General features: G+C 42.4%; 1 protein-coding gene across 1 annotated transcript; it reads right to left on the bottom strand.

The window, feature by feature from the left end:
• Positions 1 to 31,485: 31,485 nt before the first annotated feature.
• Positions 31,486 to 103,323, bottom strand: mpped2a (metallophosphoesterase domain containing 2a). Its single transcript, XM_083993971.1, has 7 exons — positions 103,037 to 103,323; positions 100,164 to 100,426; positions 81,304 to 81,485; positions 72,661 to 72,886; positions 35,372 to 35,487; positions 33,906 to 34,019; positions 31,486 to 33,389 (listed from the first exon to the last, which is right to left on the bottom strand). Exons 2-7 carry the CDS (start codon positions 100,274 to 100,276, stop codon positions 33,271 to 33,273), a joined length of 870 nt encoding a protein of 289 aa, XP_083850097.1. The 5' UTR covers positions 100,277 to 100,426; positions 103,037 to 103,323; the 3' UTR covers positions 31,486 to 33,270.
• Between the last annotated feature and the right edge of the window lie 17,893 nt (positions 103,324 to 121,216).

Genomic DNA, 121,216 nt, shown 5'->3' with positions numbered 1-121,216 from the left:
CTTTAAGAAGACAAACCACACTGTTGTTTCCCCCTGTGAGAGAAAAACTGAAGGGACTGGTACGTTTTTCAAGAAAGATCACGATTACTTGGAAACACATGTGAACCTGACACCGGGCTGTTTTATTGTAATGAGAATGAATAAGTCAGTAATATGCTGCGCAACCTGCTGTGCTCACAGCCAGATTTGCTCAGACTCTCCAGAGATACTGGCAGATATGAAAGTGAGAAGACCCCAGCTGATAGAAGTTAATTATGGTAATAAATTATGCGGTGGCCGGTGGGACTGAACGTTGCAGATCTGTCTGTTGTGACTGTTGCTTCGTTGAACAAAGGAGGAATGCACGCCTTAATGCGAGCCAGTTATTTTGTTGTTTAATTATAGGAGAATATGAGATGGCGGGAGAGCACACGTCAGAAAAGTCTTTCTAACTACTGAACCAGAAATATGCACTTCTGTTTCCCTGGGACGAGTGAGTCGCTGAGGTTTAGCCTGTCTTATCTCATCTGAAATGGAAAATCCACTTCACAATGGCTGCTAAAACTTTTGGCTGTAAATGAAGTGGGAAATCTGAAGTGGCCACAGTGGAGCTGTGTACCAGAAACTACACCCCCCCCACCCACCCTCATGCTTCTCTGCAGTGCACTGTGTAACACCCAGCACGTCTCTATGCCACCATAGATCAACTAATTAATTTTCAATGCCAAATTATCCAAAATTATACTGACAGATTCCTGTCGCCTAATAAGCATGGTTATGTAATCACTGAACTTGAATTCAAACAAATTGAATAAGATCAAAGAGAAGAGGAGAGCACTCCTGAGGTCATAAACATTGTGGTTTTTAAAAAAAATGACATTTCACATACATACAACATCCCTCGTCCTTACAATTCTGACTTGTTTAAGAAAAAAAAAAGGAAACAAATACATAAATAAACTTTACAGGAAAAGGTGGAAGTTTAGTTAGAAGAATATGGTCTTGGAGGATCAAACAACATCTTCCTGGTGCCACCAACAGACAGGACCTGAACTACTCTCTACACAAACATACAAGGTGCAAAACCAAGCACATCATTCACACGACAGGGAACCAAACACAGAGAGCGGCACAAAGAGGAGACCAGGACTGAAATAAAAATGGACAACCTTAAAGCAGAAGTAAGTGATATATTTGTGTTAATATAAGTCTTAAATAGTTATATCTTCCGACAGCAATCACTTACATAGAGTGTTTGGACCGAAACACGGGTCTGTCAGTCACTCTGCTCTGCTCTGAGCCGAAGAGAAAACATTTATCGTATCCTACAGTTTTTATCCAATGAGGAGAGAGAACGGCATGCAGGGCTGTGTGTGCAGCCAAGGAACGCCGTGAATGTGGTGACGTAGCGACGAGGACTGTTATGGTGCGTTCAAGGAAACTCGTATTTTTCCGACCGTGAAGTGGTACCAGTTCGATCTGGTACGAGTTCACCGGTCGGAAGTTACGAGTGGCCGTTATAGTGACTTTCAACGGTAAAACAGGTCGGAAAAACACGAGTGGGTTGCCTGGAACGCTACAAAGTCATAAGTTGTGACTTGAAGCTGTAATTTACGATTTCAAAAGCCTGCCTGGAACGCAGCATTAGCGAAAACGGCCGGACCACTCACTTCTGCTTTAAAGATAGATTTTTAAAAAAGGCACACAAGAAGTGCACGTTTAGTTGCCCATGTTAGCTGTTGCAGGAGACTTCAGCCTGTGTTGGTGAGTCCATGAAATAAAACTATATAGATTTTGCAAAGACAAAGGAAACATAAGCATTAAACTACATTCTTGGTCTAGTACCTCATACATAAATTCTGACTGTGAAATGCCTTTAGACAGCAGCAGAGTCTTGTGTGTGTCATAAATCTGCATCACTTTGGTCTCCCAGGTATCCTGTCATATACACACTCTAAATATTTAACACATCCTCTAATTAAACACAGAATTGGGACACAATTACAATCATTAGTTGACTCCCTTCAGACTTATATACGTGACATAACCAGTCTTCCCCAGAAGCAGAAGGTACATGTACTGTAGTCTGCCCCCCTCCCCTCTCGCTGCCACTCCCTGCTTTGGGAGTTCAACGGCAGGGTCACGGTCTGCATTTGAACCAGTGGACCAGGGAATATTCAGGGTTAAAGGTCAGCCCCGAACACCGCCGCCTATAACAGCAAGGGTCACATACTAAAACCCTGCTTGACCTCTTTAGCACTCTGCAGGGTAATACTGGTGGAGGGCTGGCGGGGGTGAGGGTGTGTAATGTTTGAAATTAGTATATTTTAAAATACGGTTGCGGACACACGCAGAGGTAAATCAGTGTGAATATGGACAGTTATGTCTGCATGGAATGGAAGATTTACAAGGCAAGAGTGGATAAATGAAGCTTGAAAATCAAGACACTTAAGCCTGACACCAGGTGTCGGTCAGAGTTCAGGGTAGACATGAGCTTTGTTTTCCTGTTGTGCTCCCTGAGTTCAGGGACAGAGTCAAGCCGCTTTATTAAATGATGGGTACAGTGGGACAGGATGGGTCAGGGAGTGACATGCAATAGAGAGCTCCAGGAAACACTCAAGGAAAGCGTGTTGCAGTTAAATCAAAACCATGCCTGTAGATTTGCAAAGGAGGTGATTACAAGCAAAGAATATTGTTGTAACAGGCTGAAAATTTGGTATGTGCTAAAGTGAGCCATCATCAATAAAATAACCACCAATTCAATCCGAGAATTTTCATACAGTTGCTTTTCACTGGTGGAGTTTCAACCCAGCTTTGATACACAGTATTACTTTTAATAATTAGATAACTTGGTTCTAAATTATATAATATAGAGCTTTTAACTTTAGTTTACTAAACTGTCATCAGCACTGAATGTTTAAGAATCCAAACAGCGATCTGACTGCTTAGTTAAGTAAGCAGACCACAATCATTCTGATTATGTAGATGCTTGAAAAAATACTTCTTTAATATTTTAGTAATGTTTTTTTTTTTTTTTTTTTCTTGGTTACCAATATGGTTTCTTTTTGTTATTTCTGTAAACTGTTCATTATTAATCATGTTAACACTAACTATGCTGCTAATTGCTCCTCGCTTTTCTGCTGTTTTGCTAACCCTCCTCTCAGCCATGGCCCATGTGCATTTGTTTTCAATGAAGCCAGCGACAAAGAGATCCATGGAGTGATGGATAACGTTATTTATCATATACGCGTTACGTTGTGCATATTTGTGTAGTCTTATCTGTCATAAACAAGAGATTATGGGTTAGGGGGCGCGTTTGTGTCACGGTGCGGCTGAGACGAGAGCTGGGACAGCGGGGTGGTGGCACTGATCTTGCGAGGTTGGTTTTCAGCCAAGAGATACTATGTGGAAGGCAGAGAGCCTCCATTCTCCCTAACTGTTACATGTCATTTATTTAACCATCACAATTACTCCGAAGCTGTTTAATTAAGGCAAAAATGTAGCATAGTTAAGGTAAAAATCTTGCATAGTTCCTCTTTAAAGCACCTTAAGGTTTAGTTTGAGGACTTGAGGACAGTGACATTGTTTTTGCAATCAATAAATGTAAAATTTTAGGGTTTAGTGTTTTGTTGTATCACTGTAATACTACTAATAGTTATTTTTCTGCCCTTTTACTGGTTTGTCTCTGAATCAGCAGGATATCTTAACCACATTTCCTAAAAAAAATAAGATTCAGGAAATTTGATGGGCACATCACCCCCCTGCTGATGCTCAATTGATCCGATGTCATGTCTGCCATGATTATGAAAGTAACATGACAGAAATTTGATTGCACATCAGGATGTCTGCCGATTTCAGCAACTAATTAAACAAAAAAAAAATGTTTTTTTTAAACGATAGGAGAAATGTGTTCTGATATATTTAGAATTTTAGAAATATTGTTGTTTTTGACTTTGTGAAACAAGAACGATAGCTTTTTAAACAGGAAATTGTCCATATAGTGAAACATACAGACTCCGTATCTCACCAAAACTGCAGCCTGAAATACATTTGAATATTTCACCTCTGTGATTACATCTTTGATTTAATGAGGGAGATCATTTAACAATAATGGCTTTAATCTAGGTTCACCTCATCATGTCGTTCATTAAAAAGAGAAATTACCCCCATTATTTAGTACAGTCGATGTGTCTTTGTCTGTTTGGTTTAATTTGCGTGAGAGTGCGTTTGAATGTGGCTGTGAAAGTGGGCTACTGAGGGGAGGTTTTCTGGTCTCAGCTGGGCCACTGCCTCTGTAGCAGTGCCAGAGCAGGACAGGCGGGTGAGGAGCTGAGGGAGGAAGGGGCTGCCAGAGGAGGGGGGGGGGGGGGGGGGGGGGGGGGGGTGGGGGGGTTGGTGAGTGACGGACATCAGAACAACAAAGGGCAGCGGGGGTGATAATCCCACCTAATGCCCCCTGTCTGCCCCATGTCTGTGGTGGCTCTCTAGTGAGTGGCAGATTGAGTGCACTCATGCAAAAGGTTACTTTTGCATGAGTGCTCGCAAGGGTGATCAAGTGCTCTTCTCAGGGGTGGGGCAGGGGGGCAGTGCAGGGCTGCCTATCTTCGGCGGCCGCTGTGGGCCCTCGTTCTCTCAGTGCAGCAGTGGCGGCATTTTCTGCAGCTGATTCAGCAGGGCTCGGCCGGGCCTGCCGTGTCGTCAGTGGTCATGCATTATGCAACAGGCCCTGTGCTGTCTGGACAGTCAACACTGGCACACTGGGACACGCTCCGACACGACACAGTCGGTCAGTCGGGGATGCCGCTGTGGTGGGAGTGTAGTCCAGTCTGCAGAATTATTGATCTCTCAGCATGAAGCCTCCTCTGTCTGTGTGCTCCCCTCCTCTCATCTCCTGCCATCATACAGTCAATAAATAGCACAAGAAAATCTTCAAATACAAATACTTTGACCCCAATGTTCTGTCGCTTAAAAGTTTTTAGCTCCAAACCCATCTTGATACTTTGGCGAGGATATGGAAGCTCTAAGCAGCCATATATTCATCTGCCTTATTTACTTTTATATTTTGTTTTCCAGAGACAGCAGCATGATTTTCTCGAGATAGCCAGAAAAGAAACTTTGACATAATTAACAACATAATTAATTAGCGATTTGCCTGAGACACCCGTTACGCACTAAGTGCCTGTATGCTGATTGGCATCTCTCAGTCATCAACTGGTATCCATGGAGACACCAAGGGCCTGAAGCTGGTCAGTTATGTAGTTAATGACGACATCAGACTCACTAAGATAAAGCTGAAGCCTCCCTATCCTCTTCCCAGATGAAACACTAATGTGTAATTGTGTATATTTTCTATATTCCAGTCTGTGTCAGGCCATGATTGAAGAGATGTTTGGTGCACTGATCAATAATTTCCTGATATGATATTGAGATCTCAAGAAATGTTTTGTTATCACAGGAAAATGGAGGAAATAAAATGACTGCATGGGTTAGAAACAAACAAAAGCCCATACAGCATGAAACAGTAGTTACTGCTGCTCTTATTTGTTACCTCATCTGTCATCTGTCCAACTTGTGGCAAAAGAGAGGGGGCCTCTTAATCAGGTTAGAGGAAAAAAGTCAATTTCTTTCAAGGTAAAATTCCTGATGATGTTGCACTCATTACTATTATTATGAATGTTACATACAGCAGGGGATGTCAGGGTCAGGGCTGGGGTTTGGGAGCAGCAGATGCACAAGGCTTCGACTCCCAGCAGTTATAATGGATTCCTGTGGCAACCCAGAACAGAGCTAAACAACAACAAAGAAACACAATCAACTCAAACCACTCTCAACCACCCAGTTCCAATCGACCAATACACACATGTGAGTTTCAAACTAGGCAGATACTCAAACCCTCACTGGATTCACACCGTCCTCTTTTCACACATAATTCATGAAAATATACTATTTAAAATTATAAAATACGAAAAATCAAATAAATATTAAATATGATATACTGATGGTTGGGATATAATGATGGTTAAAAATACATTTGAAAAAATAGGAACAATAAACATAATACAGCATATACTATTCTAAATTTGCATAAGAGTCAAAGACATACAGGGAAATGTAGGACATGCAGGGTGAAGTAAACTTGGTATGAAATGAAACAACCTGGCTCTTGAAACATGCACCGGTCCCAACAACCATTCCTTTCACCTTTTGCAACAGTCTGACAATTGTCACATTAATGTGTTGATAAACCGCTCACACTGAGCCTTGAGGACATGAACTCCCTGTGCAAAGTGTTGATTTCCATTAGCACATGAAGCAGCCAGAGAGGAACTTCAGAGGAAACCTTTTTTTTTTCTTTTCTTTTCTTTTTAAACCATTCAAACACATGAAATTGTTGTCATATTGCCGGCTCATTGTCATGACCGCTTTAATAATAATAAAAATAATAATGATAATAAAAGTCTTTTGGTGGATATGTAAATTCTGTACAGCCGACTCTGTGAGCCAGCGTGTGAGGTGAGCTTAACTCAAGGGTTTTAAACGCCTACTGTGAGATAAAGGAATTTTTAGCTGAGGGATCTGAGCGAAGGGTTGGCAACTGTCTTCACTGGACGGCATTCAAGTTTGTGTTTAATCTGCTCGTGTGAACTCTGTTGCTGTGGCCATCTGCTCACAGTCACAAAAGCAGTGCACCAATGCAGTTTGGTGAATTTATCAGATTTCTCTCATGAAAACCAGTTATATCACAAGTGGATGTTTTCTGTCTGGATGGGATTCAAGCGCTGCGCACCACACAAACATGGACACTCTGCTCAGAATTCTGCAAACATTTTTGAGGCTACCACACATGTTGAACTGTGGCTGTATGTCACACGAGATGCGGTTTCATTGCATACTTAGAAAGAATGCCATGAGCCAAATGAACTTAGTTGGTGCTACTTTTTTTTTATGCTAGCAGGAAATGCTAAAATCGCACATGCTGGTTGTATTCACTTGGTAATATCTAAATCTAAATGATGATGCTTATTGTTCAACAAAAACTATTGTGTTGAACTTTAAGCAGTCAGCATGCTCAGAATGACTCTGTTCAAGAAAACCCAGAGTTCTGCCTACAACCATTCATCCATCCATCCATTTTCTGCCTCTAGTCCAAAATCAGGTTGCCGTGGCAGCAGGGGAAAGTTCAGACTGCCCTCTTTTTCTAGCTCCTCCTGGGAGGTCCTGAGATGCTCCAGGTTACATCTATGATCTCTCCAGCGAGTTCTGGGTTTACCCTGAGGCTGTAGCTGTTGGACGTGCCTGGAAGACCTCCAGCTCAAGGCCCCCAGGAGACCTCCTCAACAGATCCCAAAACCACCTCAACCTGCTCATTTCAAAGCAAGGATGTCAGAGCTCCTTACCCCATCGCTAAGGCTACTATACATTTCCATTTTAGAAAGCACCTCTTTTGCTACCTCCTTTCACCTCCCTGTCCACGTGACTTTGTTTGAGTTTTCAGGCACCAAGCACTGCGAGCATCAAGCACCACAGAAATGCTGCTTGCTCCATTTTAGTTGGAAACTCTGTGATTTTATTATCATCTGGACGCGTAAAAACTGAGACCTTTGGAAATAATGACGTAGATGTTTGTGGTTCCTCCCCAATTGGGTCTTTTCTGCCTATAAGTGGTGAAAACAACATAGATAACGAGTTGTGGAATTAAACTCTGCAGCAGTGTTTTCAGTCACTCATGTTTGATATTTTTTGCAACTAATCAAATGTGGAGTAGACAATCTGCTTCCTGTTTACACCTGCTCATGCATGTGTATGTTTTCAGGTGTGATCATCTGAGGATGAAGCGATGGTTTCTGATACGGAGCTAAAACACTCATCTGAACAGAGACTGTTTTCATTTGAAAGCAACAGGTGGCTGTGGCCTAACGCTGAGTCCAGACACCGAGCAGAAGAAGCAGCTTGTATTTGCAGTCAGTGGTTATTTATGTTGCTTGTTTTTCTGTTTGTTTTCTGTTTTTTGAGCTCGGCAGCGCAGTTCTTGCCTATTCTGAATCTCGTCTCGTGTCGTCTTTCAGAGAGCTGCATACAGACATGGCAACCTCCATGACATATAGCATCCCCAGCCTCTGCTTCTCACCGGAAAGATAAAAAGGGGGGAGCATGACGTGTTGGAGGTTCGTGCCATTCCCCCATTGGGCTCTGCAGCCAACCAGTAGGAGTCACCGGTGCAGCAGCAAGGACACAAACCCTCCATAGCTGCTAAACCAGAGTTGTGTTTGTTGCAGTCATGGATGTTTTTTTTTTGTTTTTTTTTACTATCCTAAAATGCACAGTGGAGTGTGGCACAGAGATAGAACCTGGCATGTTCTGTATCTGCTGCCATATTCATGCATGAGCCTTTGTACCATGAGTAAAGACATGATGTGACACTTCGGTGGCTGCTCCACACAGCAGCACAGCACATCATCTCTCATATGCAGGCAGTTTTTCTTGAGAAGAGGAGCGAGTGACCTTGTGTGATGGGGTGAGGCTCCGTGGAGACATGGGAGCTGTACATTCTCAGCCCGGGCACGAACTCTGTGATTTTGGGTCGTAACTCCAGGAAAGAGAGCGGCTGAGAACATTGCGGCCGTGTCCTTGATCGGTGGCAAGCCACACGGGTCGACATGCTGTGGCACTTTATGGCGGATCGAAGCTGCTCAAGTTTAATGTGTTGGCGGCTGTCGAGGCTCTGATAAAGGGTGCAATACATAACACAGGAGTAATAGAGGAGGACAAGCCAATCAATAGCCAGAGAGGCCGTTTGACCCACGCTTTAAAATGACAAATTTCCAGTCTTGCATCACTGAGAGTGTGTCTGTCTGCTTTCAGCTGCAGCCAACAGCGGCCCGGGGGGACGGACGGTGTGCAAAAATAACCTGAGTGGACACGATGTGTGTCAGGTGGAAGAGTCTCACTTTCACTGGCATGCCTTACAGCTGGCTTCTCTCTGTGTGTGTGTGTAATCTCTGTTTCAGGTTCAATCTCAAAAAGGCCAAACTGGCAGTAAGAGTCTTGTAAGTAAAGACTGAGGCTTCACCTGTGAAAAGAGGCTTTTGTAGACGCGGTCTCCTGTTTCCTGGCAGATAAAGCACATCTGCTTTAGCGGGGCGATAACACCGTGCATACACTCGCACAGCCCCTCTCACTCACACTCGTACGTTTCACCTTTTCTTTACCTTCCCTCATGCCTCCCCACCTCTCCTCCTCATTCATATCTATTTCTGTAATTCCCTCTTGCTAAAGCTCTTCCCTCCATCCCCGCCTGCACATTTCTCTGCAGCGTTTGCTCACGTTTTTCTTTTCTTTTCTTTTCTTCCTGCTTCCCTCCGTTTCTACTCCTCAGACTCGTCTCCAGTCTTTTTTCAGCCTGCCTGAGCACCAGCTGCACTACGTGAATGCAGTCCACTTCGTGATAATGTGTGTGTTGTCCTGAAGTGGCCTGCCCCGGAGATTACCCTGCCCTCCCTCAGGGTGCAGCCTCTGGGATTAGATAGGTAACCCCATGGTTCATGTGAGTGTGTATGTGTGTGTGTGTGTGCATTTTGCTTGAGGGCATCTGGATAAATGCCTCAGAGGGAGCTACCTGCTGTTGTTCGCCTCGCTGAATGAACCCTGATTATTTCTAGTCAGCTAATCATGAATCCGTGCGCTCTTTATTCTCTGGAGTTAAACTGCACGTCCTGTTTCTTTTTGCCATCAACAACTAAGAAAGAAGAATTTGCATTCAACAAACTCTGCAAAATTGAAGCACATTGAAAAATAGAAATCACTATAGCAGAAAGGTTCTGCAGCTCTGAGGGATTGCTGCATAGTTGAGATAATTTGATTCGTCTCATCACTGCATCCTCCACTTTTTACTTAAAAAAAACATAAAAACATACTGCAATGTCTCAAAACACCAAAAGGACATGGCAGCCATAAGAAATCACAGTGAGCTGCAGAAACTTGGGAGAACTCTCATTAACCACAAGTGTCATGGACTTCGAGCTGTTTCTGGCTTTGTCTTTTTTTTTTTTTGATTTGGCGTTTGGGAATGTCCGGTTGCAAAGATCTCAGGATATTATTTGAATCTCCGTGATCTGTTTTTTTGTGAACTAGTGTTTCTATGTAACATTTTATTTACTGCTTATGGAAAATCAACTTGCTCCATTTCCATATTTAGTTATAAAACATTTTCTACTTTTCTTATCTGAAAGTAAAGCTCAATCTACTGAAACATTACAGGGAATTTATCCATACACTTACTTTATTTTAGCACAGGAACATTTATGCTTCATGCTTTTCAGTATTGCCAGAATAATTTCACATTCTGACATTTTTCTGCCTATTTTTCTAAAATGGCTGTTTTTTAATGTCAGTGTGCTCAGAAAATATGACAGTATTGAGATTCAGAAACATTTTCTCTTTGCTTTGTCTGAGGAGAAAAGTACAGCAGGAGACACAGAGGGAGACAGGGGACATTTCAGATAAAATAAAGGCAACATCAGAGCATAACATTGATTTGACAAACAAGACAGAGCCAGAGCTATTGATTAGAAAATCCACTATTAATGACTTTGCCCAGCACAGCACACAGTGTTATTGCTGTAGAATCAGAAGAGGAATCAAATCAGACAAAAGCAAACACTGTTTGGTTTGAGTGACATTCAATAGCTGTGATTTCATTTAAATATCTACAAAAAAATGTAAAACATCAAACCGACAGTTTGGTCACGGCATCAGTGACATGTTTGGAAAAGAAATGGAAGTGTCGCTGCAAAGGTGCGACACTTCCCACTGAGCACTGTATGTAAATATGTTGTGGTGTAAATGCGGATGCTGCCGCTCGTCTGGTGTATGATGGGGGATGGTGAGGGGGCGATGTGAGGGGTAGGAGGAGGTGTGAAGGTGGTATTGGGGTGGGGGTTGGGGAGGGGAGGCTGGTTGCAGAAGCTCATTCATCAAGTCATTACGGGAGGTGGCTCCTGTGGTATTTCAGCCTGTCCATCAGTTGAGGAGGAGGAGGATGGGGAGAGATTCCCAGAGGAGGACCGGGGGCTTGGCCGTCCTCCCTCCATCTTTCTTCCTCTCTCAACCCCCCCCACCACATCTCTTCGCTCCTTCCTCCCCCCTGGATGTCCCTGCCCTGCTTCTCCTCTGACAGCTCACCTTCTGACTGCTATTACTCCCCCTTCTTCCTCTCCTCCATCACACTGACTTCCACTTTGTCTGCCCCCTCTATTACAGCTCCCATCTCTCGCCAATTCACCGTCTCTCTCTCTCTCCCTCTATCGCTCCCTCTCTCTCTCATGCACACATCATCCTCCCTCCACATTCTCAGTACTTCCCTCACTCTCTTCCTTTTTACATTTCTCCCGGGAGGCAGCCCTTGACTCTCAGATGTCCCTTGCATGCCAAAAATTACTATTGACATTTCAATTTAGTGGGTTTTTTTCTCTCACTGCTCTCTGCTGATGCCTTATAGCAGGAGGACATTTACATGTCAATGGGCCAGACAAAAGAGAGGCAGAGTGTGCCCACTCCCGTGTCCTTAAGACAGTGGCTGTAACACTGAATTTGTGGAAATCTGTGGTGACAAAGAGGCTTTGTGTGCTGGATCTCTGGTTAAATAAATGGAATCTTAGGCCCCATCCACACGAAAACGCGGCTTCACTGAATCCGAACTTTTTCTTAATCGTTTTGAAAAAAATCTCCGTAAACACGGCATCGTTTTCAAAAATATCTGCGTCCACACTGATCCAGTGAAAACGACCCAAAACGCTGTAGTACCTACATACTGCAGGTGTGTGTGGAGTGTGTGTGTCGCTGCAGCTCTGCCTGCCACACATAAACACTTAAGACAGCTGAAGAAGACGGGGTCCCCGCTGTAATTCAATAGAAGAAGAAGTTCCCCGCTGTATTCAAACTCAAACATGGATTAAATGTTGACAGGGAGTCGTGTCAGAGTAAATATGATGATCAGTGATGATTAAACAGACGCGATTCAGCCGCAGCGTCTGAGCGACGCGACGTTAGTCGGCCGTTGTTGTTGTTACGTGCATAGACTGTCAGTGTGCAGCTGCTGCTGCAGCGGTGTGTGTGTGTGTGTGTGTGTGTGTGTGTGTGTCAGGTTACAGGTAGAGCGGCGGGGGGCATGACATCATCGTTTCTGAAAAAGTCCGTATTGGCCGTCCAGACGGAAACGCTGGGGCGGCGTTTTCAAATTTTCCCACTCTGGGACCCGTTTTCAAAAAATACCGTTTTCACCCCCTGAAAACGCCGGATCCGTGTGGACGCGAGGCCAATCCGATAAAGTATTTATCCGGATTCGAAAAAAACGAATTCGTCTGGACGGGGCCTTAATGTATGAAGAGCTGAACTACAGTGCCCCTTGCACCTCACCAGGCAGACGATATGTTTCAGAAATTTCTAATGTATAGCATTGCAAAATGCTCTGAGTTATAACGACATTTAGAAAGAAAGAACATTTCCAAATTGCAAGATTGAAAGCTAAAGCTGGGCACAGCAGTAAAATGAAAATGACAAGTAGACCAACATCATACTTAATTTTCTTGACAATTTGCAAAGCAAGAAAAGTGCATTTTTGAACCAATGGAATAACATTTGAAAGTTTGTATATGCTTTTTCTAGTGTACTCCAGACAAAAGAACATAGTGTTTTGAGGTGAGATTGTGTGAGATCACTTTTAAGTGATTCTTCTCTGAAAAAGTTTAAAACCAAAATACTGTACAATAGAGAACAGTATCATTTTACCTCTTGATCTGCACTATGCTGCATTACTGCCATTTTTATTTTGTACTTTTCCATTCTTATAACTTCTAGTCTAATCTAATCTTGGTATTGTTTTAATTGGATATTTTGCTTATTTCTGTCGATCTTGTGCTGTTATCACCAGGTCACTTTTCTCTGTACTGTGAACATTTGGTGAATAAAGAGATTCAGATTCTTCTCTGAAAATATACAACACCAAATGGTGTTGAGCTCCTGGCTCTATTCTTCTATTCTCATTAGGACTCTTGTCTCTTTTTGTTGCCTTCCTTTCTCCTCTTCTACTAAATTATTTTTAAACCAGACAACAATGATAAACCAGACCAACAATGCTGGAGCATCGCTGCTTCCAACTGGACTGAAGTGTGGATCAGGAAATGCCAAACTGACACGGACCCAAGTTGTGGTATGAATGGAAGCTTGTGTGCGTCGGTATGACTGAGGAAAAAATACTGCAGCTGTCAGCACGGACATGGACACAGACATGGACATGGAAAGTATGTCTGTGCCTTCATATGGACGGATTAAGCTGCTGGTAAACTGTCCAAACTGCTTGTAGATTGATTGAAGCTGTATAAACTCGGCCATACTTCACATTTAAACATCATTACGAGGAGGTTGCGCCCAACCATGTAACTCTCTGAAGCCAACGTCCACTTCACCCTTTAATGAGGCTTATCTGAACAGCCACAAACAGACATAACCCTACTCCCAGGATCAGGGATGTTAGTGTTGACTCTCACACATGTCCCTGTGAAGCTCAATGCTAGGAGGTGAAAGGAAGCAGCTGGTGTCACAGAGGTAGCACATGTCAGTCAGTGCTGCCCCAGAGGAGAACAGTCGAGTTAGCAGTGACACACACAGACAGAAGTAGCAGCAGGCGTCTAACCCTGGGAACATTGTCAACTGTGGCAAATCTCTCCAAAAAAAGCAAATCCAGACCGATGTGATAATTCAGCTTTCAAAGAATAAGTTAAGCCACACAAAAAACTCTCTCTACCCTGCAATTACCTGTTCAAACCAAACACATGTAAGCCACAGCTCCTGGTGAATCTATACCAAATGATTCTGAGAAACCTGACCCAGTCTCTGTTTAGCTTGTTAAATGAGCACCTAAGACTTACACAACACAGCTTAGTCTATACAGAGGATTAATGTTGATCTCATAGAGTACTTCTGACACAGTGGAGGACGTTGTGCTCCGTACAAAGAGCAGGAACCTGCTGGTAATTACACATTACATAGAGGGCAATATAATTGACCTTGTTTCACAGGTATCTCAGTAATAACAGTCTTCTACAGGGAAATGCTTTTATTGTAGTATTGCAGTTGAACACAGAGGAAGAATAACGCTGAAGACTCATCCTTTTTTCTTTTTATACATCCATGCTTGGGCTTTAATTCCCCCACAACACAACATCATCCATAAGAGCAAAATTGGCAGTGTGGGAAGCCAGTGAGGGATCATGTCCTCAATATAACACTGGTGATTCCATTGTGGGAATCTCATACCCTGCTGGTAAAGGTGAAAAGGCATCTGGAGACAACTTAGGGCAATGTTTATCTGCAGAACTCAATAAATCAGTCTCACAGCGAGGAGTTTGAACCTCAGGCCTGCAGCATCTCTGTGCCCAGTTTGCATGTTCTCCCTGTGCCTGTGTGAGCTCTCTCTCTCTCTGTGGGTTCTTTAGCTTTCCTCCACAGACCATAGACATGCAATAGGTTGATTTTGACTCTAAAGTGATTGTAGGTGTGAATGTGTGTGTTTGAGGTTGTTTGTGGCAGGCTGTTCAGGGCCTTGGACAAAGGTCAGCTGGGAGTAGCTCCAGATGTCCTTGCAACCCTGCACAGATGAGAATATAGAAAAATATGGAGTAGTAGGAGAAGTATAAAACAATGGATGGATGGATCAACACTGCTTCAAAGTGTAGAGCAAATATCGCAAATGAGGTATTAGGTATTAGGGGTGTATCAGAGAAATAAAGTAAAGTCTGCCTCACCTGGGGCACCTTGTCTGTTTTGAGGGTCACGTTGGGATTAAAGGTATTGATTGTTGGTTGAAGATGAGTGGCGGGGGCGAGCTGTTGTGAGAGGCCCACAAGTTCCAGCTTTGCGCCTGTACAATTAACATAAGAGCCGTTGTTGTCCTTCTGGATTCATTATGTGTCACTTCCATCGTCCTTACCATAGAAATTGTCCGAAATGGTCTGCGCTCATGCATGAAAGAGTGCGTGTTTGCATGTTTCCGAGTGTGCACGTCTGGGTATATGTCCCTCACAAGAGGGTTTTTCATACATGCATCTTCATTTCTAAAGCCCTATAAGGTATCACCACCTGACTGGTCCCGAGGCGCCGGGGCTCCTGCCTGGCTGTGATTATCTTAAAGGAGATGCATTGCATATGTAAATGTCCTGTTTTGGAGAGTGCTGGCTGCAGCTCAAGTGAGGGAAAAAAGCCCCTCAGCATTGATCTGCCCCTCTGCATTTAGTCTAGGTTAAGTGTTCAGCTTCCATTAGGACCAAATTCATGCAGGGGTTTGTATAATTATGCCAGAGTCAATCCCCATTACTCCTTAGCACTATCGAGCAGCTGCTTACTTTAATAAAAACACATGTCAAATTCAAGCAGAGGAGCGGCTGTGTGTGTCTGTGTTTGCCAGTGTGTGTGTGTGCATATTCCTGTGTTTGTATATAATTTGAATCAATAGACACAGGAAGCAGGCATTAAAGCAACTAACTGGTTGCAGGAGGCAGAAGCAGCTAGAAAACCTTGTGCACCGAATGTTCTGTCAACTCCACAATCCTTTCAATCAGTGCAACAAACAACTCTTTCAACATTTGTCTCTTTCTCCCCCAGGATATGATTCTTCCTCTCTGTCTGCTTACTGGAGACCATCAATCTGTAGCCTCTCCCTGTTGCCCTTCTTTCATCATTCCAGGTTTTTTTTCCCCCCTCCAATGAGAGCTTTCAAGCCCGACCTTTGTGCCCTCAGAAAGGACCGCTGCGGGTAACAAAGACTACCAACCAATCATGGACTGGTCTGAGTGGCCTTGGGTGTGTGAGCCTCATGCTTAATGACACAGGAAAGCCTGAAATGGATTTTAGGTTAGTGGGTGATCAGTACACACCCACATGCACAAATATGCCACATTGCAACAATTTTATTTTGTCAGAAATAGACCACATCATTTTCACCTGGTGTCCTTTTCTTTGGACTTTCTCTCCCTTTGCCTGCCAAAGTAACGCTTGGTGTGGCAGGAAAGTGACCATTTTTGGAGTGTCATCACTTGAAGTCAACAGCAAAGTGTGATAAGAGGATCGAGGAAATAGTGTGACATTTTAGAGGATGCCATCCTATTCTTATTGGAGAGTCGGATAACAAGATATATTGGACTTTCACATGAGCTCAGCGATGGATTTTAGACAGAGTCCGGCTAACTGCCTCCACTTGTTTCCAGTCTTTGTGCTAAGATAAGCTAAGTTAAGCTAAACAGCTGCTCATCATTGATTCACGTTCGCTACACAGACAGGAGACTGCTATCAGACACACCAATGGTTTTCATTTAAAAATAAAAAAACAAACTCTGTTCAGAAGACTCTGGGCCTGTCCCAATATGCACACTCGATCACACTTACACACTTGGGCACTTGGCGTGCGCGTTCATGTTCTTAGTGTCAGTGCACAAGTGTGTCCCATTTCTCCAACGACTGAAAGTGCAGCGCGCTCGATTTGCACTTTACCCACACTTAACGTAAGACCGCATCCGAGCGGTATTTGGCCAAGTATAAATCCCACAATGCACCACGGTGAAGTCCGCCGTCACCGGCAGCCACAAGCCACGTTTAGGAAATGCGATTGAATTAATCTCAATAAAATGAAATTAACTTTCTATCTCGTAATTATGACTTTTTAATGTCATATTTTATATTCATCATGCTCATGTTTTTATTTTTTCGTTTTTCTTGTTTGTTTCATTTACTTACAGAGTTGGGCTTACACATTTATGATCTTGCGCATAGAGACACTTTTGGAGTATATGAGACTGTGATCCAGCAGCACTGTTTATTAAAACTGTTGCTGTGCTGCGTGTGTGTATGTGTGTGTGTGTGTGTCTTAGTTGTGCTAGTGTGCGCAATGGCACAGGCTGCACTTGTCAAGTGTGTCCCGATTGCTTTTAAATCCCCCCCCCCCCCCCCCCCCCCCCCCCCCACACGCTTGGCCACTTAATCCATGCTTGCAGTCTTTATTGTCATATATACTGAAGACAGCGTCACACAGTACAATGAAATTCTTACTCTGATAATACCTCCGGCAACATTATAAAAAACAAGTAATAATAAAAAACAACACTAATTAAAATAACAACAATGGATAAATAAATAGTGCAAGAGCAGTTATAAATAGATAATGTAAAACAATAAAAGATGCAAATGCAGCTAAAGTGGCATTGGGCAATCTGCAGAGGTAGGGGGCAGGGGCAGTGGGAGGGTTTTGTTCAGGAGTCTGACAGCTTGGGGGAAAAAGCTGTCCTTCAGCCTGGTTGTTCTGGCTGCTAGGCTCCTGTATCTTTTCCCGGATGGCAGGAGCTCGAACAGTTTGTGTTGTGGGTGGGTGATGTCTTTTATGATTTTGTGAGCCCTCCTGAGAACTCTGGTGTTGTTGATGTCCTCCAGTGTAGGCAGTGCTGTCCCAATGATCTTTTGTGCTGTGTGCGTAACCAAGCGCACTGAGCCAAGTGTGGAGGAATGGGACAGCCCCTCACTATCAGAGGCTACGGTGGCCCTGAGGGCTCATCTGCAACTTAGAAAATCACATTGAAGGACGCAAACATGCCACAAATTAAGTAAACAACTTAATAAATTTGACAACACATGTACTTGTACATGTAGCTACATGTAGCCTACCAACATAATAGAAGTGTTTCTGAGGACACAAAAAAGGTGACGGACCCAGCTGGGGGCACGCTCTAGTTCAATGCCTCCTGACATAAGAAGTTGTGAAGACGGCTACCTGTTAGCTGTGTTTGAAAATAAGATACGTTTTTGTTTGGTTTATCATGATATCAATATCACATAGGCTAAAATTCATATTATTGCAAATAAGTACTGTTAGCTTAGCATTAGCCTTTAGATGCGTCTGTCAATTTTTTGGAAACATTTCTGTTGTGAGACAAATTGAAGCTGTTTTCTGAATTTAGACACCATGTTCCTGTCTTTGCAGTTGCAGTGAGTTGAGCCCTCAGGGCCACTGTAAGAAACTCTATCCATAGCCTACTAACACAGCTTAAAATGAATGCAAGCAAGTGAACTTGTGTTGAGTGTTTTAACAACAGCCTCTCAAACAAGCTCACAGTGGTCGACATGTGTGTCGGTTCTCACAATAAAAAAGTGCAAACGCATAAACCTAAGTGCAACACCATGAATGGATTCAAAGACAGAGTGTATGAAAGTGTGGTGCATCTCTCTCTACGATAGGAGGCTTTTCACACTGCCTGCAAGTGTGGCCATTTAGAAAAACCATAAACACTTTTTTTTCTCCTTTAGATGTGGTTGAATGACAACTCATTTGCTTTAAGGGAACCTTGGCCTTTTAGTCAGGTCTACTAATGGCTTAGCTTTATCCCCCAGCAAATGTTGTGTGAGATCACGGAGCAGAAGCTTTGTTTCTGAAATTATGAAATTTATGGCTTTTTAAAATAAAATATAAGAAGATTCTTGATGTCAAAGTGTCTGTATATAAACTGTATATTTATATTCCACCACCAGTGACATTGACCATGATACATTGACCTGGACATTCAAATTGGCAAGTTTTAAAACAATCATGCAACATTTCATGATACTCCTGAAATAATAGTTTTATTTATTTATTTAAATGTTCTCATTGCCACTATTTGTGACTGATTTATGACTATAATGTTTATGTGTAGCAGTGGTTTGGTGGTCCTCACTTGTCTCACAAGTGGAAGAGGTAAAATACATTTTTGAGCATCCCTCAAAAGGATTATAAAGTCTAGTTCCACCCTCTGGGTTTATCGGTCGATGCGTAAAACAGTTCTGGCAAGAAATGGGATTTAATGTGCGTACAACATATAGGAGATTCTCCAGTGCAATGTACGAGGCTGTCTGTGTGAGTGTCTTTGCAATTATACTGATCCAGCAGAACAGAGTGGAAACACAGCTACTGATGAGGGGGATGGACTGGATGTTTAAAAGATGGAAACAGGCCAGATTGTACAAAGACGCTGCTGGTTGCAGTAAAAAAAAAAAAAAAAAAAAAAAAAAGAGTGGGTGGAGTTTAGTGAAGTTTGAGGAACCTGTCTTCTGCCACCACAGGGCAGACGGCAACCAATCACGCTGAAAATAATGTGCAAAGCTGCCCGACTCATCTCCTTGTCCCAGGTTTTCATCCTGCTGCTCCTCCCCGGATCTCCCACAATGCTTTCATTCAGCAGAGGTTTGATGGTGCAGTTGGTCTCAGCCAGTGATGACTTTTGTTTCCTTTGATGATCCAAAGAGGCTTAACTAGATCGTATAAACTACAGATAAATGCATATCGTTTCTTAAAGATGAACAGTGTTTATCATAGTCAATGTGATAAATCAATGATATGTTGTTTCCTGGTCAGTACTGTCACCAGAAACAGCAATTTGCTGTTTATACGACAAGGTATAATTACTTCCAAAGTCTGAATCTGTTAATCAATGGATGTCAGCGGACTGAATAATGACAGCAGTTATATCTCAGTGATTTTTACCTGTGTATGATTACTCTGTGAAATTGTGTAAAAAGCTTACTAGACAGCTAACTTTAAAGGTCCCATATTGTACAAAGGTAGATGTGTGATTAAAAATCAGGTCTAGGTTCTATATTAATACTGTGAAAGAATCAAAGCCTCAGTCCACTCCACACACAGCATGTATTCAGAAAACACAGCCTTAAAACCAGCCGTCAGGCTATCTGCACCTTTATGATGTCACAACAACACAGTCACCAACTCCACCTGGACCCACTATCCAACACTTAGGAGAATGTAGTAGCTAATGTATTTTCTTTGAGTGTTTTATATGAAATTTGCTCTATTTTTATTGGATCGTTCAGAAAAATTCATCCTCAGCATCACTGTTCCTGAAAGGCCAGAGAGAAGCCTGAGTTAAACTACATTGAGATGGTTTTTGGTTCTAAAAACTATAAATATGTGTTATGATTATTAACATTTAAATAAAAGTATATAATATTTGATCATTTAAAAAAAAAATCTTCTGCAGGTTTTTCTTTTGTACATGAAAATTTGTACATGATTTGTACATGAAAAATCCAAACAGTCAGCTCTGACTTATTCTTCGGGGGACGCTTCTCTACTTCAGGAACAAGAACAGCGATTACTTTACCTCCTGTTATCCATTTTTATTTTTAACAACCCGATCCCCTTTGTTTCTTCAGGTGAGCTAGCTAAGGCTAATTAGTGAGTCGCATAGCAACAAGAACAATGATGAATGCTCCTTCAACCCTTTGAGCTCGTGCTCTCTCTCTCTCTGTTGCTGGTGAACCACAGAGTAGAGTGTTAGGAATGAACTGCAAATAACCCTCTGATCAAATCATGATGGTCATAACAGTCTCCACATAACCCGGTGGCTCTATAAATATGTGATGAGCGTTGTCTGCATCCATACAGATCTATAGCTGCTTTAAATCTCCCCTCATCAGTTTTTTCTTCCTGCAGTGCTGTAATTACAGGAGATTTCGTTAGTCAGAGAACAAAGGCAACTTGACCTTCACAGCAGGTGCAGGTTAGCTGTGTACATCACAATAAGCAGCCTCCATATATTCCTCCCCTTTCTGAACTTTCTCAAAATCTTTTGACCAAACAGACAGATTGGATATATACAAACTCACATTTAGTGAGTTATTTATCATGTTACAACGGGGAAAGTGTGTTTTGTGTCTCTGAGCGTCACAAGTTCGCTCACCTTTGCTGAGTTTCACTGGAGAGAGAGGGATATTCTTGTATTCTTGCTATCTCCCTTGTGCTCACAAAGGCAGTAATTACACAGAAGGTCATTCAATTAAAGGAGGCCGTGCACCTACATGGCTTGTCACAAAAAAAGAAAAAAGAACCATGGCTAATTAAATGATTCAACCCTGGACTCGAGGCCACGCACTGAGACACAGTTGCACACAGAGTGGAGGAGGAGGGGTGGTGGAGTCAACTCACGGGTGAACACTAAGGCACAACACAAATAATAGCAATTAATTTACTTTTTTCGACTTGTTAGATTCAGAAAAACAGCGCTGTGCGTTTGATGTAACATCAATGTGTGGTTCAAACAGTCCCGTGCTGCTGTAAAGTCATGATGGGTACGTAAGGACTCTGGTTTTCTGATCTGCAACACAATGTTGTCAACGTTTAGGGTTAAGTTTAGAGAACTTCAACTTCATGGTTCACCAGACTGACAAATGATTACCTTTTAAGATGATATGAAGAACAAACAACAAGTTGCATATTTTCATATTCAGTGGAGCAACATTAACCCTCATTTGGAGTCAAGTTCATTCGCATCGACAGCTAGGTAATATTAATTATTATTATAAGGAGGAAATTTTAATCTAAGTACATGTCAGTTCAATAAATAGTGAAACTGACATTGTGGGTTCATCACTCCTAGACTGCAATGTGTGAAGTTGAAAAATGAAGAGAACAAGGAAGTGTCAAAAACTGCAGCTCCTTGAATGGCCACTTACTGTAAAGGTCCAGTGTGTAATATTTTGAAGGTTTATGGCAAAATCTGAATATACTACCCCTGAATATATTTGTATAAGTGTATAATCACTATAAAATAAAATTAGTTTGGCTTTCGTTGCCATATTCTTTTATATACATGTAGCAAGTGTTGCCATCTTGCGCGGCCATTTTTGTACGGCAGTCCGAACGGCAAATCCAGCCAGCTAGAGAGCGCGTTTCGCGAATTCCGCACGCATAAACAACGAAGAAGAAGGCAGAAGGAAAGAAGGAGTAGGACCGCTCGATGCTCCTGAAATACTCCCAGTCATTCCAGTCATTGACGGGAGGGGTTAGCGTGTGCGAGCAAGTGAGCGCTGCAATCTATAATCTGAACGCTAGATGTCACATTTCCCCCCCATTTTACACTCTGAACCTTTAAAGCTGAGTGAGTGTATCTTTGCCACAAACCAGCATTCCTCAAAATCTTAAGGTGGACATACAGTGTACAATTTCAGAATTCCAACCCACACTGAAAGTGAATCGTCCGTAATGTGAAACCAAAGCTCTCGCTGTATGTGGTCACACTGTTCAGTTTGATCGTCACCCATGACCTGAGTGCTCACACTGACTGAACATGTAAAAATGACCCATTGGCACCTGCAGACTCCACTGGTTACTGACATTTGTCAATAAAGATTTGTTTGAAAGGTCTGAGGCACTTTGGTTTAGCAGTAATGCTAACAAGACGGAAGAAGCTGCAGCCTTCATCTTTTTGTACAGTCCTAGAAGAAGCAGCACTTCCTTTCCCCTTCATATCAGTCGTTACAGGAGGAGGAGGAAACATCAAAGAGGCAGCAGCTGTTGCCACAGCAACACCAACCTGGCCTCCATATTTTTCTCCAGCATTGTGTTGCCATGGTGTTTTCAAACTATCTTTTTGACGCTTTGCGCAGACGCATTGAGAAAAAAGGCTCTGACATTGTGGAATCTGATTCAACTGTTAATCGACCAACATTTCTGACATGTCAGAGATTCATCCGACTGCCTGATGGCCGTTCAGAAACAAATGATCAGTTCTTACTCCATCGGTACCGTGCACTATAAAAAACGCCTAATGAATCTGAAATTCAGCCCGACTCTAAAATGAGTTGTGCAGCTAAATACTCAGGTCAAAATTGGACTGAAATACTCCACCTTTTTGCCCATTTGTGGATTAACAAGCAGTTAGGTGGATTGGCAAGATGGCACCTATGTGGGTCATATCAAGTCCCTCTCTATCTGGTCAGAGGTCGCTACAGCAACAACTCTCACACATTCATTTGATCTGCTGTTAATTTAAAGATCATGATAAAGCTTCAAGTTTGACAGCGTCCCATCCTGTTACGTATCACTGCCTCATTATTCACACAGAACAGATCAGTTGTTAGGAAACAAAACACAAAGTAAAGGATTTATTGGACTCAACAGTGGAAAAGTGACAGGTTGTTTTTTTTGTAATCATACCATGTATTATACCATGTCATATATTTGTCAGTGTATTTTCCACTTTGATGGCTGTTCAAACAGACCACAAAGAGAAGACTGTTACATTTTATTCATTATGTTGCTGCTTTGCTGTGAAAACTGATGAAAAAATGTGTGTGACATGACTCTGGGTAAGGTTTTGTTTTGTAATAAAGCTAAAAATTTTGTATTGAAAACATACCTTCAAGTCCTGGTCTGTGTGTGTGCAGCATCTCCCACCGTTGAATAAAGAGCTACTCAATAAAAGACTACCTCATTCTCCTAATGGATACTTTCACATTCTCCGGTCAAACATATTGAAATTCACTGTGTGGTGGTGGAGAAAAGAGAGCGGCTGGATAAACAACTGTGACACCGAGGTTATCATACTCAATTAAGCCGCCATCGCTGAGATAGAAACAGATCTTTTGTCATGTGAAGGCAGAGGGGCCGAGGGTGAGGCGGCATCTCATGTCGAGTGGCTGCTGTTAACTCTCAGGGCAAACACAATTGACACTGTGTGCCAGCTACAACAGCTGTAGTGCGTCTGAGTGAGTGAGCCCGAGTGTGCATGTGTGTGTGTGTGTGTGTGTGAGTACATGCCAGGGTTTTGCGTCATTGGGGTAAAAGGAAGAAACGCTGGCGCCAACTGAGTGTTTCACAGGACAGAAGGAGAAATTCCTCAGGATTAAAGAAAAATCCCTTTCAGATACTCTTACGCTGTGAGACTTCTGTGATTCCTGATTTGTGCTTGTCCACTAAAGGTGCAATGTAGAAAATGAGGTACTTGTGTGCGATTGAACTACAGATTTCATGAATTTGCTGATTTAAAGTGTCTTTTATCCTTTCCTTACATTCAGAGGTATTATCAGCTAAATGGATTTTAACTATCAGGTTTGATGCCCACAGACAAATGTAAATATTATATATGAAACCTATTAGAAATTGAAATAATTCAATATATTAACATACATGTCAAGCCCCTACAAATATGCATGTTTAAGTATGTCTGTCAAATATACTGTGAATGTTCATTATGTCTGGTGAATACTTTGTTTTAGGTTTCTTTACCTTGTTGACTAGTTTTGCTGTTGGTCTTCCGCCTTCCTCAGAACTGTGACCAGATGTGCCTTATCTGCTTAGCAGACTAACGCCGGTCAACAAGGTAAAGAAACCTTTCTTGTCTAAAAAAAGAACCTAAAACAAAACATGTCTGTCAATATTGTAGAAAAATGCCAGATACTTCCATCCCAAATCCTGTTACTATGAGCTGATGTTATATTATACATATTACAGTGGAGTCCTAAAGTCTGAGCACATTTTCTCAGAATGAGAAGACATAATGTTTTACTTTGGAAAGAAGAAAATCTTATATAAATGTAGAGAACTTAATACAAAATGAAATATATATTTTAATGCCAGTTCATAGTGCATGCTGGGATAATCTTTTTTTTTTTTTTTTTTTTAAAGATATCAAGTTCTTGCCAACCCTCCTGCTTCTCCCAGCGTGACCTGCTGACCCTCCCAGTGCTGCGGTTGGCTTCCTCAGCGCTGGCTGCACCCTCCCAGCCAACACAGCCATAATGCTCCCCCATATGGCAGACAGCATCCCCTGCTGAGGGACTCCTTCACTTCTATTAATACACACAGTGTAATAAACGGCTCAATTGAATTAATCAGCTTGAAGACATTAATCAGACATTAATGAAGTATTGACCTCTGCACTGCACTGCTGTTCACCGTGTACGTCTGCCTGTTTACGTCTGGACTCACATTGACCTGCCGCTCTCTTTCTTCGAGGGTTTTTCCTTGATTGTTAGGGATCCGATTTTCAATATATATTACACTGACACATAATTGGAAGCGGCTGCAGAGTTTTCAGCACGACAAGCCGACAGCAGCAGCCGTCTACAGAGAAGGCAAAAGGAAAAAAGAAGCTAAACAGACATGTTTGGTGCAAATGCATTATAATTTATTGGAATCACTGTGATTTACCATGACTGGTGTATCTGATGGTGTATCTGATGAGCATGAACACTTGAGCTTGTGCACCTGTTTCTGTGCAGAAACTTTCAGTCAGCAGTTTTATACATTTCTGTGCTTCTTTATAACCAGGACTTCTCAGGCGTGTTGTGAGGTATAAAAGACTGTGTGTTGCAAATTTACCTGCAACATTTCCCAGTGAGTTTTAAAAATGTGATCTGAAAGTTTTCTGAACTATTAGGGAAGCATTCATGCATCAATTAAAAAAACATGAATTCACAAAACAGAGCTGTCAATCTTGAAGAAAGCCTTGAAGTATACCACCACCTGACTCTATAGCCAAAACATGTGTGAGGGGGTGTGTATTAATTCTTCACCTATTATTGTTATATTTCTCCTGTCATTGAATTAATTTAATTCTCATTATCTGATATATAATTGTAACTTAAACACTTTTAATTGACAGTCTTTCTAGTAGTTAATAAATTACCATGAACATGTTCAGTAATTAGTTGCTGATGATTGATGGCTGGAATCAATATCCGTATTGCAGATGGTGCAGATTGAATGGAGGGAAGTCCTGAGATGACAGGATTCCTGGTCACTTTCTAGGAATTTCTGCAGTGCATGCGCTTGCTTGTGATCTTTACACATTGCAATGAACTAAAGCCATATTTAACCATCTGCAACATACAAACAAACATAACCAGTGGACAAGAAAGCTATCTTGCAAAAAGCATATTTAAATGTTCGACTTAAATCAACTCAGAGTGTCTGATTTCCACATCCTCCTCCCATCTGTTTACCTTTGCAGAGGAGATCAAAGAAGGATGGTTGTTTGCGGAATGAAACCAAGACATAACAAAATCAAGGTCAAAATAGTTCTTGTGAATTTGTGTATCGCAGCTACTGTCTCTTGAAATGAAATTACACATTTGTAAAATTTTACCCTGCTTATGAATATTGTATTTGTAGGTAAGTGTAGGCGAGGGACATGGATCAGTGCTTTCAATGGTCAAACTGTATTCCTCCCGTGCACAGGCTGGAAAAAAAATAACGCTGTCACGTGAACCCCCAACTTTTGAAAAGAAGGAAAGAAGAAACATGTTTGAGCGTGTCACTGGGAGGAGATGGTACCTCACCCACAGCAACACAAAGACTCCGGCATCAGACCAGACCAGGACCAGACTGGGAAGAGCTCAAAGTCATCAACCAGGAAGAAAGACCAAGGCTGCATAATTATTACCCTTTAACAAAGACAATTGGTTTTCTTTTATTGAAACGTTCAACAGAATGTGGAACAATAACTGGTTTTAAAAACCCATGTTTACATCTAATCTTCCACACTGTGTCAAAACTAATTAACATTTTGGTGAGTCCCCGTTTTTTAATTTGTTGACGTGGAGATTTAACCATCAGAGAGAGACAGCTACACTGGTGTGTTCGGTTGTCAGGCTTTTTGATTGTCCGTTGAGCAATGCTCTTGATTAGTGAATAATGAGACAATGGTGCCCAATAACTGTTATTACGGCAATTTTCTAAACTCCACACAACTGATTAAGAAGGTGCTTTCAAAACTGTGGCAAAAAAAGAGTGAGCAGAGTGAAAAGGATAAAGGAGGTAAATTATATACCATTAAGCAAATGTAGCTTTTGTCTCCGTGGTGATGTAAAGAAACAGTGGAGGTACTAATCATCTCCCGTCATTTGGCCGACCGATCCACTTGTGATAATCATGTATTGTTACCGGGGTTGGCGGGTCAATTCTCCTCCGGCTCAATCAGCTCCAGCTCTTTTAAAAAGTCAGAATGTAAAGAGAAATGGCAGCATCAGTCTTCTCTACAGGGGAAATAATTAATCTGAAAAATAATTAGCAGAGCTCCATCATTAGCCAATGAACTTTCAATTTCATTTAATCAAGTTTTACATTTGAAGCGGACTGAATTAAAACTGAAGCAGTGTCTCTTGATTTGCGTATAGCTGTTCATGGCATGGCTGTAAGTACAGTATATAATCACGTGTCTCGGTCAATATGAAAGCCCAGTGTGTCGATTTGAGGTTTATAAAGCTCTCATGAGCATTTTTAAAAAATATATCACAATTTGCAAATCTCTTGCACAAATAAACCCCAAATAATGTAAACTGTAGTAATGAAATATTTTGTCTAAAAAGACGTTAACTAAAACCACATGGGAAAGATGAGCGCATGGAAAACATGAGCCTGCATGACTCTGATTTAGAGAATTATTTCATAGTAACTTCACTTGTGCCAAATGAGCTCCAGATTATAATAATACCCCTGGCGGGCAATTAAGTCCATATAAACACTGCATGCAGAGTGCTGGCACCAGAGTAAGCCACACACACACACACACACACACACATACACACACACACAGGTTGATATGGGCGCTCAGACTCTGTGAGCCCTCACCGTGTCTTGCCCCGTATCCATCAGCAGCAGACGAAGGCTAACCTGACAAACACCCAATATCACCAGCAGCTGCCTGGGCGAGGATAATTAATACAGCCAGCAATTTGGCAGAGCTATAAACGTCCTGACACCGAGACATGAAGGGGTGAGTATCACAAAAACAGATTGGCCAGGAGAGAGAGAGAAAGAGGAAAAAGAGGGAGCGAGAGAAGCATTGATAATCAAGAAAACAACGGATTCCTCTGACAGACACATTGATGGTAATAAAACCAATTTAAATGTCAGTCAAAGGAAAAATGTGACATTTTTGAGGTTGAAACTGACTTTTTTTTTTCTTTTTTTTTGACGTCACTCCTTTGCCTCCCAGGTAGAGTTTCCACAGTACTCCTGTTGTTCCACCATGACCGGAGAAATACCACTACTCTCTTCCTCCTGTTTTAGTGGCGCAATGGCAGGTGCACTTCCTTAATAATATAAAAATGACCCTGACCCCCTTTTCCTAGGAGATAGGAAATGGTATGAATTGTATAATTAAAGCAAGTCCTTATAGGGAACCAATCTAAATGCAGATTGTGTCATTATACAATCAACATTTACTTCATAATTATATCTTAGTAAGCAGAAAACCTGTCCATTGTCCCATTCAGATGTAGCCTACTCCTCAGTTCATTCACAGTATAGACACTTTTAGGGGACACACTGTAAGAGAACCGGCTGGTGCACTGACATGAAAGATTTAAATAAGGTTTGCCAGATTAAATTTGTACGAGATATACTAAATAGTTCTCTATTGTGTAATTTGTGTAAGGGCTTGAGCTGTGTGATGCTCTGTGATGATGGAATTTCTTTTTGTGTGATTTCCGAGGTCAGATGCCACAATAGACGACTCCGGTCGAGTCGAGTGTCCATGGTGTGTGTGTAGTCTCCTATCGAGCACAACACAACACAACACAACACAACACAACACAACACAGTCAACATTATGCTTCACGTGTTACATTAGAAGGTCTAGAATATATCTCGCTGATGTTCAAGGTGTTGACAGGTTGGAAACATCTACTGTTTATCACTATGCCATTATCATTCTGTTAGGACACAAGAAAAATTACACTCCAGCCCACATACTAAGATGTAACTGTTAATTAATAAATTAGTAATTTTAGAGGTAGCCTAACATATGTAGCTTAAACATATAGTTAAGTCATTTTGACATTTTGTTGACTTTTAACAGGCAGAATGGTTGCACTATGTGACAATGGTTCCCTGCCTGGCTCCCACTTGTGAGAACACAAACACGAACACATACACCTCTGGCCGAGCTAAGGTCACTGTTGACCTAGCTTGTCAATATTTTTCAGACTCGCCATCTCGTTGCTGGACTTGTACCCTAACTAGTTACTTAGACTTCAGTTTGCAATTACGACAGCAAAGGGATTACACACTACTGTGTAGGGGGGCACTGAGAGCAGAAAAGTCCAATCCTCCTGTGGTATAGGACCTTAAGCATATACTGACTAATTTTAACATACTAGCATGCTGTACTAGAACTACATTTAAACATTATGTTCTATTTATTTTGCTGCTAAAATATTTCCAAAATGGCAAAACAAAAAAAATAAAAATAAAAGACCTCCCTGTTCTAATCCATCAGTGTGAGGTCGTCAGATGTTTTTGTGCCTCTATGCTAATTGTATTTCTGTAACACACAGCGAATGCATGATAATGTGCTATACAAATGATGCTGCCATGCCATGGCTAAGATAATCAGTCATGTGTGGTAAATGAAAAGCCTTAAATAGTCACATTTGAGAAGCCGGAACCAGCAAATGTTTATCATTTTTGTTTTTAAGACTAGATTAAAAGTAATTATTAAATGTATGTAATATATATAAATATATTTTAATGATCGACTAATTGTTGCATTTCTACTCCACTAACAGGATGATGTTTAGCACATAACATTTAGCATTTTTAAGAGTATATGGCCATATTAAAGGATTAAAGGAACACAGTATATTACAGCGCTGAGCATTGGCGACACACAACATGCGCCTTCACACAGTGCAGCATAAAAGTGCCTGTATGCATTCACACCCACACTAAGAGGCTGTAGGAACACAGCAGAGCCAGAGCAGCCGTGTCTCCTCCTGCTCATCTGTGGCCTATGTTAATATGATTAGACTGGATTATGGTAATGTGCAGGGGGATCTGGTGGGTGTGGGGCGATGCTTTGCTGCTCTCGTTTCGGGGAATAGTTAATTGGTTGGGCTGCTTTGATGTTGTGGTGATGAGAGAAGGGGGTTGGTGGGAAAGACTGGCAAAGGCGCCCTACAACTCAAGCCCATTTTATTTTTGGCCTACGAGGGATCTGTGCTGGCAAGTGGTGAAAAGGAATGAAACCTGATGAAACCAATTAGAAATGATGCTGATCTGGAGCTGAAACACTGTGAATATTGAGACAACAAGTACCAGGAAAAAACACAAGCCATATTTTTATACACTCTCCTGCTGAGTGTGGCTTGTTGAGTCAACTACTGATCTCCGTTCTTAGTGAATTCCAAGTTCTTTAAGAACCTCAAACCTTTAACCTAAAGTTTTTGAATTGGCAGCGCATAAGTGTATTTTCTGTTTTCATAATCTTGTACAACACACCCACTGCGTCCAGCTGAGTTTAGTTCAGATTTGTCACAACCTTACCTGTAGTTCTGACATCATTTCTAACGGCCCTCCCAGCTAAACAGTCAACGAGGTGCAAACTGTTTTACCTTTCAGCTTTGATGCCTTTTATCTACAGTCAAAGCGACCTGCCTTTATACTCATCTGCACGGGGATGGGAATATTTAAACATGTCTTTTTTCTGGCCTCTCCACAATCAGGCCGGCACGTGTTGTTCCTGTAGAGCAAAAACACCTGCTGTGATGTTGGCCCGTACCGATAAGTATACATTTGTAATTTACAAATAAATATACACCTGGCTCTCATAAGTAGGCCAAGCCTATTTGCAGCTGTGTCCACTACTTGGTCCACAACATGAAGAGCATCTATATTTACTAAACATGCTGACACAAAATTTCAGTTTTGTTTGTTGTTGTTACATTTTTATAGTTTTGGAGAAGTCGTAAATCCAGTGATGATGATGAATCAAACAATACTTGAAACTTGAAATTAAGAGTTCTGAACAGTGGCATCGCTTAGACTTCAGCCTTTTAACTTGAAATGAATTCAGTGAAAAACACATGCGATGATAGGCTACCTATGTTAAGAATCGACCTCCCTTTCCTCAGACTGATTACATAGGTGAGGTGTTCAATGCATCAATTCAGTTCTACATTTTGCTGTAATGTTCTCCCAGCAATCTGCTTAGCTCAGCAAAGACTCGTGCACACAAACACTACTTTTTGTTCTCACTTTTTCCTTTCTGTAATGTACTTTGCTTTCTATAATTGTGACTTCTATGTCAGTATTTATCATGTTTGTCAATAGGCTTTGTGTGTGGTGTTGGCACGTTTAATCCTGTGGATAAATCTAAGTGGTGCAGACGAAGGATGGATGAATAAATCAAACAGCAGCCGAGTAAATTTAGCGAAGGACTTGCAGGACTCAGTCCTCAGTCAAGACCAACAAGCCCCAAGTCTGAGTTCAAACTGAGTCGACCCTGAGGTGCAAAACAAAGCACTTCTAAAAACAGTATTTCTAGAAAACACTTTTTATCCTTTATAGATTTTTTTTTATTGCTGCCTTGCCCCTCTGGGCCACCGTACATCTTGAAAACATCTTGTTCTGTCAGTGAATAAAACGGAGCTGGCGTGACCTTGATGTGAAGCACTGAGAACTCAAAGCTCGACTCGAACACCATCATTGTGGCTCAAAGTTGGATTGAAACATTCAGGACTTAACCTGGACTTGAAGACTGGTCGTGTTTTGCGATTAAAAACCAAGACTGAGCTTGATAAGTAAAAATCTTGCAATTTTATTTGCATATAAAGGCAGCTAAATATATCACAATGAACTGAAAGAGAGAACTAACATTTCCATGAAGAGGGATACAATCAGAGCAAGAGCGAGAGAGGAACAGAGCACGAAAAGAGCATTTACAGCGGCAAAGTTGAGACAACTATTGGCAACATTTTTTTTTGTGCTAGCAAGATTGCATTTACACACAGTGCAAAATTAGAAAAAAAGCAATAAAACACAAATACTATCAGATTTACACTTTAAAGGACAACTTAACAATGTTTAGGCAGGTGTGTTGTTGGGAACAACCAGCACCTGGTGGATTGTGACTCTGACAATTTTCCTCTCTCATCCAAAATGAATGTCTACCCTACTGGGAGAGTCCATACAAAAAACATTTAAGAAAACTCTGAAGAGCGTCTGATGGGAGCATTAAAGAAACATGTAAATCATACAGGTGCATCCAGAAAAAAAAAATGCACCAGATTTTTCTTTTTTTTTGTCAAACACAACTTTTAGTACAGATGTTTTACAACATGAATATATAATATATATATATTTTATACATACATTTTCCAAATTAGATCAGAAATTCATAATGGGATGTTACAAAGTAAAAATTTTTTGGGCTGTAATTCGATAGCTTTCCGTCCCTGCGTTAGTCAGGTGTTGTTTTGCTGGGATGATGGATAATAAATAAAGACTTTTCTCTGAGCTCGCAGAGAGTGGGGCTCTAGCTGAGAACATTAAAGCTAGTTTAAGGCAGCGTCCCTGTCAGCCAATAAGAAAAGAGGAACTGACGAGAAAACAGAAACGGAAACAAAAAAAAGAAGAAAACCTAATGGCAAAATATCAGATGACACAACATAAAACAATGGCATCCATTGTCCGGCCAATGCAAACCAAACATAAAGAAATTGTACAAATTCACAAAGCATCATTTATCTTACAGATCTGACCAATATTTATCAAGAGCAAGATTGTTTAACCACAAAATCCCTCTGAAAAGGAGAATACCGGTGCCATTGCTCTGCATTGCATGCTGTAGCTGTCCAGATTCTGATCATTATTCTTCTGTTACAATACAAACTTTAACAAATGAACCGCTGTCAGCTAACAAAAAAACACCAAAGACACACAGATGTGATGGTAATGAGGTACAGAAGGTCAGAGAGGACAAGTGTGGAAATATTCCTCTTGCTTTGTTTTCCTGTGATCTTCAAATAGTTGCTTCATTATTTAAAAAAAAAAAAAAATTTGAATCACAAAATAGTATTTTCCTTTGGTCAAAAATGACTGTTTTGTGATCTCAAGTAAATGATGAATTAAATTATTTTCATGATTAAAAAAAAGAAAGATTTGCCTTAAATTGTTCCCATTGTTCTTATTCTTGAGGGATTATCTCCTGGATGAGGTTGTCATGGCTTCCTGTGGATGTCAGGTGATTGACAGGAAGTAAGAGTGTGACATGAAGGAGTGCCGACGACGAGTTCAGGACGAGACACAAAGTTTCTTCAGGGCTTCTGTCTTGGCTTTGTGGAAGTTTTTCCTCGCTGTTCGCTGCTGCTCTTCTGGAGGAAAACAAGCCCTGGTATCTGCAGCTGCACCGGCAGCATGCAGAGAAACTGAAATCTGACAGAGACACCAGCATTGTTGGCACTACTTAAAAAAAAACAAAAAAAAAACAACAACACCGATATTCTCCTTTAACCCTCCCAGACAAACTCCCCACTACGCCCGTCTCCACATCTTCTCAATCTCAACAACAGCTTAGAGAAGACCAAAAGTTTGCAAAGAAACACTTAGAATTTTTTTTTTTAACTTGACATATTTATAGAAAAAAAGTAGTTTATCCTCCCTGCGACCCTCCCCACCCCCCCCTGTGTCCTCTGGTCTCAGGAGCTGGAGGGGTTGGGCAGGTCAAACACGATGGGGGGGTTGGTGGGCTGGAAGCTGACAGTGCAGGTCGACGCGTTGATGAACGTCGTGAAGCCGTCTGTCATGATCCCGTAGCCTGAGGACGGAGGAGACAGGTGTGAGCGCAACACATGGAACAGAAGCTACCTGTGTGCAGCCGCGGAGGAGGAGGAGGAGTTGTGCTCAGTGTATCGTTGTGTGTTCACTTCAGAGATTCCTACCATACATTCCATGAATGAACAGCGTTCATGTCATAACATCCATTTTCTCCTCTCAGCACTAACTGCTCTGAGCGGTGTGGGTTAAATAAAGTTCAGATTTCATTTAGAGCTGAAATGCGTGTGTGTTTGGTTTTGGCTTCTAAATACAATGTTGTGTTACCTTATTAAGGCTTTAATGGACAGGGGATTGTTGGAATGTAAAGACTTAATTAATTTATAAAGTTAATTCAAATCCAGTTTCAAGGTTATGAAGCCCGTTAATGGTTAAGTGTGGATGCACATTCATTTGAAATAAATAAAGTGATTTGAAGAAAAATAGAATCAGATTTATTGAAAACAAGAATAAATCATCTGTGGGAACTAAAAGTCGACCCTGGCCTTAGTCTCCGTACCTTCATGTATTCCTCCGAAGGCGTGAAGTTTGGGCCGGACCCTCTTCTGGACCGTGTTGAGCAGCTCCACGCAGCCGACCCGCTGCAGCTCTTTAGGAACCCAGTCTCGGAAACCTATGTAAAACAGAAACAGATGTTCCAGTTCATCGGTTTTATACAGTGAGCAACAGATGTGCGAGAAAATCAGTGCTACTGAAGTGTAAAGAACAAAATCTAAACGTGTGTTGTTTCCTTAAACATGTCATGTAGTTGAGATAACGTATGATAAAGTCTACAACAAGTTGTTCTCATTATATTTTGACATGCATACTGACCATATCCCTTAATTGTTTATAATTAAGTGACAAATCAAATCTGCTTATTCAGTCTGGTTGTTTTAAAATCCTGGCTCTGATTCCTGTCATATGGTGAGAGTAAGAAAATAAACTGTTTACAAATACGATGTATGTACTTAAGCAGATTCAGCCGCCGGCTCCCTATTTATTGATTTAAATTTCATTAGTTTGTCATAAATACTGAAGTAATTTGTGACTCTTCCTGATTAAAAATGAATAATTAAGACAAAAATTATCCCATATTATCTTAACACACACTTCAGACTTTACATCAAACTACCTCCGTGAACTGATTATACTTTCGCATATAATGACTTTTCATACAACAGCCTTTGGTAAAGCCTGTGTAAACTAAACAATGCGACTGTATCACAAAGGCGCACACACACACACACACACACACACACACACACTCATTCAATTCAGAAACCGCTCTTACTCGATACTCGACCCTGAAATAACCAAAAAAACCTCACGACAGTAAACCAAACACACTGTGGCAGATGAAACACGTTCTTATGTTTCCTCCACAGTGGTGCAGCACCGATTTCTTTCCATTTTGTGTCTTCCAGTTTTACTGCCCCCCTCCCCTCCCCTCCTCCTCCTCCCCCGAGCGCCGTTCTCTCCCCTTCCCATGGTCTCTCTCCAGTCGTTTGCAGCGTCTGTCACTCTGCTGCAAAATCGAGTTTCCATGCAATCAAACGGCCACAGCGGCTGCCGCAGCAGCAACAGCAGCAGCAACCCTCCGTAGGCGAGAGGGAAGGAAATCACTCAATAAAGCCAGATGGAGAGCGGAAAGGAAGAAAAAAAACAAAATGAGGGGGGGGTGAAACAAGTGGAGCCCAAACAGCTAGAAGTAAACCTGAGTCAGTCTGTACGGGGGAAAAAAAATGAAACCAAATAATATGAATCTTGTTTTTCATAAAGAACACAATCACAAATATTGACTCTGGGACCGTGTTCACTGCAGATGCAGAAAGAAAAGAGGGTCAACTGTAACACACACTCACACACACGTACACACATAGCCTGCTGTGACGCCTCCAGTGACTCCGTACAGATTTTGAATAATGAGGCACAACCTCATTAGATATGGTGATGAGGGGACTGTGATTGGTTAATTGGACTCACCCAGTGGAGGTCCGTGGGTCATCAGGATGTCGATGCCTTCGGGGACGAGGTTCCATTTATCCAGCAGAGACTGACCCCGAGGCAGGTTGAACCCCCAGCCGTTAAACCACGGAGTCCTGCCGAGAGAGAGGGAGAGAGGGAACACATTAGCATCGCTCTGGAGAACAACTCCGCCGTGATTATGGCTTCAGACCTAGATTGGTATAGGGAGTAATGTACATTACTTTTCTTCAGCCGGATGCCGCATATTTATACATTTAAATGTCATTACACATTTACAGTTCCATCCATAATGTGTATTTTAAGCCGCATAAGCACCGACAAAGACAGAGTGTCCGCGCGGCAGACAGTGATGCATGTTTAGCAACTAAAAGGGTTTTATAAGCGTCGTAAAATATCAGATTAAAAGGCTGTGCAAACACAAAGCGCCGGAGCCGTCGTAAAGCAGCTTCGACGCAACAATGCAAACTTAACACTTGCTGCTGTTCGCTGTAAAAGGCTCCAATAATTTAATTTTGTTTTCTGATGTCTGCAAAAGATTTTAAAAGCAGCATTAACTGATTTTTCTTGGCCACTTTGGAAGCACAACCAGATGTTAAGTTGCTTTAGTCGCCTGTTTACACAACCTGCAGACACGTAGCGATGTTAGCTTTCATTTATCAGAGCTTTTTTTTTAGCTTAAATCAGTGAGAGTGCGGGCTGTTACATATTACAAATATTCAGATATTGATAGTGGCACCGTTGAGGCTGTGAAGGCCCTGATGTAGTGGGAAAATCTTAATACCAAAATAAAATAAATTCTCAGGGAAAAAAACAATCACAATGTGCAAATTAATTGTGCAGCAGACAGAGCTGCGTGAAACAAAAACAAGCGGTAATCACAAATATTTTATTCTTTTGCAGTGAAAACTGAGAAAAACAGAGAAACTTCATTGAAATGCATAAAAAGCTTTTTGTCTCAGACATGAATCCTGGAATAAAGACGATGCCTCAGTAGAAATTATCAATATGGCCCTTCCTGAGGACATGCAAGTGAGTACACAGTACAGCTATACATGTGTAAGTAACCAGTATGTATTGAAAATGCATGAGATGGTTTTACACCTGCAGCTGTTCAGACTGTTAAACAGGGAGCGCTTGGTTTGAAGCACCAGAGCAGGCGTCTGCAATTCCAAAAGAGTCATGATCAAGTTGAAGTAATTTTAGGAACCCAATACGACTGACTGAGCGGTTTCTACTAGTCAAGGAAAAAAAAAAGTGAATTTCTAAAGAGCCGGGCGCCACATCACACGTCAACCCCCATCCCCTCTGCTACCCAGTTACAGAGTGATTGACAGCAGCCGGGCCACCTCCAGCAGCCTGGATGGGAGTGTGCAGCTCCAGGGTGACAGGCAGCATCTCAGCCCCCCCCCCCCCCCCCCCCCCCCAGCAGACACAAAGAAAGCCTCGATCTGGCTGAGTGGGAATGAGGGATGGATGGATGGATGGATGGATGGATGGATGGATAGAAGGGTAGATGCAGGGGTGGGGGGGGGGGGTGTGAAACCAGATGAAGAAATAAAATGAACTGTGCAGAGGTTAGCTGTAGGAGCGTGGGCGGGGAGGGAGAGGGGAGAAAAAGAAATCGAGCAGAGGCTGGTTGATAAATTGAGCCTTCATTTATCACAATAGTGGTAATGGCAGAAGAAGGCTGACAACAGAGGAAAGGAAGATAGATTATCATCACATAATACCTCAGTATATAAGCTGACCCACTGCTACACCCCCAGAAAAAAACCTTTTCATTTTACGTGGAGGCTGGCAGCGCAGTGCAGCGGAGCCGCTGATGAACAGACGGTTCTGGGCTCCGTTATTCCCCGGTTACTTTGGGACCGACCGCTGAGCTCCGAGCCGCTTCCAGTCACTTAGCGATGGCGCTGCGTATGGTATTTGACCGAGGGGAAATCAGGGCTCCGCAAACATCAATAGGCTTTGTTACAATGAAGGATGGACGCCCCAGCACTAATCAATACTTACTGTTCCTGAGGAGGGCCAAGTGGGGCTAACCAGACTCAGGATGTGTAAAACATGAGATCACAATCCCTCCTGGTTCATTTTAAAAACACAACCAGGCTCCGACAGTCTGAAAGTGAACGCACGACACAAAAAAAATCTCATTAATTCAGCGTGGCAAGAGAGAGAAAAAAAAAAAGAGCATTATAACGCAGTCTAAGCACCGGCTCAGCCCGTTTGGGTCTGGTGGTTGAGGAGTATCGAGTGTTTGTGCCCTCGGATAAAAAAGGCGGCGGTGGCGGGCGCAGACCTGGAGCCCGCTCTTTGATTTGCTCGCTCAGTCGTCGCCTTGTTCTCTCGCTCGGTGGAGAGCTGAGAAATGAGGTTAAAAATGAAATGTGAGGAGCGCGCAGGGGAGTGAAGGCCACAGACTGAACTGATTAATTAGAACTAATCACACAAATCGGAGCTAATGGAAGTCTAATGGATTACCGGGGAAAAAGACTCGCCACTTTCTCAGATGGAAATAGCGCCGGCAGTGGAGAAACTTAGAAAAAGCGGTGAATCAGAGCTGAGCTGCACAGAACAGAACAGAGAACGGGCAGGGTATTTGTCTGGCTCCGGTTTTGACTAATAGCGACATGGCCAAACTTTGAAAAATGGCCGAGCGCATTTATTCACCCCCCCCCCCCCCTCGCTCTCCACCCCCACAATAGTTCAGGAAAAATAAATCGTGGTTTCTCGCAGCGAAAATAAATAAACAGCTGCAACGCTGATTTTGCTGCGTGTTTCACATGTTTTCTCGCACATAAACACATTCGTCTGGGAGATGAAACATAACCCCTGACATGAGCCGTGGATCCTGAGCCAAGCAAAAGGTCCTGACTGAATGCAGAGCGAGGCGCTGCGGCTCCACGCCACAATGGCCCCATTGTCGGCCGTCTGCCTATGAAATATACCTTCCATGCAAGTGCATTTGTTAACCTCCGCCAAGATTAATGACATCCCGGTCACATAAAGGAGAGATTGTTTCCTGTGTGGCTGTGACACAGGTTTTATTATATTGTATTGCAGTGTGTGTGTGTGTCTGTGTGTGTGTGTGTGTGTGTCGGGTCCACCAGCTTCTGAGTAGGATGTGTGTGTTGAACAGAATGTACGCTGCCAGTGTCTCAGTCTGTTCTCAGGGTGCATATAGTACATGTGGACCTGTGTGTGTGTGTGTGTGTTGAGATCAGACTACATTCAGAGCCCAGTCTTGCCTTGACACTCGCCATCTGGAGCATGTCGCCGTGGCAACAAAGGACTAGCGTCTGGAGGCAGACACACTGGGAAGTAAAAAAAAAAAAAAAAACACACCATCACAGAAATAGAAAAGAAATAGGAGCAAAGAGGTGATGGAAGAGAAGAAAAGAGAGCGAGAGGAGGAAGAAGAGAAGATGAGGCACGAAACTTCTCCTTCCAGATGTGGAGCGTTAGTCACACAGCTGTGTGTGTTGCTGCCTCCAGGAGAGGAAGTGTTTAAGTTCATGTAACCTCCTCTCGGCCGACAAGAAGAGTAGACCCACAGAAGGAAAAGACGCAGCTACACGTGACACCGTCTTTCACTCCAAACAACTACAGAGGAGGAGGAAAAAGACAGTAACCATGGTAACGAGGGGGCATTTACAACCCCCCTCCACAACCTCCAGGAATCAAACAGTGGAAACAGGTTAAAAATGTGCAACCCGGGGCTGGCAGCGGAGGTGAAGCAGACAGAAGCCATTTAGCCCGCGTGTGCAGAACGTCAATATCCAATTAGGCCGGTGGACATCATTAGGACGGCGGCGCCGCGTCTCTCTGGACGTGACACCGCTCTTAACCCCTCTGCTCCCCCGAGCTGCTCTCTCCGGGTCCCCAGACAGGCTATGATATCCCCCCTAATACCCCACACACACACACCCTACAATCATCTCATTACGCCTTTTAATCTGGCCCCTCCCCTCATTTACTGGATCGTTGTGACCATTTTTTACAGCTCACTGGATCAGCTGTTTCAAGGCGAAGCTTCTCCGACATTTCTGTGTCAGTGACCCCCTGAAATTATTTTGGTGAGTTCTCTGGTACATTGATTTAATCAAACTGCTGTGTTCACAGTTTAACCAGATTCTGGTGTGGAAATTATTGACGACTCTTCTGACAATCACCTGAGCATCGAAAGTCATTTTTGAGGCTGCACGACCAATCGCAGCGTAATCGTGATTGCAGAATGGTCAAGGGCAATATCCAAATCACAGGAGGTAATCTACAAGTTAATCAATAATCAATAATCAATATAGTAGTATGCCTTTCATAAGGCTTTTTCCCCGTCATACTCTGTGGTCATCATCATATTATTAACTCTTTTTGTTTACAAACCAACTGTAATAAAAGTAATGTTACACACAGAACAGTAAAGAAAGTGTGATTTGTGCCAACATTTACCATATTTGGATATACAGCATGTATAAGAAAAATACTGTATGTAATAATAATTGTTGCTCTGTGGTCAAATTTCAGCAGATTTGTTTCAACAAGTGTCTTTAAAATAAACCAGCAGCATGTGGGCAGATCTGACGGTCTCGTCTTACACCTGGCACTTACATAACCCCCGTTCGCCTATTGAATATGTATGTGCGGCATCTTTGGCGTTAATAGACTGTTTGACTCAGTGTCATCTACTTCTGGACATTTTGTTCCGCAGATATTTTCCATAAATTAAATAACACCGTAACGATCCTGATCATGGAGGCTCGTGTGTTCATTTTCCATTTTATTTCTCCTTTGTTGAACATGACGTTTATTCAGATGTTGGTGCCTCACAAAATATTTTTTTCTCAGGCCCACCTTTCTTTACCACACATGCACACACACAGTCATTTACCCACTGTTTACCAAACACAGTGCAGACTCTCAGCCCCTCTCTTTGTGTCTCGTTGAACTTACAAGTGAGACACAGCGGTGCAGAGCTCACAACAAACACTCAGACCGGAAAGACGAGTCTGTCTGTTTGTATCACTACACCTTTAAAGACCCGGACTGCTTTCATTTCTTCAGCCTGTATAATCTCCTGCTCAGACACTGCAACAAGTCCTAAAGTCTGATCATGTCCCTACAAGTTCTTTCAAAGTAGACTGATGGGATAAGATGACACTGATTAAAGATAGTTTATTAAACATAGTCTGAAAAAAATAAATTTGGTCAGAGAACTTCAGACACATTTTCCAGAGGTGTTGATACACAAAGCAAATGAAAGACTGCAGTTGTTTATTTTCCGATAAAAAAGAAAAAAGAAAAATGGAGATCAAAGATTGACTTTTTACATGTGCAAAAGCTTTGAGCAAGAATAATAAAAAGCTGCGCTGCTTATGTTGCCATTGAGGATATTTAACAAAATAAAAGCTAACCCACAGAGGTACGGCCTGATATCTGCTGGCGGCTGTTGGCTAGCAGTAGCTCTTCGCTTGGGAGATGGAGGGAATAAAGCAGCATCCATCTACACACACCGCTTGCATCTGTAGCAAGAGATAATGTGTCATTACCAAGCACAAACTGAGCTCAGATCAGTGCGAGTTGAGAATGTGACGATTCATGTCACAGTTTATAAGACAATCCCAACTATAGGCTATATATGGCTATAACCTTTATGTTCATGTTTAAAACGGGAACTATGCAAGTCCGGTGGCTTTTCCTCTGTTTTGCTAACCCTCCTCCTGGCCATGTGCGTTTGTTTACAACAAAGCTGGCGAGAAAGCAATCATTAGGGCGGTACATAACGTTATATATCATATACGATGTTACTACGTGTATCTGTGTAGTTAAATCTGTCATAAACAAGAGATCAGGGGTTACGGGGCGCGTTTGTATCACGGTGCTGATCTCGCAAGGTTGGTTTTCAGCCAAGAGCCACGTTAAAGGCAGAGAGCCTCCATTCTACCTCATAAAAAGTTACATGCCATTTATTAAACCATCACAATTACTCCAAACATGTTTAATTAAAGTAAAAATGTAGCATAGTTAAGCTTAAAATCCTGTGTAGTTCCTCTTTAAAGGCCCCATGCTGTGCACTTTTCTCTGGGTTTATTTACCTGCTGATATCCCTAACAAAATGTATCATTGGTTTTGAGTACCTGTGATCTGCTTAATAATGTTTATACTGCCCCTTTCTGTTGCCTCTTTCTGGAGCTCTAGCAGGCACAGGTCATTTGGCCAATCAGAAGAGAGAATGAGAACCTCTCCTCTGATTGGCTCACTGTTTTAGAGTGGCATGTGGTCGGGCCAATCACAGGCAAGTAACTGAAACCTAAGCTGCATTCATAAAAATTGAAAGAAAACAACTGGTCACGGTGGGCGGAGTTACCTTGTGTGTGACATCACAGAAAGGAGGAAGTGCTATCCGCTCGTCTTAAAGAGAATGTTCCTACAAATGGGCGGAGTGTGTTTCTCCGTTTATGACCAGTTTGATGCATGGGGCAGTATATACGTGGCCCAGAGACCTCCCCAAGCACCAAAAAATAACCAAAATCACATTTTTCATGCCATGGGGCCTTTAAGGCTAAATTAACGCCTCTCTCTGGCTTAAAGTGACCATTCAACCAGGACCAAGTGAGAACTGTATAAAGTCCTCGTCTTCATGTGCACACATCTGATCTGCAGAAGACGACACTCAGCTGCACACAGACGCACAAACTTACATGTCCCTGCAGGGTGTGACAGAGGACTGTTGTGTGTGTGTGTGTGTGTATTTTGGTCGTGTTGAGAGCTGAGATAAGATCGAAACATGTCTCAGGTAAAGGATGATTCTACCTCTAAAAGCCAGAGAACAGCTGCACCCTGGGATATCAGCCCGGTGCTGAAATACACAACGGAACGAACAAGCTGCACCGGGCGAGAGATAAAAAGAGAGAGAGAGGGAGAGGGGAGAGTAGAGAGTGTGTGTGCAGGGCCGGCGATCCATCGTGTCTGACCTCTGAGTCAGAGCGGCCCTGGGGTCAGCAGGGGGGAGGGGTCTAATTGATCAACCTGTCAGAACCAATGAGGAAGGCCATGTTAATGGGACTTTTATAAGCCCCGCGGGATGTATCACCTGACACTCAAAGCTGTATGAGTATGTGCAAAGCAAAGTACATGCCCTGTGTGTGTGCATGTGTGTGCGTGTGTTCATGTGTGTGTAATCCCAGAGCCCAGGTAGCCTTATTAAAAGGAGCCAAGTGGAGACTCTGGCTGGGTTTTGACAAATGGCCTCTCAACACCAAGGCCACCTTTGCAAACTTTGGGGACGAGGTAGAAGGAGAAGTCACAAGGGTGAAAGGGCCGTGAATGTGTGTGTGTCTTTGTGCCAGTGTGTGTGTGTGTGTGTGTACACTCTGCCCCAGCACTAATAACCTGTGCCTAGTGACTGATGGAGTGTGGAATGGATTAATCTCGCTGCAGTCATGCTGCCAAATGCCGAGGCGCTAAGGGTTAGCCACCAGACTTAGCCCGCTTAGGAAAGGCTACAACCATGGGGACGGGTTGGTGTGCACACACACAAATATATCTTCACACACGTACACACTCCCTAGGGTTTGTCCCCTGCACTGAGACGCAGCCAGCTGCAGTTTGACCTGCAGGCTGCTAATGTGAAACAACCGCTGCATCAGCCAGCAGACGCTCAACAGCAAACACAGCTGCTCCGACCCGGTACTCCGCCACATACAGGTCTGAGTAACTGTGCGGGAGTGTGTGCGCGAAGATGGAGAGAGAGAGAGTGGGGGAGAGAGAGAGAAAGAAAGAGAGAGAGAGGGAGAGAGAGAGAGAAGGGCAAGTGCTCAATATTATAGCAGGAAATCAAATAAGAGCCGAGAGGTTCGGAGTGCATCCTCTGCCATCATTACATCTAAGAGACTTCTTCCTTAACCAGCGCCCCCTCCCCCTCTTCCCCCCTTCCTACAACACACACACACACACACACACACACACACACACACACACACACACACACACACACACACACACACACACACACACACACACACACACACACACACACACACACACACACACACACACACACACACACACACACACACACACACACACACACACACACACACACAGTTTCTGCACTCTGCTGCTGGAGATACACTGGATTAATACGCACATCAAAGCCATCAAAGACTACAGTAACTGAAAGTTCCTCTGAAAGAGTGAGACTGAGTGTACATGCAGTATATCTGTGTGTGTGATGCAGAGTCTTGCAGTGGAATAAGGGCAATTAATTTCTGTAAAGTGTAAAAAAAAAAATTCCAGCAGAATGAAGTGTCTGTGCGTCTGAACCAGAGCGTGCCAGCGACTGAGTGAAAAACACGATTCACGTGGAACCACGGCAGAGTGGTACGGGAGCCTTAATGAGGTTAACTGAAATAATATTTGCACTGAATATTTGCACTTGTATCCCTGTCAGAGGCACCTTTCATTTGCTAGATTCCCACAGCCAGGTTTTTTTTTTTTTTGCTTTCCTGAGCTCCCGTCTTGAGTCACGCGCTAATGAATTTGACTTAGGGACATTGATCATTTTTGGAAGATTCTCCAGATAGGAGCTTTGTCAGAACAACAGGTGGTGGGTGAGAAGCTCACAGGCAGCGTGGCAGGTGGGGCTTGGGAGGAGCACCGAGGTGTTGTGGGAACACAGATGCTTCTGCATGTGGACGGGGGAATCTCAACACTTTGAAATGTGGATTTGTCAGGAGGCTGGGCCCGGTCAGGAGAAACTGGAGAGCAGACTAATAAACAGAGAGGGAATCTGGGTCCTATTCAGAGAGCCTGTATGGGGGCTGGGGGCAGGGGCCGAGGCCCATTCAACCTGCCCTGAGACACAGGGACAAGGGTCCCATTACCCTCCTCCAGCCCCAAACTCCATGAACTTGATCCCAGAACAATGTGAAAAGGGGGAAGAAAGGAGTGAAGGGAGGCAGGGGGGAAGGAGGATAATATCTCTGGGAAATAGTGAGCTTTTTCTCAGTGACAATAACTGACAGGCAAGGTTTCATTTTTCAGCTCCGCTCCAAGGACTGGGGGGCTGCAGCCCTTATTCTGCAGATTTTAAATGGAACAAGGTGATCTGAAAATGCAATGAGCGCACTTTGGTTGCACAGGTGTTGTTTCAAAGCTGTGCCCTCTCGCTGCTTCTTTTCCTCGGCACAAAGACTTTCAGCCTCAGCTGCCAGTCACTGTGCCAATTCAGGCCCAACGCTGAAGGTCTGCTGCTCTTCACACACAAACAGAATTTTTTTTTTTTAACAGAAGAAAGAACAAAAAACAACCAACTGAAGTGGCTTTGACAGAAATTAGCCCAGAGAGGTGACATTAGAAGTTGGGACATTCACACTAAAAATCCTTGTTGCTGTAATAAAAAGACTATTCAACACATAGAAAACTATTTCTGCCCAACTCGCACCTCTTGTAGTGGATTGTCTGTAGGAGATGCTTGAATCAAACTGAGCCTGAAGCTGTATAAAAAGATAGAAGTGGCAACTCTTGAGTTTAAAACATCAGGGGCCGTATTCACAAAGCCTTTTATCTTACCGCTAGGAGTGCTCCTAACTCGCACTAAAAGTTTTTACGTAGGAGTTTTTTCTTAAAAGCTATTCACAAAGCCGCTGAGACCTACTCTTACTAAGGATAAATCACTAAGAGCAAACTAAGAGTGACGCCCCTGGTGACGCCCCGTTGCTATGGATTACGTCAATTCTCGTGCACGAATTCGAGGCGCTCAACAAGGTGATTGGTTGTTGAGTGCCGGCGGCGCCCCCCCTCCCCTCCCTCCTCCTTCTCCTCCTCCTCCTCCTCCTCGCCGCCGCTCCGCTCCACTTTTTATTTATTTATTTGCCGTCAGGTCCGACGGGGCTTTGTAGACTGCTTCGAGTCCAAACCACTCTCTCTGCTGCCGAGTTGGGCTCTGAACTTTCTGTCTTTCTCTCTGCCATCTGCATCTTTCTGCTACAGTTTTTGTCGCGTCTCACTTTCTGCAGTGTGACGCTGTGCAAATGCAATGAGGGTCAGTGCGTCCACTCGCAAAGCAGCCGCTGGTTTTTTTTCTTCCCACATTTTAATATTAATTTTCACATTCGTTGACAGCCCTAATATTATATGGTGATCATCATAATAATGATGAGAAAAGAAAATGCATTACCCACATTTGTGGCCTATAGCAGGATTTGAACCCAGACTAACAATAAGTTTAGTGTACTGGGGGAGCAGCCTTATCACATGAGCTATTACTACTAACAGATAAATGTGTCTAGCTCACCCAACAACTTGTTAAAAATATTTTTGGCTCACATCAGCATGACTGCATCGCAGCAGTCGCAGTTACCTCGGTCCGACCGTTTTATAGCGAAAATGTTGTAGATGACCCCAAAAAAAAAAAAAAAAAAACACCGACAAAAAGGCACGTTGGGCATCAAAGGGCAAAGGGGCAGGTGCTCCAGCACCCCCCTCTGCAGCAATTCGCAGTCCTCCATACATTTGCCTGGCTGCAGCCATTTGCGATTCTTTGTGAATAGGTCTTAGTGAGTTAGGAGTCCTCACGAGGACTTTTAAGCTCTCCCAGACTTAGGAGCTACTTTTAGGCATAAAATACTTTGTGAATTACTCTTATTTTAAAAAACTAGGAGTCCTAAATTTAAGACTGACACGCCCACTTTTTTTAGGAGTTGCTCCTAAATTCGGCCCTTAGGAGCTACTTTTAGCCTTAAGATTCTTTGTGAATACGGCCCCAGAGCTGTTCTGATAAAGACAAAAGACAATATGGCAAAATAAAGACAAAGAATAAGGTCAAGGATCTAATCCAGAGAGGACAAAACTGACTATGCCTGAACTGTGAGTTGGCGAGAAAACTGCAGTTCAGTGTGAGTTGACAACTTGTATAGATTCAACATAGGGAGTAAAAACAGATCCATCTGTGCAGCCCTGACACTTGAATTAACAGTGACAAGGTGGAAACAGGTAAATAAGAAGCTGAATCTCTATTTTAATGCAGCGGATTTACGAGATTTACGTGTGAACTTTTTATGACACATTTCGATTTAGAAGTCAGACTCAGAGCAGGGAATGTGTCAGTAAGTTTAATTCTCTGTTAATTCATTTGATTATTTCATTATTTAACAGACTGACATTTCTTAAAGGGACGATAAAGTGGTGGAATAAGCTTTAAACTTGATGGGGACAACACACTGAAGTCAGCTTGTACTGAAAGTCTGTTTTTATTTTCACATTGTGCAGCTTGATTTTATTGTACGTCATATTGTTCTTCAGTGATTGAAATTACTTGAGCGCAAGTATGTTTTTGCTTTTTAATTTTTTTTAATTTTGTACATTAAATGTCCTTGAATGTAGCGGTGTATTCTGTGAAATATGGTGCTGCTTTTACCCCCTCAGAAGGTTTTATACAAAAATTATTATTATTATACAGATACATACCATTAACATCTACGCTTTAAATTAGACCATAATCTAAGTTTTGGACCAGCCCTGGGTCAGCTACTGAAACAGACATGTATTCATCTGATCCAGTAATAAGTGATTTGTTTGAAAATAAAGTACAGCTCACCTCAACACAATCTACTTCAAATCAAAACGCTTTCACCACAAGCAGAACGGCTGCCTACACAAGTCATGGAAGTCAATTTCTCTTTCTCTCTCCACACCCTCAGATTTGTTTTTATTTTCGACCTTGAGTCTTCACCTCTGACCTCATCAATTATAGAGCAGCACTTCCCACTTGCCAACACCTGGGAACAGACTCTGCTCACTTGCCCCATTTCACTGTATTTACTCCTGTATTTTAGGGGGATTCACTTTTCAGCTGCTGTTTTCTCCCTTATATGGCATCAACTATTTAACAATGATGTCAACAGCCATTTTCCCTTCTTATTGTGATGTTTTAAGAACAGATTACATCCAGTTTACCGTTACACAATTTCTTTCTCCTTCCCATTTCTTTCTTGTAAGATGTTAGGGGAGACATCAATGCTGAATGCAAAAGGACACAGGCTGTTTGTGATTTCACATATTTCTGATTACTTGCTGTAGGCTGTGGCTTTAGCATAAGGATACTTAACTATTGTGAAGAGGCTTGCACAAGAATTCAAACTTTTCCTCTGCATTATTTCCTTTTGTCTGCCTGCTGTGCTTTCAATAACACCTGAGCTGACATACTGAGGTTTTAAAATTTGATATCACTACGGTCGACATTAATTCACAGTCAAAACGAGGGAGGGTGCTGGACTCCATGTGATAGTAGTTAACAAACAATGCTCCCAAAAGAGGCTTTTCTTTGACTGTTTAGAAAGAACCAAAATGCTGATTTACATTGTGTTACTAACAAGATTCTTCCACACATGGAGCGCTGAGTTATTCATTTAACATTTAAGCATCAATAAAAAGCTTTTCTTTCACAAGTTTTTTTTTATGTGATTACACATTAAAAGTGGCAAATTAAAGATTTAAAATGATAAAAATAAAACCATATTTTCCGACAAGGGCCGCCTCGGCTTTGTTTCTCTTCACAGCTTTCACACTACTTAGCTTTCTCTGCCACGGCCAGATGAAGAGGAAACTAAAATCATTAATGAAGAACGCTGCAAGCTGTTAAATGACATTATTGCTTTGATTATATTGGTGCTAGTCTGCTCCGCAAAAGTGGAATTACTCCCCTCACTGGTGTTAGAAGAAAAGCAGCAGGTTCTCACAGGGTGCTGTCAAAAGGCCGGGAGCACTCCCTGCCATGTCCCGACATGACAAGCCGGCCAAGTGTTTGCGGCAGAGGTCAAAGGTCAAGGGGGAGTTACGAGGAGGGGGTGTTGAAGGCAACAGGAAGGGCAAACAGGGTCAAGCCAGTGCAGATTCGCGGCACTCTGTTCATGGTTATTGTCTCGACCCTACAACGAGTGGATGTTAGCGAGGACACAAAGACGCGGTGTCGACAATAGGCACAGGAAAGCACACAAACTGGCATTGTTAGTCTCATGGGTTTGTGTACAAAGAGCCGGAACACAGACAAAATAAAACACACAAGGCTGCATGGGGCAGCGTGTACAAAAGGAGCCCAGGAGCGGTCCAGACGCACCAGTAAAACACAAACCACAAAACACAACAACGAGTCCAATCAATGATTTGACTAATCATATTGATGCTTAACTCTAGGTCATGGAGTTAATTATTTTTTGCCTTTCTGTGATATATATACCTGAAAATTGAACCCAAATTCTGAAGGGCTGATTTAACCATTTTTGATTTCACTATTTTCTAAGCGATAAATCCAGAGAGTGACAGAGAGACTGATGGGAAATTTAAGGTTTTATTTAGCTGCAGCGACCAGACTGACGAGTGCCATAAATCTGACATGTTGCTTTCAATACTTTTCCTAAATAGAACCTGAGTTTGGTTTCTATTGTTGGTCCTTTGTCTGACACTGATCACTGAGCGGAGGTCACAGCTTCCCTGCCTTTTTATTTACAACGCTACATCCCCGCTGACACCTGGGTGTTTCTACCACCACCGTGGTGGGTCTAAATCCAGCGGGTGGAGATAAGCAGAGAGTCCCCCGTCCTTGCCACCGAAACTGTGCAGAGGTCAGCAGGAAGGAAGGGAAGTGCTGCGGGACGATGTGAATGCTATCACCGCCGAGCAGAAACCAGTAGGTAGGCTGCCCTTCTGTTTATGGAGCTGTCGTAACCGCTGTGATTGATGGCTCGCTACAGACAATCCACATCTCCCACATGACCGACGTGGTGCGGTGGGAGATGAAAATGTGTGCGAGGGTGTTTGTGTGTGTGAAGAGGACTGGAAAGAAGAAGGAGGGAAAAAAAACTACTTAGAAAACCAGCTCCAGTCATGGTGAACGGTGAATGTTAAGTCCATTTTCTTGACCGCTCTAATATTCTGAGACGCTGTGCAAGTCGTACACTGTAAAAATATAATTACATCAACTACTCTTTTACAGTATAATTCACTATGAATTGCAGATGTTTTCCAGTTGCAAGTCTAATACTGCTGTACACTCCCATGTTAAACTGTCTAATTGTACAGCAGTTCCTTCCTTCTTCGTGTTGACTGTATGGAGGATGAATTTTAATACAACTCACTTGTTTAAATTTTAGTACGGCTAACTTAAGGGGATAGTTCAACATATTGGCAAGTTGCGGAACGTTACGAGACAGAGTTGTTTTAGAGGTAAATTCATGCAAAACTCCTGATGCCCGTTCCCGTCGGGGGCAGTTTTTTAGCAAGCAGTCTCTGCATTTGCCTCTAAGACAACTCCGTCTCGTAACGTTCCGTTATTATCTCTTAGCATGGTGAATGTGCAGGTCACAATTTGTCCACCAGAGCTTTTTGGAGTTGTTGGATTGTGTATTTGATGAGTTTTAGATCTGAACAGCTCGCGGCTCTGCTCCGCCGTTCTAAAAACAGCACCGACAATTAAAGGTAACAAACCTACTCCTAAGACTATAGGGATTATGGCAATGGGCCAGTTTGCCAAAATGTTGAACTATCCCTTTAAGGTGACAGGTACCCACCTGTATGCTGACAACAAATTGGCATGCACTGAAGTTGCAGCTCTACTTCGCCCATTTCATCGCTGGCTGGGGCTTTGGTGGAGTTTGGTACCAGCATGACGTTGATGATGCAGCATCTCACTGTGAACTCTTCTCACTCTTCAGAAACCTATGGGTGACATCGCGGAGGCCACATCCATGTTTATGTACCACTCTGATATTTATTCAGTCTTTCCTTTCCTGATTTCTGAGCCCAGCTGCAGCGATTTGCTCCATTTCAGGACAATGATGTACAACAAGGTCTGGCTCATTGCAGTTCATCCTCAGGGTTTTGGATGAAGTTGAGGCTGCAGCTTTGTACAGGTCCGTCAACTACTTTTACACCAATCTCTCAAGTCATAACCGTGTGAAGCTGGCACTGCGCTTGGGGGGGCGTTGTCGTACTGAAACAGGAAGAAACAGGACCTTCCCCAAACTGTTGCCACAAAGCTGGAAGCAGACTATTGTCTAAAATATAATTGGACGCTGTAGCTGTAGGATTCCTCTTTATGGGAACTGATGTGAACCAGCCCCAGAGCCAAAGTAACCAGACCTATGTGGAGATGCATCCAGAAGGGTAATCCTCAGCTTCTGTGATAATCTCCGTACCACGCCACACGTTTTGGCTGCTTTCAGAGGATGCGTAGTGCGAAAAACTGAACTCCTTTCTCAGTCTGATTGAGCCTTTGCCGCCTTCTTTTTTCCATTTCACTCCATCTTAAATCATTGATGTTTTCCTCCTCCTAAAAGTTGCAAGAAAAACTCGCAGCAGAGCTTGGCCCTCTTTTCTCTCTATCAAAAACCTTCGAGCACTTAGCATCTCCAGTGTCGTGTCCAAGCTTGTTGTCATTGATGGTATTACTTATTCATCTCAGCTTTTTACATCTTACTGAATTCAGCTGCACCAGCACTTAAGTTAGTGACCTTTCACACCAAGCTCTACGGAAAATAATGGCCAGTCTATGTTTAGGTGCGGCTAATGCAGGGCTGGCACACCTCAGGCCACAGGAGCCGGGGACACAGGGCTTCCTCTGCTTTTCAAATATTTATCCCCTCAAAGCGTGAGACACAGCATGGGACGGAAAACAAGATGGAGTCCTGCTGAGCCCGGGATCTGCCAGTGTACACACATATACACCAGGACAAACACGGCAGAGAAAAAACAAACAGATGGGCAGACTCAGATGTCAGAGACGTACATGTGCTCCCCGCGTCACCGCAGCGCCGATAATGATAGAAACTCGCCGCTGCTGGAAGAGCGGGCCCGGAGGTTCAGCAGCATCTCCTCTGTTGGATGAGCCGGTAGCCTGAGGTCGGGTTCAGAGCGGGAGAGAGCAGGGGAGGGCGTCTGCTGACAGGCCGCCTTTACCGCCCCGGCTGGTAGCTGTGCCATCTTGGGCTTCCTTCCAGGGAATTGTGATTGCATTTTATAGCCTGGAGCAGACTCCTCATGTCATGTATCCCTCCTCGTGTAGCAGACATCTGGCTCGCTCTGGGCTCTCCTAGTCCCCCCAGTGCACCGTGCTGCGCTGGATCGTTTGATTAAGCCTGCATCACTTGTAATCAGACTCACGGCTCCATCCCCCCACTCCCATACCTGCAGAACGACTGCACACAGTTCACATAACAACAACAACAACAACAACAGCAGCAGCAGCAGCATCTTGAGTCTGGCTTCTGTAATCCGTCTGAAAATATGCAGTGAAACAACATTTTCAAAGTTTTATTTCCCAAATAAAGAAACGCTATCTCTACTCCAGGACCATATATCAAAACTGCAAAGAGTGAGTCAAGATCATCTCTCTGAAAATTCAATTGAAAGTTTACAACTAACTGAGATTCGAGTTTTGCCAACAAGTTTCAACTTGGAGAAAATCTCAAGATCGTTCCATGTTTTATAAAACAAACCAAAAAGAAAAAGCCCCCGCAAAGATCCACTTTTAATCCAGCAGATATTGAAAAATACCTGTTACTATTTTTCTAGGTCTTTTGTTTGATTCTAACTGGGATAAAATAAATGATAATCAAATTCAGGGTTAAAACCTTTTTGTGTCACCTCCCTGCAGGCTGAATGGCTCTTCTTTTGACACACTGTGCATAAATTGATGACATGCCACCAAACGGCGTAGGATGAACTCTGCTATTCATGTGCACTCGCTAACCTGTTAAATTGTGAGCAGCACGGAACCTATTTATTACCCCCTTGCTCACCTGCCCCATCACTAAGCTATTCATTATCAAGGTGACTAACCTGCACAGCCATTATCCGCGACGCTATTCACAACCCGTTAGTTAGCGCAGCTACGCCGCTAACGGCCGACGTGCCATTAATTCTGCAGGTACAAAGGGAGAGAGACGTGACCCCGTTTTCAGAGAAGCCGGTGCGCCGCCATCACACGGCCTCGGTGTGTTTAACAGGCCTCATAGGGAAAAGAGACTTACAGTGTGTTTACACAGTGGCATCTCTGAGCTGGTATTAATAATAGAGCCACTTAGCATTCAGAGGCACTGGTCTCGGCCACGCTGTTTGTTTCACAGGTCATTAAATTTATGCCGCAGCCCTAATGTTCATTACAGCAGCAAGCTGGCCAGGGGTCTGTAACACTCGCTCACTGTCTTTAATCCCCCGCTGTATTCCTAACACCGGCTTTCTTTTCATCCCTCGCTCACTCTCCCTCTCTCTCACATCTCAGTCCATTTGCTTGACAACAATCTTTCCCTGCTTTAATTAAAAAGGACTGTGCCAGTGTGTCCGGGCTCCTTGTCTTCTTCTCTCCATCACACGCAGGTGAAAAGCTGCACTTCAAACGAGCGCCTGGACAAAACATTTTATCACGGGGAAATAAAAAATGTTTGCGCTTTAGAAAAACTACACTCCTCAGATGTGTGATTCTTCCACGTTTTAACGGCTGCAGAAAGCTGCTGCTGCTGATGATGCTGTGAGACTCAGCTCGGCCGGTTTCACCTTCACTGGTTACGTAGGCGAGTAGAAGCTGATCCCTGCACGGGCTTAAAGGCTGGTGAGTCCACTTCCACTGTGAACAAACCCGCAGCCAGTGTGCCGCGAGCTAACGTTGGCTGGAGGTCAAAACGACAGACAAAAGGCTCACACAATGTGCAAACTCATTAGGTAGATTTACAAGGATTTTAGAGGAGAGGCCAAACTGGAAAACAGTGGGGATTTATGGAAGCTGATGACGACAAACAAATTAGTCAAAGTTATCGGCAGAATCCTTTTTTTCTTTAAAATAATTTTCGTTCTCCGTCTTTCAACGCTTTACTTCAGTCTTCTTTTTGAGCATCTATTTCTTTGCCTTTCATCCGGCGTTTCCTCAACCATCACAGACCTCAGAAACGTGGAACACACTGCAGTCAAAAGCAGCGAAACGCAGTGATCCTGACGAGATCTAATGGACGGAGTGAAGGTTGTGTATACACACTGTAGCTGCCAACAGAAATCCACATTGTTGATTTACAAACAGCAGCCATGGTCCCACAGGTTCACAACCACCAACTAATGCCTTCACCGTAATGCAAATGATTATTCTCTTTAGAGAAAAAAATCAAAATAAAAAACCGCCACACAGTCCAGCAGGAGAAAACACAAACACTTTATGGATGTGAGCAAACAGTCCCGTTTAATCTAATTCATTCTCTTGGATGTGTAGCACACTGAGTGTAGCCGCTGGAGGAAAACTATGTACAGCGTTACAATTTGAAGTTACGTTAATGGGGGAAAAAAGTTATCTGGTGTGTTATCTTACATACTGTACTTGGTTTGATCTGTGACATAAAGTGGACACAGTGTAAAACAAATTCAGGACAACACCACAAAAAAAAAACGATCTTGCACTCTGAGATGTTCAGAGTCTGATCCAATTACACCATTTAAAGAAATGATGATTGCTTTATATTTCTATATCACAGACCCTGTGTGGATGTGATGGTTGCTGTCAGTGTTGTAGGCCATCACACTATTCACTGGGAATCAATTCTTCTCTGTGCTCAAACAGCAGCTGCCATCTTCTTCATCTTCTAATGTCAGAAGCTCCCCACAATTACACCTGTCCATTATGTGATCTTAAAAAATGTCAAAAATTATATTGATAAATAATAATATAGAAATGATATACAGTTTATGGGAAATTGTGCTGCAAAGGGTTTGATGTGAAAGATATTTTGGTGTGTGTGTATTGGCCGTTATGTGCATCTGTGGTCCCCTCTGCCTGCTGCGGACTGGGCCTGGACGTCTGCAGTGGAGGATCAGAGGCTCTGCAGAGCGTCCAGTCGTGTGGCTCGCTAATTAAAGCTGACGCTGCTACTGAAGCCCGCCAGCCCAGGGGTCAGAGGTCACCACGCTACCACTGACATGAGCAGGTAGCCAGCTACTGTGAAACAGGCTGAAAGGCAGGCCGCCCTCATCAGCAGTCCCCCTCCCTCCCTTCACCTCCTTAACCTGCTCTCCTCCCTCACTAGTCCCTGCACCTCCTCTCCTTCCTCCGGCTCTCCTCTCCTCTCCAAGTTTTGTCCTCTCAAGCAGCCTCCGCACATTTACCCATTCAATGGGAAAGAAAGAAAGAAAAGAAAACGAGGCACAAGAGAAAAAAAAGGAGGAAGGAGGGAAGAGGGAGGAAGAGGAGAGACTTTTTCAACAGTGGCTACAGAACATCTATAGGAAATTCGCACTTCAGAGCCCTTTCAGTGTGATGAAAGAGCGGGGGACGCCACTCTGAAAGCACAAGGCCGTCATCGGAGGGCCAAACATGTCACTGGAGAAAAAAAAAAACAGAAAACGCACTATACCACACTCCTCAGCGCTCCTCTGATATCTGTTCACTGGAAGAAAGGTAGCGCTGTTGACCTCTGCATGTCCGTTCTCTTCCAGCAAAGTGGAGCCTGACCTTGGTGTGATTTCTTGGAAACAGAATGAAGAAGAAAGAGGGTCTTCGAGGACACTGGTGGTTGAGTTGGAGGGAGCAACTGTGCTGAAGAAAGTCATTCATCATGCTTACAAAAAAAAGCCTCAACCGCAGTGTAAAAGAGTCCCTTCATGTATCTGGTCAAGTACAAGTGGACCGGAGCTTACAAACACCATCACATGGACTCTGAGGTCTCTTTACTGGTCAGAGTTGAGGGAGAGTCAACAGTGTTGTCACTTCAACTTCATTTCAGCCTTTATTTCCCAACACAAGAAACTGCTGGTTGTCACATGTCAACCTCCACCTCCTCCTCCTCCTCCTCCTCGTCCTCCTGCCCAGAGACCCTGGAGCTTCGGGGGCTGTTTCCTGGACTTGATTGCGTTTACATGCTCACCACTAACAAACTGCACCGCTGTTTTGTTTCATGTTGTTTATTTGATTCGGACACACGCGATGGAAACGCAACGGAGAAGCTGAATACACAGTTTCAATGTGTTGTATTAGATGTGTTTACAGCTCGTTTTAATTTGAAACACCCATCCTGAGCAGAGTCGAGCACATATACAGGAAACTTGGGATGAATCTAAACACTGACATTTTTTTCTGTAATAGTGGTGATGCCACTTTTACTACTAAAATGAAATACCGAAAGTCTGCTTTCATTCAACAAAAGAAGCCAATTGAAACGCAGAAACTTTGCAAGAAATCAGGGGTGGGCGATGTAACAAACACTCAGTGTAACGCAGCTTGTTCCATGTGGGAAGTAGTGAATAAATATGATGAACATCGAGTACGAATTGCTACGTAATTGTTTACAGCCGCTGGCATGAAATCCGCTTTGCATTCCTACACTTTCAGAACATCTCCCGTGTTTTTGTAACATCTTCATTCTCAACTAAACTGCTGTAATGCTCTGCTCCATGGTTTACCAGACCCAGGCCTAAAAACACTTTAGTCTGTCCACAACCCCACCTCCCCCACCCTTCAACAACTGCATTGACTCCCAATTCATCACCACACTACGTTGAAGGTTCTTCTTCCTGTCCATTACGTGTTATCTGTACTGTAAAGCTCTGTATATAGTTGTATCTTCCTTATCGCCACTGTAAACTGCCCTTGGGTGACTTGAAAGGCGATTATAAATAAATAATAAAAAAATATATATACTAAAATAAGATCAGACCATCGGGAAAACAACAAAAGCTCCAACAAGCTCCGAGGCAGAGACCAGGAAGCTGACCTTATGAAAACTCACAGAAAGAAACACGTCGGCGTGTCCGTTTACACGGCGAACAGAATCAGCTGGAGCGGCGTTTTTAGCCCACCGTTCGATGTCTCGCTGCTGTAGACGGACGTGTGTTTCTCACACTTGCAAGAAATCCAGGCCTTCCAAATGAAAGATGGAAACCGTGTTAGGTGGCGAGAGGCAGGCGACTCGCAACAGCTGCCAGCTCTGCACATTGGTGTCACAACATTAAGACAAACACTAACAATTTACTACAAAAACACAACCCATCCTGTTATTTGAAGCTTTTCCAGAAGTGAGGTCACACGGGGAGAAGATAACAGTGTTCCATATCTGTCGTTGGTGACCCCATCAAAGAGACGAGGCCGGCGACGAGTCAGACGGGGTCGACTGAGCTCTCTCTCTCACACACACACACACACGCGAGCACAGACATGCAAACCGACAGGAACAATTACCTTCCAGCTGGAGGCTCCGTGTGTGTGCTGCAACCACACGTCTGTCCACGCCGCCAGCGACAAACACCGGCCTGACCTCAGAGCAGCGCTAACAGACTCCGGAGCAGAGACACCGCAGACGCAGTGGTCCCTTCTCCATTATGTCACACTGTTACTTTCATTCACAGAGCGTTGGTTTCAGCTTGTGGTGCACATTGTAGAGGGAGACGACGACATAAACTGTTTAAAAGACTTCAAATGGTTTCGTTATCTCCTGAGGACGGAGACGGAGGTCAAACTACCTGCAAATGTCAAAACCAGAACAATGACTTTCTTCTTTGATCACTATCAGCTTTAAAACAAAAAACTCCACCGCTAATGAAACGAGTTCCTGATCAACAAAGACAATCGCTACCCCCCCACCCCCCCACCCTCGCCCTCTCCAATCCAAAATAACGATCAATACAGTCCGGAATCCTGAGTCCTGTCTAGAGATGCTTTCAAATCAATACCAAACTAAATGACTAATCTGTCTTTTATTGGATCCAGGACACGAGTGTCAAGAAAATGTCAACATGATTCTCCAACGTGTCTTGATTTGCAATTGGGGAGAGAGCAGCTGAACATGAAATGAAAAAACAAACAATAAAAATAAAGTGCTTTTCAGTTTGGTTTTGTTTCCCCTACTGGAAGATTTGCTTTTGTTTGTTTGTGTAGGAAAAGATTTTTATTTTCTCGTCGGCCAACATTCAAACCACAAGTCACATTCACTCATTCAGCCAGCAGTTTCCCCTCCCAACACACAGACTGCTTTCCTACCACACACACACACACAGTGTCATCCAGACAGCACTGACACATCGGGGGTGATTTGAGGTTGGGTGTCCTGCCCGCAGACACTTTAAAATGTGCACAAGAGGAGCCAATGATCACTCCGTCTGCATTGTGATCCCGTCTTATTCTTAACTAACAAACAAGCTTAAAATATACCGACTAAATGACTTGGATCATTTTTGCCTTTTTTCCCCCCGTGGCCTGGATCCAGACAGAGCAGCGTTTTGGCTGCGTCAGCCCTTTTCAAGGCCCAGCGGCGTTGTGATGGAGCTGCGGGCCGTCGCGTGGCCCCGGCCGGTGACTGATGCACATGAGGCCACGGAGGAGCGCTTTATTAAACGACGGCGAGGACCCATCACTCTCCCTCTGACATATTGGGGGCTCATCCCGGGGAGGGAGGGGAGGGGAGGGGGGTTGGTGAAGGAGTCGGGGAGATGTGAAACATTTAACACACCTCTGCAAGAATCTACAGGCCTGTGATTATGTTCTTTTCTAGTACGTTGCACTTTTGAATTTGCCCGTTTCATATTTATGTTGCATAACGGCCATCTGAGAAACATGGCTGTGTTTGTGCATATGCACCTCTGTGTGTGTGTGTGTGTGTGTGTGTGTGTGTGTGTGTGTGTTGTGTGCGTGCGCAGGCTGAGTCATTTAGCAGGGAACACTGTGAGCCGTCACACTGCAGAGAGTGAGGGCACGATGACAAATCCATCACTTAACCCTCTCATTCACCCGCCCTAACACACACTGGGAAACACTTTACACACACACACACACACACACACAAGCTGCAGAACAAACCACAAACACAGTCTCCTCCTCCTCCTCACAAGTCTTCATCCCCAGTTGCAGGAGGCTCCACACAGTCTGAAGCTCCCTGCATCTGCAACCTGCAGCTGAACCAGCACCGATCAACAACAACCACATACACACACTGTGCAGTCTAACACACACACACACACACACAGTCTAATGCATGCACAAACACACAGAGTAGAGTCCAGCACACTCTGGCCCCTTTAACAGATGCTTGACGATTTCTATTTTACGCTCCATTAGGCAAAGGTGTCACGTTTTAACATCAATAAATCATTATCTCATTAATTCTGAAATATTACTGTAATTAAAGTGACAGTGTCTGTCAGACTGAAAACTCTTTATTTCAAAAGAGTTGTGCAGGAAAACTGAAAATAAAGAAGCTGCTTTGTTTATCTTATTCCTTTTAAACATGTAAACCTTCTCCTGCCATGAACAAGATACAATGTATTTTTTTTTAACTCATTGAGTGCCATTGACGTATATATACGTCAAATGCAGTTTTCTGCGGCTGGTAAATGGGGACGCTGTTGCGCACACTGTGAGTAATTTTGGGGCTCCTGGGATGTGTAGAACGAAGAAGACTGTAGATCAGAGAAAGAAGTGAAGAGGAAGGAGAAGACGAGTGCGATCGGTACAGAGATAAAAAAGTTGGGGAAAGTTTCTATTTCTAGAGGAAAACGACGGGCAGAGCCTGGAACAAGTGTAACGTGGAGCTGGAGGAAAGCTTAGCCACGGATGCTATTAGCATAGCTCCAGCATGAAGTGATCGGAGGAGGCAGGAAAGGTAAACTGATCTAGATGATCAGCACCGAAATGCCGAAGCGAAAGCGGATCGCGGAGTCAGTTTCATCAGTTGCTGTCTAACCGACGTGACGACGAACCGAGAGATCAGCGCGGTGCGTCGCTGCCGCGGCCGCTTCCAGCAGAGAGGCTGAAGACGCCATGACGTCTCCCTCCTTCAGAGACGAGGGGAAGCAGCAGGAGGAGAAGTAGGAGAGGGGAGGGGCAGAGAGGGGGTGAGGGGAGGGGGAGAGGAGGGGGGAGGAGAGGGTGAGGGGGCAGCAACTGCAGGAGGAGTAGGAGAGCAGGCATCACTCTGCATAGTAGGACTCCTACTTGTTGTATTTTAGTTTTTTTTTTTTTTTGTACAATGAAAAAACATGTGAAATGAAATTTTCAGATGTCTTACATGTTTTTGAAGCCAAAATTAAAACGGATAAATCACTGTTTATCTGGAGAGACTCTCTTTCACAAAAATGCATTTTTCTCAGCTTTCTAGAAAAAAAGTGGTATTTTTGGTGCAACCAGGCTCTATTCAACTTAATATAAATTAAGAATGGAACAAGGTACAAACAAATGTTTTTTTTCCCTAGTTAAATAGAGAGTCTCCTCTTTCCTTTGAGCTATTTTGTGTTTTCAGAGTCATAATACAAAATATTCTCTTGGTCTTAAAATATTACTTAAAATGCCCCGAAACGCTGGCACATGGCACTGACCATTTTATAAAAGGGCTGGCACTCAATGAGTTAATTGGTGCATTTTAGACAAACAATTCCTATGTTCATCAATTATACTAATTCCTATGGGAACTAACAATATAAATACAATTTCATAGAAAACGACTGATTAACAGTAAAGTCATGACGCTATTCTTTACCTGAGGAAACTGAAGACAACGACTGAACGTTGTGAGTCATTTGATGAGTTAATTTGTCTGAGTTGACAAACAGATTATATCCTAACGAGTGTGACACTGATCTCAGCAGGGTTAAACACTGAAACACCAACAGTTAAATTGTCTTTGTTTATGCCTGTTTGACGTCTGAGGCTGCAAATATAGATTTATTCATCAACTGTTTTGTTTGTAATATGTCAGAAAATAGTAAGATATCCATCATAATTTCCCAGAGCCCTAATTTCTGTTTTTAGACCGTCTTAACTGACCATCAAAACATGCTGCTGTTTATTATCATATGAAGCAAATGTTCATATTTAATAATGATGATGGAACTGAGGATATTGGGGCATTTCTGCAGGAAAATGTTAGTTATTAAACAGCTGCATATTTATTTTCTATTGATCAGCTGCTTGACCGATCATTCGGTTCAATTACAGTCTAACAACTTTGCAGTATTTTACACAACAGTGATGCATCTTTAAAACGAGAGAGAGATTCTTTCTAAGAGTCATCCTGCCTGACGTTATCCAGGTTGACACGACACATGTTCATCCAAAACCTTTCACCCCTGCAGCGTTCAGTGTGTTGCTGTAAAACTTGGACGGCAAAAGCCCGATTAGAATCAAGAAATAAAACAAAAAGTTTCCATTTGTTCCATGGTTTTGATCACAGCGTGACATTCCAGGAGGTTCAGGAAGTTTCACCAAACGATCTGTCTGCAGAGTTAAAGAGAGGAGGGCAGAGCGAACATGAAGCCCTTGACTTTCTGGTGACGGACATTTGTCAGGGCCCATTGCCTCATTGGAGGCAGCGCTGCCATGCGCTCACACTCTGACTGACGGAGAAAGCAGTGTGTGTGTGTGTGTGTGTCTGTGTCTGTGTGTGTATGTGTGTGTGTGTGTGGCGGGCAGGCAGCCAACACAAACTGACAGAGGCTGGCGCCGGCGAAGAGGTGACTTAGGGGTGATTAAGCTAAAAGCAGCCGACACAAATGTCAGACCTCAGCGACGTGGACAGATGAAAACAACATGGAGTTAAAAATGTCTGGACTCGCTTTCACTCACGTGTCGCAGGGCTGCACACACACGCTGAGGTCTTTAAAAGAAGTTCATAAGAGTAGAGAGACAACGTTATCAAGTCAAAGTGAAGATCACTCTGCTGTGTCTCCTGGGAGCAAATAACAAGTTAATGAATTTCACAAGTGGAGTAAAAATGATCTCGAATGCAACACGAGTATAAAGTGAGTTAAGATTACAGGTCACTGAGGCACATGGAGTGGAAGATGAGTATTTTACAGGTAGTGTTAATTCACCATTCAGTTTCTTTTCAATGATTTGCAATGGCAAAATATCTTTCAGTACATAGAACATCATTAAAATCAGTTTGTTCTTTTTTGTCACAATTAAATATCACAACCTGTGCATTGGGATAAAATTAGTTTAAATATTGCAATGTTCATTTAGTCCATCCCTGTCAAGGTGTCAAGGTTTTGGTCTTAATCATTTACCGCATATTCAAAAGCTGTTTTAGAAAAGTGACAGAAGCAATTCGAGTAGATGAATATGGACTAAATGTAAACCACAATGAATTGGATCATATATTTGGGTTGCCATTAAGATTTTTCAATACCTTGTTTTGAAGTCTAAATAAAATATTTGATGTCATTTCATGTGAAGTCTGACCTGCAGAGACCCGGTAGATGGTTTTGAACAGAAGAGCGCTCTACTCACATAAAAACTGAACTGTGGATTAATCAAGTCTGCAGCAGCTCTGTGAATTTATTTATGTTTAGTTACAGAAGGAGGAGGCTTTACACAAACTCTCCTAAACGCTGTTGAAAAGACTCAATGGCTTTCATACAATACAAGCTACAAATTAACTTGGATTTGTCATCTCTCTTCTGATTTTGTCTCCTTGTGGTTTCAGGTTGTTTTGTTTCTGTCAGATTTATTCAGCAGTTTTTATTTTGTTGCGCTTAATAAAAGGAATACTGCAACTATTTAACCTGCTCTTTTCAAAGAGACATTTCCCAGAAGGAGAGTAAGACAGAGAGAAAGAGAGTGTGTGTGTGTGTGTGTGGTTTGTGTAAAAGGGTCAGGGGTGGTCCTTATTTTACAGCAAGAGGATATTCATTCAACACAAGGTCATTTCCTGAGAGAGAGAGAGGGTAACAGGTTTTTCCTGCCCCACGCTATAGACATAAGTATGTGGACAACCTGAACGTTACTACTGAATATACGTACATACAGCGGGGAAAATAAGTATTGAACGCGTCAACATTTTTCTCAGAAAATATATTTCTAATAGAGCTATTGACATGAAATTTTCACCAGATGTTGGCATCAACCCAAGTAATGCACACATACAAAGAAATCCGAACATTAATGTCCATAAATTAAGTTATGTGTAATAAAGTGAAATGACACAGGGAATAAGTATTGAACACATGAAGAAAAGGAGGGGCAAAAAGGTATGGAAAGCCAAGAAAGCAGCTGGAGTTTGTCAGTATTTAGAATGTAATCCTGTCTCCTATCAGTGCAAAGTAATATCTGCTGGTTTAGTCCTGATTGATGCCTTTTAAAAAGGTTTCTCACCACCAAGGTGTCAGACAATAAGTATTGCATGGTGGGCAATGGCAAAGAGCTGTCTAAGAGCTGTCTAAAGACCTACGCAACCTTACTATTGCAAAACAGGAGTCAAAACAATAATCAGAAGGGTTCCCTAACAGTCCAGGACACCGGTGGAGAGCTTCAGACAGACCTGGGATCAGCAGGTACAGTTGTTTCAGAGAAAACAATAAGTAATGCACTCAACCGCCATGGCCTCCATGCACACACACCATGCAAGACATAGAGGCCATGGCGGTTGAGTGCATTACTTATTGTTTTCTCTGAAACAACTGTACCTGCTGATCCCAGGTCTGTCTGAAGCTCTCCACCGGTGTCCTGGACTGTTAGGGAACCCTTCTGATTATTGTTTTGACTCCTGTTTTGCAATAGTAAGGTTGCGTAGGTCTTTAGACAGCTCTTAGACAGCTCTTTGCCATTGCCCACCATGCAATACTTATTGTCTGACACCTTGGTGGTGAGAAACCTTTTTAAAAGGCATCAATCAGGACTAAACCAGCAGATATTACTTTGCACTGATAGGAGACAGGATTACATTCTAAATACTGACAAACTCCAGCTGTTATTTTGGCTTTCCATACCTTTTTGCCCCTCCTTTTCTTCATGTGTTCAATACTTATTCCCTGTGTCATTTCACTTTATTACACATAACTTAATTTATGGACATTAATGTTCGGATTTCTTTGTATGTGTGCATTACTTGGGTTGATGCCAACATCTGGTGAAAATTTCATGTCAATAGCTCTATTAGAAATATATTTTCTGAGTAAAATGTTGACGCGTTCAATACTTATTTTCCCCGCTGTATCTATATGTGATACTGTAGATAAAACTCTTATTTTGAAATGAATGAATGGATCTGCTGCTGCGACAGCCTCCTCTGTGAAGTCTTTCCAGTGGATCTTGGCACCAGGGATTTCGCCACCATTCAGACCCGAGAGCACGAGTGAGTGAAGTCTGGCTCTGGCTCGTTCTACTTCACCTCACAGAGGCGCTGGATGTGGTCGAGGTCTGCAAATGTTCTTCCAAGCTAAACTGGGGAAACTGTTTCTTTATGGGGCTTGATTTGTGCGCAGGGGCATCGTCACAGCGAAACAAGGAAAATAAAACACATGACTGTCGAAAATATTACTATGTGTTTCAACTGGAAGTGAACCAATGCACTTTTTTATATATATGTACACATTTTTGTAATTAAAAGCTTGATACGAATGATGGATTGGCTCAGCCTCATTTCTAGATTACACATCATGATTTTTCTAAAATGGAAGAAAAGGAAATAAAAGTATTGCATACTTCTGGCTATGTAATTTAGTGCAGACAGTCAGAGAGACAGGGATATGGATGGATGGATAGAGGAAATACAAACCTCACAGATCTCCCTCTCTTTACAACAACTGAGGCTAATTCATGCCAATACTGAAACATAACCACTGTGTAGTGGTGCATCTCTCTGTCTTCCCCTCTCTCCTCCTTTCTGCCTTTCTCTCTCTCTCTCTCTCTCTCACACACACACAGACATGCAAGCTCGCACTCAGACACCCCCCCCCCATACACACACACACACCTGACCTTTACAGTGAAAAATGAATACATGAATAAAACTAAAATCTGCAAATGACAAATCTGCATTTGGCCCTGCGGGTTTCCTCTGAGGTGAGCTTCAGAGAGTCAAATGAGGGCAGTTGGATTTAATCTGCCGCCTGTGGAAGGTGCACACAGACAAATAGACACACACATACACACATACACATACACACACACACACACACTAAAGCAAGCCAGCAAACTGGATTGCTGCGGAATAAACCAACACACTGATTGCCATGACACTGGTTAACAGGAACCAAATAAGGATCAGTGTTCCTCCTATCTCACGAGAGCAGAAAACAATGAATACATTCATAACAACTCAATTAAAAAGTAAATATTTTATCCCATATATTCATTTGTGTGCCCTTGTTTCATCTCTGCCACATTCCCCTGTCACATACAGCTGCATTTCCTTTTGCTCGTAGCTCTGCTGCCTGAGAGCACCAGCAGATCTCCTGCTGTGACCCACCCTCCCTCCGAGCCGCACCAGCACAGTGGAACGGGCTCTGACCCAAATTGACTGCAAAAGAGAAAATGCTCCTCCTGGCTGCACAAGACACTGATAATGTACATTTAAGAAAATACCATTTAAATGTTTATTTTATTCAGCTTCTTACAAATTGTAGCACCCTGACTGTGCTTCACTTTGCAAAGGACACATCCACATTGATCTAACATGCAAATGTGGATAAATATGTGGCGCCTGTGTCGAGTCAAATTTGACAGCAGGTTGATGTATTTCTGTTTTATTAAAATGATTATTGGATCAAGAATAGTCTGCGTGATGGTCCTTTGTTGCCGATGGTGAATGTTTTTCTTCCGTGGTCGTGGGTGGTCGACCTCTGCTTTTCAGATTTAGGCACTGCTGTCCTGACTTCATTTGTCCCGGAGCACAGGGGCTGTGGTCGGGGACATTCAAGTGCTTATAATGGCTCATTAGGCACAAACTAGCCGACTACACTAACTATCTGGAAAAATACCAAGAAAAAAAATGCTGAGTGGATGGATGTGAGACTAAGTAAAATATTGTTAAGTCTTATACAGTACGACTCCTTCAACAGTTTGTTTGACTAGGTCCAAATGTCAAAACCTAGTATACGGCTGGACTGTGTCTGAGCCCGTTTGAATTTTGGATTGCGTCAGTGAGTTTCAGCCTTTTATCCGTTTAATGCTGCAACCACTCATAAATAAGGTCAGGGGTTACGAGACGGATGGCGACCTGTTTTAGAAAGACAAGAACTCCAAATCTAATCATTTCTAAACCTGAATCTTCACCCTTCACTTGAAAGGATCAAATGGAAGAAAAATGAATCATCTCCGTCCTCACCCACTTCTCGGTCAGAAACTACAGTCTGGTAATTGTATCCAAGTCCAAGCACAACTTTACACAGCCATAGAGAACAACCTGTGCTATACACCTATCTTTTCAACCTTTTCCACGCTCATACCTCCTACTGCTCTCGAAACAGCATGTGTGGTAGTAACAGATCGACTGTTGTCAAACCGCTGAGGAATTAGTCCAAAAGACTGCGACAATGTTATGAAAACAAAAACCAACAGCCTAGTCATTGCTGTGCTTTTTCAAAGTGGTGCAGTCACCGGCATCACTGAGCCGAGACAAAGGTTTTCATTCTTAGTTAAACAGTTAAAAATACTGTATGTGATCATGTGGATATTGCACTTGACCATACTGTGATTTTAAATACGTTGTGATTCATTCTGCAGCCCTCAAAAATATGCAAGAATATTTTTACATTTGACCAAAAAGAAACAAGAGCTGTGGCTAGATGCTTTTGTCGTCTATTGACGGTCCAACATTGCCACTGCTTTTTTTGTGCAACAAATAGACAATGAGGAAAGTCAGTCAGTCAGGCGCTCAATGACATTCACATTTATTGAGTCCTGCTGTTGTAGATTGGGCCAGAAACATTATCATTAACAAACTTGATAGTGAGTGCTGTGAAGAGAGCGAAGAGTAAAAGGAAGAACATGAAATGGCGGGAGAAACAGAAAAAGGACCAGAAAAGAAAAGAAAGGGCATAAACGAACAAGAGGCAAGAGGGAGAAGAAAGAAGAGGATGCGACAAAGAGAAAACAGAGAAGAAAGGAGGTCGATGAGAAGGAAAGGGAATTGGACAAGAGGGAAAAATGAGTGTCAACGGGACAGGAAAAGAGTAGAAAGAAATGGAGGGGAATACAAATGTGTGAGTGTAGAGGAGATGAAGTGAGAGAAATGGATGAGGATATTCTCCCTAGGTGGATAAAGGAGGAGGAGAGAATGAGGAGGCAGCAGGAGGAGCAGCAACAGTTTGACTTTCCAGTCAAGTTGTGGTCAAGCCCAAAATCCCAAAACAGGTTTATCCCAATAGAGAGAGAGAGAAGAGGAGCGAGAGTCCTGAGTCTCTCCCTCTCTCTCTTACCTCCCTGCTCTGAATCAGTCAGCAGCTTATCAGAGTGGGTAAAAGCAGCAGGATTCCTCACATATCTGTGGCCAGCCGGCCGTCGCTCCGTCTGTATCCGTGTCTGAGCAGAGTGTGTGAGAGTCTGTGCAGCGACTTATGATCCTTTATTATTTGTTTCTGATTTACGGACTCATCCCATAATCAACAGTCATAACGGACGCCGTTTTCAAATGACAAGAACCAAACAGAGCAGCATCGGAAAAACTGGGAAAAGCGAATGATATGGGAATATTTAGGATTGGAGTGGGAAAAAGAAAACTGATCATCAAGATATATTGTATTGTGTGGCAATATTGTATCGTTCATAGACAACTATGAATCTTTTATTACTGTATGTAAAACTGCAAATATGAATTGAACTCTTTAGCACTAGAATACTAGAATACTAGAGTACTTCTTTATACACTTAAGCCTTAATCAGAGAGCTGTTTTCCTGACTTAGTATTTGTCAAGGGCCTTAAATCAATACATATTTATGATATTACTTAACTGACAAGAAGAATTTTGGCCAACTGATCCTATTAATTAACAGTTTAGGGCTCACTATTAATAATTTAAATAAAAGATCGTGGTCCTCTTTTCTTCAAAATAATGTCAAACTGTTTTGTCTGCACAGTGACACCAGACAGAGAAAAAAAGTGAAAACTCCTCATGTCTGTCATCTGAAAACATTTTACATTTACAGTTTATGAACTTGACACATAGTCAAAGTTTCCAGATCAGTTTTCTGTTGCTCCATCTTTAGGTTGTATCATCTAACATTTCAGTGAGGCTCCTGAGTGTTGTACATGTTTAACCTAAAGCAAAAGGTGTCACATTCCTGATCGACTTGAGAGCGACTTTTTACCATTTACAAAGGGCAAAAAACTGAAATTCATATCCTGCATTAAAGCAGCAGACTAGAGACAGAAGATTAAAAAAGATGATTAATTAATACATTAAATGGGTTTAAAGTTCAGACAAAAAGGACTCTGGAGTTTTACTTTGCCTAAAAATCATGTTGCATGGAGCAGAAGGAGTTAACGATGTGAATAAAATCCAAAGCTGTCAGGCTTCAACAGACCTTCAGCCCCTCTCACAGAGAGCTGACTGACAAGGTGCAGGAGCCTGCTCATCTTTCCACAGCGTGTGTGTGTGTGTGAGAGAGAGTGGAGGAGTGTGTAAGTATTGCGGGGGAGGTTTAGGTATTCGGTCTGTTAAGCATCTGTCATTAAACATTGTGTGTTGTGTGTCTTTCATGGTACACTGCTCTCACTCTGAGCAGCAGTGAACTGGGTCAGAACTGAGTCTCGACCGCAGCATCAGGAGCATTAGGAGGTATTCAAAATATCTTCTACAGGGCGATTTGTTCAAAATGACTAAATTAGCTTTAGAACAGGCTGAAACAAACATCTGGATGTGTTTCATGATATGTTTCATGTTGTATTGTCCTTGAGGTCATAAATAAATTCAATGCGTTCACTGACAAAAATAAGCAATAATTTCGATGAGTGATCATTTAAGAATTTTTAAACAAAATGTCTAAATATTTAATACAGTAGTTTAAGGTTCTCAAATATGTGAAACTGCTGCTGGATCTGTTTTGGTCGTATTCAACAAGCAACATGACAACAAGTCACCTTGGACTTCCAATAGATAATCAATCAAATAATCAGCAGGGTTGAATGTTGAACGTTTATGAAAATAACCCAGAGTTGCAACTCTAGAAAATTCATCCTGTTCCCTTAGTGTTCATTAACACATTTGCAGTATATTTTATTTCCTCGCAAGGTATTTTCAGAGGCTGAATTTTATAATTTAAGAATCTAAATCTATTAATTCAGGAGGTGAAAAAAAGTTCAAACTAAAAACAATGACAGTGAAATTACATTTCTGTGGTCATTCAACAAGCATCTAACAGAATTTAAGCAAAGATTTTTTCTAGAGGGAAATGTTTAAGTATTGTTGAGTAATTAAGCCTTGTGGTGGCCATTTCATTAGCTGCTGTACTGAAATAGATTTAAGAAATGAAGGAGAACTTTCATTTGTAAGCCACTAATGACAATAATGCAACAAAACAAAGTTAATTTATGGGACCCTAATCCTCATCTCCATGATTAAATCGTTTTTTTTTTTTTTCTCCATAAATCTGATCTCTCATCAAGCAGTATTAAGTTTTCCAATGTCTGGGACATTTTTCCTTTCAACAGTTTCTGTCTTTTTTGTTTTGTTTTTCTAGATAACTGTTTCTTCAAATACTCTGGTGAGATTAATTAACTGAGGCAACCTGTTGGCACAATCTCAATGTGAACATATTTATGTAACCAAACAGCTAATGCCTGTGAGAAAGCCTGGCCTTGTTCAAATCCACCTCGATCCCCGTAGAGTCGAGTTCAGAGCAGACTCTAATTTCTCTGCTTGAAGAGATAAAATGTTTAAACTTCAGGCGAGGTAAAGTGCAGTTTTGTAGTCAAATGATGTGAAAACAAGTATTTTGCTCACCCACACTCCCACCTAATGAGAGGCCATGAGACACAGATGTGTCAAAAAAATCCTTCAGGGAAAGACTCGTAGCACAGACCCAGTGGCTGATTGATCTTCCTGCTGTAAAACGGCCCCATGCTAAACTGACAACCTGCTGCAGATAATTATGAAATAGATTGTGTTTGCAAAGTGCTGTGGCTGAATGTCATTTTTATCCATAAGACCTTTAAAAACAGACATTCAAATGATGGATTAATCAAAAAATGATGCCAATGGTGGGAGCAGCGATGGAAATGAAGGGTGTAATGGGCAAAACCCTTTCCTCCATCCTCCAATGATTTCCATGAGATTTCAAAATTTTAGACTCTGCTTCTTCCTGGGGTTGTTGACTAACTGCTCAACAGTTAATGTCCCCCTTAAAAAACCAAACAATTAATTATTTTAGTTGATTTACTGAACAGCAGAGGAGATGTAAAGAGAATATTAAAGATACAATCAGTAAACAAAACAATCAGTTTTTCATCTTAAAGGAGGCGCTGATGGACTCAAAAGTCTTTTTTTTTCCTTTTCTTTTTTTTTGCAAACAGCTCTTTCAGACAAAAACTATCAAAGGTGATTTCTTGACAAAGGAAACCGCCTTTTGATGGCATTTTATTTTTGTTGACATTTTGCAGTTTGAGCTAGTCCCAGGGGTGGGACGTGACATGTTCCGAAAAATGTTCACAAAGTTTTAAAATCTGTGGCATTTGAAATGACTTTTGGTTGGTATTTTCCTGTGTAAAGCAATGTCCAAAAATACTCTGCAATCTTTTTTTTTTTTTTTTTTTTTTACAAAAAGGGCAATGGCATATTTTTAAGAAGCAAAACACTCTTATGCTTGCTAAAAATTGAGATGGAGCATTGTGAAACACATTACAGCTCCATACAATATAACGGTAGAGATCCATGTGTAGCGTAGAAATTGAGCCTTAAAACCCACTGTTGAGACTTCTGCAACTTTGTGATGTCACAACAAAGCAATCACCTAGCACCGCCCGCCTGGACAACCAACCTGGTTTGGTTCCTTTCTGAGTGTTTTACCTGAAATCTACTATAACTACACTACTGGATTATTCAGGAAACAGCTATCAGAGGAGAGGCTCAGAGCCTCCTCTCTTCTGATTGGCTGACAGTGATCTGTTGTTACTAGAGCTCCAGAGAGATGCTGAGAGAAGAGATGTAAACTACACGGAGATGGTTCTTTGAGCCACAGATACTTCTTAGGGATCAACACACTCCACTTCACAGACTTCACAGATATACATAAAACAAGATACAATTTTATAGCTGAAACAAGAGGACCAAGCAGTATGAACCGTTTGTTTGGACTGAGGGATCAGTAATTAAAACACTAGTAAAGGAAAATCATTTTCAGTTATTTGTACAGATTCTTTGCTTCAAGCTTTCAGAAAGATGAACTGCTCTCATACTTTGTACATTTTTGCTCATGCTGGTAAGTTTTGAAAACAGGGCTTAACTGAGGATTTTAATGCCGTGTCCACCCTTGAATACCAATTTAAATGTGGCAACGGCACAGACCGCTGCAGCTCCAGCAGTGTTTATCAGGTGGTAGTTACACGGCACATTTCCTGTGTGATGCTGTCGTGTCCCGGCCTGCAGCGGCAGACCACTGAGGGCTCGGAGGAGCTCGGCCACCCAGGCGGCAAGCTGGCGAGCTGTTGATGAAGTGAGGGGTCAGTGCGGGGCTAAGTGAGACCTCACACTGGACAGGCAGGCCAGACCTCAGGCCACGGTGGCATATGGGTGTGAAGGAGGTGAGGAAGCGGAGTAGAGGTTGGGAGTGGGAGGGGGGCAGCCAAGCTGTCCACTCCGCCCTCTCATGAGACCCCCAGCTGTCACAACAGACACTTACCAGCCCTCACACTAAACACCCACCAGGGAAAGAGGGGGGGGGGGGGGGGGGGGGGGGCAGCATCCTTCCTCTTTGAAACAGGAGGATGGAAAAGAGGAAGGATGGAGGGAAAAGAAGAGCGTAATCTCTTCTTCCTGCCGCTGTGATGTCTGAGGAATGCTGGGATCTGCCCCGCCTCCCCCTCCTCGCCCATGTCCTCCGCCACTTCTGAAGCCCGGCTGCAAACCTGCTAATTATAGTCGCTAAAGGATGAAGGTGTGACCTAAATAGTTATTTTAAGTCTGGAGCAGACTTGTGAGAACCACTGTGCAGAGAGAGCACAGAGGCGGTCGCAGCAGGACACGAGGGGGGTGGGGGGTGGGGAGGGGTTCAGGCCTCCAACGTCCTACGACAGAACTCACAGCAGCAGTGCAGGCGAGTTCAGACTGCTCCATTACAGTTCGGACTGAACTATAGCTTTTCTAACAATTGGAAATATGAATGGATGAACGGAATAACTGCATGAACAAACTATAGCGCAGACATCCGTCTTTCTACTGCGGAGAGAAAGTTTAGGATTTAAGAGATTATAGGAAAAATAATCCACTCTAAATGTGATCAGTGACAACTCTAGTTATTCATTTAAAGAAACTACTTTAGCTTCACTAATGTGAGGATTTGGTTTTGTGTCCCATCACTCATTTTAAGACGAGAAGTTAAGGTCTGGAGATGCTTTTGACATTTTCAAAGACTAAATTGTCACGTACAGAAAAACAAGTCCAGAGTGACGCTGTTACAACCACTGAAAAGGACGGTGGTGGTTTCACGTTAAGCTGCTGCTTTAATGTTCACTGTGCTTTATGTTAGTTTATGGGTGAAATTCTAACATACGATTGATATATTTATCTCATTAGATTTAGGTTTTCTTATGTTTATGTTTCATGTGCCAATTGCAAGAGCAATTTCCCTTCGGTAAAAGTACAGTTGAGGAGTTAATTAACAGTAAGATTCAAGCCGCCTAAAATTGTCTGAAGTAAAATAGGCAACTGTAAAAACCTCAAATGGTTTGGTATCTGCATGTTTTTCATTTCATACAAAATGTATATCGCAATTTGATGTGATATATAAAAATATTGGATTTTGGTTTTGCTTTTAAGGAGAAAAACACTATCAAACACGTATTTTAACAGTCACACAACTACAAAATGACACCTACAGACTTATAGTGTTTTCTCTGCACAAACATCTCTCTCCTGAACAACACTCCCATTGGCCTCTGACTGTTGAATACACGCTGTTTACACTGTTCATCGACCTAACACACTCTCCCCCTCCAGCGGTGTTTCCACACCTGAGAGCCCACTGACAGTGTCCCGGTACCACGCGTATCACTTAACCTCGTGTCAAAACACAGGTGTAACGTAAACCCAGGGAGCAGGCGAAGGTCCTGAGCTCATAAAAGAGTGTGCGAGCTGGGAATAGCACCCTGCATGTAAGAGAGGCCCCCCCCTCGCTGAGAGCGTATGCAGAGTACCGAGTTACTGCAGAGAGGGGAGCTGGAAAACAGCCAAGACACTGACAGAGGGGAAGACACACCTTCACCTCGGGGATTCACAATACAACGAGGCAGAAATGTGACTCAGCGGTTATAAAAGATAACACGGTGATGAGACAAGTTAAGGATGGAGGTGGAGGGGTGAGGTTGTGGGGGGGGGGGGGGATAGTAGTCTCCTACCATGGCGTCCCGTATATCCGGAATCCTTTTATGGTGACGTCCGAGTCCTGCAGGTACACACAGTTTGTGAGGAGCGTCTGGACATTGTCAAAGTCCTCTGGTTTGAGTTTGGAGACTGAGGGGAATCGGTAGTAATCCTGCTTGACCAGCTCAGCCATAAAGTCCTTATCAAAGGTCAGCTCGTGGTTCCCAGCGATCACGACTTTAAATTCATACGGAAGGCCGCCTGGAAGAGACGAGAGAGAGAGCAGGGAGAAAAGTGGCCGGTGAGCTGAAAGTCCACAATCTACAGTGATTCACATGTCGGGCTTTGCCAAACTTCCTCCTCACACTGACACGGTTTGTTAGACAAGAACTTTTTCCTCCAACCTCAGCTGAAAAAAATCAGTTACTATGGCATATCTGGAAAATTCATATAGAGTCGCAGGAGTGCCGCAAAAAAAAAGACTGTTAAAGAGTAAAAAAAAGTGGGAATGTATAAAGGAATGGATCAAAGAATAAAAATGTAAATAAAAAGTGTATAAAGGAATGAATTAAACATTGAAATTTGCTTTTACCTATGGCTTTTGCTTTTACAGTATTCTAAAAAAAAAAAAACACAGGATCAAAAACAACAGAATTATTATTTTCTTAATTCTAATCCACTGACTCCATATATTGGGTATCGGTACAGTATATAGGTGATTACTTCAGTTCTGTGCACAAGCTCTGAACCGTTCTTCCTGAAGCTACATTTTTATAAACCCGACATGTCTGCAGTGTCAAAGCTGCGCAGAGAAACGCCCAATCAGCTGTGTTTACCTCTTGCTTCGAATCTGTGAAGAAAGTTGTGAAGAGGTGGACAATGCTAACGAGCTTATTAAAATAATGAAGGGGCCAAAAAACAAAAGGTCAGCGTTTGATCCACATATTATCAAACAGCTTTGATCCAGTTTTGCACAGGTCCTGTTTAAAGGTTTTGAAATCCTGTGTCCTTGTGTTCCAGCTCCCTGTTATGACTGAATAATACATTGTATTCTTACCATCAATGAAAGTAACATGACATTTTATGAAATGATTGACATTTTTTTTCAATCTACCATATAATCAAATAATGAGAAACTTAAGATTTAAACCAACTCTCCACTCAGAAGTGACTCAGCATTCCTGAGAAATTCAGACTTGGTGAAACCGTTGCATAAAGTCGACTTCTATTCTATTCTATGCATTTCTGAATGTGGATTTTAATGTATTTTACTACATTATGTCAAATCTGTAAATTATATTACTGAGAGAGAGAGACTGTGTCTCTAATAGTAAAATTAACATTTTTTCCCCACCACTCTATCATGCATATTCTGTTCAGATCATGCAGCTCTTCCGCCCTTGAAGGCAGAACAGTATTTTGTAGAATCATAAATGTGCTGTTCTTCCCATGTTCAATGTCCATTTCTACAGTAACAGCATGTTATGTTGTCCCTATATTTTTTTTTTACACAGGGCACAGACTCCCTCAGACGCTCTCTATATTCCTAACCCTGAGCACAGATCAGGGCTGGAGAGAAAACTCCAGTAAGTGGAGGGGAAAAATACTCTCCATTCAGACAGTCAGAGAGGTTACAACCACAGCCGACGGCTCAGCTTGACCCCAGCGGACCGCCGTCCATCTCTGCCGAACACTGGGCTGCTGGAAGAGGCATGAACCTGAACTAAATAGAGAAGAACATCTATTACGAATCCCATCCCCTCATCTTTCAACTTCTGCTGTGCCCTTTTCTCTCCTTGGTTCCCTTTCGCCATCAAGAAACTGCCTTACTACTTTATTCCAGCTGATTGAGCACTCAACGAAAGGGTCTGGCCTTCATCATGCTTCTACTCTCCCTCCATATTTCACTTTTTTCCCCCCATTTTTTGGGGCTTCCTGTTGATTTTATTCCACTCGTCCTTCGATCCTTCCTGTCTCTTTTAAGCCTTTTCTGTAGATGCAGCACAGACTAATTTATGTGAAGAGTTAAACTAACAATAGCTACGGGAATAATGGATGTTAAGGTGCAGCTGCACCCCAAACAATATGATCCACGTCAAGGCTGCAACTCATTCTTGTTTCCATCATCAATTGACCAACCAAGTATTTTCTATTTTCTCTGTTAATCTTTTTGTCTGTTGAAAACAGTCAGGTTTTCCTGGAGCTTTGGTGATCAATAACACCATTTAATTGCTTGTTTAGTCTGATCAACAGTCCAACAAAACAAAGATTGTGTGTTAAGTTTCAACTAAAACAGACAAGAAAATCCTCACCAGAAAGAGGCTGAGCTGAGAATTTGAACAAAATACTCAAGGTGAAGTGTTTGTTGTTGTTTTGAACCAACAGCTGAGCCTCAGAGTCGTGCCACCGACGGCTCTGTGCCATGCTAGGGAATCCATGATTACTAAAGCACCTTTGTTAACATATGGTCATATTGTTTGGCTGATGTTACACGTGCCGTCAGAACATTATTTACAATATTGCAACGAGCCATGTGCTTTTTGTTTTCATTTTAAGATCCAAATGCAGCGTCACATACCAAGAGTTCTCGTGTTTGGATGGATCACAGTGGACAATCGCCAGCAGATGAACCTGGTGTTAACGTTAAGTAGCCTCTGAACATGGGTGACAAACTTGCCTAATGTGATTTAACAGGATTCCCTGTAAAATATGAAAATATATTTATTGACAGAAACTGCACAAAGCGCTGAATGGTATGAAATCCTCACACATACACGGCAGGATTATTGCATCGGTTTACAATTGCGACGCCTACATCCACCTACAACACAGAGTGTGACTGACAGGATGGTATTCAGCTCACCAACATTAGCCGACACCCTTTGTTCACGAGGTGCCTTTGTCCAATTGTTGCTCTGCTCCATGTTAATAGCAAAAGGTATAGTAATACGAGCCATGGTGAAAAATTGAAAAAAAAAGTCCAATAAAGAATCCAATGAGACTTTACAAATATTTTTTTTCAAAATATGTATGCTTTCAGCTTGTGAGAGTGAAAGGAAATGTTTAACTGCAGTGGACAAAAGTCAAATTCACAATTGGAAATAAAACGAATAAAAAGTGAATACATGGGTCAAAATACACTGGCTCAAAGCAGAGACATCCATTTCAGCTGTGTGTGTGTGTGTGTGAATGTGAGAGAGAATGAAAGTGTGTGTTCTCTAATGCTGAAAATGAAAGAATCATGGTTGCCTGCCTGGTCTATAAGTTTCATTCCTGCTGCTCTAAATTAGCTCTTGTCGCGTCTCAGGATCATAAATTCCGGGCTAACCTTATATGAGAGTGCCGTGTCTCAGTCCCTCAGCACTCTAACTGGATCACGCATCCATTTACTCACACACACACACACACCATGGCAAATCATCGTCTCCACCACCAGGCTGGGAAAAGGTGGCGAAAACATAATTACCATCAAACAAACTCCATTTCCATTACTCCACTGGGAATTTTTACTGCTTTTTATTGCCACCATGATACATCCTACCGAGCCATGGTGCGGTGATACACCTAGATTTATTTTGTATTCTTCACCCACAAACAGGGATATGAAAGAGCAGGAGAATCAAAATCCAAGCTCTGAAAAAAGAAGAATTGTGTGTTCGCAGAAATGTTTTGTCATACTGACGAACGCAGCCGTAGATTTGTCATCAATTCGTCTGCATAATCAAAATATTACAATTAGAGAAAGAGTTTTCACAGCGCACAACTAAAAATATACTGGTTCCAACCAGGGGTTTAACAGAAAAATCATACTCTACATGACATCCTGAAAATTAAAAGAGGTGAATATACAAAATGAAGGTGCCCACCCCCCATCTGCTCATGTCAAACCTTGACAAAATATGATGAAAGAGAATCAACACGTTTTCTAATTAGTGCAGACGCAGGCAGGCAGTATGCATTAGTTAGAGAAGAAGAAGGTTAATGTGAAATATGCAGCGGCAAAACAGAAGACAAAGACTTTACTCTCTAAAACTTTCTATCTTGGTTTCATCAGAACAGACAGCCTCGAGTCCTTTGGGTGCTGTTTTTTTTTTTTTTTTTTTCAAACTCCAAGTGTCTCTCGTGTGTCTTTCACTGAGAAGAGGCCACTAAGCCATAAAGTCACAGTGATGGTTGTCCATCTGGATGTTTGTCCCATTAACACACAGAATCTCTGTGGTTGAGCAAGAGAGGTTTTCAGGTTTACCGACTCGAGGGTGAGTCCTGCATTTTTTCCTAACTTCTTCTGTGCACAAATGAAGGAGGACTTCCTCTGCAACCTTCAATGCAGCAGAACAGTGTGTCTCTGACCTTCGAGCAACTTCCTCCTCATGTTCTGGTTTTTGCTTTGGTCTGCAATGAGACCTTACATAAACAGGTGTTTGCAAACCATATCCAGTTTACCTGGAGTGGACTCCAAAAACTGATGATCGAGAGAAATGGGAGGAACCTGAACAAAATTTTTAGGTGTCATAAAAAACGATCTGCAAATATTTCTTTCTGTTTTATTAAAAAAAAAAAAAAAAAAAAGAACCAAAAAATCAAATCCAAAATGTTCGTGCTGTGTGTACGGATAAGGGGTATTTGGAGGTTTCTGGATGGTTGGACGTCTGTTTCAAATCATCTACTCTTACAACAAACTGGTGAAAAAAAAAAAAAAAAAAGGAGAAAAGAAAAACCCACACAAGTGAACACACGCGCGCCTCTGGGAGCATCTTAAAGCAGGAGATCAGAGTCGGTGCTCTACCATCAGACAGGCTGGGTCAGGGAAAGCTCGTTCCTCGGCATCGATCTCCAATGATATCCTCCAGGAGACCAAACAGCAGTCAATGGCCCGGACAAAGTGCTGCCTCCTCCAGAGTCTGAGAGGAGCAGACGGAGGAGGCCGAGGGGGGAGGAGGGGCAGCGGAGGAGCGCAAACACATAACTCGAAATTTTCCCCACCCTTCTCCACCTGTCAAAACCACTTTAGATTCAGACTGATTCAATTTTTTTGCAATAACAGTTTCTGCATGCTGTAAAAAAAAGAAAAAAAAGAAAATAGTCCTGCTTAACATCCTGCATGCATGGAACTGCTTTTTGCGTTTTCAGGAGAGGAGATTGTTTCTAATGTGGAGCTACCACGCACGTCTGGACAGAGATCAATTTTATGCTTTAAAAATGAAAATGTACTACCGAGGACGTGACCTTTAATTTCCACAATATTGTAAAATGCTCTTCTTTACATAAAGGTCGAGTGACCATTACCAACCAGAAATCAATGCATTATTCAAATCGGACCAGAGGACGATCAGAAAAACTATCAGATGTGAATGAATCGATCATATGCAGCTTCACAACTTCCACAGGGAGATGAATCTAATGAAGCTGAAAAAATAGTTTTGTTTCTCCTGAGACGCCACAGTTGCATCCCAGCGTGTTGAAGTCTGCGCATGTTTGAGGAGTCGGTACTGCAACCGTCATCCAGAAAAACGTCAAATCATTTAACTACTACAGTATATCTTTAAAATGCCATTTTTCCTGATGACTTCCATTAGGGGTGGGACGATATGGGTAACTCACGATTCGATACTGTGGCGATATTTGGCCCACGATAATGATAATATCACGATACACGATATCTGCGATATTCGATATATTGCAAGAAATTTCATCAACGATATATCACGATATATGTGAATGGAAAAAAAAAACATAAAAGGGAAAAAGTCTCATGCATTTATTCCAAAACTTTGTACAATGTACAAATGAATAAACACTGTACAGCTGGAGACATTAAAGTGCATGAACATTAATAACATGTCTTATGTAAACCAAGACAGTGCTTTATGATACTGAAAAGTCAGTAGCAACTTGTTTTATGTAATTTTCCATTCATGGTATTTAAAAATCATTTTCTGTAACATTATAAGACAGCGCCGCCCCCATTTTATACAAGTGCAAGTTACAACAACATATTTCAATTGGATTTAGGTCTGAAACATGATTTATTATTTGAAAAAAAAATTGAAAAAAAAATTTTTTTTTTGAATTTTTTTTTTTTTTTTTTGAAAAAAAAAATCGATATTTAAATATTGAATATCGATATCGTATCGCGGTATAACGTATCGCGATATATTGCCATATCGATATTTTTGCCCACCCCTAACTTCCATCATGCTGTTGTTTCTCTGACTCACTCAGTGACTCCCTCCGCCTTCTTCTGAGAGGACAAAAAACAGCCTTGGAGAGAATATTGAACCTTTCACATGCACTTGTGCTTTCTTGGACAGAGTCAATTAAGCATGGAAAGCTCAAAACTGCACTGCACGAGCCACAACATAAATGAGCTGCATTTTCTTGGCCTGCAGAGAGCCTTCTGTCTCCCAAACAGCAGAAAAAGAAGATACAATAAGAATTAAAATCTTTTCAGTGACAAAATCTTATTGACTTGACTAATTCCAGTTGGAAAACCATGTGGAAAAATGACAGGAAGATGCTGTGGAAGTGATGAGATCTCTAGGATTTGATTATTTAAGATATGATGGAAGGCGAACCAGTCTTTGCTGTACAAGGCAACACACAATTACGATACAACTTTGGTATCTTACTGTTACAGTCTCACTAAATTCATTTAAAAAAGAAAGAAAGAGTAAAACACTTCATTGGTTGATGAGAGTTAAAGTTTCTAGTCATCGATCACCTTAAAAGTGTGGATTATGTTGCAGAAATAGTTTGAAAAGTTTCCATAGCCACTTGGATCATTTTTTAAAAATGTTACTTTATATTTTTCTTTTTGGCTGTGAAAACTGGGTCAGCGTTGGAAGCCACTGTAACTGCTGTGAATCCAGACTGACTGTAGCTGGTGTCGTCTTTAGAGAGGGGAAAACTTTGACAGCCACCTTTCAACTTCACAGCAGGCGAGTGTTTGATACTCAAAACAGATTTTGAGAGGAGTGCTGCCTTAAGCTGAGAGGGTTTACTTTTTTTTTTTTTAAAGGTCTAACACATCCCCGCAGTTTTCTGTTTGACACTCTGCTATTGTGATTTACCATTTAATCTGAGAAAGGGAACTTGGTTTTTCATCGTGGTTAATTGGGAATGATTTTCACCAAGAATTAATGTATTCCTCCCGGCAGAGAAAGTGTGTCATGGGTTGGGAACTGAACCAGGATTTTTTTTAAAAGGTTCAGACCTCAGATCTTCTATTCCCTCTGCTTTGTCAACATCAAACCACTTCCCATTTTCTTGTGGTGCCTTCCTCTTTCACACCCTCGTTTCTACTTTTCATCTACTCTTTTTAGTGCACACATGAAAAGGCATGGTGAACCTTCCTGTCGGCCGCTGCAGAGCTCTGCAGCCTATGCTTATTTGTAGCCAGTGAGAGACATTAAAGGAGAATTCCGGCCATTTTTGACCCCTAAATCGTTGTCCTGATGGTCACCCAGTGTTGGGGGGAGCAAAAAACGCGACTAAAATTGATGCAGGCAAACCGGAGTTACACCATGGCTAGACGGCACTAGCAATAGCAACAACGCTAACCTATGGGGGCAATTTTTTCAACCACAACAAGCACTCAAAAAACAATCAAATATCTATGCTACATGACTCAAATCCTTATGACACACCACTGAACTCATGTAGTGTACAGTATAAACTTCGTGTTTTTGCATGTAGTCACTCACCTCATGTAGCCTAACTCTGAAACATCCTGGAAAGACATTACTATCCGATCGCAGAGCGATCAGCTTGTTGTGATGATTTCTTTACAAAAATAAACGGTAAGAGATATTTTGGACATTACCACTGCACTGCGACCGTTTTTTTTTTTTGAAATCACCACAACAAGGAAAAGGTGTTCATTTCTGAACGATTTAGGGATCAAAAACGGCCGGAATTCTCCTTTAAGCACAATCGGCTAGCATCAGTTTGCACAAATGTTCTGTGTTTTTACCTCGTTTTAATTTACACCAGGTAGTATGTTTGCAACTGCTTGCTTCTTGGTGTCGACAATGCAATGCTTTGTTTTGTTTTTTAATAATCAATTTTTCATGAAACTCTTTTGTTTCACTTGCCGAGGAATGACGACTCTGTTGAAACTAACAACCAAAACATAAATGGGGAAAGTGAAATGTGTTAAAAAAAAAAGAGAACAGGTCAGAGTGGGTGGCATATTTGAGTGTCAGATTGTGTGTGTGTCTGTGTGTGCAACATGACAACACTGGCAGGACAGAAATACTTCAGAGTTGCCATGAGCTCTCGCCTGAAGGGTCCACACATGAAACACTGTCTGCTGGGACTGAAGCCACACACAAACACACACACACACTCAAACACAGCCTAGAGCCCCCCCCACCACCACCACCAATCCCACAGCATGAGGCCAGAAGGAGAGGTCAAAGGTTAACTCAACCAGGGTGTCAGGTCAGAAGGGGTTAAACTGGACACTTTAGCACAGCAGTTGGGGTCAACGGGGGGAAAGAGGGGAGGGAGGGCAGCTTCATTGTGCGGTCCAGTTACTGGGTTATGCACGCAACATGTCTGGTGTCTCTTGTCCCCCCCTTGGCCCCTGACCATAGAACACCATGAAATGTTTGTGGCGTGTGAGTGTGAAAACGATGCGTGCGCTCAGCGGCAGCGTGTGTTAAGCAGCTTAGTACCTAGCCAGTCGTTGAACTTCTTAACCTCGGAGGGCAGGCCCAGCTCGGTGAAGTCGCCCGTGTGCAGGAGCACGTCGCCGTAGGGCATCTGGATGCCGTCTGTGCGCGAGTGTGTGTCGGAAACGCACACGAACCTGGTGTGTCCCGTCGGTTTGGGAGTGTCATACGGAATGGGGTCCACCCTGAAAAGACAGAGAGAAAGATGTTCAGAGTTAGGCAGCGTGATACGAGTCTGGACCGTGAGCTGATTGGCTGGCTGGCTGGTTGAATGTCCGTTTACATGTCATTCATTATTCTCCCTTAAGTTACACAAGAGTTATTGAAAGTTTTATACATTTTTCCCAGATATTTTGTTGCTTATACAACAGCCGGTAGAGACAGACAGGAGATTCAGAGACAAGCAGGGGAACGACATGGTTCAGCTGAACCGGATTCAAACCAGCAGCTCTAACTGAGCCCAAGTGGGATGTGGTTTGGACATCAGATCACCCAGAGATGTAATACATTGAAAGTTGACGATTTGAACAATTCAGATTGTGAGTATGTGTCTCGTTGAAGTATGAACAACTGCTTTCACACTGAAACATAACCCTTGTTTGATCCCTATTCTGGTGTACAGTGTATGGCCAAGCTTAAGTCACCTGTTGGACTCTGGGATGCTCCGACCACTTGCTGCATGTCACTCTGCACTATGCCGTCAACACAGTCCAGTTTCCTGTCTAGCTTTTTGTCCTAGCATTAAAATCAAATTAAAATTCATGCAATCTGTTTAAACAGTGATTTCCGACCCATGAAATCCCATCAGCCATCAGTCAAGTGATTCATCTGATTGCATGTTGTCACCAACAAAAAGACCAAACTCAACCAATCTCATGCAAGGTGTGAAATTGTTCTCTCTTTATGAAACGTCTGCCCTTGGTTTTAAAATTGTGAACATTGCCTTTTGTTAAATAACAAAAAGAGCTACAATTCAAAGAATGTGCCCTTTTTCCTCTTTGTTATATCCTAAAAGGGATGTGCTCGATAAGAGCACATGGAGGCATAGTTTTATTTTTTAGGAATTATATGCAAATTTCATACCAGATAGCAGAAGGGGCACAGGCGAAAACAGGAATCTTAAAAAGATAATTTGTTGTTCAAAATAAATAACACAGTGCACGGAATAATGCATGCAGCAGAGCAAAATGCGTCTCAAAGAAAAGAGTGGACATCACAACAGTGAAAAATCTGTATTCTGGTCTGGAAAACAACCAGCACACGGGTTGATTTGTGCACACAAGGAGGGAAATGGCTGTTTTGTGGCATCAGATTGGCTAAAGAGACAGTGAATTAAGCCACGTCTTGCCCTCTCTATCCATTATCTAAAGAAAAAACACTTAGACCCAAGTCTGGCTGGAAAAAGCCTTTTATTCAGTGTTTTTGTTCAATACGAGTGCGTAAAAAAGAAGAAAACCTGTACTTTTTTTTTTGGACTGAAAGGCAAGAGGGGGAAAAAATCATCTTGTCTATAATTGAAGTCTACAATGTGCAATCCTCCAGCACTCTGCCACTAGACCATTATTTCATTAGAAGGGATGTCACTCTGTCGACAACATCAGACACATAATCAACGCCGCAATCTCCAACCTGACAAGCGCACGCACACACACATACAGAGTTAACTCGCATGTGTGCACAAACATGGCACAAAAACAGCCACAGAAGCAGATGAAATCAAAAGGTTTCAGACTGACGAAGACGCTATTAACGGAGATGGAGAAAATAGGCACCTTGGCACAAAAGAAAATCTTACTGGGAGAGAGGCAACATTGAATTTGAGAGGTTTCATTTGGGAAGCAATTTTCCTGTTTTCCCCATTTGTGTCATGTTGACCAGAATATTAAACTTGGAAAGTCTCCACACAAAGACCACCGGGGTTCTGTCGTCGTTCTGTCTCTGAGATGAACAGTCGTCTACAAGGTCAGGTTGACGGTGAAGATGGTGATCGAGCCGACTCCTGTAGCCACAGTGTGCAGGCTCAAGTCCACCCAGCGTCTCTTGTCACTGTCTATGATCAGAAGTCTGCAGTGGAGGTGGTCAATTATGATAAAATCTTCAATTATGGTACAGTGGTGGGCGACAAATTTAAAGGGAAAAAACGCCACAAAATCTTGATCCACCACACAACTCCAAGAGTGCCTCAAGTCTCCAGCTCTCTGAACTACACTGAAGGTATGAACTCCCTTCTTCCTTGATGTTTTAATGATGGTGGTGGAGAAGAGTGCCGTCGCAGTTCAAAATTTTCCACAGGTGTTGAGCTCAGTTGAAAGCTAGAGACTGTGAAGGTCATGCCACATTCATTTTCATAAAACCCAGGATATGTTGTATTTCTCCTCTCATTTATTCTGCTTTCACCTTTAATTTGCCTCCATCTGCAAGGTGTGTTAAAGGTCTCGTACAGTATAAAGGTAGAGGTCCATGCATAGTGCGTTTATAAAGCAGGTCAAGCTTCTATATTATTACTGTGAAAGTATCAAAGCCTCACTCCAGAGAGAGACGCACACACAGCCTGTATTCAGAAAGTGAGTCTTAAAAACAAGCTGCCGGGACTTTGTGATGTCATGAAAAAGCAGTCACCAATAGCGAGTGTGCAAACCTTGCAGGATTTGTTTTTTGTTTTTAATGACCAAGTACAGTACTCACTCAAAAAACAGTCAACCAAACAGAAGAGAGGGTCAGGGGTCCTTCTCTCCTCTGATTGGTTGACGCTGCCCTGTTGTTACTAGAGCTCCAAGGAGGACGTAATACTACACTGCCATGGCTTTTGTATTCAAATCACAAATGTATCTTCTTATGGATCAACTGAATTATCTATTTTTCCACAAACCCTGTCTTTTAATCACACGGCAAACGTCGGGTAAATGCAATTTTGCCGCTCTCTTTGACTTACAATTCCCACCACAGAGGACTGATACAAGCAGATATCAGAGGGCTGAGAGCGTGTGTCAGTAGAAACAGCAACATATTGCTGATAAATTAACGCTGTCCCGCTGTACATGTTGCACAACTCTCGTCTGTTGCCACTGAAGTCTAACCAACATTTGTAGTCGCCATCTGTGTTCAGTAGCCACTGTCTGCAGCCTGTAAAGCAGCTGCACACATGCTGTATCTCCAGCTCCCCGGGGGTCTGTTGTTTCTGCCTCTGCAAGACTGGATGAATCTGAAGCTGCGAGCGAGAAGAGGCTGCTCAAAAAAAAAAAAAAAAAAGACTGACATACTTGGCTTAGGCTGCACTCACACAGACAACAGCACTGTTTGATCAAATGTAGCCCCCTCATCAAATTGAATGAGGAGACTCTGTGGGCCCATTGGTTGCCTCTTAAATTTGCATATTTTCTAGTTTCCATTGGTCCTATATAATAATAAACTGCAGAACTCTGGGACCTGGACTGTAAATTTATTTTTAAATTTTTATTTTTTGGGTGGTTATGAATGATGCATCCAGTCAGGAGTCTGACCAGTGATGTTCTGGGAGCCCTCTGCTGCCCTGTCTCCTTCTACTGTCCTACCATGATAAAAAGGTAAAAATGCCCATAAAATTAAAAACTACATGCAGTGAAATATTAATTGAATCCTGAATTATTGCAATTTAGACGCTTATTCAGATCAACAAATACAACACCCTCACCACCTCAGTCCTCTGCTTTGTCTAGTTTATGCAGGGCTGTTTTCAGTCTGTTTGCCTGAGCAAGCACAAAATATGCACCGTAGACCTGTAAAACTTTAATGGCGCTCAAAATTAATGTTTTCTAAAGATGCGTCTAATTAAAAAAAGTTAGCTTTACTGTATTTTTGACAATTTTTCTCATTTACAGTCCAACACCGACCAGCCTCAAAATAGTAGGACTATGGCTATAGACAGGATTTCTAATGCGTCTCTGGTCTGTAGCTTGTAGCTTTGTGTCTGTGGCTCTCATTCTTCATTGGTCGTCTGCTTTCAGTCAGTCATCAGTGTTTGCCGGTTGTTAGCCGTGTCCCTCCTTCCAAGCTCGTCCACAGCTTCAGCTGGGAGACGCCGGAGCAGATCTGAGCTCCTCAGCTGCCCCACAGCGGGCCTGGCCTCCATATCAAACACAATGGACAAAATGAAAAACTAGCCACAGAGATAATAACATTTACTATTGACTGTGTGCAGTAAATAAGTCTCTGTGCGCCCCCCCACACACGCGCACACGCTTGCACCCACACACACACACACACACACACACATTAACTTGAGCCAGCAGAGCAGCACATACATTGCAGTGTAGCTGCTGATTAGATCTGGTGCTCTGTGGTGCCTGGACGTCATGAAGCTTTACAGGACTCGACAGTTCTCGTCATGGAGGAAGGACGAATGCAGAACCACATGGGATGACAACGCGCACGAGAACGCACACTCGCACACACACATATATACATATGTATGCATGCACACAAGCATGAATATTAAAACAAAGCCAAGAGAAAAACAGCCTCCATATCCACTCCTTTGAGATTTAATCCACCAAGAGAATGTAAGTAAATACCAGCAGCCCCTATCAATTAGAGCAGGCCTGGGCCAAGAAACCTTCATGATAGTGCTGCATTGGTGTCTCACTCTCTCTCTCACACACACAAAGAGAGAGGGCCCCTGTCTTTCCTGTTAACATATGACTGTATAAGAATTCAGAGGTTCATTAGTAATGTATACAGGAGTTCAGGAGTTCAGCAGTGCAGCACAGGCCTCTGATCTATTGTAAACGGAGACAGTGAAAATGAAAAAGACTTCCTGCGCTCCGGCTGCAGGTAAAAGAATATTCTCCAGTGACAGACTGAACTGTGTTAGCATGAAGGTTCGTGTTAACATGTCTGAGCTCCGGCGTGACATCAGAGGGAAGACTGCGGAGGAGAAAGAGTGAAGGGGGGGAGAGGGGGGTGGGGTGGGGAGAAATGCTAATGCGCTCGAGGAGGGCAGCAGCACACTCTCAAATCCGCCATGACATTGGAGCTGACACAAAACCGAGGTCTGTGGCTGCAGAAATATCTGCTCGATGAAGAAACGTCTGTGATCATTCGGCGGAGAAAACCTCACAGCGTCGACTTCCACCTCACCTCCGGCTGCTGCGTTCACGGCAAGAAATTAGCTTTAAGATTTTTTTTTTTTTTTTTTGCTCAAAACCGTGATGGTTAAGTCGCCTTCATGTGCGCCCGTCTCACAAAACAAAATTATACATCGTTGCACTTCTGCAACAGCGCATTCATTTTCACTTTGATTATGAAGTGGAGTATTTCTTGGGCTTGCACCAGCCACACACCATCCTCTGTTCTTAATTACAGAGGATGTTTCACGTTTGGCAGCAAAATGAAGAAAAAAAAAATCAAGCCAGTTTGTTCTTGTTTTCTCTGAGAATGTCAAGCCTTTCTGCTGCCTCAGTGTCTGAAGCCGTCATTTATTTACATCACCATAAGGTAGCAGATTTGAATGTTACTGGAAAAAAAAAGAAATTCAGGGGGAATGAACATGAAACAGTCCAGTATCATTACATCCTGTGATCATTAACATTACATCCTGAAGCAATAGCATTAAATCCAGTGATGTTGTCCCAACTGAGATCAGTCAGTCCACAGCTTGTGTTTTATTGTAGCAGCAACAGGTATCCCACAGTGAGGACAACTGAATTACACTATGTAATAATTACATGCGTTCACGTGAATTAACACAATTATTATTATTATTATTATTAACAGAAAAAATAAGCCAAGGTAACATGTCTCAGGACATAACTCGGTTGTATGCAAATAATAAAAGGATTTCTATTCAGACACAGGCTGCATTCAAACGGGAGGTTTAAAAAAAAAAAAAAAAATTTGCATTGCAGATATCACACGTCTCACACAGTTTGTAAAAGTTCCAGTCAGCCAAAATATTGTTCTTTCAGCCGCAGACAGCAGATTTTAAACGGCATTAAGTCCAATCTAGAAATCACATTTTATGACAATTGGGGTATTCCTAATAAAAAACCCTGTAGCCTCCACAATTTATAGAAATTGCATGTTTATTAAAAGCGAAAAATAAGGCGGACAAACTCGATTCTGCTCCAGGATTAAACCCATACATGTGATATGAAGGAGGAGTGAAAATCAGCGTGGGAGAAGCAGGAGGAGGAAAGGTGGAGAGCTCTCTGATGTCTGTAGGAGGATATTTCGTTTGACTGAGCGCACTTGGCTCCGTGGCCTTTTGGAAAAACACACAAGCAAATGGGGTCAAAGTTCAGCCTGAGCTTGCTTCTTCAAACGTGACGCTTAACTCACTGCAGATAAGGAGGTCGCCGTCTCTGTCGCTCTCTGACTCCTCGTTGCTCTTTAAGGACGTCATATAATCACTGTGATTGATTGCAAGTTGGGTTTTTTTTGTGAGTGTGTGTTTTCTCTCTCTCTCTCTCCCATTACTGAAAATGGCTCCAATCCACAAACACACAGTGGTTTGTTCACTACCTGGCCAAAAACCTGTCGGGCTAAAGAGCTCTTCATCACTCTTTCCAGTATTAGTTACATTGCTACAAGTGATGATTTAATGTTTGCCTCTAATGTGAAAATAGACATGACCATAGGAATCGCTGCTGAACTGTAAAGTCTCGATGATTTTAACTGTGAAATCCATTTTTATTAAAAAAGGGGATTAAGGCAGGTGAGGCTGGGAATCCCAAAGAGAGTGGAGGGGGGGGGCAATGCTTTACTCTCTGAGGGTGCAACACTTTAAACTTTTAAGAACAGTTAAAGGCAATTTTAACCGGAAAAGACAAAACATAATATCCGTCTTTCTCAATGGAAATAAAACCTCATTAACCAACTTCAACATATAAACCTTTCTAAGGTTTTTCACCAGTTCAGACATAGTCCCAAAGTTTTCAGTTTCCGGTGCTGGAAAACACGAATTGTGTGAACGCGAGATGAACTAGAAGCATGTGACCCATCAAAAACAGGAATGTTGAACCCTGAACATGATGGCCCAGGCCGTTCCTAAACCATGGACACTCATTTAATCCTTCAACAGGCTCCACTCCTCTAAGAGATGCTGAACCTGGCTGCAGGGATTTGCAGTCATTCACAGTGGTGAGGTCCAACTCTGATGGTGGCTGATGAGAGCTGGCTTGGGTCTGGCACTCCAGCTCATCATCCTGTGGGCACTGGATGGGACTCTGTGCAGAACAAGCAGGATGTTCCACACCAAACTCCACATGACTTCCACAGGCTTCCAAATATCTCTGTTTGCTGCAGCGTGGAGACAGTCTCACTGAGAGTAACATAATATATTAAGACTGGGTTGAATACGCTGATGTCCCGCCCGAGTCCTGGCAGGGTTAATAGGGTCAACGACCTCTGAGCTGCCCACTTGTCTCAGACAGAAATGCATGTCAATCACAGTCCTTTCTCTGCTTCCATCCAATTCGTACCTGCCGCCACCTGCTGCTGACGGATTAGCCTCCTCCTCCTCCTCCTCCTCCTCCTCCTCCTCCTCCTCCTCCTCCGGCCTGTTCCTTCTTGTTAATGGAATTGCCCTGCTAATGATTTTTCATCAATGAGGCCACCAGTTGGGACACAGCCACCTAACCCCTACCATGCCTCCACCCCACAGGGGTCAAAGGGGAAATGTGGAAATAGACCTCTAATCAACTAAAGCTGACCTGCTCATACGTGACAAACTGGGTGGAGGAGACTCACCGGTTCACAAGCGAAGCTCAAATCAACAGCATGAAAAATCTAAATCGTGAGTTATTATGACATCTCACTCCCTGAATTTGTATGAAACAGGATCAAGATCTGAATTACCATCGGAAAATCTTCGGGTCCTGCAGGATGTAACCACAATACATGTGCTGCTTGAATTGCTTGAAACAATTTTACAACAACAAAGAGAAAACTTAACAACTTTGATTGGTAAATCATTTGTCACACAAAGAGGTTAATCCCTTTTGTAGATCCAGTTTCTTAAATTTGAATATTTCTGTTTGTTTGATCATTTCTTCTGCCAGTATGTTTTCCTATTTCTAACATGACAGGTGAATCGATCCTTTGAGAACTACACAAATAATGATATAAAAAGGAAATATTGTAGAATTTTCTTTCTGCATGTATTTATCAACAAAGTTAAATACTGTAATGCAGACGATCTATGACAGAAGTTTATCTTGCTGTGACTTAAATCTGAGCCGAGCAGGACGAGGAGGACCAATTCTAGACGAGTGACACCTTTGATGATCAAACCTAAAATCACAGCGGCTGATTAAATGAGTGTAAACGAAGCTCTGTTCTTCAGCGCCTCCTTGTTGAAATCCACAACAAAGAGCATTAGAGAAAATCTGAGGTTTGTGTGTCCACTACAGTAAAAGAGAGTGGCAAATTTCAAAACCTTATCACGGCTGAATTGGAGACAAAATACTGAGCTCACACTCTTTTTATCACCCCTTTCACAGGAAACATCAAAACACAATGATCCACGTTTCCTGTCTATAACCTCTGCATCAGTTCCCCTCCCCCTCCAATAGACTCTCACGCACACACACACCGCTCACTCATCCACGGTGCAATACCATTTCTCCGAGAGGAGCAGAGAGAGCGCCTCTCTTATCTTCTGCGTTTCAGCTGTCTGCGCTAATTCAATAAACTTCAGAGGAACAAAATGAACACAGGAATAACGGAGAGGGGGGTGGTGGGTGGCGGTGGCGGCGGCAGAGGTGGGGAAGTCGATTGCACAAGGGAGTGGAGAATGAGGCAAAGGTGGGAGAAGAGAACAAGAAAACAAGAAAACCCAACAGGAACATGGGGGCAAAGCACAAACAAAATGTAGATGCGCAGCAGATGGAAATTCACCAGAGGGGGGGGGGGGACGTGAAACACGAGGACGCCGATAGAAACATTCAAATGAGAATTGATTTTAAGGAAAATATAATGCCCCCCCTGCCCCCGACACACACAAACGCACACAGCGACTCCATTTGTTCAGGCAGGGTGCGTCAGCGTCATCCCTCCCCGTTACTCCCCTCACAATGGCACACAAAGCCTGCACTGGTATATCAGCGCCGGAGAAACCTTCCGGCGCTGCGCTGGGAAATAAATTGCTTCTGCTAATGCCCCTTTCATTATGGCACAGCCCTTAATTGTGCTGCTGACAGTCTGCCTGGCTGCAGGCCTGATGGGAGGAAGACTGAGGAGATGGGCGCAAAGTGGCTCCTGGGGCCAAACGCCAACCAGCACACCGCTGGGAGAGGTAGAAAAAATAAGAAAACAGTAGAGATGACATGACTAGAATTACTAAGATTTACTGTCTGATTTGAGTCTTTCTCAGTCAGTATCAGTGTATCTGTTTTTTGTTCCTTTAAACTTTTACAGGTGAACTGCAAACTGCCTGGGTTTAATTTAGAAATTGTGTCCTTACACTGGTTGATCCACAAGAGAAAACTAATGTTAGTGTTGTGTTCATTCAGTTCGTGGCTCTTCTCCTGTTTCTACAGGTTTGCTCCACACATCACTGTGGGACTGACGGGGGCTTGTGAAAAGCAGAAAAGTGTGTAATCATTCATCGGAGGCTTTTTACCTTTTTCTAGAGTTTACTGCAGTGCTGCACTGAGGCCATTTTGAATAATAAAAAGTTATTTATCGTTGAGCCTCCAATGCAGCGTTGCAACCATATTTGAGGGATTATTTTTTACTGCGTAATATCGGTATCAGCTTCACATATCCCATATGAGCCCATAACCTGGCTAATAACAAAGTACAGAAGAAATGTAAATGAACTTTATTGCACCTTGTCATGTGAAGGTTATCACTTTAAGACCCTTTGATGGGCCAGTTTTGTACCAAGGTATTCAAACCGTTTCCTGGCATTCAGGCTTTTCAAAGATATTCTCGCACAATTAGTATAAAGTACTGAACTTTAATGGTTTTCTGGTACTACCAGAAGCCAAATTATGCAGGTTAGAAACCAACGTCAGATTCATCATCATGTTTAAACATTTTTTTAAAGTGTAATTTAGGAAAATTTCTTGTACAGCTGCTTTTATATTTAACCCTTTTTTAAACTAAGGTTTTTTTTTTTTTTAAGTGTGTTAAATTATAATGTTAATGTATAGTACAATTTATACATGATGTGGAACTTACTTTTCTGACAAATGATGAATTGTAAATGAGGAAATGTGCATGTGTCTGCGTCTCTGCAGCAAACACAAATACCTGCATCACACAACTCGATGGAGATTCAATCATGAAACCTATTGGAATACATTCTTGTTCATCAGGATCAATCAAACCAATGGAAAACACCAGGAAATGATCCTGTTCACGCACGGTAGAAAAATTTACCTGACTGAAAAGTCAAGACTCTAGGTTCCCATGAAGAGTTAAGTAAAGAGATTAAATGTTTCAGGTTATGATACACACACACTGATTACCAGTAAAAGCAAACTGAACAGACTTTAAGCTGCACAAACAAAAGGACTTGTCACGTTGAGGAGTTGCAGGCTCAGACCACTTCACTTCTACTTCATGTCAAAGAGGAAGTGACATCATCAGGCGATCGTGCCCTGCGATGCCAGGCTCCAGGGACTCGAGGGCCGAAAATCTCAAAAGACATCAAAAGGGCTTCAATCTCAAAAACAGCAGACCTGCCCAACGTCAACTGTCACTTAACCCACAACTACCACCGACTCCACCACCTCATCGCAGGTCAGGGGTGGAGAGGGAACTTAATCAAGGGTTCTCCTGTTACAAAAGCCCCTCCACTCCTGTCGGCCGGGCGGCGGGCGGCAACAGGCCGACAGAAACAAAAGGTCGCGCGATGGGGTCGGCTCTTTGTTCTCAGAGGAGCTGAAGCCAGACTGTTGCTGCTGCCGCTCCACAAACTGTTTGGCGGGAAAATAACGCAAGGGATGTAGCCGTGAGCGGTAAGGATGAGGCTGCCGAGTTAACTGGAATCCTTTTTTTTTTTTTTTTTACTTGCAACATTGATTAATAATCACAGATTGCCACACTGCTTTTCAATCCCTGCCAAAAAATCCTATTGTGGCACATCAATGGTTGGACCATCAGCCTGAGTTGCCATTTCATTTTCATTCAATCACTTAGTCAGACATTAGCTGTCTTCTGTTTGGTAAAGGGGAACGAGGAGATTGTTCAAGCTCTCATAACGTCATTTTCCGTCCACATGATAGATGATGTTAACGTCCATTCGAGAGTAATTATTTCAGTAATTTCACCTTCAATAACCTGTATAGCCCAATTCATCTCATACACCATTGGCGCCATTTTTTGTCTGCGGCAGATTCACCCACTGAAGCATACACACCTTAATCCTTCATGCAGGCAGAGATTAAAAAGTCTGCAACAAGTGCCAACAGACCAATTGGAGCCATGCGATCCCATACAGGTGGAGAAGGAGCAGAGAAACTTCACACAGAGCTTGTGCGGAAAATCAAGAGTGACATTCGACACGGGAAAGAAAATCCGACACAGGTTATAGAACAAAACCCTGACCGTGTTTTAGTTCCTAAAAGTGGATCATCATCTGTCATCTGGAGACACTTTGGATTTAAATCAGGCGACCACAAACATGAGCGGATCCTGGTTGGTGTTTAGCTTCAGGTCGTAGCTGCACCACAAACTAATAATACAAATGCATTGCAACAATTACAGCAAAAACAGTAACAGAGAGGAGCCCCTGCAACTGGAATACAACAAGTAAAAACAAATGTCTGGGCTCAAATTCTAAATTCAATAGTTGTATTTCTTGACAGATAAGTGTTATTTATAGACGTCCAACTATTACTCCAAAACAAGCAGAGTGTCGTCTGTTTCCCAACAACTGGTTCAAGAGCTCAGACGGCGAAAAAGCAAATGATCCACTAGAAAAGGCAGGTAAGCGCTGCTCTCCGTCATTTTTTTGCTTCCATCAGATCTATTAATGTCAACTAATGCTACGAGGAGAGGGTGAGAAGCTGACACTTCTGATGCGTTCAGTGGTAGATCAGGCAGCACATGGAGTTTAAAACATTTGTTTGCGAGTCACACTTTGTGTTTTTCCACAATTAAATTGCCAATTATCCCGACATTTTCATCTTCAAAGTGACCTCTGCTGCTGAGGGGCTTGCACAAACAAGGTTTAACTTGTTTTGCGCAATGAGATACAAGAAAAATACGCAGGGATCCCTCCTTTGGAAATAGGAGCAGAAAAGCTACCATTATCAACACAGAGAGGGAAATGTCCTTTTTAATTATCATCTGAGCACTTCGACTGGGTCCCTCCGTCCCGTGACGCTAAATGCCAAGTATCTTCTCTACCTCTGTTACACTATGAAAAAAAAATGTTGATTTACTTGCAGAAGTCATTCACGTGTGTGTATACAACACTGTCAGTTGTGAAAATGTTCCTGTTCTTCTCACTGTGAAGAAACAGATCTTATAAAAATCATTATTCCAAGCTACTTCCTTAACCACATTTACAGCCTGCTCCCCTGCACCACAAAAAAGGAAACAAGACATTTAAAAAAAAAAAAAAAAAAAAAAACCTCAAGGAGTTCATTAATAAAAACCAGGACATGTTAGGACGAATGTGTGAAGGCTGTGTTCTTCTTCTCCTTCCTCACCAGCGTGTGTGGATGCAGGCGGCGGCGTCATTAAATGATTCATACTTATGAGCTCCTCAATTATTCAGAGGGCGGGAATAATTAACAAGGCATCTGGAGGAGAAGGAGTTTGTTAAATGTGGAATTTTTATTTGTGTGTGTGATGTTGGTGTGTGTGTGTGTGTGTGTGGGGGGGGGGGTGTTCAAAGAATTTTCATTTCCCAGCATTAAAATTAATGTATTAGAGCCCAGGTGTCTTAAGTGAGTTATATTTAAATGGTGAATAAATAAGCACCTGAGAAGGAGAAAGGAAAAGAGCATTTAACACTGTGTGTTTTCTCTGGCGTGTTTACAGGCAATGACTCTGTGTGAAGAACCACAGGCTGACTACTGTGTTGTTAGGAGGAGATATTATAGGACAACCACTGGAAACGCTCCAGCCTGATTGGCTGCTTGGTGTCCACATTGTTCCAGTTAATAGTCATTGCATTAAATTCATTAACAGAAAAAAAAAGTTTTTTCTTGCACTGCAAATACAAATCGACAACAATACCGCTGTGGTTATTGTATAAGAGTGACACACTAACCGATAATGTGACATTGGTGTTAAATAATAATTACATTTAAGTGCCTCTGTTTTGTCATAGCAATGACAGTAGGGCAAATGATTTTAGCGCTTCCATGATAGTGAAGACTGTGAAACTCTTATTTTATCAGATTAAAGATAATTTAGGTTTTTGTATTCTACTTTATTGACGCAAATCACTTTGTGTAAAGATTTTATTTAAAAAAAACAAAATAAAAGATCTTAAGAAAACCTTGCTATATCCCTGAAGTTAAGGAGTTGTAACTAACAACTTATTTTGTCACCGGAACCTACACTGAGATACGATAACAACATGAGAATCGACACTTTTCAAACGATTTCCCAGCTCTATGGGAAACATCACATTTAATCCCGCAGTGTCACTTTTACAAAGATGGATTTAGTGTTTTTCCAAGACCCAGTTGACAGAGCTTGGGGTTGAACCTTAGGCCGGTTTAAAATGTGAAATATAAAAACAAAGTAGGAGGCAAAAAAGAGGCCAACTGTGAAACTAAAATTGACAGATAAAGACGCTGAGGTTTATATTCACAAAATATGTTTCCAAAATGCTCTGGCAGCTCTTAACTCAGCAGAGTCCCACTGTAGGTGCTTTTTAAGGGGAAAAAAAAACACTAAGCGACGAACGTGCAACAACTTGGTGGAGCATGTGGTTCTCTCCAAGGCACCGACAGAAAATCAGATTTCCTCTTGGAGTAATCTTAAACCCATTGCAGACAAGCGCGCACACACACACACACACACACACACACACACACACACACACACACACACACACACACACACACACACACACACACACACACACACACACACACACACACACACACACACACACACACACACACACACACACACACACACACACACAGTGTCATAAAGAAAGTTCAGGAGTGTGATGTAAGAGTTCCACAAATGACTGGAACAGGAGGGAACATACACTTACACAAACTCTCCAATCACCATTCACCTCTAATGACACAAACGTGTCCGCCATCACCGACCCTGGCATCGACCAGGAAGAGAGTCGGCTTCATCCGCTATCCCGGCCTTGCTGGTTTCCCATGTTGTGCCCATCCGGTGGGAATTAAATAAATTAACACTCTAAAGGCGTTAATGGCTTAATGCAGTTAAGTCACCGAGTGAGACATGTGAACACATCTGTGATCAGGATCAACCACAAACATCGCCAACCCCTGCACCATCTTAACGAGGAGGTGCCCTTGATTAGCTCCATGCATGGATCACTCTTCTCACTCCAGTGGTTCACAGACATTTTCTCTTTTTTTCATGGCTCCAGTGCCAAATGAAGCACTTTGATTTGTACTCAAATTTGTCCTGAAACAATTAGTCAATTAACCGTAAATTGATTTATCATCAGTTGTCACTTTTCTTGGACCATGTTTTAGGGATCAACATTAAAAATAACAGTTGAGTGTGTATATGAATAACTGCTAATGGAAAATCATTAGGAATTTAAAAGTTAAATCAAATTGTTTTTAAATTAGTCAAGGTCAACCATCTACTGAAGTCCAGAAAAAAAGGATTTTAAGCATGTTAAGAGTCTCTGTGTCAGTTTGTCTGTCTGCATCTGTGTGTTGGGCCTTCCCCGTGTCTGGCCCAGATCCTGCTCAAATTGGATTCGAAGCCATTAGTGTCCCAACTCGAAGCATATGTTCCAAGTTGCTGAGCATTTCATTTCACGAGACGACGATGAGGGGGCTGAAGAAAGAAGAAGAAGAAGAAGAAAAAAAAAACACAGACGGCGCAGAAAAATAAACCAGACATAAACAGGGCTGGATTGAGTCTGTCGCTCACTTACAGACGCGCAGAGACGTCCCATGCTCTGAAGAAAGCCCACTTTGACTTCGGGGTCACGTTCCTGCTTGCAACTACCAGTCTGTGTGTGTGTGTGTGTGTGTGTGTGTGTGTGTGTGTGTGTGTGTGTGTGTGTCAGCAAGAGTGTGTACGTGCTCTAGTCTACATGCATGTTTTCATATGCGGTTCAGAGCGATACCTTCCACGCCGCACAAAAGGCGCTGCTGTACTCCATCACAGAAATCTAAATATTCTGTCTGAGAGAGAGAGAGGAGAAGAGGGGAGGGGGGGGGTTAACCATTAGAGCAGGGATTGTATTTCAAAAGACGGGCAACCCCCTTGCTTGATTTTTTTTCCCCTCTCTCTCTCATTCTTTGCTTCCAGAAAAGCAACAACTTTATTTATGTCCAAATACTGTGGATGCAGTGAGAGAGGAACGTAGAGCAAGTAGGATCATTATCTCCCAAATCTAAACAAGCCTTTACTTTCCCAGAACAGAGCTTGTATTCTATAAGCACTTAAACATAGAGGGGGGGATGGGCTTATATGAACATGAGAGTGTGTGTGTGTGTGTGTGTGTGTGTGTGCGTGTGATCCCGGAGTTCCCAGTCTGAGTTTAAGAATGACAGAGTAAAACACTGCAGGCTCTGTGGAAGCCAGGAAACAGCCTAATGTATTTATCCAAACACATATCTGCTGAGAGGCCCCGCGGCTTCAACACATCCCTTTCCTACAGGCGCTTCACCTCTATAATGCTGCCATGGTGAAAGTGGGACATAAAAACTGCAGAGTATGGGCAAAAAAAAACATTTATACCGATTATCTACAAACATTTGGATTTTTTTTTGCTCCAAGATTCAGGGAATTTAATTGCACTTCTGCACCTTAGACACACTTGCAAAATGTTTGTGTTTCTCGGAGCAGCTGAAACTGGAAAATGTTTCCGCTCCTCGTGTCTGACTCATAATGTGTCCTTTTCACTAAATAAACTGAATAGGCTGAACACAGCTCCTTCTTTTACAGCCTCAATCTGTTCTTGTTTGTTCGTCATCCGAAATAAAAACGAATCCGTCTCCAGACGACAGCTGATGAGCCACATATAGAAAACTTTCATATCCAGGATTTCCCCTTCGCGAGCACCAGGTAGGTCTCACTTTGCTTGTTTCTAAATCTAAATCTGCTTATGGTCAACTGATGCAGCGCTGCAGAGTAAAAAGATGAACCAAACCAAGACTTTCCAGGCAGCCGAAAACAAAAACCTGTCTCAGTCGGGCTCTGCAGCATAAAATAATAATGAATCCAAAAATAAACAGTCAAATTGCAGCAAATCTGGAAGCCTGCAGATGTCATTCTGTCAAGTGCCAGAAAATACTGTTTTGTACCATCTATTATTTGCAATGTCAGAAAGAAAGATCAAACCAGAATTTCTTCAGATGAGGCCCGTGCTGTCTGCCGTGTGTTTACCTTGATCCATATTGAAGCATTTGGCCTGATTTATTGCCGCCTTTGTCGACCATTAAAAAAGGACTGACGTAACACAAACTGTGAGGTGACCTTGTCTCCTATTCCACATTCGAGGCGCCGACGCTCACTGTGCTGGCGGCGCAGCTGAGGAATCCCAAAACAACACAGTGGCACAATAACGTGTACGCTGCCAACAAGCACGGGGAGGAAGGTAAGAGTCCCGTTTAGCTGTTTACATGATTCCATAATTTGACCATGTCCCCAAAATAATCCTGTTTACATGACGTGATTATGCACACAGAATTATGGGAATCTGAGTGTCTGAGGTAAACAATACGTTAAAACAAAAAAACTCATCCACTTGTTTGCCAGATGTTGTTGTTGTTGTTGGTCCCCGGAGTGAAGCAGTGCGGCTGGTCGACTTTTTTTGCTTTGCAGCTCTGCAGTCTGCACCGAACCTGCACTGCCGCACGACCGGCTCTGATTTATCTGCTGCATCTATTTTTTCTTTTGACAATGTTCATGTATTCGTACTATCGCAGCCTCATCATGTAAGAAACTCTGATTCAGAGTCTGTCAACATGACACAGACATCCTGACAGACCGATGAAGACTTTTTCAATTAAACTACAAAACTTCAATGGTTCTTTAACTTCAATCTGATCCCAAAATGTATTTCTAATTATCTCTGAGGGCACTCAAGTAAGTGTTAAAACTTGAAGGAATAGTTGTTGAACAGTCGATCATCAAACTGTTTGCATCTTTTTTAAGCAAAACCTGCCTCACCTGACAGTCTGTGATATTATCATTTTAGCTTTGCAAAAGGAACACAGTGGAAATAAGCTTGAAGCTTCACTGTAGTTTTACCCACAACAATATAATTGTATGTCAGGTCTCGGGGATTTCAGAGTTTTGTTTACCTCAGTCTCAAATCCATCAATGACAAAAGACTACAATGGTGCTTAAAGTGCAGTGTTTGCACACCTTGTTCTAGTGTGCTACTTTGTACAAATTAAACCTACACTTGTCTTCAATCAACTTCATGTTTCATTGTCTTGGCTCAATATTTTATCCCTTTATTTAGTACATATGTAATTTAGAAAATGCCAAAGCAGTAGGAGTGTGTGATCATGTTTCTCCAAAATATAATCACACATCTACAAGAAACCAAAATCAAACCACAATTACTGACAAAGAGTCAAGCAACATAAAAAAAGAAGTGACAAACTCATCCTCCACGGTGGCAATGAGAACAGCAGGCAGGCAGCACTCCGGCTGTCTCTTCAATCACTTCCTGTCTCCGCTGCAGGTCAACTTTTTCACACATCGCTCTCAGTGAATGTAACATGTCTCAAGCTCGAACCAACAATCAAGTCTCAAAACCTTTTATAAAAAGATCAAAACCGCTGTAATTGGGAGAGGATGCAAACTGTGTTGCAGCTCTGTGTTCATATCTGTCCACACACAGATAAAAACACACAGCCCCCTCTGATGAGTGTGTGGCGGGGGGGCTGACCGGTCACAACGTTCTGACCCACTAATGAGAGTCAGAGCGTAACCACATCAGACAAGAGGCAACACTAAGCAACTGGTCTTATAAATAAATAAATAACAGCGAAAGCCCTAATGCGAAGAAAGTGTTCATGCACCGCAATGACAACATGGCACAAACGATAACGGTTTCACTGCACGACCACGGACGGACAGAGGCGGGCCGTCCGCCACGCACGACGGGGAGGGGAGAGGCAGCAAAGTCACTAAAGCTTCTGATCAAATCTATGCCAACCATGGGGATCAATTTGTTTATTAGTGATTCAGCTCGTGCAAACACTGCATGGTCGTAAAAATCAACGTGCGTAACCTGCCGCACTCCCCTCAAACTTCCTTTAAAAACAGTCATATTTCCAGACGTTGCACAGCGCAGTTCACGCAGTTTTTTTTTGCTCTCTGCCTGTTCCCTAAAATTTTGCACCGACTGGCCGGCGAACACTCTCTCCGAGCACCAGCCAATTAAATCAAAGTATAAACAAAGACTCGGCATCAAAGAAGCTCCTGATTGGCTTCCTGTTGTACCTCAAATGTCTGCATATCTGCTTTTCTTCTCAGTTTGTGGAATATGCATTCTTCCAATATGTGTATAAAACTTCACAATGAAGCCACCTTAACATTAAAAATGCTGATAAAATAAATAAAAGACAGAGAGCGTATTCGTAAAAAGTTCCATCTCTTGAAAAACAGCCAGGCTGATCCATTAACTTGCTTATAAAGGTGACTCACGATAGTTCACCAGCTCGTGGCAGATGATCCACGGTGTGTGTCAGTGCGAGTGTGTTGTTTATGAAGCTGCAAACACTTACATGTGGACATGTGGAGGTTGGAAGCGGCTCTGGTTGATGTTGTAGTGTGTGAAGGCCTGTGTGGGGTTGGAGCTGTACTCGTCCACCGCGATGGTCACTTTGCCATGAGCCATCCTTCCGTCGTTTGGACATGAGACGCCGTTCGTTCACCAGGATTCAGCAGCGAGCCGTGGTGCAGCAGTCATCCTCCAAGAAGCCCAGGAAGTCTCCCAGCAGCAGCAGCAGCAACCTGGCCGACCGACTCAAACACGACACGCTGCAGTCTGCACCGACAGGAGCACAGAGACACACACACACACATCAGCTGTTTTAAACCAGCACCACAGGGCAGACACCTACATGTGAGGTTAGCCTCTCGGTCAACCAGGAATTAAAAACCTCCCTTTTCTACACATTCAAATTGTTCAAAAGGTTAATAAACAATGGTAAACTAACATTATGTGGCTTGAAACGCTACAACTCTTCTGTGTCTTCAACACAGACGGAGCACACATCAAGTGAAGGAAGTGAATCGTTCTCTAATCACTCAGACACACTGTCTGTGTTGTACACATGGAGCTTCAGTTTCCCTGTAAAGCTTCACAGAGCTCACACTGAATCAGATTTGCTTGATTTTACTTGGAAGAAAATTAATGCCTCAAACACCACATCAAACCATTCTTTAGAAAATCCTAATTATAAAAATGCAGTGAGGCAACTTAAACACAATTAGCAGATTTACTCTACCTTTTCAACACAATATGGCATTTCATTACAAAAAGAACAAAAAAATTAGCTTTGCTCAAAAGTTTGCATGTAGCTTTTCTTTCCAACTGCTAAATAAGATAGTTCACAGTCTTGAAGGCAGATTTTGAAATGCTGCACACTGCTGCTGCAAACTGGTTGGTTTTTATGCAAACTAATACATTCAAATGTAAAAATGACTGCAGGCAGTGGCCTCTAAGGCATCAGCCTGTTGAAATTAAATACACCAAGACAGAAAAAAAGGAAAGCTGCAGGTACAACCTCTGCTGCTGTTAGAAATTGTTCCAAAGTAAAAAGGTAAAACACGACTTCTTTATAACGCATGCATGAAAAAGAGGTATGCTTCCCTGTTCACGACTACACCCCGAAACATGTCTAAAAAATAAAAAATAATATAAAACAAAGATCTGCTTTTGTTATTCTGGGCCTGGTGCTCCAATTCTGAAATGAAACAGCAACTATTAATCTTCCAGCTGAACCGCTTTAGGACCTTTGCACACCCGTACAATAAATACTACACTAAATTAGGTAAAATGGGAAATAATTAAAAAAAATACAGTCTTTTACTCCTCAAATCCAGGAAGGAAAAGCAGCTAAAGTGCAAACGCGGTGCTGCATATTCAGAGCTCACTCACCGGGCTTGGCTGTGCTGTGTGTGTCCCTTGCACCCTGAGCTTCCCTCCTGTCTGACCTCCCTGACTGATAGTAAAGTGGCCACTGTGGGCTTGACAAGCTTTATATACCAGACCTCCTGATGCAGGCACGAGCACAAGAGGAAGAAAGAAAGAAAAAAAAAGGATTTTTTTTTGCCCTCAATACTACAAGTCTATCATCTCTTTTGGAGGGAAATCAGCAGCTCCGCAGTTCATTTGATGGTGAAATCCTGTGATGCAGTGGTTGAGTGCAAAAAGAGAGAGAAAAAAAGAAGAAGCTGTAACCTCCAGTTGTTGAATATCTTAAAAGCAAACATGCCTCGATTTAAAAGTGTAAAAAAAAAAAAAAAGCTGTCCCATTTTCACACACAAAAAAAAACATTGATTCATATTTTCTGGGTCAACTGGATGCTGTTTCCTACAACGTGTGCAATGAATTTAAGTCTGAAAGATTTATGCCAGCCTGGAAAAAAAAGGGTGGCTAAACTCAATTCCTGCAACTGCAAAGTTAAAATACATGACATTATTCCCCGATTCATTGAATCACTGCTGCTGGGCTGCACAGGAGACAACTTCAAGTTTACAAGATCTTCCTGGACCCTTACAAAAAATAATTTCACTCGTGTTTAAAAGCTGCCCTGTCCAATTCCTTGTACACATTTAACCTCAGAAGTCATTTCTCCTCAGGCTACAGAAAAAGAATCTTAAACTTGAACTATTAACTGCTGATGCTGCTGACCAGAAAATGTGCTCCTCTTTTTGCACATATAGGCCGAATAGCTGAGGACGGATTTGTGTGCAGCATGCTTTACAGTTTCCTTGGTGTGTGTGTGTGTGTGTGTGTGTGTCGGGCTGCTGAAACTCGCCTTGCTCGCCTGTCTGTCTGTCTCTACCTTATGGCTACAGTAGCAGCAACTAGCTCTCTAGCTTAGCCTGCTAAACCTGCCCTGGCTGTGGATCTTTCTTTTTTATTATTATGCACGCTGTAGCTTCGCACTGAGCTGCTCTCCTTATACAACCGTCGGTGCACACGCACATTGTCAGTGTGTGTCGTTGGATCTACACAGCGCCATATAGCTAACTTCACGAGTAGAAATCACTCCGTGGAGCAGAGGGGGGAGGTGAAGGGGGTGAAGGCGAATAAATTGACCCTTTCTGATACCATGCATATACACGATGTGTGCTATGCGCCGCTTGCACATATGTACACACACACAAAAAAGGAAAGGTCCGTGCAATCCTGAACTCTGCTCCAGGAATAATAATACCAAAAAAAAAAAAAAAAAAAAAAGCCAGCGAAAGGTGGTCAGTGTCACTGCACCGCCGCGCTAACCTCCTGCTCTTCCTCGTAAATGACAAGCCACCTTTTAACCGACGGCTTTGTGTCAGGAATTTCTTTTTTCCTCCCCGTCTCCCCTCTCTCCCCTCCCTCCCTCTCTCCTCGGTTCTCAAAGCAAAGCGGAAAGGTTGCTCTACCTTCGTCGTGTGGGGTTTTTTGTGCGTTTTTTAAAATCTGGCCGGAGAAAGAGTGTCGGGTCGGGGTCGCCCTCTACGCGGCGGCGGCGGCGGCAGCGGCGGCGGAGGGACGCGGGTCCATGCGGCAGCAGCAGGGGAGCGGGCAGGGTCGTAGCGGCCGTCCGGGGGTTGCGGCGGCGGTCTGGGCGGGTAGGGCAGCACCTTCGACCCGGCGGGACCTCGACTGGCTCCTGTGGACGAGAAACCAGACAAGAGAGCGAGGGGAGAGAGCCGGAGAGGAGGGCGAGAGACACTGACAGACAACAGGGAGGGAGAGAGAGCAGCCTCGGTCTGACGGAGGGGGAGCCGGAGTGCAGTGAGTCGGAGCTGCCACTGGGGTCAGAGAGCAGAGAGAGCAGGAGCGAGCACAACCCCCCGCCACCTCCCGTGCGCGCGCCTTCACCGGCGGGCACACGCGCAGCGAGGCGCGAGAGGGAGAGGAGGAGGAGGGCTGGCGGCGGGAGGGAGGGGGAGGAGTCCCGCGCTGCCTCCGTGCAGCATTCACTTGCTGTCGGAAATGACACTTTGCTGTTGAGATACACCGCACACACAGAAGCGCCTCTTCTCTTGTGTGTTTTTTGTTTTATAACATCAGTCCGACACTAACGTAGCCTACACCAAAACAGCAGACCCGTATTAATGAACATGCAACGTCCCCTTTAATTTACAGGTAGCCTACTTTTATATATGTTTGCCCAATTCTTATTCAAGTAGGTTTATGTCTATGGTATACATAGGCTGTCTGTTTTTTTTCTTTCTTTTTTCACTTTTTATTATTGGTAGTTTTATACTTTTGTTTTATTGTGCTCTCATTTCCTTTTAGTGTCAATTTATTCCTGTGTCTTTTTTTCTACCTTGTATGCTGGGGCTTTTGTTTTATGAGGGATGAGTAAGGTCTTATCCCAAATTAATTAAATAAGACCATTCTTACCCATCTGTTCACATAATCAGTAGCATATGTGTGTTTTCCAAGAGATTTATTTCAAAGTTAAAGTTAGGAGTTGGTGTACCTATGCAGAATATCCACTGAATGAAACAGTGTTTTTCAATCAACACCAGCTTTGGGGACTTTTTCAAACATGGCAACCTAAAGACATCGTCACTGACATGCCTAAATGATCTATTTAACATGAGTAAAGGCATTGGTTATAAATTACAACCCAATCATAAAGACTGCAATCTAATAAAGTGGTACCGAATCAGTTCAAACATTTTTTACCTGCCTAATTTGCACTCTCTCTTTATTCAAAAACTAGGTGCACACATGCACTCAAATTAACTGGTAATAACGACTGAAACCTCCCATCAGCACCCATCCCCCCCTGGTTACTTTTATCATCCCTGGAGACACTGAGAACACCAACTCATCCACCCTGTCTCTTGAATTGACTGGTTTCTCTCAGTCTGTGTGTCTTGTGCTGAAACATGTTACTGCTTATAGGTTTCCTGCAGGATGTGCGGCTTCATGACTTAGCATAATAGGAAGGTTATTGATTTTACCCCATAAAATCTCATGTACTATATTCAATATTTTTGGTTGCTGTAACTTTAACCTAGCACACACAGCTTTGTTTGTGCGCACTGAAATTGATTTGGTTAATGATAATAGACAGTAACAGCTAAATCAATTCATTTTTTATTAGTAAATTGGATAATTAGAACACCTGAATTCCACATCCTCAGTATTTATTTGAGCGTTTGCTAATATGTATGTTCCTGTATGGAAGCACGGTTCAGTGCAAATGTTGACCTGAAACATTTCCTCATAAGATCACAGATGTGTGGGGGGAAACGGTGCCAGGGTATAGAAGGTGTTGTAAAATCTATGATTAGAAGACAGTACAGTCCCATTGGGTTCACAAGTAAACAATACTAATGAGCACCTGTGGGAGTCTTTTACACAACCTGAAATGGGGCAACACAGTTTCCAAACTGGGAAAATCCTGCGTCCTGGATGACTGGATGTAAAGACAGCATCCTGATCATAGCATTATACCTTGATGATTATGAGTTCACTAAATTATAAATGAAGCCAGGGAGAAAGTTGGTCTTCATCTCATCTCACGGGTAGCCTATTCAAACATATTGATCCCAAACAAACATACACATGAACCCATCATATGATTATTGATATTGCAGTCTGTACTGTACTCTATCTTTTTCATAATTCCATGATGTGCTGGTGGACTTTGTCTACTGTACATCACAGATTGACACACTTTCAACGCAGTAGCTAAAATTCTTGCTTGCATCTTTACTGTCTCTCTTTTTTTTTTTTAAATAAAGTTGAGTGATTGAGAACTAACCCATAAATAAATTAGGAATTAAGTAAATCCAACCCTCTTAGTCAAACATACTGGTAAGAGTTGATTTTGTTGCATTCCCGCTGCCTTCACTGCTTCACATGAGTGACAAACTGAAGGGAGTTCAGATTTGTTTTTTGTGATCACATCAGTGTGAAGGATTTGCATTTTCCAAAGTCAGCAAACAGCCTTGTGTTTGGGGGATGGTCATTTCAGTGGGTCAGTCAACAAGTGGATGGATTTCCAGAAAAAAAAAATTCCTTGCACAGGCATTCATGGTCCATAGGCCACCCAGTCGACTCAACTCTGTACATGGAGTCACAGCAGCAGACACCAGAATGTGCTTGTATTGTTTGTTATAGTTTGTAGCTGTTCAAATGACGTAAGCTTGCCAGCTGTAAGTTGTTGTCCAGGTCTGAAAAATGGAGGTGTCCCAATCCTTCCATCAGGGTTAATGAAGCATCACATCGACATCACATTCACAACTGTACTCCAACATGTGCATCGCATATGCGCACAATGAATAAAAACTGCTCTGAGCCACACAGGGGCTGAAACGATGTAGCTCACCAGTTAATTTCTGTGCCCGCTGCTGTTTGTTAATAGCACAGATATCATATGGTGTCCAGCTGTCACTTTCTACTCATTATCTGTGACTAAAGTTTATATTATTACCGGTATGTCTAGTAAGAATATTTTACTCGCTGTCCTTCAGTTAGCTGTTCTCTTTCAGTGGAATGAGCCGTGTGTACATTTTTTTTGCGTCAACTTTTTCTCTGTTTGTAAAGGAAGAAATCTCACAGTAACAAGTTTTAGACAGCTCTGGAAAAGGGTCAATTCCCTGTAAGACTCAGGGCAGGGGAGTCAAAATATATGAATAGTCAATCGTTGTATATTAATTGCTGGAGAAATCAACCTACAACGGGTTGAACTGCCTACAGACAAACTTTGAAAAATGGATGGTGATTTTTTCTCCTTTGCTGAGTGACCATGGTTGTAGTGTGATATTGGATCATTTTGAAGCTGTGCTGAAAATTACAGACTATTAGGGGAAAAAGGCACTCTTCTTCTCATCAGGTGTTCCTGGTCTCCCCCCTTTGTCCAATCTTTTTTTGTGTTTCATATTTTAGAACTCTTCATTAGGGATTATCACTTCGATGAAAACTGATTCTGTTTATTAGTTCATACATACAGTGCTCATTTTGCTCCACTCTGCTGTAATCCTTTAATCCTGTAAAGCCTATTACTAAATATTACTGCATGTTTGGGGTGTTTTGTGGCTTTCTCTGAGTACAGTATAAGGCCTAACGTACAACAGCAACACAGGCATATGAGACATGCAAAGTAATTCTGGGAAATAGTCAAGCTGATGTTTACAGCCTTGCACTGCATGCATACTATATTAAATAAAATAAATCTTGTGATTACAAATAGCTTTCTGTTGTTTCAATTCTCAATATGTGAGACCTGTACATAGCACAACATTTACATAATGTCATTGATTTAGAAAATAATTTCCATTTCTTTCTTTGCAATATTTTCCTGCCGAATGGCGATGAATGATAATGTTGAATTGCTGCCCATCACTGAGTTCAGCAGTGATTCAAATCAGTTAAGGGAAAAGGGAAAAAAATGAAAGAATTAATTTGTCTGTGCCAAGGCTATACCTTTTTAATACACTGATGGGATTTTTGATGAGAAAAGGCTGCGTCGGACGGTCCATAATGGACTCATCTGAAGGGCTGTGCCACATTTACATGTCTGCTAGTTGAGGCAGAACTGGCGTTTTCTAATTTTTACTGACATGCTTCAATTTCCCGGGCCCATCAGCAACCGCCCCACTGCCACAACAGCCCTACGAGTCATTTCCATTTGACTTTTCTCTTATCTGCGCAAAAAAAAGAAAAAGAAAAGGCATTTCCATCTACTAGCCGGCGGGTGTTAATGTGAAAGCAGGGTTTAAATTTTATGTGGAGAGGCCACATTTAAACATCTGACCAGCGTTTGTTCTCCTGGCTGCATATAGAAAACTGATGATAGATAGGGGACCAAATGTCACAGAAGAAATGGCTTTTGCCACAAATGTTTTATTCAGCCCCGTGTCGCCGTGATCACATTTATACAATAGAAAATGTAAATGTTATGCAGAGTATTAAAAAAACACTATATATTTTATGACCTTATATAAAAGAGTAAAATGACTTTCCATCCAAATAAGGCAGAAATGAAACACATATTTAATAGGAGTGGGAAATAGGAGTGTGAGCTCTTCCAGGAGGCAGAGGGTGATATTCACTTAACCTGCTGGCCGAGGCGCTTTCAGAGGCTCTAACCTGCACAGATTTATGCCTGTCTGTGGCGATGCCTGTCTTCCCCTGCACGTCATGTGGATAAATAAAATCTAGGCCTGTCTGTCCGTCTTTCTGAGAGGGCTGTGCACAGACAGGCAGGAGTTGGGTTTTTTAAATGTTAATGTCATTCAGATTTATGGGAGACAGATAGATGGTTGCTGAGGCTATGGCGGGCTAGATGCTGTTTATGTCATTGAAATGCACACAGACAAAAATGTTTGCCCCTGAGCCTCAGCAGCACTCCGAAGACTGAGCTGCTGCTAGCTCCAGGCTTGTGTTCAGAAATGAACACTTCTTCTTTTTTTTAATTTTTTGCCTTGTTTTTTTTTTTTTTTTTTTTTTTCTCAGCCTGGTTGTTATCAGCTAGAGGAAAAATCAAAGCTATATACAAGTTAATTTTATTTGCACATAAAGTGCTTTTGTCCAGTGGAGCTTGAAGAGAAAGAGAGAGCAGCAGTGTAGGGGAGAAGAAAGGCAACCAGAGAGCACACTGGCATGAAAGTGTATTAATTCTCCTCCCATTCTCCTGCTGTGTTGTGATAGACTGAGTAATATGCAGGCTCACTTTCTATGCCAAAGGCTAGATGAAGGCACACAGGAGAGGACTCTCTGACTCAGTCTCTCTCTGCCTCGCTTTGCATTCTGCCTCTCTTTTTATTCTCCGCAGCCCTTTAAACTTTGGCAACGTTAAACTGTAAAAATAAAACAATCACTCCATTTCCCCTGGAGATGCAGCTTTACCCATAACCATTCAACAGTCTATACTACCGCCACTTCCTCTCCGTCCCCCCCTCCCTCCTTCCCTCCCTCCCTCCCTTTCTGTCTCTCTCTGCACGTATGTGAAACGGTCGATACAGTATAAATTAGGAGAACGCTGAGCCACGCCGGCCTCCATGTGGAGTGCCTGTGTATTAAATCACGTTAATTGATTAGCTGAAGTTCAGAGGAGGACAACACTGGATTGCACTCAGTCCTCGGCCGCTCTGTTAAAGTGACTCCTGCTCATTTCAGGTGACGACCTGAACACCTACACTTGCAATTAATCCACTGTCGGCACGTTTTATTGCCCTGGTACCTCTCTCCATGTTCAGCTTGTGTTTGCCAAGAATCCTGTGCATGTACAACACCACAACTCCACAAGCCGAAACTTTAATACTGTTTTCACTGTCCGGCTCCCACTATGCAACACTTTTGAGTTATAAGATTTATGCACACACACCAAAAACAAACAAACAAACAAATAAAAAAGCATTTCCCGTACCTAAAAAAACAGAAAGTGAAATCCAAGAACCAAAGTAAAAGCATTTGAAGCGTGGTTGGTTGACCAATTCCAGTTGGCCTCAATCCTTTTCTGCTTGAATAACCATGACCCGAATGACTGAGAATCTTCATCTTCCCAAGCGTTTTGGGATGGATGACCTTAGTGGTATGAGTGTGTGAGAGAGGACAACCAAGAAATCTTAGGACTGCAGAAACCAACACAGACTCATACCAAACAGCCTATGTCTGGGTCAACCCAGTCCAGTTGCCCTCCATTCAACCCTTCTTGGAAAATGCACTTGGCTTTACATGCATTACCTTATCCAAAGTTGCACTTTGATTGATGGTTGTTGGCACACAGCTTGATAAATGTCCTTTGGCACAAAATGGTTACTATTTTAATTTCTTATACAACCTGCAAAAACACTGTGCTATGAAGGTATTTGTAAATGGCATACAAAGCATATGGAATTGGAACATATAGCTATGCCCTTAATTTCTAAACCAGAAAGTCCAGATTAGAGGAATTTGTTCAACTGAAATGATGTAGCATGGACATCCAGCCCAAGTGGCTGCAGGATACAGGACAAATTCTGTTACTTTACACACACTGAATTTATAAATTTCCACAATATTTATACAGCTGCTTTATATTCCATCAGTCATTCAATACGCCAACAATTTTTTTACGTCTTGTAAAATGAAAATGCAGCTCCTTTGGGTTCCTGTTGCACACTTATAAATGGGGGGAGCTCCAAGACACATTTGCCCCAAAAAACGAACAAAAAATAAATTAATCCCAAGAATCCTCAGGGATTTGGTTCATGTGTTAGAGGAATATATTTGACTTAATGTAGAGGTTGAGACACAGCCTATTTATTACAATAATTATATTAAGCGCTTCAACAGATAATTCTGCTGTTTTTTATTTGTGGGGATTTGACTGCACTTCATTGACTGTGTACGTATAAATACCTCTCAATAAAAATGTTGTCTTAATGTAACACCACCCCACACTTTGGCCCTGTGTGAGTGTGTGGGTGTGTGTGCATGCTTGGTTCACCATTACACTGGTTTCTGAGAGTGAGAGGACCTGGAGGGAATAACGACAGGATAAAAGCATGTCAGCAGGTCAGACAGTGAGGGCCGGACTTCCAGACACTGAGGCTCACCCAGAAAACAGAGCGACAGAAAGAGGGCAAAGATGCCGGCTAAAAGACAAGTGAACCCAACAAGGGCAGAGAGCGGCAAAAGAGTGTGTATTACTGTAACAAGGTTAAAATCAGATAGTGGGCATGCCCTTCGCTTCTCGGTGCAAACAATCTATGGTGATGTATTTTTCTCAGCCTGAAAGCTGTAACAGGAAACGTCAGATATTGCTATCAGATCGGTTAGTGCCACATACAAGGCTTCGTTTTAGAACTGACATTTGGTTGACCCTCATGGACTTCAGACCACAGAAGTCAGAGTCATGTCTGGAGCTTGGATATATTAAGAAAACTGTACTGTGTCTGAAATCACTGTTCCTTATTGCACTCAGTGGTCCCACATCCAATAAAATTGGGGTTTGTTTTAATTTACAGTACAGGAACTTTAATTCATTATAAAGATGAAGCATTGAACAAGTTATTTGTAAGATGTGGACATGTATTTTCTTCCCAAACAAAAATGTAATATGTAGGCTAACATTTATGTCCCTTGTGGATATATATTTTTGTAACATATACAATATACTAGATATTTGTATGGGCTGGATATATATGTCACACACACATGATCATAATTTCTAATAATGTAAAATACCCATATATGTTATATATATATAGTAATCAATTTTATGTATATGAATTACATTGGTGTATAGGTGGAAGTGCACAGCTATAACCAATATTTTCAACTATCAATGTGTCAAATGACAATGTGAAAGCAGTGTAACGGGAAAGAGAGGAAATCTCTCATGATGAAACTAAAGAGAATTATCACCCTGGTTTGGAGCTCGACTCGGCTGAATGGAGCTTTATAGTGAGTTTCAGCCCTTTTTCATCATCAGTCCAGTCTATAAATTTACTGTTTCGGTTCCCTCCCACTGCTCTCATAATGTGGCTTTGGCGGCAGCAGCAGGCATCATCTGAAAAGCTACTGTTCACTTCCTGCTCAGCCAACAGACAAGACAGACACACTTAGAAACATGAACTGTCAGATATTTCCCTCAGGAGTTGGTGGAGACCAAAAACAGAGCTAAATCATACAGAAATGTAACATATGGCACATTTCCTTACAAGTAAGAGTGATGTTGCTCTATGGTACATGTCAACTATAAGGGAATATGTATGTTATTATCACATATTATTCTGTGAGATAATAAACATATTGCCTGGAGTGAAAACAATCTATAAAATATGTGTAAAATATACATGAGCATACAGTAGATCTTCACAATATATATTAAGTTTATATGCAAGTTATGAAACCTATACAAAAACATATATTTAGTCTGGATATATTAATGCAACATAGATAGGTCTAAAACCTAACCATACAACCAGTATACACTACATATTAATATGTGCCAGACATACAAATGTCATACAAGTTTCAGCAGGAAACTCAACTCCAAATCATCAGCTCCACTGGAGGAAAGGAGAAGTACATTGTTTATTAAGATTTCTAGCTACTTGCAGAAATGTTGATGTGTTTCAATGAAGTTGACATATTTCATTAGTTTTTCAACCAAATATCCAACATTACAGACACAATATCCATTCAAAGTGAGTTACGATAGTAATAAACATTTTATTGGTTATATTTAGAGACTCACAGCACTTTGAATGAAGCTGGGGAAGATTGTGGTCTTGTTTAATGCTGGAAATGTGACTCGAATCCCAAAGTCAATTTGAATATCAGCATTTAACAGAAACCACAGTCTTTTTCTAACCTGAGCAAAAAGTACTTCTGCTGCCTAAACCCAGCCACAGGATGATCTTTGTCGACCTGTCATTGGCCAGCAACCCAACAGAATGAAGTATTTTCACTCTATGTTAAATAACATAACATAATATATCCATTAACAAATTTGACATACAGGGTTTAAAGTGACTTACAAGTGAGGCACATCATTGAAGCTCCAGTGGAAACCTTGGAACTAAGTGCTACATCTATTCAGAGATCAAGTAAAGAAGATAGTAGGTGGTAGTCAGGCATATTTGGGTTTAGAGTAGAGAGGAGGAGCTCTCAGCAGAGACAACTCGTGAAGACAGAGACAGACAGATTCTGTAGAATCAAGGAACCACAGACTGGACTGACATTGTGGCAACATCAGACATCACTCCTCGTATAGGAACACAGTGGCTGAGAAGGAGCATAATGCTGTACGATCCAGTTCAACTAGATGGGTGCAGACCCAGAAGGTTGATGAGTAGCGGAGTGACATGTGCCCTTTTGGGCTGATCGAAGACCAGACGGGCTGCTGAGCTCTGGACCATCTGCAGGGGGTCCAGGAAAAGGAGGCCTGCCAGACAGCACTACTGACAAGGTCTTTGATTTGTGGTTAGATAATCAGGATGTGCGTACTTTCTCTTCACTTGGCCAAAACGTGAGTCTGTGTTTTTTTTTTTCAAAAGCCAAAACTTTCGATCTGATTTTAGTCACGGTAAGAAGGAGGCACAACCCTGTCCTCAATCCAAACACATCAGAGCAGAAAGGCTGGCATTATGCTTGAAATAAAAAAAGGCTCTTTTATGATACGGGATAGTATAAATCTCTTGCTGAATACAACTGCAGTCACAGACCTACTGTAATTAATGTGTCTCCAATAGAGTTTTACTACATATAATTATAATGGACCTGGCACATGTAGACTTTTTGCTAGCTACATTACAAGAAAAGATGTCTGTAACCAACATGGAGGAGTGTAAAAGGGGTGGGGCTTTATTTCCGTCATTCAAGTTGCAATTCCACCTTCCACCACAAGGGGGTTTCAATAGCGGAGTCTATGATCTCATTCCTTGACTCAGTGGGCAGACGAGTAGAAACATCAGTCAAATATTAGAGGTTCTTATCCAACCATACTGGAAGAGGCTTCACGACAGAAGGAGAACATACAGTACTTCTTAAACTGCTCTGAGAGTTTTGTTGGTGTTTGCAGCGGTACAGTTGTACTTTCTGACAATGCTGAAAATCAAGAGCAGCAACTTTTCAAGCTATAGTGAAGCAGAACAGTTATATGGGACTTAATATGATTTGCTCACAGTAGATGTGAATATTTTTTAAATCCATTATGAACAAACTAGTTTTCCTCCCAGAACAAGAAGCTGCTCTCAGATTTCTAGTTACAGTGGAGGTCTTGGTGTCATTCATTTTAAGGTGAACAAATAAAGAGGCCTACAACAGGTAGATCTTGACTTTCACTCAGGGCGACCTCAGGAAGTTTTGGCTGGAAAACGTTGACCACTGACTTACACTGAACGCTACATCCATTCCATTTTGTCTGATGCCGATGCTCTGAAAAGGAAACCTATATGCTCAAAAGCAAAATTTCCTCAGGGAAGTAGTTCCAGTTAACACACCACATATTCATCTGTGGTTTCTATGGGACACTGCCAAGGCATTCTGGGAAACAGACTACATTCAACATACATGTGAATTTGATATGGCTAGTTACTTAAAGAAAGAAAAGTGGTACTCAGTAAACAGAGCATCATATGAGGGAAGTTTCATCTACAAGCATTGATATTTAGTATTTTACAGCACACTGAAGCCAAGTGTCCAATCAGTGTCTTCTATCAGAGGCAATCAGTGTCAGCGCTACCTGAGGGAGCCATTTGGTATTCCTGGTTTCAGACCTTGGGAGAGCGCAGTGCTTAACCTCCTGCAGCAGGCTACGTCTCAGTGTGGCAGGCATGAATGTGACCACCATGTTGGGTACTGATAACCCACTACTTCTCTGAGTAAATGTATCCGTCATGTGTGCGTGTGTGTGTGTGTGCGTGCGTGCGTGTGCGTGTGTGAGGCAGGTACGGCAGTCTGGGATGTGGCGCTTCATTGCTCTGTCCCCTGCTGTGAAAGTTGATGGGGTTTCCCACCGAGGACGTGCGAAATGATCCTGGCAAGTGATTTGTGTGTGTGTATGTGTGTGTGTGTGCAGGAGAGAAAGAGAGGTAGACTTTGGTGTGTAATGTGACATTATGTGTGTGTTACAATTATGTTTGAACAGGTAAGGCAGGAAGCGAGTCTGATTGAAAATCCAGGCTATGTGGTCTCACGCTGCGGCTCTCATTTTACCCCACAACTACTTCGAAACCCATTTGATTGCTGCTGTGTGACTCAATTCGAAGTCTGCCAATTTTCTTAGCTCTACTTGCTCCAGTCAAAAAGATCTCAGTGCCCTGTCATGAGGTGTCAGCGCAACACACTGCAACTTAAATACAAATATGCAAATGGGAAACACATGAATCACCGCAAACACACATTATGTTGCATTTAGAATAGAAAACAGATAAAACCATCATGGAGACACTAATCCTTGACCACTCATCAGTGTCGTTGGAAAATAAGTACACAATGTTTAATTTAGTAATGTTAACATGCTGATTACATGATTCCAATATTATGAGGTCTGGATCACGGATGTGCAGCAGTACAGTCATAAAAATGAACATAGAACTCATTAAAAATGTGGATTGATTGTGGGTGGGTGGACTAATATATCATATAAACAAATACGCTGCAGTGAGCTGAGCGCACTGTAAATTAAGAAAAGACATCCAAATATACAAATGTGCTGCAATAATTCACAACAAATGAGGCCTCATGATACAATATCATCACGATACATAAGTCATATGATATTATTGTGATTTTCAGCATTTTGCAATATCCAGTGTAAATGTAGCCTATGTATATATATGTAGTGCAAACTTTGTTTAATCTAATGCAGTAAAGCATATTGTGATACAGTGCCATATCAGATCTTCCCCAACCCTTTGCATAACACACAAACATGATGCAAATTTAGTCCTATAACACAACGAAAGTGTTTCCAACTGTGTGTGTGGACATGTTCGTTAGGTTGGTGGTGGGTTGGGAGGCGCATTTGGGCAATGAATGAGTTGCAGCCAGGTTCCTCACTTTTTAGTGTGCCCTGGAATCAAATTAATGAATTTGTGTTGATCTCTTTGGGCCACTGTACCACATATTTTAGATTTGGTCTGATTCAGGTCTTTGGTTGGATCTTGCTGAGACCTCCAGATTGCATATTGTCTCCTCTCCTTCAGTTCATATAATCTACATAAACCCGCATTCCTCTGCTTTAACACGTCTGTTTGAGGTGATATATGTGTGAATGAAGTGACCGCTCCCTCTGCGCCTCCTGATGGAGTGGATGGTGTTTTCATTTGACTAAACACTGTCTGTTTTCTGGAGGAGAGGGAGATCTGGTGGGGAGGTGTGGCGAGCCCAGAGTGGAGAGTCCGCCTGCTGCTGGATGTTTTATCTTCTGTCACTGAGCTTTCAGTGCTGCGCTCCGCCTTCCAATGATTTACTGTCGCGCAGCAGCCTCGTCACTGCACCGAGGGAGTGTGTGAATGTGTGTGTGTGTGTGTGTGTGTGTGTGTGTGTGTATAACAGCACTAGTGGAAATTGATGGTGTGAGATATATGAGAACAGAATGATGTACGAAATGTCTGTTCAGGAAAAACTAATTATGTCCCGAAAAGTTAATTTAATTGACATCTATAAAACACACACTATCTTGTCCCACTCTTGGAATTTGATTTGATTTCATGCAATTAAAGAAGAAATCCTCCCTGACAAAGAATCCTCATCTCATTTCTATAATATAGTGCAACTCGGTTACTGTCTAATTAATGGATTTGAACTGATCTTTCATTAAACTGAAGGACAGAGAGAGACAGACTGTGGAGATGATGTCATCCAGAGGCAAAAATCCTGGAGCTCCTCCATGGACTGTGAATAATGGCACGACAGCAAGGACACTGTGACAGCAGCCATAGTGGTTTTACTGGGATTACCCCTCCATTCAAATAAAACTCACTGGTATGGAAAAGAGGACAGCGTTATAGCAGTCAGCCAGGTCTCAGGGGGGAATGGTTGGTCTTAATTTCCCTGCTCCACAAAACTCTTAGATGAGTCTGAATCAACAGAACAAACTATTGGCAGCTACTGACAAAACTGATAAAAGAGTCATGACTCATTATGATAATACATAAAATGGTGCCATAGAAGATCAAGGTTTTATTCTTACAGTCATCATTCCCATCAGTTTCTTGACACATAATGGCATTAAACTATTACAGTAAACTGCTCAAATGGAAAACTATGGTGGCCTTGAGTGCTCAATTTACGTAAGCAATTTACATAAGCTCAGTCTGCAACTGAAACATGTTCACACTACAAACCCTGGTGGTTTCCAGATTTCTGTCTAGATCCTGTTATTTATGTGGCTCATGACGTTAGTTTGTCCAAATATTAGACCCCAATCTGCACTGGTCATGGCCTTGATATGACCTGAACAACAAGACGCCACGTGCAGCGAAGCAAACAAACAAGTCGGGAGTAACAAATATGGGGGCCACAGATGTGAGTGCTTGTGATTTCATTTTTATGTTACTGTGCAGGAAGTAGGCGAATGTGGAAGCAGATGATGAGTAGGAGAAGAAGAGAAGAGAAGGAAGAAGAAGTTGGCCTTTTGAGGAGAAGGTTTAAGATGTTTCACCCCTTGATTAGGCCCAATATTTGCATCTTTATTGATGTGATGACCTCTGCTTTTTTTTTTCTTGTTTGTGTCTCCTGTGACGTAAAAGTTGCAGTGAATTCCGATACAGGTCACATGGCTGTATCAGATTTGGAACGACATACAGAGGTGGCCCCAACGTGTTCATGGAGCCCACTGACCTGTTGTATATCTATGTCCTAGAGCAAAAACTGCATTCATACACCTCAAGAACTTCTCCAGACTTCACCCCCCTCTCTCTCACACACCCACTGCAAACACCCTTATCCACACATTTGTAACATAAATTTGACTATATGCTCGGCCCAAAGAGCTTCTTCACCACACTCGATCCTGGGAGTGCATCACACCTGCCTATTCAACAACTGCACTGCCTCTCATTTAGTAACTGCTTAATGTCTAGGCGGGTTCTTCCTCTTGTCTTCTTGTCATCATTCACTCCCTCCATCTTCTTTCTGCTCCTTCCTCTAGATTCTGCAGTCGTAAGTGTAGCTGGGCACACACTCTCCCTATGGAACTGTGCAAGTGAACATTTATAGGTACCTTAAAGTCACAAACCTGCCTGTCTAGACTTGCTTTTCCTGATTCATGATGTAAATAACATGTTTGTGTGTTGTCTGTATTATATACCTCTGATGAATGCTTTGTATTTTATTTTATCCCAATTGTAAGTGTCCTTGAGTGACCCGAAAGCTGCTTGTAAATAAAATGTATTATTATTATTATTATTTTGCATATCACTACTGGAGCTCAGTAGTTGAAAATATAAATGTATTTAAAGTGGGCCCCTATTAGTTAGTTTGTTTTGTGAGATTCACAGTTCATTCATATTTCATTGTTCTTGCACAATGTTTTTTTTTATTTTTTTATTTTTTATCTTGCTATGGTGCTGTTTTGTAATGGTTCTTTGTCAGCAGAATTTAGTAAAAAGTTATTTCCACCAAACCCAGTGGGGGAATGGATCATGGGCCAGGGAGAAGCTATTCACCAGCTCCAGAAATGTTGGTGACAATTTTCCTAAACACTGTGATACTGTTTCTCAGTTAATAATATACTGTGAGGAAAAAGGGCATACTTTTCTTATAAGATGACTTCCTTTTTTCTTTTCTTTTTTTTTCATAAGAGCCACACAGATTTGGATTGGTTTGCCTTGGCAGAGGAATTCACTGTACTGACAGCCATTCTAGTTTTAATTGTGAAGCACTAAAGTTTTGAAAGGTGTTTTTTTAGTTTTGAGCCTCAGGGGCGACGTTGCAGTATTTTGTTCTTGTAGTTTATAATTCCCTCTGCTACAACCTGCCTGAACTCTCATTATTAAAGATTGTTTAAAGAGTGAATCACTATCTGAGAACTTTTTTTAAGATAGATTCAATGCAGTGTTTGATTTTGAATGGAAACATGCTTAATACGGCATTTTAATGTTAGTATATAAATGTACTGGAAACAATATGTGACTGCATTTCCTTGCAAGTTGCGTGTAAAACATGTGATACTGTAACTAAGTGCATTCAGCCTTTCTCTCCACACATGCTTGCTTGGCACACGCTGTCAACACGAACTCTTCCTCCCTAGTTTCCAGTGAATCCGATAGGCTGTCCAGCCCCCATGAAGGAGATTACACAAATTTATGCAAAGCCTGTAAATGATTTATACTGCAGAGCACAACAAAGGGCTTTTTTACAACGCTGCGGACAAGACAAGGAGAGAGGGAGCAAGAGACACTGAGACCTGCAGTAATCCTCACATTCACTACCACATATATCTTACTGTGCCGCTGCCAACAGGGTGGCATAATGAAAATGATGGCATTTGTACATTTTAAAAATATATTATCTAAACTAAAAATGCAAGGAAGTGCATAACGCCCTTTTTCCTGCACACAGAGCTGCTATTGTGGCCAATTCCTGTGCCGTGCGGCGATGGTGGAGCTCCATTCAGGACCACAGCACTCACTGTTGGCCTTGGGTCTATGTTTAGACAGAGCTTTTAAGCACTCTCATGTCTTCTGCAAAATCAAACAGTGTATGTGTTCATGTGTGTATATTTGTTGTGTGTGTATCTGGCTGCTACACTTTGTGTTTATATTAAGTGGGAGTTTTTTTTTTTTTTTTTTATCAGTAGAGGATAAAAGGCAGAAATGTGTTTGAGCTCTTCCCACCTCCTATGGCAGTGTCACCCCCTCACCCCCCAAGGATCCAACGCGTGGCCGGGTTTATACACTATTCATAAAGACCACTGTGTGGGAGAAAAATGGGCCCATTATTTCCGAGCAAAAATGGGATGTATTTGTTTTGTGGCCCTGAGTGCAGTGGCAGTGGCTGTGGGTTTGTACGCATCTGTGTGCGCGGGTGCGTGTGTGTGTATGTGACTCACATAGACGACCATGTTTGCACGCTCAGACTGCCACAGTATGTGTCATGCAGTCAGTTGAAGGCCATGTGGAATCAGTGTATGGACTGTTCATTTAATATAAAGTGTTCATATGGACAGGAGGAATTATTACAGTCAGCTATGCACATATGAATATAGACTAAACCTATCCTTTCAAGGATCCTAATAGTCACACTGTATTTTTTTCCTAACTAAATGAACTGAGAAGCATTAAATGAGCAGAGCAGTATCAGTTTCGCAGGAACACATAGAGCAGGCTTCTTCTTAAAACACAAGAATCCTCATTCAGCTTCGTGACTTGTAATCTTGATCCTCTGGTTGTAGTTCAGCTCATCACAAATGTATCTAAAACTCACCTGGTTTTGTTCCGAGTGATGAGAACTTGAACGTCTGAGACACTGCTGGGGTCAGCAGATTATGAAGTCAACAAGTGTGCAGCCCAGTGGTTGAAGCTTTCTCTTCATATTTTCAATTAACACACAATGTGTACATATGAAAACTCTGTTGTTCATCCTGGCAATGTCAGGGACTGTCAAATCGGTTAGGATCCTTTAGAGAGTGAATGCATCTCTGAGGTTGAGGGATGGAAAGTCAATCTAATGTGTATGTAGCCTACTTCTCGCCTTTGTCCTTTCACATTTAAAAGCAAGCACTATTTGGGGACTCCTATGAAGTATTAATCCTCATCTTTTTGAAGCTTGTTCAGTGTTGCACTGTCTTCTTTGCAAGACACCAAACTGGAAAGGACACATCACTGCCCCTTGTGCAAAGAGAGAGCTTCACCTGCAAATCACCTGTGTGGTTAATGTCCATTAACCACACTCAGGAGTTATATAACCGTGCACATCTCTCTGCAGAGCCCTTTCACTCACAAACAAGAACAAAGAGCTGAGAGCCAAAAAAAAAAATTCATCCATCTACCCACCTGTCAAACCAAACCATTGCCTGAACTGGTGAAATAAGCTCCCTAAAAAACAGCGTGTGGATTCTTTGTTTAAAATTGCACTCCATCTCAGCTGTTCTGTGGGCCAACACCGCCAACTTTGAATGTTGATTTTTCTTTCAAGAGGAAAATAGCACCTGTGGTTTACAGTGGGACAAGAGTGTGGCAGGAAAACACACACATACACAATAGTGTTTTAAATGCCGATGTTTCCTGTTGTTTTTTAAATTTCCTATAAAGGGTAGGGTGGCGGATTTTGTGATGCATTCTGACAATGGATCAGCAACATCCCCCATTCCTCCCTGTCTCCCTTCTTTTTGTGTCTGCTCTGTGGTCCTGGTAACTCTGAGATCCGGACTCTCAAAAATCAACTTGATTGAGGACAGAAGGGAACACATGTGTGCATTTGTGTTGCTGATTTCTCCAAACCTAGCCACTGTGGATCTAACGACACCCTCTCTGAGCCCCCGCTGCCTCCCAGACCACAGCTTTGGGAAAATCTGCCTCAGGTCAGTGGTCCTGCCCAACATCAGTGCTGCGTGTTCGCCTTGGAGCCCTGAACACCACCATTGCTGCCCGATGGACTGTGTCCACCCCCACCGCTTCCAGCTCCAGTCCATACACTGTTACCAGGTGCTGAGCCCCCCACTGTCTCCTCCGCTCCGTCACCCCTCCTCTCCCCTCCGCCCCTTTAACCCTGTCTTTCAGACGGCATTGTCTGGATGAACAATGGAGTCATTGTTACCTCAAGGTGGCGCATTGTAAGGAGTGTTCACAAGAGGCAGCAGAGGTGACCCTGACAGTGTAACTCAGCACCCCCCTCACCTCCGTGCACACACACACACACACACACACACACACACTCGCTCACACACACAGTACACATAATTCTCAAACTTTGCCGCTCTATTAGGGCTTTAGGTCATAGGGGACATCCAAGTCGGGGAGTAGCGTGCAGCATAGTGTGTGTGTTCACATTCACTGCTACTTGAGCACCCTGAATCAAACACCCACTTATGCAGGGAACTTTATACTTTTACTGCACGCCTTGACCCTCTACCTGCAGTATAGAAAATTAGTCTTAAATACGATGCTCTCTAGAGGGAATATTCCAAAAACGCTGACATAGTCCTCTCCAAGTCT

This window comes from Trachurus trachurus (assembly GCF_905171665.1).
Source record: "Trachurus trachurus genome assembly, chromosome: 3".
NCBI classification, from domain to species: Eukaryota; Metazoa; Chordata; class Actinopteri; order Carangiformes; family Carangidae; genus Trachurus; species Trachurus trachurus.
The sequence above is the reverse complement of the archived record's forward strand: the minus strand, read 5'-3'. Positions and strand labels throughout refer to the sequence as shown.

What these genes read in the sequence shown, in the direction of transcription:
- mpped2a (XM_083993971.1), bottom strand. Translation starts at nt 100,276, where the DNA reads ATGGCTCATGGCAAAGTGACCATCGCGGTGGACGAGTACAGCTCCAAC. An exon ending in CAACCTCCACATGTCCACAT is followed by an intron (nt 81,486 to 100,163) that starts GTAAGTGTTTGC and finishes CTGTCTTTTCAG; the next exon opens with GGTGGACCCCATTCCGTATG. An exon ending in CTTCGGAGGAATACATGAAG is followed by an intron (nt 33,390 to 33,905) that starts GTACGGAGACTA and finishes CTCCGTCCTCAG; the next exon opens with GCTACGGGATCATGACAGAC.